General features: G+C 55.3%; 1 protein-coding gene and 1 pseudogene across 2 annotated transcripts; one reads left to right on the forward strand and one right to left on the reverse strand.

The window, feature by feature from the left end:
* Positions 1-12,611: 12,611 nt before the first annotated feature.
* On the reverse strand, positions 12,612-95,892 carry PHF21B (PHD finger protein 21B). Of its 2 annotated transcripts, none has more exons than XM_070453495.1 (13): positions 95,416-95,892; positions 94,452-94,517; positions 31,999-32,091; positions 30,495-30,845; positions 29,633-29,773; positions 25,779-25,830; positions 23,442-23,518; positions 21,131-21,185; positions 19,469-19,491; positions 18,359-18,517; positions 16,814-16,889; positions 16,393-16,496; positions 12,612-14,646 (listed from the first exon to the last, which is right to left on the reverse strand). In XM_070453495.1, the coding sequence occupies exons 1-13, from the start codon at positions 95,467-95,469 to the stop codon at positions 14,428-14,430; spliced, it is 1,470 nt and encodes a 489-aa protein (XP_070309596.1). In that variant the 5' UTR covers positions 95,470-95,892; the 3' UTR covers positions 12,612-14,427. The 2 variants fall into 2 exon arrangements, with proteins under 2 accessions (XP_070309596.1, XP_070309597.1); XM_070453496.1 differs by lacking the exon at positions 95,416-95,892 and adding an exon at positions 94,680-94,852.
* Positions 95,893-114,126: 18,234 nt separating this feature from the next.
* On the forward strand, positions 114,127-114,238 carry LOC139030718 (small nucleolar RNA SNORA11; annotated as a pseudogene).
* Positions 114,239-142,141: the final 27,903 nt, after the last annotated feature.

Here is a 142,141-nt window from a genome sequence, read left to right on the forward strand (position 1 = left end):
AGGACTGGCTTGGCGGTTTCAGGCTGCAGGGTGGCTGGGGAGACTCCACCCTCCCGCAGGCATTGCGTTTCCGTTTGATGAACGGGCACGCATTCCCTGGACGTGAGCCGACTCCAAGCAGGGGCGCTAGCACTGCAGCTTCCGAGCTTGGGTGGCGTCACTAACACTCACACCCTGTTGACCAGCGCTGGCCTCGGGGTCAAGGCCAGGGTCACAGCGGAAGGCCAAAGGGTGCGGATACGAGGAGGTGGAGAAACGGGGCCATCGGCTGCCCGAGGGCTCCAGGATGTGTCCTGGCCCTGCGGTCTCAGGCAGGCTGGCCCCTTGGCATTGCAAGATGGTCCTGTGTTCCAGCTCCGCATACAGTGAGGAACCGTGAAAAGTCATGGCTCCACGTTCCCAACAAAGAGCCCCCAGCATCCCTGATTGGCCGAGCCAAGGTCTCACCCTGGACGGGACACATGTCCGGGGCAGGCACTGGTGGGCTGGCTGGGGTCAGGTGCCCCACACAGACCTGGCAGCAAAGGAGGGCTTGTGCCCGATGGGTCAGGCCCCCACAACATACACCGCAGGCCAGGGTTTCAAGAACAGGCCCGTGTTTTCTTGCCGTTGTGGAGGCGGGAAGCCCAGGGTCAGCGTGCCAGCAGGCTTTACTTCTGGCGAGGGCGCTCCCCGGATGTGCAGATGGCCACCTCCTCTCTGTCCTCAGGAGACAAAAGGGCCAGCTCCCGCGTGTCTCTTCTCATAAGGACACACGGCTGTCGGGCCCGGGTCCCACACTCATGACTTCATTTAACTTGAACTATGCTGTAAGGAGGGCTTCCTTGGTGGCTCAGAGGGTAAAGAATCTGCCTACAGTACAGGAGACCTGTGTTCTCTCCCTGGGTTGGGAAGATCCCCTGAAGAAAGGAATGGCTACCCACTCCAGTATTCTGGCCTGGAGAATTCCATGGACAGAGGAGCCTGGCGGGCTACCGTTCATGGGATCGCAAAGACTGGGACACGACTGAGCAACTAACACTTTCACTTTATCTTCCCAGGTGGCGCTAGTGGTAACGAGCCTTCCTGCCATTGCAGGTGACAGGAGAGATGTGAGTTCCATCCCTGGGTCGGGAAGATCCCCTGGAGGAGAGCGTGGCAACCCGCTCTAGTATTCTTGCCTGGAGAGTCCCATGGACAGCTGGGGCTCCTTCCCGAATGCGGAGGGTGTGGGCGCCGTGCTCGCCTCCTGCCTCTTCTCACCTCCACATTCACTCCACTTCCACCTGTGGCTGCGGCCGCCTGCCTGCCTGGCCTTGTCTCTGTAAGGGAGGGGACATGTGCCCACTGAGCCGCCTCCCAACGCCCAGCAGTGAGTGGGTGACCCCTTGTTTCAAGGACCTGGCAGACCGAGAGCAGGGGAGCATCCTCTCGTTTCTCTGATGTGGGTTCCCTGTCGTGTCCAGGCCAGAGCACAGCGCCCCTGAGTCCCGGCCATTCAGGTGGTAAGGACGTTGGTCCTCCTGTGGCTTCTGGGTGGAGGAGGTGGAGCTGGTGATGGGTGCTGGAGGGGAGGCCCTCCCATTGACACAGCACGTCCTCCTGGGGAGAGGCAGGCCCAGCCCCAGCAGGGTGGGCTGTGGAGTCCCAGTCCAAGGTCACAGGTGTGAGGCCTTGCACCAAGGCAACAGAAATGGAGCCCAGAACCAAGGTCACCTCTGGAACTGACTGAGTCCCTTTGTGCGTGCGTGCTGAGTCGCTTCAGTCATGTCCGACTCTTTGCGACCCCATGGGCTGTAGCCTTCCAGGTTCCTCTGCCCATGGGATTCTCCAGGCAAGGATACTGAAGTGGGTTGCCATTTCCTTCTCAACTGTTGCCAAAAGCCCCCCTGATCATCACCAGCCAGTTTCCTGACCCCAAGTTAGGCAAAAATGCCCACCCCATGCTCACTCTGTGGCCCCTAAACAATCACCTAATGCACCGTTCCAGCAGGAATTTTCTTTGTTTTGAGGCTGTAAAAATTGGCTGCTAACCCACAAAATCTGTGACAAACCTGGACAGTGTATTAAAAAGCAGAGACATCACTTTGCCAACAAAGGTCCGTCTAGTCAGAGTTATGGTTTTTCCAGTAGTCATGTATGGATGTCAGAGTTGGACCATAAAGAAGTCTGAGTACCAAAGAACTGATGCTTTCAAATTGGTATTGGAGAAGACACTTGAGAGTCCCTTGGACAGCAAGGAGACCAAACCGGTCAATCCTAAAGGAAATCAACGCTGAATATTCATTGGAAGGACTGATGCTGAAGCTGAAGCTCCAATACTTTGGCCACCTGATGCGAAGAGCCGACTCATCGGAAAAGACCCTGGTGATGGGAAAGATTGAGGGCAAGAGCAGAAGGGGATGACAGAGGGTGAGATGGTTGGGTAGCATCACCAATTCAGTGGACATGAGTTTGAGCAAACTCAGTGAGATAGTGAAGGACAGGGAAGCCTGGCGTGCTGCAGTCCATGGATTGCAAAGATTCAGATATGACTTAGTGACTGAACAACAACTCACGAAAGCGTCGGCTCTCCCTGGAGCCGGCCCGCTGTTCCAACAGCATCCTACCAGCTCTCCCTGATGGGTCAAGAGCTCGGCCTGCCGTGCTCCCAGTGCCCACATTATCTCTGCTCTTTGTTACGATGAACTCACTCCCTTCTTCAATGCTCTGTGTCTGGAAGTTCTTTTCCGACCTGCGCTCTCAGGATGACACACGGCCACGCGGGCCACACGCCGGGAGGAGACTTTGCTGTCCTTGCTGGTCCCTGCGGTGTAGGGGCTGCTGCAGAACCACCTCCCACCTGCCTCTGCCTCCTGGGGGAGACCAGTCCGGTGGGTGTTCACGGTTGGGGCTTGAGCGGCTTTAAGTAACAACCATCTCCGTGCCTGGACTGAGAACATTGAGGAAAAGGCAGACTTTGACCCGGGGGTAAAAGTGCCTGCTTCGAGCTGGCCAGGGCCCTGCCTGCCTGCGCTCTGTCTGTGGCCAAGGGCGCTCACTAACTAGTCACCCTGATTTTGACAAACACCACCTGATCCCTGAGCCTGGGCAAGACGCGGGCCAGAGTCCACGTGTTCTGCAGGCAGTTGGCTCAGACTTCCGAGTCCCACCTTCTTAATATTCCCTCCTCTTCCCACGGGAGGGGCGGTGGGGGGGAGGCCAGGAGGATTAATCTTCCCTGGTGAAGTCCCTCCCTGACCTGGGGCAGGTGGGCCTACATGTCTACTCCGATCATCTCATTTCTGGTCTACAGATGAGGACCTGGAGGACCAGAGAGGTGGAGGAACTTACTCTAAGCCACACAGCTTATACGTGGCAGAGCAGGGATTCAGCTCTGTGCAGCCCTGTGCTTTGGGGGCCAAAGAGAGGGGTCAGGGCCTCAGTCTCCCCACCTTACAGTGGAGGGGAGGTTCACACTCCACAGTCCCCTCCAGCTGCCAGGACAGCAGCTCAGAAACCACGAGACCTGAGACTGATCAGATGCAACCTCCTGGCCCAGCTTCCTGTCTAAACACATTTGAATGATTCAGTGTGGACATCAGGGTTTGTCTGCCCTGTGTTGGCAACAGCCATGACTTGGAAACAACCCACGTGATTCTCGGTGGATGAATGGACCAAGAAGATGTGATTATTTATACAGTGGAAGATTATTCAGCCATAGAGACAAGGGAATCCTAACACTTTTGACAACATGGATAGACGTTGAGGATGCTATGCTAAGTGAAATAAGTCAGGCAGAGAAAAAAAAAAAACCCTATGATCCCATTTAATATGTAGAACAAAAAACAAACAAAAACCACCAATGTCATAGAAAAAGAGATCAGATTTGTGGTTACCAGAGACAGGAAGTGGGGAAGGAGGAATTGGGACAGTGATCAAAAGTTACAAACCTCAGCCGTAAGATAAATAATACTAGGAATATAACTAACAATTTGATGACTGTAGCTACTCCTGCTGTCTGATACTTAGGACAGTTGTTAGAGGGTAGATACTAAGCGTTCTCATTACAGGGAGGAATTGTTTTCTTTTTATTGTATCTACATGAGATGATGAATGTCAACTGAACCTATTATGATAATCATTTCACGATACACGTACACCAGACCCACATGCTATATGCCTTAAACTTAGCCAGTGGGTGGGAGGGGGGTTGAAGAGGGAGGGACATGTGTACACCTGTGGCCGATTCCTGCTGATGTACGGCAAAAGTCACCACAATATTGTGAAGTAAGTATCCTCAAGGGCTTCCCTTGTGGCTCAGCTGGTAAAGAATCCGCCCGCAATGCAGGAAACCTGGGTTTGATGCCTGGGTTGGGACGTTCCCCTGGAGAAGGGAGAGGCTACCCACTCCAGTATTCCGCCCTGGAGAATTTCATGGACCGTACAGTCCATGGGGTTGCAAAGGGTTGGACACAACTAAGCGACATTTACACACACAATTATCCTCTAGTTAAAAATGAAATTTAAAAAAGGAAAAAAGCATCGTGATGTACATCAGTTAGTTCTCAATAAAACTGGAGAAAAAAAAAAGGTTTGTCTGCTGCCAAACTGTATCTTGGACACTTCCTGGTTGGACCAGAACCATCTACATCTTTGGACTTAAAACAGGTCTTGGTCACCCAGGTGGCTGTCCACGCTCCCCCCCACCCCCCACCCAGCCCTGGCACACCTCTTCAGCAGCTGCAGTCACCCTAAGTAGATGGCAAATGTTCACAAAGGCCGAGGGAGCTCAGACCTTCCCAGCCCGGCGGACTTTAGCGCAGGATGGACTCCGCAGGCTGCAGCGCGGGCTCGCTCCACGCCAGCCTCCCCGAGCCGGGCGGTGGCAGCCTGTGCCCTCACGGCGCCGGGTTCTGGCCCCGTGTCCTGGGCTCCAGGAGCCCCTCGGCACCTGCTGGTCTGAGCAGCACGGCCTGTCTCCTCCCAGCCCCCCGTTCTCGCCTGTCTCTCCACAGCCCCCTCCTGCTTCTGGTCTGACCCCCCAGTCCCTCGTGGCTCACATGGTAAAGCGTCTGCCTACAAGGCGGGAGACCCGGGTTCAACCCCTGGGGTGGGCAGACCCCCTGGAGGAGGAAGTGGCAACCACTCCAGTATTCTTCCCTGGAGTGTCCCACGGACGGAGGAGCCTGGTGGGCTACACACAGTCCAAGGGGTCACAAAGAGTCAGACACTACTGAGCGACTTCACTTTCTCTTTTTCTTTCCCTCCATCCTTCTTTATCCATCTGCTGTTCCTTCCAGCTTTCCCTCTCTCACAGCCAAGCGCAGCCAGAACGGTGCTCTTGGACCACTTGAAAAGTATTATTGTTTCTTTTCTATTCCCCTACAAAGCTCTTTTTCTTTTCTCTTACATCCTTTTTTTTCTTTTTTTTAAATTCCAGATCCAGCCAACCACAGTCAGGCATGGGCGGGGGGTAGGGGGGGCTCGGACCAGGCTGAGTGGGCTCCCCCGCCCCCAAGGGGTTCAGTTCGGAGACCGAGGCAAGCCCACCGCCAGCCCCACTGGCCGCTGGAAGCGCGGCTGGCATCTGCGCCCCTCGCCCCCAGGAAGGCGTCTTGTTCTCATACACTTCAGAACAACCCGAAAACGTTGTGCTGCCTCAGAGTTGTGCTGCCAGGAAAAGAAAAAAAAGTCTGAAATAAAAAAATGATGGCTCCCTTAAGAGCACACCACTGTGAACACCAGAATTAACAACGACATTAAATCAAATCTCATGCATTATGCAGAAAGGTTTCCAGTGTGGCGCACATTTGTGAAATATATGTTTCAAATTTTCTGACTCTGAGAGGTGGCCCCGAGACGCTCTCCCGTGGCTGCTTTGATAGCAGCCTCCCTTTCACAGGCGATAATTGTGGAATCCCAGCGCCAGCACCGCGTGGTCCTGTCACCCTTCCCTTGTATCAAAGCACCATTTCCACGGCAAGAGAAGGCGATTACGGTGATAATGTGTCGGAGACCCACGCGGCGCGTATCAGCCTGAAACAATGAAACGTGAGGCTGGAACCAGAGCCCCGGAGTGTCTCTGTTGACAAGGACGTGTGAGATAAATTGCCCAAACATTCCCTTTTGCAGAAATGACAGAGATTTTAAGCCACTCCAGAGATTAGGCAGGCTGCCCAGGACTTGTAGCTGACATCTACCAGGAATTAATGAATCCTGCCCTGAGTAGACGCGTCTGCAGGCAGAGCAAGTGGCTGGTCCATTCCAAAGAGCCAGACTGCCATCACCGGGGGGCCAGGCACTGGGCTCCCCGATTCTGGTACAGCTCAGACTCAGACCTGTGAGCCTAGGTTGAGTCATGTCGCCCAGCATGAGGAGTTCAAAGTGAGGAGGCTCCACTTGGGTTTCTGTCTTGCACGTGGGAGTGTGGTTGGGGTAAGTTCTTGGAGCTTCTTCTCCTTTGCATAATAGGAAGAACAGTCTCCGTTCTGCGGGCCTCTGTGTGTTTCACAGCATCTGTTTTGTCCCAGCAGTAACAGTCTCACAATTATAGAGGTTTTGTGGGGGGGAGGGGTATACTTCCTGCCTTCATGGGGCTTGCAGAAGAGCTGGGGAGAAAAGCAAATAAAAGCCCAAAATATGCCTTTTTTTATTTGTTAAATTATTTTTCATTTATATTTTTTCTTCCAATACCTTAAAACATTTATTTACTTATTTTTATTTTTCCATTTTATTTGTTTGGCTGCACTGGGTCTTAGTTGCAGCACGTGAACTCTTAGCTATGGCTTGTGGCATCTAATTCCCTGAACAGTGATTGAACTGGGGCCCCTGAGGTTGGGAGCTCAAGGTATTAGCCACTGGACCGCCAAGTCCCCAGATACATGAACAGGACTCAGGCAGGGGTGGGAAAGAGGGGCGAGACAGGGGAGGGTCCTGGTAGCTCCCAGGCTTGAGTGATTTGGGCCCCGAAGTGGGGTCCTCCCCAGATATAGATGGGATGGGAGAGGCAGGGCAAGCCCTGCTGTTGGTTTGATAACAAAAAGCTTTCCTGTTTTGTTATCAGAGAAATAATTGCTCAGGGGAAAAAAAGTTCGCTGACAGAAAGTGCAAACAAAGGCAGTGAGCATCATTTAAAATTTCACCACCCGGAGGGAAGCATTGTTCATATTTTGAGGAATTGGCACTTTCCTGCACTGCTGGTAGAGATGTAAATTGGTACAATCACAATTTAGCAAGCTGGTGAAGTTAGAGCTGATCCAGCAGTTGTGAGTCGAGAGAAATAAACCAAAAAAGGGAGGTAGAGAGATTACTGCAGGGTTGTTGTCAGAGCAGACAATCAGATGCGACCTGAGTGTGTCCATCAACAGAAGAAAAGGCAGGTGAAGGAAAGCGACTTCCATGAGAGTGAACAGTGTCCTGCAGGTAAAATGAATAAATTGGATCTGTACGTTTCCATGTGACTGAATCTCTAGTATTATGCGGAGAGGGGGAGAAGTTGCAGGATGATAAATACAGGGTGCTATTGCTTGTGTAAAGTTTTAAAATGCCCCACTCTTATAAATAGTTTCTGAATTGAAAATATTACACGTCTGGAACAACATACAGAGGCCTTTTCAAATTTTATTTAATTTTTGGCTGCACGGGGTCTCCGTTGCTGGGCTCAGGCTTTCTCAGTCACGGCGAGTGGGGGCTACTAGTCTCTAGTGGTGGGGCACAGGCTTCTCGCTGCGGTGGGTTCTCTTGTTTTCAGAGCACAGGCTCTGATGTGTGTGGGGTTCTAGAGCTGCAGCGCGTGTGGGATCTTCCCAGAGCAGGGATCGAACCGGTGTGCCCTGCGTTGGCAGGCGGATTCTTAACCACCAGACTACCAGAGAAGTCCCAGGAGGAATTTTTTTAAAATTGAGTAGGAAAGTGGTCTTTAACTCTTACTTCAGTCTAAGTTTTTCTAAGCGGCTTCTAAGGTGGCTAAAGAATCCACCTGCCAAAGCAGGAGATGCAAGAGACGAGGGTTCGATCCTTGGATTGGGAAGATCCCCAGAAAGAAGACGTGGCAGCCCACTCCAGTATCCTCGCCTGGAAAATCTCCACGGACAGAGGAACCTGGCAGGCTATAATTCATGGAGTCACAGGGAGCTGGACGCAACTGAACCTCTGAGCACACACACATACATTCAAGTTTTTCTAAGGATTCTTAGTATATCCAAGTGTTCTGCTTCCAATGTGGCTGACTAACTCTCCTGGGACTTGACTTTTCCACAACAACGTCTGTTACCTCTAGACAAACTACAGAAGAACACAGGTGAGCAAACAGGAAATCAACAACGTGAAGGCCCTGGAGAATGAGTGAGGACAGACTCGAGGGAGGTCTGCACTTGGAGAAGTGACTGCACCGGATGGGCTTCCTTTGTGGGGCTTTTAATCTGATCTGGGCCGAAGTCAGCAATTCTGTTAGAATGGCCGTGTCGACACTAGGAAACAGCAGTCTTTTTGGCTTAAAGAGCAGAGGGTAGAGTTTGGGACGGTCACTAGGAGGTGGGTCGGGAGTTCTGGACGGGAGAGAGCCAGACAGGGAGAGGCTGTATTTTGAGCATTTAAACCCCGTTTCAAGTTCTGTCTGATCGCTGAGTCTCAAATGGAGGACAGACACCAGCTAATGATAAAAGAACTGAAGTGGGGTCTGACCCACCAGCTGACAGAGTTTGCAGTTAGGGCCCAAGTTCGATGCCTGCTAAAGCAAGCAAAATCCAGCACTCTTCAAAGGAACATAACAGAACCCAGGGTCTCTACAACATAATACCCACAACATCCAAGACGTAGTTAAAAATTATTCATCATACAAAGAAACAGGAAAATGCAATCCAGTCTAATATAATCAATGATGTGTGCACAGTAAGTCGCTTCAATCATGTCTGGCTCTTTGTGACCCCATGAACTGTAGCCCGCCAGTTTCCTCTGTTCCTGGGATTCTCCAGGCAAGAATACCTGAGTGGGTTGCCATACCCTCTTCCAGGGGATCTTCCCGACCCAGGGATCAAACCCACGTCTCTTATGTCTCCTGCATTGGCAGGCGGGCTCTTTACCACTAGCGCCACCTCAAGAAACAATCAATGGAGACCAACCTGAAAATAATGCAGGTGTTGAAAATAGCAGTCAAGGATGTTAAAGCAGTTATTATACACACTCTCAAGTTCATAAAGGAAAATATGCTTAAAGTAAATGAAAAGAGAGGAAATCACAGTGAAAAACAAAAATAGAAATCTTTAAAAACAGGGGAATTCTGTAAGAGTGAAATACAATATTTAAAACTATCTTTTACAAACAGGAAAGAAAAAGAAACCCATTGGATAAGTTTAATAGGAGAATGGAGATGATAATAAAGGAACTTTTATTATTTTTTGAGGAACTTCCCTGGAGGTCCAGTGGTTAGGACCCTGTGCTTCCTCCGCAGAGGGTGCAAGTTCGACCCCTGGTCGGGCAACCAGGATCCCGCATGCCACGTAGCGTGGTCAGGAAATAAACGCGAAGTTAGTGACTGTGAATTTGGAAGTGACGCACATAGTGATTCTCTGGGCTGATACGAGCCTGCTGTGACACCAGTGCCATGCTTCCAGAGGCGGCCCGCCCCAGGCTGCCCCTGCCCCCCGCTTTCTGGGCAATGCCTCCACCTCGAAGAGCCCCAGCAGTGGAGGTGGTGGGGACCCCTCCTCCTTCTGACTTAACACCAGGGGGTCGGGGAAGCTGGGGGTGGAAGCACCTCCGCACACACCCTCCCGGAGCCAGCCTTCCCCCGCCTGGCTTCCCGACCCTGCAGGAACCTGCCTGCTGCTACTGTAACCAATGGGTCTCTGCCACCCGACGACCACACGGACCCGATCATAGCTGCCTGCGGGTGGGTGGGAGTCCTTCCGTTCTGTTGGAAACCAGAGTCTTGGAGTGGGTGCTGGGTCCTCACCAAGCAGAAGGTAGCCAGTGAGGGTAGCAGAAGCCACAGCCAGCACCTAGCTCTCTGCGGCCTGGTGTGGGGTCCTCCCGGGGGACCAGAGGCAAGGGATGGGGGTAGGGTGAGCAGCGGCCGCCAGAAGCAGGACAGGCTGAGAGTGGGGTGGCCTGACAAGGTGGTCTCACAGTCTCAGATTGCAGCCACCTGCTCAGACTTCTCCCTGGGGTGTGCCTGGGGGTCCCTGGGGAGCCCCCCAGCCACAGCCTGAGCTGCTGCTCAGGGGAGGGCAGGATATCGAGGTGGGGACCAGGACCCCCCAAGCGGCATCACCAGACACTGCAGGCGCTGTTCTCGGGGAGCCCCGGGGGGTCTGGGAGATGGTGGGGGCACAGCAGAGTCTAGTGTAAGGAGCGCTGCCCCCCCCATGGGACAGGCAGTATGGGCTGAAAGGGCAGGGGCGGGCAGCGTGTGGTCAGGAGCATTTGGCCAGCCTGTGCCCCTTCGTCTGTCCCCTCACGCTCGGTGGGGCCACCCAGGGGCCAGGTCACCATCTGCAGCCCCCGACTGGCCAGCTAGCCGGGTCCGGAGTGCGCGTGCCTGCGACTTAGTTAGGGCCTCTTCCAGCCATCCACACGGGCCCCCCGTGACCAGTGTCCAGCGTCCAGAGAGGCAGAGTGTCCAGGAACCACGAACTGGGATAAAGCCACCTGCTGGCCGTGTGACCTGGGTGTGTCCCCCTTTACGTTCTGGCATTTCAAGTCCCCTGGGAGGGGCTGACATGTCAGAGCAGGTCCCAGGAAGGAGCCAGGTGGGGCGGGCACACAGTCGGCCATCAGAGAACGGGGTCTTGGGCAGGACAACACTACGTGGGCTGCGCGGGGGAAGACGAGGCCAGGGGGGCAGCCCTGGGTGGTCCTGGGCGAAGAAACCTAGAGAAGCAGATCTCAGAGGACCCACAGAAGGTGTCTGTTATGGGTTGTGTCCCCCACAAAAGACGCTGAAGTCCCAAGCCCCCCAGGATCTGTGAACATGACCTGATTCGGAAGCAGGGTGACACAGTTTATGTGTGATCACTGGGGTGGAGCCTCATCCTGTACAACTTGTCCTGATGAAAAAGGAAGATGTGGACACAGACACCCACAGGGAGAAGTGTCAGGCGGAGCAGGGACGGGTGATGAGTCTACGGCGGCCAGAAGTAGAGTCTGTCCCGCAGCCTCAGGAGGAATCAGCCTTGCCGCTGACACCTTCATCTCGCATGTCCAGCCTCTGAACTCCCTGCCTCTGTGAAGCGGACAAAACCATACAAAGGTGACCAATGGCAGGTCATGAACGTCCCAGGAGTCAGAGCCAGGAAGGAGAGGAAACGCTGGGTCTTGGTCAGGGGGCCTGGGGTCGGCTGTCCTGGAGGGGACTGTGGTCAAGACCCCGAGTGGGGGAGATGCTCAGGGAGATGGCGGGGGGCAGGGGCACATGGGTGAGCACACTGCATGTGCAGAGGCCTGTGGCAGGCGCAGGCCCAGGGGGTTCCAGGCGGTGCAGAGAGGCCACGTGGCCAGACCAGAGCCGTGAGAGTGGAGTGGAGCGGGAGGGGATGCTGAAGGGGCGGGAGGAGGCAGGACCTGCGGCCTTGAGGACTTGAGCTTTTGCTGAGGGAGGAGGAAATGCGGGGATCTAACAGAGGCACTGTCACACCGGCCGCGCGGGATGGAGGAGGTGACTGTGCGGAGACGGTGGCGGCGGTGGTCCAGGCTGAGGATGGTGAGACCAAGGCCGCGGTGTGGGTGGTGACACAGTAATCAGCACACCTGCTACAGTTCTGAAAGCACACCTGACAGGTGACCACCGACCGTGGTGGAGGCCGGCCCACGCTATCAGGAGGGTGAGCTCCCCTGGGACAGAGGGGCTGGCTTGGGGGATACCAGGCCGTCTGAGATGCCCGCTGACATCAGTGGGGCTGGCCGTGGGCAGCGGGAGTCCATGGCAGAGGTCTGGGCTGGAGACGAAGGCTAGGGAGACACCAGCACAGATACACAGAAAGCCAGGAGGTGGGACAAGGCCGGTGAGGACTCAGGAGGAGTGGGGGCCACACACGGACCAAAAGCGGAGCCAGAGCGGTCTGACTCCGGTACCTGGGCCCGGGCAGGGGAGGAGCGGGGGGGCGGGGAACGCACAGCACTGGCTGCCGCAGACCCCGCTGGGGACTCCAGCGGACAGTCAGTGTCCTCCACCCACTCTCTGGCCACAGCTGACTGCCCGTCGATGGGCTCCTCACCCAGCTGGACCAACCAGAGGCCTCTACATCACATCTGGAGCAAGGATGCAGGCGGTCTGGCTTCCCAGTGTGACTGAGACTGGGGCCACGCTGACCGGGAGGCAGAGACAGCGGTCACGTGGATCCTGAGAGGAGGAGCAGGGGGGGGAGGGGGGGAGCAGTGTGCACATGGCCCCTGGGCTCCGCACGGCGCCTGGTCTGAGCTTCTGTTACTTGCCATCGTCAATCCTGGCTCTAAAAGGGGTGCCTGCACCCCCCGGGGTTGGGGGATCTGTGCATGGTGGCCCCCCTCAGGGTTCTCTCTTCCTTCCCTCCCTTTGGGGTGGGCTGATGGCAGGACCCTGACCTTTAGCCCCTCCAATCCCCACCTCCCTGCCTCCCCCACCCCCGTACTCCCCGAGGCCTCTCTGTTGAAGGCAAGGAAACAAACCACAGGGCTCTGAAACCATCCATCGAGTTTAATGCATCGTAAGAAGGAAACTACATCGGCATATTTAAGACAAACACTGTTTCTCTATCCTCACTAGCCATCAGACGGTCCTCCCTGGTCCAAAAAGAAACTAAGTCTCAGGACACATCGGCAGCTACCCCTCCCGGGTCCAACCTTTCACATCCTCCCATTAACAATTTCTTTAAAAACAGAATTCAATCCATCCGAGAAGAAAAACCAACCAACTAAAAAAAAAAAAAGGAACCTGAAGACATTTACATTGCAAGCCACGCGGTAATGCATAATTGGCATCTAGAGTAACCAATATATAAGACGTGTGTCTCACAGTTCACTTTGTTCATCAATAAAAGAATATAAAAATCTTGTTCAACCCAGTGTTGAGTGTATTAAAATAGATCTGTATCGTACAGCACAGTTTCTCCCGGAGTCGTGGAAATGACAGGAGGGACCGCTAGCGGGCTGTGTGGGGTGCCAGCCAGCCTCCTTGCCGGGCACCTGGCATCGTGCGTGCGTGTGTGCGTGTCTGGGGCCACGTGTGCGCACGCACACGCGTGCACTGCGATCGGCACCGTGTGATATGCTGGGGGTGGGAGCCCCATGGCTCCCAGATGCTCATCCTGTTGTGCTAAGTTCTAAGTCCCTCGGGGACTGGAGAAGCCGCAAGGCGTGACCAGCCTGCACAGCCCACCCCAGGCGCAGGAGCCCTTTTACAACGGCGGGCACCCTCCCTCCGCTTTTGAGGAGACTTCGAGAAGAGGGACCCTCCAGTCTCCCGAGGCCACTGGTCTCTCTCCCTCCCCCCTCCCCCCACTTCTTAAAAGCCGCTCTGGGCCTCTCCAGTTTGGCAGCCTCCCCCTCTGCCCGAGGGGGCTTCCTTTCATCCCTGGCAGCAGAGACCCCGGTGAGCGGGAAGCGAAGTCACCAAGTCCCCTTCACATTAAATTATCTCACAATAAAAATGCCGTACAAAAATGTAAAGTTATTTTTTTGGCATAGTGTCTGTACTGGCAAGAAAAGAGGAATGGAATATCTTATCGGCTCTTCGAAAGGAGAAAAGAAAAGGCTTCGGTCGTTAGGGTGAACGATTCAACCCCAGATGGAAAACCTGCCAAACGCCTCCCCAGCATGGCTGCAGCGCCATCTCGCCCAGAGACACCGAGGGCAAGATGAATCCAAAAAGTCAGCAGAGGTGGGAGGAGGCGCGAGGCGAGGGTGCCCCCGCGATCAGGGGCCAGACAGAGGCAGGCCGGGCGACAGCAGCGTCCGACCCCTCGGAGCGTCCGTCCTTCGAGTTAAACAGCTGCGATTCTGAACGCTAATAACACTGACGACGGGGCGGGCGTCCGGAAGGCCTGGTGCGTGCCTGGCGGCCCCGTGAGGGCGGGCAGATGGCGGAGTCTACCTAGATTTGCTACCCACCTCTCGCTCCAACTAGCTCTACTACTCAGCTACGCCGTGTCCTCGGCTCCCCTCCCGCAAGCACGTAGGGCGCCTCGGCCCTGCTCTCTCGAGCGGGGGTGACTCAAGGCCGAGGAGACAGCTGTGCCCAGAAACTGGAGGCCTGGACAAGCACCCCCAGCAGCGGGGAGCTGACTCTGCACCCCCAGCTGGCTTCCGGGCGTCCCCTCTGACGGGAAGCGGGCAGGACTCCATCCCGACTCTCACTCAGCTCCTCCGCCCTTCTTTCCTGGTCTTAGTTTTGTCTGAGATTCATAGTGTGTATGAATTAAGGCTGACAGAACCCTCAGGTCTTGCGAGCAGGGTCCCAGTGGCTTTCCGTGCGTGAAGCGGGCCCCTCAGGGGTCAGTTTTGCCCCTGGGGGTGCTGGAGGGCAGAGTGTATGGCTGCTGTTGAGGGCTTGGTCCAGGGCCCTGCCAGCAGTGGGGTGGGGCTGGCGGTCGTCATGGTGACCTGGAGCATCTGCTCACCCTGTATCAGTCTAAGGAGGGCCCGCAGGCGGTCCAAGGACGACTGGGTGCCCCTCTGCCGGGCCAGCAGGCTCGTCTTGAGCTCCAGGCATTTCTGTTCGGGGAAGGTGTCAGAGAGAAAGGTGTCAGCACTTAGTAATGCAGGCCCCTGGGGTAGCCACCACTTAACCCCTTCTCCCAAAGCCCCTCCCTTCCCTCGCAGAGGCTGAAAGAAACCAGGAAGAGGGCCTCACACCCCAGCCAGAAGCAAAAAAAGGAATTAAATGGCAGTCAGATCCACAGGAGAAGTTGGTTTAAAATTCAGGGCTGGAAATGGTGTGTGTGTGCAGGGACGTGGGAATGTGCTCCCTTGTGGGTGGGGGGCTCCCAGCTGACCACACCACTCCCTCCTCCTGCTGGAGGAAGCATGGAGCCTGCTCTGGCTCAACTGCAGCCCCTCGGAAAGACCTTGAGCTTGCTGGCCAGTTCTCTGCTCTTTCTCTTGCCTGCTGTGTTCACGGCTTTTTCTAGCCTTTCAGGTTTCATGGCATCACAGTAAAGTAGTTAGAATTTGAATCATTTGCTGCTCAGGCAAATAACTTCAACTTCCTGAGGTTGTGTCCAAAACTCCAAGATAGGAATAATCATAGGGCCTCTTCACAGAGTTATTGAGAGGATTAAATGAAATATGACGTTTAAGGAGTTTTACCAGGGCCTGACACTGCTGCCACCATCATCACCACCAAATTCATCACCATCACCACTACCATCACTACATTATCACTGTCATCACCATCACCATCACCACCATCATCACCATTACCACCATCATCACCACCATCATCAAAATCATCATCACCATTACCACCGTCATCAAAATCATCATCACCATCACCACCATCATTACCATCACCACCATCATCACCATTACCACCATCATCACCACCATCATCAAAATCATAATCACCATCACCACCATCATCACCACCAGTACCACTACCATCACTACATCATCACCATCATCATCATCACCACCATCATCAAAATCATCACCACAATCACCACCGTCATCACCATCACCACCATCATCACCATTACCACCATCATCACCACCATCATCAAAATCATCATCACCATCACCACCGTCATCACAAGCAGCACCATCATCACCATTACCACCATCATCACCACCATCATCAAAATCATCATCACCATCACCACCATCATCACCACCAGTACCACTACCATCACTACATCATCACCATCATCATCATCACCACCATCATCAAAATCATCATCACCATCACCACCATCATCACCACCAGTACCACTACCATCACTACATCATCACCATCATCATCATCACCACCATCATCAAAATCATCATCACCATCACCACCATCATCACCACCAGTACCACTACCATCACTACATCATCACATCATCATCATCACCACCATCATCACCACAATCACCGCCATCATCACCACCAGTACCACTACCATCACTACATCTTCACCATCATCACTATCATCACTACAACCATCATCACCATCACCGCCATCATCACCATTTACCACCACTCTACAGAGAAGAAACCACCATGTCTCCTTTATACAAGAAGAAACTGAGGTTCAGAGACGGGGCCTTGCCGAGGTCACAGAGCTGAGAAGGAGCAGAGCCAGATGTCCAGCTGCTTGATAACTATGTGTCTACGGAGTCGCAGAGCTGCCCTCTCCACCTGCTGACCCCCTGAACGACACTGCTGAGTCTGTCCTCTCTGGGGCCTCAGTAGCCAGAGAGCAACGCTTTGATCTGCGACACCCCGTGGTGCCCAGGCAGACCCGCCCGCGCCGCACACCTTCACGGCCGAGGCCAGGCGCCGGTCCCGCTCCTCCAGCTGCTGGTGCTCGCTCTGGAGCTCGCTGCCCCTCTGCAACAGCTTCTGCTTCTCCTCTTCTTTGACTAGGAGAGAGGGAGGACTAGGAAAGGGCCTGGGTTCCAGGCCCCACGGGGAGCAGCAGGCCAGCCGGGGCTGGGCCGAGGCTGAGCAGGAGAGGCAAGAAGAGTCCTGGGTCCGTCCCTAGAGGTCACTCTGGCCACATCCTCCTGCAGGAGCCAGAGGCTCTTGCCGGGTCCACTCAGGATTAGTCCCAGGCTCCCTCCTTCCAGAGCTTTGGATCAGAACAGCCTCTGCTGGGCCCAAAGTGAGTCCAGCAGTCCGAGGGCGGGGTTGAACAGAAGGGCGTCGCTGCCCCTTCCCAGTTGCCCGGGTGTCTCACCTGTCTTGTGGGTGACGTAGGAGTGCACGATGGCCAGCATCCCGGTCCAGGGCACACCTCCATCTTTCTTTAAGGCCTGGAGGGCAGATGGGGGACTGAGCCAGCGGACAGCCCAGGGCCTGCCGCGCTCCGGCTGAGGAACCTGGGGCGGGGGGACCGGGGGGACAGGGGCACGGGCACGAGCTCTCTGGGCTGCCACACCCCCACCTCCTCAGGTCCCCACAAAACCCAGTACAATGGGAACTCAACAAGAGTGTTCTTTGAAATAAAGAAGCTTCCTCATTGAAATAAAGAGGATTCCCCAATGATTTTACAAGTAACACACTCTATAGAAAAGCATACTGTTAGAACAGCGTTGAAATTTCCCACCACCCAGCCACACACAATGTTAACACCTAAAAGTATTTTCGCCCAGGTTTTCTATTCTGCACCCTGTTTTTCTCAGTCAGATGGCTAATGATCAAACTAAAACAGCAGCTACAAAACCTGTTTTTTTTTAATTTTTTAAAAACATAATCCCACATAGTGAACAAGTCCCAAAGAATCCCCAAATCCTTGTAAAAAAATATAATTTTCAGTGACGCCATAATATCTCTCTGAGTAAAGTGCCAGAATCTACTTCACCAACTCTCTGTGGGGAAGCCAGGCTGCCCTATTTTCTTCCCTTTCATGAAGGAAAGCTGAGGAACTTCTCTCCGCAGAGGACTTTCGTGCATTGAACTGTCCCATAGGTTCTGCTCGAAGCAAGGCGCCAGGTTTAAAGGGCGTGCACATTACTAAGGCAACGTCTAAGAGTGCTCATTTCACCACATCATTGCCAGAAGGGAATGTTACCATTTTTGCTAACTTGATGGTTTTTCATTTGCATGTTGCTATCAGTAAGATCTGGGCTTCCCGTGTGGCTCAGCTGGTAAAGAATCCGCCTGCAACGTGGGAGACCTGCGTTTGATCCCTGGGTTGGGAAGATCCCCTGGGGGAGGGAAAAGCTACCCACTCCAGCATCCTGGCCTGGAGAATTCCAAGGACTGTATAGTCCATGGCGTCACAAGAGTCGGACACAACTGAGCGACTTTCTAACGTGTTACCTGGTGCTATTTTTTGTGGTTTGTGTTATTAGTACACTAAGTTGGAATCGCTAAGTCAGCTGCAGAGGGACACCTCTGCTCACTGTACACCCATGGTCCTCAACCGGCAGTGTCTGAGATGGCCATGATGGGGGCTATGATTGGCATCTACTGGGCAGAGGCCAGGAGCACCACTGAACACCCTACGCGCACAGGACAGCCCCCCACAACAATCATCCCGTCCCAAAGGTCAGTTGTGCTGAGGTTGCAAAGCCTGGTTCTCTACCCAGCCCTTCTTCTCACCCCCTGCCCCTCAACCCGCCCCAGCCTGGCCCTCCCCGTCTCTGCTCACGGTGGGGATGATCCAGGAAGCAGGGATGGTTTAAGCAGCCTTAGATGATGTGCCCGGTGAGGGAGGGCCCTGGAGTTCAGGGAGAGGGTGAGGGTCGGGTCGCCCACACACGGACACAGCCTCCCATACCTTCTGCTGGCATCTGGGGCACACCCACATGCCCTTGGGCACTGTCTTCAGGGGCGGGTCCAGGCAGCTGAGGTGGTAGGCCCCCGGGCACGTGCCACAGGGCTGTAGGTTGGCCCCTCGCTTGCAGGCAGCACAGAGCTCATCGTGGGTGATCTCATTCTGGAAGAGATGGAAGGGTGGGAGGCAGGTCGGCAGACTGGGAGTAGGGGCGGGGGGCAGGCAGCTGCCAGCCCAACCTGCCTGGGACCCAGCTCTTCCGCCAGGGTTTTCAGCAGCTCTGGGAGAGAGGACTAAGCCCAAAGGACAGGGGATAGTGAGGTGAGCATGGGCCTGCAAACCAGGAGGAGCATCCCTGTCTCCTGACTCAAAGCCAAGGCCCCCAGGCCTGTGGGCTCCTCGCAGCAGGACTCAGGCTCACGGCACCTCTGGTCCCCATGCCCTGGCTGTCCAGGCACAGGGTGGCTGTGGACAAACGTTACCCCCGCTGGCATGGACCCACGACACCACAGGGTTAGGGCTGCAAACAACATGGTCTAATGGAAATGTCATCACATGTTGCTTTTTAGTGGCTTACTGTGGCACAAAGGGACCGGAAATTTAGAACTAGATCTGTAACTTAGTAAAGAAAAACACTGAATAAACTCTGAAGAACTCAGCAAACACCCTGAGAAGCAGGGGCGTGGTGTGTGTGTGCTGGGTGGGGTTTCAAAGGGTCACGGAAACGTAGGTGTATGGGGTGGGACCCTGAGATCTGAGTCCAGTCCCTAATGAGGTGGGGAACGAGGACCAGTGAGGGCCAGACAACCCCCTGGCCCTCAGCATCAGCTGCTGCCCTGTGGGCTGTCACAGCTCCAGGGGCCCCTGCGTCCGGAGGGCTCCTGCTTGAACTGTGGGCTGAGCCCTGTGGCGATGCCCGACTCTGTGGGGCAGGCTGGAAAGTGGACTGGTGCTGTACAAAGCCTTCAGCACCGAGGGTGGGGCCCAGACCCACCGCTCCACTTCACAGCAGCAGGACACTGGGGCCCCGATCCCTTGCCAGGATTGACCCTACCTGGGCGCTATGGAAAGCATGTCCCACCCACCCAGGTGTGAAGACCAACGGACACGTACCTTCCAGCAGGGGTCCTCATTGGCTAGCACAGGGAAGAAGGGCGGAGAACATGTTAGTGGCCATGGGGAGCACCGATCAGGACTAGAGTCCACAAAGTCCAGTGTGGAAGGGGTATGATGGAGTATCAAAGGCCCCAGTGACTCCTGGGTCCTCGCCCAGGGCATGCTGGGAGTATCTCAGGCCCTGGTGATTCCCGGGTCCTCACCCAGGGCATGCTGGGAGTATCTCAGGTCCCAATGACTCCTGGGTCCTCACCAGGGGTATGCTGGGAGTATCACAGGCCCCGGTGACTCCTGGGTCCTCACCAGGGGCATGCTGGGATATCTCAGGCCCCACTGACTCCTGGGTCTTCACCAGGGGCATGCTGGGAGTATCTCAGGCCCCAGTGACTCCTGGGTCCTCACCCAGGGCATGCTGGGAGTATCACAGGCCCCAGTGACTCCTGGGTCCTCACCAGGGGTATTCTGGGAGTATCTCAGGTCCCAATGACTCCTGGGTCCTCACCAGGGGTATACTGGGAGTATCACAGGCCCCAGTGACTCCTGGGTCCTCATCAGGGGCATGCTGGGAGTATCTCAGGCCCCAGTGACTCCTGGGTCTTCACCAGGGGCATGCTGGGAGTATCTCAGGCCCCGGTGACTCCTGGGTCCTCACCCAGGGCATGCTGGGAGTATCACAGGCCCCAGTGACTCCTGGGTCCTCACCAGGGGTATTCTGGGAGTATCTCAGGTCCCAATGACTCCTGGGTCTTCACCAGGGGTATACTGGGAGTATCACAGGCCCCAGTGACTCCTGGGTCCTCATCAGGGGCATGCTGGGAGTATCTCAGGCCCCAGTGACTCCTGGGTCTTCACCAGGGGCATGCTGGGAGTATCACAGGCCCCAGTGACTCCTGGGTCCTCATCAGGGGCATGCTGGGAGTATCTCAGGCCCCAGTGACTCCTGGGTCTTCACCAGGGGCATGCTGGGAGTATCTCAGGCCCCAGTGACTCCTGGGTCCTCACCAGGGGCATGCTGGGAGTATCTCAGGCCCCAGTGACTCCTGGGCCCTCACCCAGGGCATCATGGGAGTAAAGTCTCTGCCCTGGTCATGGCCAGAACCCATCAAGAAAGAGGTTCATCATGGCCCCTAAGCTCCCTGAGGAACATGACAGCAGTGAGCTGTCCAGTGGAGAAAACATCGGTCTAGGGATCTCTCAAAGTGACTCACTGTCAATTCACTTCCAACCATAACCCACTTCCATTCCAGTGAGGGATGGCCAAACCACATAATTTAATGATCTCAAAAATAGTTTTCCTTCTAATTTCTGGAAATTATACTGTCGAGTGGGAAGAACAGCTCCTGTGTGTGCACCGCACTCGACGGTCACACAGTGCTGTCACGTTCACCCTGCTGTCCCTGGCCCAGCTCTGAGAGGCCAGCACTGTCAAGGGCTGGTTTTACACAGACCAGCACACCGAGGCTCAGGGAGGTAATGTGCCAGGTGAGCGTGAGGGCAGCGGGGCGCGGAGGGCCCGGGGAGCTGTGATGTGCTGCCCACTGGAGAGCAGCTGTCCAGCCGTGGCTGCAGACGGGGCAGGCCGGGTAGCCAGGCGGCGGCCCGCGCAAGGAGGTGCGGCCCAGCCCAGCCCCACAGCCGCCCTGCAGGAGAAGCCCTTACCTCTTGCTGTGAGGAACAGGGGTGTGTTGAGATAGTTGGACGCCAGTCGCTTCCTCTGCAGAGACAGAAAACCAAATTGAATGACAGGGGGCCCTCCTCGGTTGACACGGACCCGGCCCAGGACTCACCTGGGATGGTCTCCCCACCCTGGGCTCTGGACTCCAGCCGGACACCCGAGACCAGGGGCAGAAACGGGGACAAACGTGAGTGTGGGGGAGGGGAGAGGCAGGTCAGCCAGGGCAAAAGCCAGCAAAGGCTCTGCCCAACAGGGCCATCGCGGCTCCCGTGATCACTCCTGCCTCTTTCAGGAAGGACGGCTAGAGATATCCAGGTGGGGCAAATCAGTAATGAAGCGGACATCTGGCCGTCCATCCGTCTGCCTCCTGAGCCTTCTTTCTCAGCAGGTTCTAGGCTCAGGTGGCGAAACGAGGCACAAGAGGGACTGGCTCCCCAAACCCCACTTCTTAGCATGACATCCAGGAAGCTGACAACAAAGAGTGGCCCTTGGCTCATCACATGTAAACGGAAGAAGTTTCCAGTACATTCCATAAGGTAACTTCAGTCCTGGGCTTTAGCAACGACAGGCCATGTGGGTTAAGACCTTGGTGGTTCAAGGCGGCTTTGGCTGTGGCAAGATGATGGCTGTAGACTTGAATGATGGGTGGTAAATCCGTCTCTCTCAACATGTTTGGGCTGCGTTCAGGTCGAGAGAGATCCACAGAGCCACATGTGTGTCAGCGCTCAAGGTCACAGGGCTTTGCATCAGCTCCAGATTCACTAAACAGGTCATTTCCGGTCAAGAAAATGACCGGAAAAGTCAAGGCCACAGACTTCGGAGACGAGGTTATGGCCTGGCCCCCAGAGCAGGGGGCGCATCCATCATGAGCACAACCAAGGGGACGGTGCCCGTCCTGCATAGAGGACACGCCGTTTCTGTGGCTGGAGATGGAGGAACAGCTTGGTGCCTCTCATAAATGGGGACCAGTGCTCAGGGCACTGTCTCAGGACACAGCGTGCTCAGCAAGTCAGGGAGGAAGTGAGCGGGTGTGAACATGCGTGTGTGCTGAGCGGGAGTCGGGAAGGTACCAGCGAGGACAGGCAGGTGGGCTGGGGAGCAGGCGACAGAGACACAGGGTGCTCTCCCCACAGGGCACCCATGGGCGTCCCCTCCCGGTGAGGTCCAGCTTGTGAGCTGCAGATGTGGGACAACTGGCCCCAACTCAAGAATTCCCCGAGGGAAGCAAGCGCAGCATCTTCCTGTCCTCCTCCGGGCCCCACAGGGCTTCACTGGCCTCCCCAGTGTGCCAGGGCCTGGGGCTCTGCAAACTTGGCTCCACTTCAGGGGGGCCACCCGACTCCAGGGCCCTCATGAAACAGCTTCCGTTTCAGGGCAAGATTCCAGGGCGTTTTTTGCAGGAAAGCCCAGAGCATCTGCAGCCCCAGCAGACCTGGTTTCTAGGAGATGACATCTGGATTCAAGTTGAGAATTCTGGACTCTGATGTGCACGGGCAAGGCGATCCCATTTTGGATTCAGCTGCTACCTGGGAACGCGATGCTGGGAGGGGCCGGGTGCTCCCTGGGCTGCGTCCTTAAACGGCATCACCGACTGGCGTTTGGTGACTCTCATCACCTCCTAGTAGGGCTGCAGCCGACCTCGGGTTGGGGGTGGGTGGTGTGTTGGATGTGATTTGGATGAAGGGGGCATTCCCTCCCTTGGAGTTAACTGTCACACCCTATTTGACCAGTTTCAGCTATCGGAGGGGAGTGCACACTGCCCATCATGGAGAAGCAGTCAGAGCTACGTGAAGGGAACTGGGGCTCAGGGGGAGGGGAAGGCGGGCATGCTAGGCCCAGTCTCTCCTTGCCCACAGAGGGAACTCAGTGAAGTCACGGCCACTCCCTCCCCTCCTCCAGCCAACCCTTCTCCCCAGTCTCCGCCCAGGCCCTCCTCTTTGTGGTCTCTCTTGAGTCAGGAGCTTGGGCTGAGCTGGCCGGGCTCCGGTTGGGCCCGAGGGGTCCCAGGAGGACCAGGGGCCAGCACTGCCTGCAACCAGACCTCATGCCGGATCATCAGGACGAAGAAAGGGAGCCGGCCGCCATCCGCATCCAGCCCCAGCCCGGGGGCAGCCCGCCTGAGAAGCTACTGACACAGCGGTCCTCTGCCTGTCTCTCACCAGATTCTGAACCCAGGAGGTCAGGGCTGTTCACTGTACGCCCTGAGCTCTAATCTGGAGGGGCAGGTGAGGAGGCCGGCCCCGGGGAGCCTCCCCCCCAACCCCTTGCCAGGTGTGCGGGTGGCGGGCCCCTCACCTCTGTCTCCAGGAGGCCGCTGTAGGCAGGGTTGGCTGTGCTTCTCCGCTTTCGCTCCTGGCGTTTGCTCTGGATCTCTGGAAAGGCCCAGATGCAGCGGTTATGGCAGTCTCCCTGCCCTGGGAACCCTGGATGCTTCCTCTACGAACCCTGGGCACCGCCTTCTACCCCATAGCCTCTCTGCCCAGCATCTGGGCCCCAGAGTGGCCCTGAGTGGGCTGGGGGCTCTGGAATTGTTCGCTCTGAGGCAGCACAGAGCTGCTGGCCTCAGGACGAAGGCCGGACTGGGCGGAGGGTGGGGGATGCCCAGAGTCCAGGCACCCGCTCTCAGCACAGCCCCATGTGCCATTCTCCAGAACCATACTCTGGCCTGGGGACGTCTCTCTTGGGACCCTTAGGACAGCCGGTGCCTGATGGTCAGACTGTGACCAGACTGAGCTTCAGAGTGAGGCTGAGGGCTCCTGGGAAGGCAGGTGCCCGCTCAGTTCAGCCAGCCCAGCCCTCTTGACAATAAACACGGTCCTCCCTGTGGGGCCTGGCATGGTGAGCCTCCTGCAGTTTGAGAACTGGGTTTTCCCTCCCTTTTTCTTTCTCCCTTTTGCTCTGACTGCCAGGTGTGCCCTGTCTCTCTGTCTGTAGCTATTTTGACTTTATATCCTAGTCTTTGTTTCTCGGATCTGATTTCTCCTTTGAAACTGTCCCAATATTATTCGTGTGTGTCCCATAAGGCATCTCAGACCCTCTGCGGAACAAGTTAGGGTCCAAATAAACACACACACAAATATTTGGGGTATCATAGGCAGGAGGGAGCAGAGTTTGCAAAATGAGGACTGTTTATACAAATTATAACACTCGCAAATAGATTTGCAGAGGGCTTTTAGCTCAGTCGTCACGACAACCCTGCAAAGTCCGAGGAAGTGGTTTTCCTCATGTCATAGATGAAGAGACTGAGGTTCCGAGTGGGGAAGGAGTTGGCGCAAGGTCGCCCAGCTCTAAGCAGCAAGGCCAGGACTTGAACACAGGACTTCCGACATGACTGTTGGGGCTAATTCCACTGGCCCAGGCTGCCTCCACGGCCCCAAAGACAGAGCAGAAACAGCTCTCAAAGGCCGCCACTCACAGTCGGATTCCCTACACTCAAGTTCAAGCAGGTGGATTCAGACATTGACAGAATTCCTTCCAAGAAGGCAATGGGGGCATGAGAGGAGGGGTCCTCGGATGGGACATTCCCACTGGGGTCAGGTCCATGTAGCAGGGTATCTCAGTGGCGGGGCCATGCCCCTGTCCCTTCCCACCACCTACACCCCAGCTGCCGTGGAAAGGCCTGGACCCACCCACCTAGACTCGGCCGGGCACGGGGTGACCTCACCAAGGCCCTTCCCTCCCCCTGGCTTCATGTGCTGTCCTGGAGAGAAACTTCCCGAGATGAGAGCTGGTTAGTGCCTCGGGCACTGGGGTATTCAGTTCACTCCCTTCCGTCCCTCAATTTTAAGAAGGAAGAGCAATCTAGTTTTCCTTCCTGAATCCAGGTCTCCCTGGGGTGTAGGGGTGTTCTCACTTTATAAAATGTCTTTAGCAGTGAGGTTGGAATTGTGGAAAAACACTCTGGGTTGCGAGTCAGGAGACCTGGATGCCATCCTGGGCCTGACAGTGACTAGTTGTGTGACCCTGAGCAAGTGAATCAACTTCTCTGGCCTCCGCTTCCCCACACATGCCACGAGAAGGTTGGTTTTCTGCTTCCTAGGCCCCGAGATTCTATGACGATGCCCAGAGCTCATCTGTAGCTGCTCTCATCGGTAGAGTCAAACAGCACCTGTAAGTGTCATGCTGACCTGTCTACTCAATGTGCTGATTTCCACCAACCAGTCTGGGGGTGGACAAGAGCCCACAGGCCAACTTGACAGAAGGGGAGGTGGCTGCTGCTCCTCTTGGTTCTATGCAAGAATCCCAGGAGGAAGAGTTGGCTATTATCCCATTTTATAGATGGAGAAACTAAGGCCCAGGGGAGCTGGGTGACTTGCCCAAGCTTGAGCTGTCAGTCATGGCACAGCTGAGCACCCCGATCTTATCACTTCATGGTGCTGCCTCCAACTGGGGGGCAGCGAACACACAAAGTCCCTCCAATGACACACAGAGGGTTCTGTCCAGAGTCAAGCCGGGAGAGCAGCTGGGCTCCTTGGTCTCGGTGATGACAGCCAGGCACTCGGCACCGACCTCGCAGAAGGTGGGTCACTTCTGACAGGGAACCTGAGACCCACTGCTTCCGTCTGATGCCAAGTCAGCCAGCTGACCCACCCACCCCGCAGTCAGGCCCAGCCCCACCGCGAGGGTCCTCACCTTCCAGGTGTTCCGTCGTCACCAGGCCCAGCGCAACCATGAAGGCGATTTTCTGAGGGAAGGCAACAGAGAACGGTTAGCCCAGCTTTTCTATTTGGGGGTTTCCTTAGTTTTTATCTAATGCTCTTTCGCTCTTCCAGGATCCCACAAGACATAAGTCATCCTGTCTCCTTCGCTCCTCTGGGCTGTGATGGTGATCACAAACTACAAATTTCCAGTTTTACAATAAATAATGTACTTGTGACTAAAGCTAACAGTACCCTACTATAAATGTGAAGGCTGCTGAGATTAGATTTGAAAACTAAGTGCTCATCACACAAAAGTAAATAACCGTGGAGGTAACAATGGATATGCTAACTGCAGTTACTGTGGTGCTCCTGTTGCAATATATACATATCTCAAATCATTATGTTGTGCACTTAAACTTATGCAAGGTTATATGCCAATTACATCTCGACAAAGCTGGAAAACACTTTTAAAAACAAGGGGGGGTGACTTTGCTATTTCTGGTGAATTGTAGAAAGATCCTTCTGGCTGCAGAGAAGAACTGTCTAGGGGCTGGGAGCCTGAGCAGAGGGGAGGCAGGGACGGGGGCTGTGGCAGCAGGAGTGGCAGGGAAGGAAGGAGCATCCAAGTGCATGGGTCTTGCCCGGACAGGTGGCCCAGCTGCGGCTGGGGGTGTGGCCATGGCTGTGGCTGGGGGTGTGGCCATGGCTGTGGCTGGGGGTGTGGCCATGGCTGTGGCTGGGGGTGTGGCCTAGGCTGCAGCAGAGGGTGTGGCCGCGGCTGGGGCTGGGGGTGTGGCCTGGGGTGTGGTTTGGGCTGGGGCTGGGGTTGTGGCCAGGGCTGTGGTCCGCTGAGATTGTGTCTATGGCCAGGACTGTGGCTGTGACTAGGGTTTGGCCAGGGCTGGGGCCAGGCTGGAACAGGGCCAGAACTCCTGCTCTAGCTGCCATTCCATGGGGCACAGACTAATCTAAGAGTGACCAGTTTGGTCAGATGCTGCCCAGGGCCAGGGAAATGAGTAGCACAGAAAAGGCCAGGCTCTGTCCCGAGGAAGCCAGGGACTCTGGGACAGGATGGAACCGGCCGAGCCTGGGGCAGGAGCCGGGCGTCCAGGGTCCGTCCCGGCTGAGCGCACAGCCGGGTGACCGCGGACACGCCGACCTCTCTGAGCCCGTCTCCTCATCTGTATGGTGAACTCTGTCATTTCTGCCCCATCCACCTAGCAGAGCAGCTGGGAGGATGCGGGCGAGCAGGCGAGTAAGCATGGTTAGTGATGGAGGGTCACTCGGCAGGGAAGCGGGGTGTTACTGCCCCGGGTCCCTTCCATGCTCGTGTGGATGCTGTTGCGTCATGTGCCCGAGCCCAGCTCACCTCACAGGCAGCCGTGGGCTCCAAAGACTGTGCGTGCGGGGCGTGCAGACACTGGGACCTCAACAGCCACTGCCCTGGAAGCCACCCCACAGCTGAGCCTTACCAGCCCCGGTCGGTGTCTCTTTAGCCCCAATCCACGCCCACCCCTGGCCCCCTGAGTCCATGACTGGCGCATCCAGGGACATTTCTGGGGCAGCTGCTGCTCTGGCCTCCAGCACTCTTGACTTAGGTTCTTCACAAACAGGTTCAAAGGCCTCTGGGAAGCCTGCGTCTGTGCAACACAACGGCTCCAGCCTTCTTCTAAAAGCAATTTTAATAAGGATTTTTATACCAGGACGTGTTGTAATTGCAAGTTCTATTTAAGTCATTACATGTATTTACGCTAATTATGTAGTTAGATGTAATTATACTAATTGTATAAATGCACAATAATTGACTAAGATATACTTTGAAAGAACAAAGCGATGCCACCCAGAAAACCTTTCTGAATATGAAGGAGGCAGAGAACCCATCGGAGGACAGAAGGGTGCTCATGGGAACTTGAGCTGTGACCCGGCCCTTCAGCCCCACCTCGCATACAGTAGGTGCTCATTCACTGCCACCAAACAGAACGGACTGTTTTTCTCAAGACAAGATTGGGCCTGCAGCCTCAGAGCAGACTGGCTGCATCTCAACCGTGGTGAGGAGTCCACTCTACCAATTCCCAACAGGCTTTCTGGGTGTGTCCCAGGATGATAACCAAGTCACTCTCCTGCTCAAAGACATTCCATGGCTCCCTACTACCCAAGGAATGAAGTTCCTCCTTGGCCACCTGCATCCGGGTCTTCCAGAATCAGCCTCCGACGTCCATCTTTAACCCCATGTCGAGAAGTTCTCTGTAGCATCATTGGCTCAGTGGACATGAGTTTGAGCAAACTCCAGGAGATAGAGAGGGACAGGGAAGCCTGGCCTGCTGCAGTCCATGGGGTCGCAAAGAGTCAGACACAACTGAGTGACTGAAGAACATTCTCAGAAATTCTCACCCACATGTGCTACCCAGAGTCCAAAGAGACTGGCTGATTTTCCAGGGTGTGCTGAGTCCTTTCCGCATGTCCACGTGACTGCCTGGGCAGTGCCCTCCAGCTGACATGCCATCCCCCTGCCACTCGTTCTTCCCCCGAAACCCTATCTGTTCCCAGCCCGGTGATCACACCCCTCCCCTCCAAGGCCTTCTCCCTCTCCCTGTGTGTTAAGTCGCTTCAGTCGTGTCTGACTCTGCGATCCCACAGACTGTAGCCCGCCAGGCTCCTCTGTCCATGGGACTCTCCACGCAAGAATACTGGAGTGGGTTGCCATGCCCTCCTCCTGGGGATCTTCCCCACCCAGGGATCGAACTTGCAGTTCTTGATTTCTCATCATTGGCAGGAAGGCTGTTTACCGCTAGCGCCACCTGGGAAGCCCTCCTTCTCCCTGGATCTCCCACAGCTCAGAACTTGTAATTCTCTGACAACACCGGCCATTTATTCTAACCCAGGTTCAAGTCCGAATGGCCGTGCCTGTGTCTGGCGGTAGGAGTGAGCGTCCCTCGTGCTCAGACTAACTACGTCTGCCCTGTCTCACTGCCCCCACCCTCAGCCCAGAGCCTGGCTTGCAGCAAAGGCTGAGATGTAATTGACAAACAGATGACTGGATGAATGGATGAACGACTTCTTTAGATGTCAGCGCTCTGATAAAAAGAACCACAAGGAGCTGGAGGAGCCCAGAGGGGTCTGCTGGTGGTAGGTGGTCAGGGAAGGCTGCCTGGAGGAGATGGTTTCTGAAGGTGATCTTGTAAGACAACACAGTCCGTAGGGAGAGGAACGGGGGCCAGGCAGGGGCAGTCACAAGGAAACACGCCCGGAGGGGGTGATTCTGGCCCAGGATGGCTGAGGATGCCAGCAGGAGCACAAGGACGCCATCTGCTGTGACCAGAAGTTCAATAAACAGCTGACTTCTAAGGCCTGCAGGGTCCTCCTGGGCTGCCTTCAGTCATTCGGTAAACAGTGGGGTGGAGGGAGGAGCAGGACTGCTTCAGGGTCACGTGCTGCCAAGAGCAGGGCTGTCCCCTGGACGGGGGGTCCTGAGGACAGGGGGACGTGATGCGGGAACAGCCAGGCTCGGGGGTGTGGGGTGACAGCCAGAAGCGCCCAGACATGCTTCCAGGACCTCAGTGGACACGGACTGTGGGATCCTCCCAACAACGCTGCCGGGAAGGCAGACTCACCCCTCCCATCTCACAGATGAGGAAACAGATGTGATGCCCTCCGCCCACAGCACTCCCGGGCTGGGAGGCCAAGCCAGGCAGACTGGTCCAGGGTCGGAGCTCACCACTGCCCCACACGGCCCCTCAGCCGGCAAGACTGGGACATGAAACAGCGGGACCTCAGCTCCTGGGGCCAGTTCCCGCCCCAGCCCCTGGGGGCACGTCCTACAGCGGCCCCCAGGCCACCGCCACCCACCTCGGGGTTCTCCTGGCTCGGGGGCCGCTCCTCCTTCCTCTTGTGGCTGGCCTGAGACCCCCGAGACGGCTCCTCCGTGGGCGCCCGCGACTCCGCGGTGTTCTCAGGCTGCGGCTGCACTTGAGACTGAATGATGATGACCTGGAAGACGGGGTGGAGGGGTGAGGGGGAGCTGGAGGGGCCCCTGTGGGCAGGGCTGCAGAAATGGGGGCCAGGTGTGTCCACCCACTTTGGGAACGGGGCCTGGAATTGCAGGATCATAGAGGAATGAGGAGGGGGGAATCACAGAGGCGGCAACCGGAGCCTAGAAAGTCCTCGACTCCCTCCCTCCATCAGCAGGGACTCTCCCAGCCACCCACTCAGCCACACATTTTATTAGCTAGTTAATCATTCCAATGAATGAAATACTTCATCCGTCGAGGCATTATTCTTTTCCCATGAGTATTGATTCATTCAGCCACACGGTCTTCTTTTCCCTTTTTTGGGGGGGGTGTGCACACCGCAAGGCATGCGGGATCTTAGATTCCGACCAGGGATCGAACCCGTGCCCCCCGCACCACCTGGAAAGCCCCGAGCCACACAGTCTTCCACTCACGTATTCACTCCCTTGCACCCCACCTTCTTCCCGCACCGATTCATTCACTCGATCCCTCATTCATACACCATTCATCCTACCACCGCCTCGTTCATTCAATTTTAACCCCACCCCCATTCATTCCCTTACTGATTGCTTCAGTCTCACTGTTCCTTCACCCCTCCGCTCTCACTCCATCCATTCGCTCGGCCACTGATCATTCCGCCGTCCGGTCACTCACGCTGCCCGGCCCCCCGTCAACTGGCCCCGCGGGGAGCCCACCCTCACCTTGTTGTCCGCGCTGATGAGGAGGGGCTGGACTTTGACACTGTCGCTGACCACGGACACGGCGGTGCTGGGGGCCATGGCCGCGGCATTGCTGGGGGCGGTGGAGATGATGGCGTAGGCCACCCCGGCGCCGCTCAGAGGAGAGCTGACGGTGGCGGGCTCGGGCAGGGCCCGGGGCTGGCTGCTGGACGCTGGCACATGGCTCACGGTGTTGTTGGCGGTGGGGAGCGCGGGGCTGGGGTTCTTGATACTGACCACGGTGGCCTTCTGGAATGTTGGGGGCTGCTTGGGTGGCCGGTCCCGGCCTGGGGTGACGGGGAGGCTGTCTGGGATCAGAGTCTTTGGCCTAACCTGGGGAAGGGAGGGACAGGGACATGGTCAGACAGACAGACACACACGGTCAGACAGACAGCACAGGGGTGCTGACAGGCCCGGCTGAAGAGCAGTCCTGAGCATAGCCAGAACTTGGGGAAGACTCCAGAGCAGGGGCAGGGACATGACCTGGCTCAGGGACCCCAGTGTTAGAGGAGACAGGATGGCGGTGTAGAGACCTGGGACCTGCTTCCGGCACCACCTCCTCCAGGAAGCCCGCCCTGACCTTCAGGCAGGCTATGAGGTGCTATTCCCACAGCACCCCGGGAATCCTCCTGACTCAGGCCAATCGCTCTGGGTTCACAGCGTCTTGACTCCTTGTCTGTCCCCCTCCTGGAATCCGAGCGTGATAGGGACAAGATCCCGGTGAATTCAGCACAGGCGGGCATTCAGAGGGACTGCCACGAGGACAAGAGGGCCGGGCCCCTGCCCCTCACTGGGCTCCGGCTGAGGGCATCTGTGCAGCCTGCAGCCCCAGGACAGCCAGGAGCTGGCATCACCTGGGCAGCTGGCAGCCCCTCGCAGCTCAGCAGCAGGTGCCCCACTAAGCTGAGTCCCCATCAGCAGGCTTCTGCTCCAGACCTGGCCCAGCTACAAAGGCTACTGTGTCCCAATTCAGCCCTCAAGGCCAGAGAGGCACCGGCACCCCCTCTGCAGAAGAGGAGACTCTGCCCAGGAAGGTTACAGGTCAGTCGACTCGTCCAAACTGCAGAGTCCAGTCTTGGGGGCCCCAGACTGGAGCCGGGGGCTCCTGGCCCAGTGTCTCCCAAATGCACCTGCTGGTCCAGAGCGCCTCACGCCGTGGTCCATGCTCAAGAGTCTTCATTACATCGTGATCCAGTCTGGAAACAAACTCTGCCCACAAAACAGTGCTTCTGATGCGTCTGCTCTGTTCTAGTCAAGCATAGTTGATTCCATTAAAAAAAAATCCTAGTCATGACCCACTAAACTGATTTCTCAGTTCTTCCGTGTGTGAAAAGTGGGGTCTAGTCCAAACGTCTGCTCTGGAGGGTGGGCTGAGGAGGCACGAGAGGAAAGGGACTCCCTTGTGGTTGCACCTAAAACCTCAGTGCTGAGGGGCTGTGGACAGACAGACAGACAGACACCCCAGGGCCCACTGCAGGCCGCTCACCTGAGGTAGCACTGCTGCTCCTTGCCCGGCCAACCTCTGCAAGGAGCTGACCTGAGGACCGGTGACAGGCACTGCAGTGATGGTTCCCAAAGCCTGGAAGACAGCGGAGGGCGGGCTCAGGAGGGACGGGGTGCTGGGACGCAGCACGGGAGGAAATTTGGGGGGCTGTGGGTCAGGCACAGGGTCTTGGATACAACACGAAAGATACAGTCCACGTAAGAAGAAATTAATCAACTGAACTTCAAAAACAACTGAAGTTGGAAAGACAGTTATTAAGAGAATGAAAAAATGAGCCACGGACAAGGGGAAAAAAACACTTTGCCAATCACCTATCTGATAAAAAGACCGGTACACAGAATATATAAAAGAACTGCCAAAATCCACTAATCAGAAAACAAACAACCCAGTTAAAAACTGATTCGAACAGAACAGATCACTGAAGCGATATGCTGATGGCAAATAAGTTAAGCTAATGAAAAGATACTAAATACCATGAATTACTAGAGAAATGTGAATTAAACGATAGTAAGATACCACTACACACCCATTCAGAGGGCGACGATAAGAAGAGCTGACCGCGTCCAGGGCTGGTGAGGATGTGGAGCAGTCCGTCCACCTCTCTTGGGAACATAAACTGGTGTAACCACACTGGGACAGCTTGGCAGTTTCATAAAAAGTTAAGTATATGTGTATTGCTATGTACTGAATGTTGGTGTCCCCCAGAACGTGCGTGTCGAAACACTAATCCTCAGCATGATGCTTTCACGGATGGAGTCTTTGTGAGTGACCAGGTCATGAACGTGGAGCCCTCTCGATGGGATTGTGCATGCTCGGTCAGTCACACCTGACTCTGTGACCCCCGGGACTACAGCCCGCCAGGCTCCTCTGTCCATGGGATTCTCCAGGGAGGAACACTGGAGAGGGTTGTGATCACCACCTCCAGGGGATCTTTCCAACCCGGGGATCAAACCCACACCTCCTGCGTCTCCTGCATTGTCAGGCAGATACTTTACCACTGAGCCGCCTGGGAAGCCCTTCAGACAGACACAACGAGAGACCTCGCTTCTTTCCTAAACCTAGCCTTGAATTAGATGTCACAACATAAAACTAATTGTAAATAACAATTGAAATAACTTTTTAAAAGGCTTCATTCCCTCCCTCCCCCTCAGTTTCAGGAATTGAGATGGTCTAGATAAGTGCTCCAGAATTAGTGCCCTCGTAAGGAGAGATTTGAGAGGGTTTCCTTCCCCTCTCTGCCACGTGAGGACACTGCAAGGAGTCTGCAGTGGCTTGAATGTTTAAAGTGAAAGTGTTAGTCACTCAGTCTGTATCTGACTATTTGCGACCCCATGGACTGAAGCCTGGCAGGCTCCTCTGTTCATGGGATTCTCTAGGCGAGAATATGGGAGTCGATAGCTATTTCCTTCTCCAGGGGCCTTCTCAACCCAGGGATCGAACCCCTGTCTCCTGCATTGCAGGTGGATTCTTTACTGTCTGAGACACCAAGGAAGACCTTTGAATATTAGCATCCCCTTAAAATTCACTTGTTCGAATTCTAAAGCTCGAAGTGATGGTGTTAGAAGGTAAGGCCTTTGGGAGGCGCTTCAGCCAGGAGGGAGGATTCCTGATGAAATGAATGGGATCCATGCCTATAAAAGAGGCTGCAGCGACTCTAGCCCCTCCCCCCAGGGGAGAAGTCTGAAGCTGGAAAAAGCCCTCACCTGGCCATGCTGGCACTCTGATTTCCAACTACCAGCCTCTAGAACTGTGAGCAATAAGCTTTTCTTTCTTTTTTTAAAATATCATCTCTGCTGGATGTCTCAAAGGCACTTGATAAAGTTTAATACTCATTCATAAAAACATTTTTTTTTCCTTCCAGTTTTGGCTGCACTGTGTATCATGTGGGATCTTACTTCCCTGACCAGGGATGGAACGCAAGCCTCCCACATTGGAAGGGCAGAGTCTTAACCACTGGACCGCCAAGGAAGTCCCAGTAAGTTTCTGTGTACAATAACCACGCAGTCTGTGGCATTTTGTTCTAACAGCCAAAATGGACAAAGGTAGCATCCATCTACAAATCAGGAAGAGGGTTTGCACTGCAAACCAGATCAGCCAGCACCTTGATCTGGGACTTCCCAGCCTCCAGAACTCTGAGAAATACACGTCTGTTGTTTAAGCCCCAAGTTGATGGTGTTTTTGTTGTAGCAGTCCCAACTAAAGCATTCTGCCTCTAGACATTACTCAAGGGAAATGAAAGCACATGTCCATAGAGAGGCTTGTTCAGGAACGTTCCCAGAAGCTCTACTGGAGACAGCCCAGATGTTCATCACGGGTCCACAATGGATCCACAGATGAGCAAGCTGTGGCATATCCACCCAACGGAATATTACTCAGCAATGAAAAAGGAATGAGGAATGAGCAACTGATATGCACAGCACGGGTAAGTCTCAAAGCGGTTTTGCTGGATGAAAGGAGCCAGTCAGAAAAGGGGATACATATTATTGTATGATGTCATTTACATGAAATTCGAGATGGGAGAATGAAAGGAAGGGACTACAAAGGCCTAGGGAAACGTTTGAGGGTCAAGGGTGTGTTTTCTATCTTGATTCTAGTGGTGGTCTCACAGATGGATGTCTATGTCAAACATCTTGATTCTAGTGGTGGTTTCACAGATGGACACCTATGTCAAACATCTTGAACTTTTTAAATATAACACTTTATTGTATATATTATTCTAACAAAGTGTCTAAAAATAAACTCCCTCCCTATTTCCCCCTTAAAGCTCTCTGTCCCTGGAAGGAGTATCATCCTTCCCCGATGAGATGACAGAGGCCCCGCAACCCACAGAGCTGCTTCTCCTGGTTACGGTGGGGTGGTCCCTCCCTCCTCTGGAATTTCCAACCTGCCCCAAGTGGACAAAGCACTGAGGTTCATGCCCTTCCAGCCAGCTGCCTTCCTCTCTGCATGGAGCCAAATTATCCACATTTAGCTGGAAATTCACCATGGACAGTTGCTGGAATAGAGCTTTATATGCAATGCAGAAAGCGTCCAAGCAAACACGGTCACTCTGAGGAAGTGTCTCAATCCACCACGCCGTTTTCCCCTTTCCAGCACAGTGTAGTGAGCCCTGCCCAATGCCCGTGTTTTAAAGATTCTGCCCGCCTTTTGCTAAGGGATGTATGTAGGAGGCGGTGCCCCTGGACCTGCTGCTGCATCCAGCATCACCCCTGGACCTGCGGCTGCATCCAGCATCACCCCTGGACCTGCTGCTGCATCCAGCATCACCAGTGACCTGTCTGCTGTCAACCCCCGGTCCCCGGCCCAGAGCTGCACAGGTGAGCAGCAGGCACCAAGGGAGCACCATTCGATTAAATAAACTCCCAGGCGATTCTGCCAACCTGGGGACTGCAGGCCGAGAAGAAACCAGCCTGTCCCTCCAGCAGGTTCTGTGGCAAAAGGCCCACATGGGCACTTGGCTCCATCCATGGGTGGGGCCGTGCTGCACCCTGGAAGCAGGGGTTCCTGCACAGAAGACCCCGGGGCCGCAGGACCGCAAGGGCAAATCCATGCCCAGCACCCACAGAAGCCAGAGAACAGGCACAACGCTGCTTTCCCCGGGGACTCCCTTCTGGCTGCGATCCCCGAACAAGCCCTCCAGGCGAGTGTTGCACGCCATCTGTATGTTTTTCCAGTCCTTGCGTATCTGCATGGAAAGGCGTGAGGGTTGCGTCCGACTCTGGGTGTGCTACTGCACCAGCTACTTGATTCTCTGGCGCCCACTTGGGCTCATGCGTCCTGTGTTTCCATGTGAATTCCCCTCTGGGTTCCTCTTCTGCCCTGTGTCCGTGCGTCTTGCACGCACCACCATCCGTGGTCCTACGCCTTCAGGGCAGGTCGGTGCTTAGCCGTCTCTCCTGACCTGAGACACGCCGGTGACTTCTGTCCACGCAGAGAAACTCACAGCCAGGGAGGAGAAGGGAGGGACCACGAGGAGAGGCGTGGGCAGAGGCTGGAGGGGCAGAGCCCCCGAGCTTGGGGTGACTCAGAGGGTGGGGGCGACGGGGGAGCTTTACTTTGACCTCACTCTCAAATACTCGGTGACCAAAAAAGAAACATGGCCCGCCACGGGGGAAACAGTGAACACCTGCGGAATGATCACAGAATAATCATCCACTCGCTGAATCCACGAACTACAATACTGCCTGACTCCAACCGAGGGCATTGATGCCACTGCCTGGGACTCAGAGTGCCTGTTGACTCTTTAGGGAGCATTCTGCAGGGTGCCCTGTGTGCCAGGGGGGCAGAAGAGGCACAGCTGACTCCCTAAGTCAAAGCCTGAAGTCCTAGCCTTTGGGGAGGAGTTAATCAAAAAGGCTGCTGAGCAGGTTTCCGGGAACCGCGGGTTTCCTCCAGGATCACCAGAGCCCCTGTCCTCCCCAGTCCATCCTCCCATCGCCAGGTATCTGTTCCCCTTCGCTCCAAGGCTTAGCCCAGAGCGCATTCTTCCACATCCTTATAAACCTTTAATTAACAAGCTGAAGAGACATTTTATCTGGCAGGGACTGACCTTTCTGCTCCATGTCGGAATTTATCGATAGATGAAACAATCACCTCAGAGGCTATTCTACCAGCCCCGGATAGTTTATGGCCGCACTCTGGTCAAGATAAATGAGCTCCTTATGATGACAGTTACAGCTTTAAGCATTTTAATAGGGGAAAGGGGGCCATAAAAGTCAAAGATAACTTCATGTTTTTTCCCGCATCGGTGGCGTCCCCAGGGGCAGCCTGGGAAACCTCGGACAAGCTTGGTGCTGGCCGAGGCGGGTGGGAGGCGCCCAGCAGACAGGCGTGTCTGACGGTACCAGGGCTGGGGACAGACTGGGCTCGGGTGCATGTGGCCCCCTTGCTCTCTGCGCCTGGTCTTCTCGTCCATGATGGGGAGAGTTTCTGCGGCAGGGGGCTAACGGGAATGGGGGCCCAGGGTCCACACAGAGCCTGGTGCATGCTTGGCTCTGTGAGCGCCAGGTGAAGGGAGTGGGTCAGACCCGGCCGGGTCCGTGCCTGGACCCGGGACGCCGAGCGTGGGAGCGAGGGAGGCAGGTACAGCCTGGTACCCCAGCAGGGATGGCCTCGGGGTCAGCTCGTCCCAGAGCCAGTCCTGCAAAGGCCCCTCTCTGGCTGGGCTGACCTGCGGAAGCCCGCTCCGCTCTCCAACATCCGTCTCTCCGTCTCACACATGGGGCACACACACTCGTCCCCCCGCAACGACGAGAGTCAAGTGCAGGAACGTGAAAACTGTGAGGATGCAGAAAAGGACGCCAGCGCCTGGAGTCCCGGGCTTCCTGTTGTGTTCGCTTCAACAGCTCTTCCTCCGCGTCAGGGGACAGACCTGGAGTGTCTGGGGACAGTCTGCATCCGGGGCTCTCACTGAACCCCAGGCAGCCTGCACGGCCTGGGAACTGGGGTGCTGGGCAGGACGGGAAGCTCTCACCCAGACCCTGACTGGATGGATCAGAACTGGCCTTTTCAGCTCTGCACTCCTGCTGGACGGCGGCTCCGGGAGGCCGCAGTCAGGCTGAGACCCCTCTGGGTGCTGGATTCCAGCCCCAGCCTGGCCCAGGTACCAGCTGGCTGAGGCGTCCGATGGACGTTGTCAGACGGCCCTGCCAGGAGATACTCAGGGAGCCGCCGAGGGTCAGGGAGTAGGATCCTTCAATCCCGTACACCCAGAGCCCCCGCTCCACGAGGCGGGCCTGCGCCCACCACCCCAGGGGCAAACCTGACCCCTGATCCCTGGGCTTGGTTCTAGCTCCTGCACCAGAGTGAGTGACGCCAGACCTCACCCAGCCGCCCTCCCAGCGGGACCCTCGGTGTGGGTGCGGACAGGCCCAGGGGTGGTGAAGTGGCCCCGTCCTGTCTATATTAACGTGTTCCTGAGAAAGACAGAAAGCCAGCCGTGGGGACCAGCCCGTCTCCAGGGCCGGATGGGACAGCCCCACGCAGCTCCCCAGCCAGAGTCCACCTTGGTCTTCATCAGCCACGTCTCCGGCACTGTTTGTGGGCCTCCGCCCGGGGCTTTCCCAACGGGCCTACCGAGCTCCAAGTCCCAGGGCCCCGCATCCTGCATGGTGACGGCAAGGACAGGCAGTCCCAGCCGGCAGGACAGAAAGCACCAGGACGAGGGCACGCGGTGACCCCGGGACGCGCAGCAGGTCAGGGAACCCAGTCCTCTTGCCTGGCGGCGGGAGGGCAGGAGTGGGCTGGGGGTCACTGCGAGCCCCGAGGCGGGACAGAGTGTGCGCAGGGTGGGGCTGAGGGGAGAGGGGCGTGCACCCTCTAAGCCTCACGTCCTCTAAGACCCCACCCAGACGCCCTTTTCCAGAACTTGCTCCACACACAGGACACAACTCAGGCCTGACCTTGCCCCTGAATTCAACCTCCGACTGAGCACCGTGGGGGTGCTCCCAAGCCCCTCTGTGCCTCAGTTTCCACAATGGCCAACCAAAGACAACCTCCCGCCACCCCCACCAGGACTATTGGCATGTCACAGCGAGCGGGAAGGCGCCGGACAGACCAAGCTTAGCCCTGGACCGAGCACACCACACGTGGCCCCTCCTGAAGCCTGCAGTGAGCGTCCACCCCCGAACTGGAAATGTTCACACGTTTCCAATCCAATGCCAGCCGCACAGAGGGCTTTCCTGGAGCGTGAGTTCGGGAGGCCAGTGGGTGGGTGCGTGGGAGGTTCCTACAGACCCCAGGGCACATGCCTTTCCCCAGCCTTAGCCCCCAAACCCAAACCACCAACCCTCAGACAGGTGCCCCAGAGGTGACCCAACCGTGCTTCCAGTGGCACTCGGGACATCAGAAGCTATTTTTTAAACTCCTCTTATTCCCACTCAGGACTGGCAGGGCCGGCCTCACAGAGGGGCCTTCCCACGTGACAGCACCAGGGAGGGGTTGCCATGGCAATGGCTCCTGGGGATGCAGTGGGGCGGATGGCTGTGTGAGTACCCGTGTGGTCTTGCACAGCCTTCTGCCGGACACGCGACCCTCCTGCTCCCGGGGGGCCCTGGGGTCCTGTCCACACCTGGAGGGGGCGGAGCTCAGTGACCCCAGGAGCGCCAACAGCAGTGACCGTTCTTCCCCACGGTCACCAGAGAGACAGGCCTGCCCTCTGATCCCCCACCTGCATGTCAGGACCCAACCCCTGGGCACAAAGGGCCACAGGCCGCCGCTCAGAGGCTGCAGGATCAGGGTCCAGGGAGCTTTTCTACCTTAAAAAGTCTGAACCCGGAGGAGAGAAACTTTCCAAGTTGGTGCTCAGGGGACTTGCAAAGTGCGCACTCTCCCTCGAGAGAACCGGATGATGTGAAGCAACTGTCTGAACTTGGGCACCGCGCAGTTTCCCCTCAGTTCACTGGCAGAGCAATGCGGGCCCAGAAGCTGGAGGCGTTTTTCCCTGAGGCCACGTGACTCTCAGCAGAAAGCTCACGTCTCTGCTGGGGTTTGTTGGCCCAGAGCAGATGGTGCCCTGAGGAGAGAAGGAACGAGCCTCTGCAGCAAGGCCGGGCCCTGCCCTGCCCCAGACGGGCCACACCAGGGTGCAGGACACACAGGAAGCCACGATGGCGCCTCGCCCTCTGACCCCGCCCAGACCCTGAGCGCCTGCAGACTCGGGAAGCAAGGCCGTCGGGAGGCTACGATGACTGGCCGAGCGGTGGATGACTCAGGCCTCAATCGATCACCCAGCCAAGGAGATGCTGGGCGTGGGGATGGGAGGGGCCGAGGAAGGCCGCTCCCACAGGATGCTCCCAGGTCCTGGACAAGAGCATCCAGCTAGGCCAGGTCCCTCCTGAAGGCCTCCTGGGGAGAGGGTGCAGCCTGCACTCCCATCCCCCACCCCCCACGGGCTGCCCGGGTGACCTGGGACTCAGTTTCCCCATCAGAGAAATGGGAGCATGGCCTTGCCCTCTCATCAGGCTTCTGAGAACTCGGGAGTGATAACTGTCGGAGCTCCAAGTGGGTCCCAGGCTGGTGGCTCTGACAGTAAAGAACCTGCCTGGAATGCGGGAGACCCGGGTTCGATCCCAGGGACAGGAAGACCCCCTGGAGAAGAAATGGCCACGCATTCCTGTGTATTCTTGCCTGGAGAATCCAATGGACCGAGGAGGCTGGCAGGCGGCAGCTCACGGGACCGCAAAGAGTCAGACATGACTGAGCGACTAACACACACGTGGGTCCCAGGGCCCTTCCGTGCGGGGGCAGTGCCAGCACGGCCGTGGTGATCAAGCCACCAAAACCAGCCCCCCGGTCCTGGGGAGGGAACGGAGTGGTCAGGCGACCACAGCTCAGCGCCCCTGGTCTCCAAAGCACCCCAGGCCGCCGCCATGGGACACTCAGGACAGCTGGGTTTCTCTGCATCTGTATGGAGACCATGTGGAGGTCCATATGAATGGACATGCGGATGGAGCTCTAGAAAGGGGAGCCCTCCTAAAGAAATGACACCCACATGACGTGTTCCTTGTTGAGAACAAGGTGGACACGGCTCCTTAGACAGCTCACCCACCGCCACCCCAGGGCAGCCCGCGGGGCATCTCGGTCCACCGAGGCCTCGGGACTGGACAGGGCACTGTGGCCCCACTGCTGACCCAGAGCATTTACCCTTTGCTGAGGAGTTAAGAGAAAGTCCTCTGTGTCCCCAGGGTCACCCCAGGATGCGGATCCCAGTTCCTCCGAGAAAGCCTGCACTTCCAGCCACGGAAAGCAGCCGCCCCGCTGGCCACCTTCAGCCACCCCCCACCTAAACTTCCGGAAGTTCAGCCCCAAATCAGCGCCCATGAGAGGTCTGCAAGCTGAGCGGCTGGGGATACAGTTGTGTGTCCAGGAGTGGCTTGTCGCTGGGTCCAAGCAGCAGCATTTTCGTCCAAGCTCGGCTCAGGCAGCCGCTGGGCTGGGGCTTCTGTCTCCTCGTCACTCAGCAGGAAAGAGAAGCAGCAGCTCACTTTGGCTACAGGGAGCCATGCAGGTGTTGCCAGTTCCCCTCCCAGTTGCCAGAACATTCCGCCGGGCCTCCCCACCCCCCCACACTGAAGGATGAGATGGGGGCTGGTGCCACGCGGCCAGCCTACGGCGGGACCCGGCTCTCACCACTGCCTGAGCCCTTGGCCGCCACGTGCGAAGCCAGACGTCTTGCGGGGGCCGGGGGTGGATTTCTGGGGCCACCGTGTCCTGAGCCCCTAAACGTCCCCATAGACCCGTCTGCTGGCTTCATCCTGGGAGCTGCCGCCCCTGCCTCACATCGCACCTGCTCAGATGACCACACACACCCTTGTGTTGCGAGCTGAGTCCCGAGCTGAGACTCTGAGCCGGAGGGGAGGGTTTGGACATAGGAGGGGCCGGCAAGCATGGCCTGGGAGCCGGGTGCCCACACAGCCACTGGCGGGTCTCAGGCTGGGCGGGGAGAGCCCGACCTTACGGAGCACAGACCCCAGCACTGCAGTGGTCCCCGAGGAAGGAGGCTACCCTGTTTATAAGCACACGTCCATCCGTCCGTCCGTCCCCTCCGTCTGACTGGGTGGCTGGGCTCCAGCCAGCGCCGTGGACACAGAACAGGAGTCGCCTGAGAGCCGGGCTCCCGGCAGGAGGAGGAAGCGCCTTCTGTCTGGGCAGTCCCTGTGACCTTGATGAACCTTGTCTGGGAGGTTCATGGGGGGCCCTGGGGTCAGGGCAGGGCAGCCGTGACCCCAGATGCTCTCCGGACGCTTGCCGTTCTCGGCGGGGGCTTCGAGAACTGCGTGGAAGGCAGCATCCGCTTCCCCAGCCCCTCCTCCTGGCCGGGAAAGTGTGCCCTTAGCTGATCAGAGTGGGGGCCCTTGCTTTCTGCTCCCCGTGAAGCTCCCACCTGAAAGGGGAGAGGCAGCCCCAGGCCCCCAAGAAGCACCCTGGAGAAGGTGGCCAACTGCCTGCTCTGCAGCGGCCAAGCAGCTTCCCAACTTGCCATTTTCCTTGTGTCTTTCTGGAACCGCTGTGATGCGGAGCAAAGATAACAACGGAGTTCCAACATTGGTGCTAATAAACATCAATGTAACTGAAGCACCACTTCCACAGTCGTGCAAAACCAGCTTGTTATTCACAGATAAAATCCGACTGCCACCTCCATCACCGTCGGGAATGCCGGAGACATTCTTCCCTGTGCTGAGGCGAGCTCTGCCAGCCCCAATCTGCGCCCCTGAACCCGTGGCCTGCCTCCCCTAACCCCGAGCTCACCCACACAGGACCGCCGGGGGGCCTTGGGGGGGCGGGTGCCTGTGAAAACCCAGGGAAGGCACCCCCACCTCTGTCTCCTCCCAGCCCACATCCCGTGTCTACGGCTGGGACCCAACACATACGCAGAGCTCCAGTTACTGGTGGCGGGGGGCAACCAACCTGCACTCAAATTCCACTCCCCTGCTGGCCTGGGTCACATCAAGCACCCTGTCCTCACCCCCGCAGCTGGGGCATCGAGAAGCGCCTTCCCTGCTCCTGGGCAGAGGGTCGGGCACTGGGAGGCACCTGGCACTGAGCCGCCGGTGTGACTCACGCCATGGGTCCCCTGGTTCACACATGCACATCAGGGACCAGGTGTGGGGACAGGGCTGGCGGGAGGGCAGCGGGGGCTCCCGATGCAGTGAGGGTCAGCAGGTCCCTGTCTGGGCGTGCCCGGGGCCACTGGGCCCACAAGTGCGGGCACCAGTCAGCGCCTTTGATGGGAAAGACTGGGAAGAGCTAACGGTCGGTCTGCAGGGGATGGATGGACGGACGGGAATGTTCAGAGGACGGGAAGCCTCCCGGCCGCCCGCGTGCATGAACCACTGCACACGTGTCCCTGTGCGAGCAGGGCCTTGGACCCCCACCCAGAGCTTGGCTGTTCCCTGAGACCGACCGGGAGCCTGGGAGGGCTCTTGGCTGCTGTAGCCGGCCAACCGGAGCTGCTGTGTGCAGGCAGGACCCGGGGTGCCCGCTGTGGGCCAGGCGGGGAGCCCTCTGGGGGTGGATTCTCGCCTCTTGAGACGTGCCAGCCGCCTCCTGGAGGGGCAGGGGGTGCAAGCGGCCCATGTGCCGCAGAGGCCGGGGTGATGCCTCCTGCGGCTGGCCCAAGCCTCAGGGCTCCTGCCCACAGGCACCCACACCCGCTGGTCGCCCTGCCCTGAGCATCCTGCTCCCTCCTGGGCTCCGAGGGCCGGTCCCCAGAGCACTGCTGCTCCCGGGGGAAGAGAGGCCACACCTTGGGGTCTCTCAGGAGACCGCAACACTAGTTCTTTAAAACAAGACCCCTCTTCCTAAACCTGCGTCCTCACGCCCCACGAGGGGAGTCGTTTCCTGAAGCCCGGGTGCTGTGGGGAGGCTCTGCACACGCCCACCTAGAGGCGGAGCTGTTGACCGCGTGCTCCCGGGGAGATCAGCTGCCAGCCCAGGAGCTCCGGCCAGGCTGGGTCCCGGTGACCCCGACCGCGAGGGGCTGGCCGAGGCGGGCTGCCCGGGGCCACTTAACCAACGCAGAGGTCTTCACGGGGGAGGCCATCCTTAACCAGAGAGCCCCAGAGAACACACGCGGCTACTCCGCGCTGACATTTAAAACACCCTTTCAGCAGCCCCCAGCGTGGCAAAGTGGTTTAATTAACTTGAAAGGGTGTAATTTTATGCTATTTAGTAGGAAATACACACGCTAAATGGCATCGTGGACTAAGTATCGGGGGCTGTGATCTTGAGAGTGCAGGAAAAGAACAGCCCCAAGGCCCTGGCAACCACAGGTGTGGGGTGGGCATGCGGGCAGCCGGGGAGGGGGGCACGCTGGCCATGTCCCCACAGACGGCAGCGTCTGAAGCCACACGGGATCCGGGGTGGGGGGTGTCCACAAGGCCAGCGAGAACAGCCACCTCCCATCATCGAAACTGGGAAACCAGCGCTGTGTCTGAGAACCGAACGTGGGGGAGGCGGAGCTGGTCAGAGCCCCTGTTCCTCCTACTCGGGTGCTCTGGGTACCTGTGCCCCGAGAAGGAGGCACCTCCGTGCTGCCTGGCTCTGCCTGTGGACACGTCCAGAGTCACAAGGAGGGGGCAGTCCTGGATGGCCGCCCCCTGGCTGGAAGCTCCCCCACCGCCGACCGTCCCCAGTGAAGGGGTTGCCTCTTCTAATGAGGCACCTTAGGGAGGAGACCAACCCCTCAGCCCTGAGGACAGTGCACAGGACCAGGGGCTCCGGCTGCGGCCTTGTGGGTGCCCTGGGAAGACCCTGTGCCAGCTCTCCTTCCCCTGACCATCCCCTGGAACGATGGAGCAAATCCTGTAGGGAAGGACATGGGCTCGTGTCCAGGGCGGCAGGAGGGGCATGGGCCCGTGTCCAGCGCTGCAGGAGGCGGGCATGGGGTCACTTCCCTCCCAGGCCCGGGCTGAGAGGCAGGCATGGGGTCACTTCCCTCCCAGGCCTGGGCTGAGAGGCGGGCATGGGGTCACTTCCCTCCCAGGCCTGGGCTGAGAGGCGGGCATGGGGTCACTTCCCTCCCAGGCCCGGGCCGAGAGGCGGGTGCGTGCTGGGCTCCTGCCTTCCCCAACCCTCAGCCCCCAGGGACCACCCGGCCCCCTCGCCACACGCTCCCTGGCTCCCCCCAGATGTGGGGCGCAGTAGTGTCTGTCCCCCCGACAGAAGGCCCCAGAGCTGCTCCCCAGCCCCCCGGGTCCAGAGGCCACCACCAACCGCTGTGCACCTCCAACACCAACCTCAGTGACGGGAAGACGCCATCCACGGGCGCATCCTGACCACCTCCCGCCACTGACCCTGGGCCTCCGGAAAATAAACAGTCATTTAGGAAATCTAATTTCCATGTGTGATTGGCGGGCGCCCGCACCCACTGGCCCCGGCCTCATCATCCTGCCACCTCTGATGCCCTGGAATCTAATTTAAGGGGGACGTGTCTGCACAGCACCCCAGGCCGCCCGCTGGCGGCCAGGACACGCTCCCTATGGGGAGAGGTCCCCTGCGGTGAGCCTCTCGTGGTCAGTGGTGGGCAGGGGTGAGCCCCAGGCCCCCAGAAGCGCCTGGCGCTCCAGAGAGCACCCCCCTCCAACCCGGTAAGACTGAGGAACAGGCTACTTACAGTAAGCACGAGAGCTGAGTGTATGGCTTGATGATTTCAACAAATGTCTGCACCCAAGTCACCACCACTCAGGCCAAGATACAGAACACCAGCAACCACAGAGGCTCCCAGAGCCCCTCCAAGAGGGTCTGGCTGGGGGAGCAGGGTCCTGCTCTTGGCAATGGGCTCCTGGCTTGATTTCCTGACCTTGCAGCCAATAGGAAAACAGGATTAACCCTCCACTGCCTTTCTGACCAGGTAGTCCTACTGGTAAAGAGCCCACCTGCCAATGCAGAAGACGTTAAGAGACGGAGGATCGATCTCTGGGTGGGGAAGATCCCCTGGAGGAGGAAATGGCAACCCACTGCAGTCGTCTTGCCTGGAGGATCCCAAGGGCAGAGGAGCCCGGCAGGCTACAGTCCGTGGGGTCGCAAAGCGTCGGACACAACTGGAGCAACTCAGCAGTAACGGGTCAGGAACTCTCTGACCCGTGGGCAGTAAACGGGCTCAGCACCATCTATCGAGAGCCACTCCGTGGCAGAGGCCCCATGTGGACACAAGCCAGCAAAGCACGGTGGCTGTCCCTGTCCTTGGGGTCAGGCTCCGAGCAAGTGCCAGGCCAGGACGTGGGGATGTGAGCCGGGACCCGACGCTGCTCAGACAGCAGAGACGCAGGTCCCGCCAACACAGAGGGGCCGGGGGTGGAGTGCTGACCGTCACTGACAAAGCGCCGCTGTGTCTAGGCGGCTTCCGTGCTTCTGGGAGGTGAGTTCAGGACCCCAGCATGGACAACGGAAGTGACCTGCCCCAGGGGAGCGGCTGGGGAGATGCCAGCAGGAGGGGACCCGAGGGCAGCCCTGTCCTGCAGGAGGAGACGCAGCCACAGGAGGAGGGGGGTCACAGAGAGAGGCGTACCGGGTCCCCACAGGTATGGTCAAGTGGGGCCCTGCTATGTCCCAGCCCATGCTGTCCGGAGCACAGGGGGCGCCTGAAGTCCACCCAGAGCAGGGCAGAGGGGACTGTGACACCCGGCAGTGCCTTGGGACCTGGGAGCCGGCACCCGCGGTGGGTCCCGGGGATCCCTCCTCTGCACGTGGTCCTGGGCGGGGGAACCACACTCAGCTCCCAAGGGGAGGGGCCCAGAGGCCCCCCCTCCCACCCGCATGCCAAAGAAACAACCCCAGACTCTGGACCAGCGCCTTCATCTCTGGACTCAGTGTCCCCACTTCTAGGATGGGGCCACCAGCACCCGGGGAGGGAGACAGTCAGGCAGGTCCCTAGAAGGTATCTTCTGAACGTGACGCCGAGATGAGCCAGGCCCAGGGCAGTGAGTGTGGAGGCGGCCACAGGAGGCTTGGCCGCAGGGCGCCCCGCGTGGCAGGCGCTGTGCCGACCCACTCATCCTGCAGGACAGAAACCCGGGGATGCTCAGTATTCCCCACGAGCTTGCTGGGTGCCAGACCCACCTTATGCTGGGGGGTGGGGGTGGCGGGGTTTGAGAGCTCGCCTCTGGGACGCGTCCCAGCCTGGCTGCGATTCACGCAGAGCAGAGACGAGAGGACACAGGCGAGGCTGGCCACGGTGGAGCCGCATGGATGGACGCTGGCTGGCTCTCGCCAGAACCCGCCTCCAGGTCCTCAGGATGACCGTCTGCCCGGGGCAGCTGTGTCACATGGCCACAGGCACACGTGGGAGGAGACACCTCTCAGGGAGCTTCACCGGGGCCAGAGGCCCTGCGGCCAAGCTCCCTCGAGAGCTGCCTAACAGAGCCCGGCCCAGAGGGCATCCCAAGAGCGCTAACGACTCCTGCAGCCCTGCAGACAGCGCCAGAGGCCACCTCTGCACAGACAGACACGTGCCGGACACAACGCACTTTCCTGAATGGCTCCTTCCCCCACCTCCAGGTGGACAGCTGAGCAGACGTTTCAGGACCTTCCCTCTGTTGTGCACACCCTGATTCACCGTGGCCAGGCTCCACAATGCCCCCCAGAGACGGCAGTCTGCTCCATCCCGGTGTAAGTTACCTGTGTGTATAAACTATCAAAACTCATCAAACAGTACAATCAAGACCAGTGAATTTCAATGCATGTAAATTATATCTCAAAGCAAAAAAAAATTATATATAAAAAAAATGGCAAGATCTGCAGCTCCAGCCCTTACGGTAAGAAAGGAAAAGGGAGGCCACTGGAGGGTTGCCTGCAGGAGCCCAGACTCACCCCCCCCAGAGGGGGAGAACCTGGGTCAACACCCATCCCCCCGCCGCCTTCTGGCAGCTTCACAGTCAGCGTGCTGCTTTGGGACGGGAATCTGCAGTCCTTGCTACGTCAGTTAAGGCTTGAAGAGCGTGTCCCAACTCCAGGGGGCTTGGGGAGTGGGGGGAAGGACGGAGATCGGGAGAGAAATCGGTATGATCTCTGGGTAGCACTGAGCAAAGTCCTGGAGTGGACAAGGTCATTTATGGAAATAAAATGTACACAGGCCTCAGCATCGTGCACAGGGTTTGTTACTGTCCTGCTACAGATTTCTGTCCTCACATTTCTGAAAAGCACCTGGAACTGCAGGGAAGGGATGGCCCGCTGAGGGCTACGAGGGACAGAGGACGTTCCCTCATCTCGGTCAGGCTCCTGGACCCGGCCCCACGGCACCTGCAGCAGACGGACAGAGCTACACCCGTTGACGGTGGTGGGCGATGGGCGGACAGCCTGGAGATTCGAGAGGGACCGGAAGCTGCACTAGTGGAGGCAGGGAGGCCAGGCAGGAAGTGCAGGGGGCTCCAGGGAGGCCACGTGATACGAGTGACAAGGCACGAAGACCGGGGCGGGGGTAGGGGTGGTTTAACCAGGAGGAGACACAAGTCATGAAAAATCCCAGTAAAAGCCCAGAGTTCACTGGTGGGGAAAGCTATGTTAAAAGTGGGGCTTCCCTGGTAATCCAGCAGTTAGAGTCTGCCTGCCAGCGCAGAGGACATGTGTTCGATCCCTGGTCCGGCAAGATCCCACATGCCACAGAGCAACTAAGCCTGTGCCAAAACTACTGAGACCACGTGCCTAGAGCCTCTGCTCCACAACAAGAGAAGCCACTGCAATGAGAAGCCCGTGCACTGCAACTAGAGAGAAGCCCCCAATCACCACAACCAGAGAAAGCGCACCCACTGCGGCCCAGAGCAGCCAAAAGTAAATAAAGAAACAAAACTTTAAAAAGGAAAGAGGTGAACTCCTTGTCCTCAGAAACCACATAACCAGGGGCTGGGGGATACAGGGCATGGGCAATCTCCCACTGCTCTGAGCCTCGGTCTTCCCATCTGTAAAAGGGAACCATCACGGTAAAAATGCACCGCCAGCCTCCACCAGACACAGTGACATAAGATCACGAGGAGATTCACAACTCCTCATGGCAAGACAGCCTGATCCTGCAGCCGGCCTCTGGGCAGGCCTGCTCTAGGCCCACCAGTCGGTCGGCTGAGTTATTTCCATACTCCAAACAGGAAACTCAGCCCTTAAATTCCAAGGGAGCCTGTGTCCCTGTGTGAGCTTAGCTGCTCAGTGGTGTCCAACTCTTTGTGAGCCCATGGGCTGTAGCCCACCAGGCTCCTCTGTCCATGGGGATTCTCCAGGAAAGAATACTGCAGTGGGTTGCCATGCCCTCCTTCAGAGGATCTTCCCGACTCAGGGATCGAATCCAGGTCTCCTGCATTGCAGGCAGATTCTTTACCGTCTGAGCCCCCAGGGAAGCCCCTGCATCCCCAGTGCAGTTCCAACTACCAGCATTACTACTGCTGATACCTGCCTGCTACGAGCAACTTCCCAGGCCGCGTGGTCCGGACCACATCCCAGTGTTAGTAAGACGCAACAATGAGGCATATGAGGTCTGGCCGAGAAGCAGGGCCCACAGGATAGAGAGATGTTCAGATCGGGGTCTCGAGTTATGACGGACAACCAGAGGAGGAGCAGGACACCCCCTGGGGGCCGGAGCAGGAGGCTGAGACGCTGCCCGGGTCAGTCAGGCTGCCGAGGACGGCGTGGACCAGGATGGGATGCGGGCAGGGCTCTCGGGGTGGGGGCGGGGGGGCGCTTCTGTTCAAGCCACACAGGCACGTGGGCCCCTCACCCACTCCTGCCCTGGTTTTCCAGAGGGGCACGGCTCACAGGGAGCCCATCTCATTGGCCCTCACTTGGCAGGGAGAAGGAGGGCAGATTTCAGCCATGAGCCCCCACCCTGGGCCAGGAGCCCCTCTGAGGACACCCACACCTGTCCCCAGTGCAGACGGGGGCGGGAGGTGGGGCGCCCTGAAGTCCCCTGGAGTGCTGAGAATAAAAACAAGGAACAAGCAGCACTTGAGGAAGGAAAATGTCAGAAGGGAGACCAGGGTGGAACAGACAAACCCCCATGTGAGGCCTCCCAGCACCTGGACACCTGCTGAGGAGGCCTTGGCTAGGCAGGGGCAGCTGCAGACACATGGGGCTCCCTGCCCGCAGGGGTCACGGGCCTCCGCCCACTTACACCAGCCAGGCCGAGGGTGGGGTGGGACACACCAGGGGCCGCATCCGCCGGGGAGGATGACTCGTGGGTCACCCGAGGGCCATAGGCACAGAGGGGTGGCGGGGGCGGGGAGGGTGGAAGGTGTCCACCTGAGCGATGAAGTGGGGGCTGGCCGGCTTACTGCCATTCCTGGATTTTAATTTCCAGCATTAGGATGTCTTCCCTGGTGGCTCAGATGGTAAAGAAACTGTCTGCACTGCAGGAGAAGCAGGTTCAATCCTTGGACCAGGAAGACCTCCCTGGAGAAGGGAACAGCAGCCCACTCCAGTATTCTTGCCTAGGAAATCCCATGGAGAGAGGAGCCTAGCAGGCTACAGTCCGTGGGGTCGCAAAGAGTTGGACACGACCGAGCCATTAACACTTTTCACTTGCACATGCCAACTTCTAAACATTCCAGCTCGTTCTGGTTTTTAAAAGCTCAGCAAATACGTGTTGGATGAGTAGAGGGATCAGAGAATGATGACCCCAGCACTATCGAGCCCCTGCCACGTGGCCACGCGGGCCTGACTTTAATTGACTGCTTCAGCACCCTGGACAGAGCTCACAGCCCCTCTTCCCTTCCAGGCAGGACTAAAGGGCTGAGTGACCTGCCCAAGGTCAGTCAGGGCACTGGGGGCTGTATCGGGCGCGGAGGAGGCCCCACCCAGCCTTTGGAGCTGCACTCACTGCCTTATCTTTTCCCTCCTTCCTCCACTCAGCATTTTGTTCCAGGTATGAATCTGTGCGGCCCATCTCAGGGAGCTCACAATTCAGTGGGGACAGACCGTCTGCCCTGTTCGTGGAGGAGGGGGGTCAGAGGGTGCAGGTCCCCTTCCCAGAGGGGGTGACGCTGAGCCCGACCACAGAAGAGAAGGCCCAGGTGAGCACAGGCTTGGCCAGGAGGAGGGGCCTTGGGGACGCGGCCCGACGGAGCCAGAAGGGTCACAGGTGCTCTGGCACCGCCCGAGGGTTCACGCCCCTTCCCTAGCTGGGCTCAGGAAAGAGGCCGATGCTCACCTGAAGCTGGCCACGGGGCCTGGTCGCACAGAGCCAGCACCACCCAGCAGGGGCAGCGGGCCGCCCCCACGGGTGCCCTCGGCCCAGCACCGCAGAACACAGAACTGGGGGCAGAACAGCCACAGGACAGCAGGCCCAACGGTGCCCACGGGACACTCGGGCCGCGGTGGGCACGGCTGGTCTCGCGCCGACAGCCCCGTGAGAAGGCAGACTCCTCCCCACGCGACATACACGACACTGGGCTGGGTGACTTGTCCAGGCTGGGAGGGGAAGGGGGCGGGGTCCGAGCCCGCGCCTGGCCACAGGGCCTGGGCTCCGACTACCATGAGGAGCGTGGGGCCCAGAGAACACGCAGCTCATGTCTCCACCGGCCGCCCGCAGCTCAGCAGGGCTCAGCCTTTGAGCTGAGACCTGAGCAGCAGCAGGCAAGCTGCAAGGAGGGCAGAACCACCCAAGCTTCCGGGGAGGTTCAAGTACCTCTTTGGAGAACACCCAGGGAGGAGGTACGCACGCAGGGACCCAGTTCACGTCTAGCAAAGCTCTGGACTTGGCTGGCCCTCAGGTGCCCTGTCTATGTGATGGGTGTGGGGCTGGAGTGGCTGACGCCTGAGGTCCAACGTGAAGGCTCAACACAGGATGGGGGTGTGCAAGACTCCCTGTTCACCCTCTGTTCCCCACTATTTCACCTTCAGGAATAGGCTGAGACCCTTCGAGCCCCAATTTTCCCATCTGTGAACTGGGAATGAGTGACACCACCACCCACTGGCAGGGATCACATGGAGATGGGGTTTGTGAGGATGTTCTGTAGCCTGTGAAGGGCTGTGTACCCAGGACGCTTCCACCTACCGCCTGCATCACTGGGCTGCAAAAACCCAGCAACGTGCTCAGAAACCACTTCTCTGTAAGGGGAACTCAGGGAGAACCTGGGCTTCGTTTCCACGTGGATCTCACTCCAGGCCTTGGTGGCATCAGGGACACCCATACCATGGCGGGGAGGGGACGGCTGTGACTCCAGCCACTGTGTTTGCCTCTAAAATCCCCTTGAAGCTGTTCTTCCTCCTCCCCAGTCACTTAGAGGCTCTCTAGATTCTGAGAGTGGCCGTGACTTAGTGACAGCCACCAGGAGGCCCTGACATGCGCCTGGCCATCAGGAACACATCTGTGTTCTTGCCTCGGCTCGGGGACAACCTGGGGACCTGCAACAGGCACCAGCAGAGCTGGAAGATGTACCGTCCACCACCCAGGAGGTCCAGCCAGACCCGGCCCTGGCCTGCTCCACACCCAGCCTGCTCACCAGCAAGCCGATCAGCTGGTACACCTGGCTCCCCATCGGGGCCGTGGGTGTGGGGACACAGCCTGCCAGGGGAAGTCCACGTCGGGAGAGCATCCTTGGGGCAGGGGAGGAAGATGTGGGCAGGGCTCCTGAGAGCAAGTGACTCAGGGATGACGCCCTCTGAAGCCAGAAATAAAGCTGTGGACCCGGAAAGAAGCATGCGGGGAAGGGTGCGTCAGGCTCGGGGGCAGGCAGAGCGGGACCCTTGCTCACTCACTTTCTGTCTCCCTGAGCCTCAGTTTCCTCTGCCGTAAGCTGAAGCAAGACGCTCAACTCATAGGATGACAGGTTTCTGCATCAAGGGCCGTCTGTGTGTCTAGAACCTGCTTACGAGTGGCCTGCTCCCTCCTCCTGCCTTAATTCCCGTAAACTGCCAGTGACAACGCTTGAGTAGACATAATAAGTGCACAAGCCCTCAGCGCGTGGAAAGCGCTGCGGGAGGAGGGCTTTTATCAAGCTCTAGTTCACAAGCAAATCCATATTTCTCCTGCATCTTAGGAGGCCTGTGGGCTCCAGGCTTCCCCGAGCAGAACGGGCAACCTGGTTTTTGTAGGAGCCAGTAGCTAGAGAGAGGGAGAGAGACAGGGGTCTGAGCCGGTTTCTTACCCCACCACCCCCTGAAACGGGGTGACTTCATGCCAGCCAGATGACATGGTATCTGGCACGTTCCATGCAGACACACGCCTAGATCATGCAGAGACACACCTAAATCTGCACCCTTTCCACTCCTGAGAGGGAACCCAGAGTTCGTGAAGCTTCTGCTTTCTACAAATCCCCTGCTCCGTGAGTGAACGCGGGCTGGGTCCCAGGGCAGCGGCCAGCAGCCTGGGCGTGTCTCCTGCCCGTGACCCGGGCCCCTGATCTTTGCTATACTCGTGACTTCTGCACCTCAGCTCAGGCTGAAGGACCTGGGAGGGCGGGAGCGGGGACACAGCCAGTGATGGGAGTTCCGGGCATCCTCTTGTCTTCTGCCACCCAACAAGGCTCCCCACAAATACCGATGGCAGGATGGGGGTGGGTAATCAGTTCTTGCTTACTGGACGTTGGCAGGCAGCTGTGGGCAGGCACACACCCGAACCCTGGCCCTCTAACAAGGGCTGACGGTCCAGGTGGGACCAGGACTCTCCAGGTCCCAGCAGCGAGCTGGTGGGGGGTAGGATGCCGAAGCCCCCTCTGGAGTCACAGATGTCTTCTGCCCCTTCACTCCGTCCTCCTCCTTGGCATATGTCACCCATCGATTCAGTCCATGGGGTGGTGGGCTCGGGCTTGGGGACCCTGCACCTCTCAGGGCCCCCTTGGTCAGCCCTCGGGAAAGCTGAGCAGATGGTGCTCAGCCTACTGACCTGGAACCCGCCCTGCCCGCCACTCTGGAGATCTGGGGTTTCTTCTGTAGCAGCTCAGGGAGGCTGGGGGGTGGGTGGGTTGGGGGTCAGGAGCCCACCGTCCAGGCCCGGCTCTGAGCTCTGGAACCAGAAGAGACAGGCCCCACCTCACCCTCCACAGGGACCGTGAGGACCCCCACTAGGGAGAGATGCTGCTCCCCACCCTGGACAGGAGGCACTTGCTGGTCTGGGTGTGGTTTCCCAGTTTGTTTTAGGCAAAAGCTCAACCAGTTTGACGTGTGACGTTTCCAGTTTGATGCTAGAAACTATAAAGTGCAGCGGCTCCACTGTGGAAGTTCCAGTGGCTGGCCCGTCGCCCCCAAGTCTCTGCAGACCAGACCAGTCACAGGCGCCGCGGGCTCTCGTGGTGTGATCACGTCTGGCCTTCCCATGTTCCATTTCACTTTATTTCTCCTGCTCCAACTTATTAATTAGCCTCTGCTCACAACACAATCCCGGCCCTGGAGTGGCCCTCCTAACCCAGCCGTGGTCTCTGAACGTGTTCTGGCCCAGTGTGTTCCGGAGGGGCGGGGGAGCGGAGTGGGGGGCTTCCTGCTAAGATGGAGCCTCCCCGGGGGAGCCCCACCCCGCTCCTGAGACCCCGCAGCTCCCAGATGTGCAGGTTGGGCCCCAGTGGTCACACTGCCTCTGAGCTCTGACTTTATCACATCTGGTTTGGAACAAAGGCTCTCACGGTGCCCCCCCCCCCCGTCAGCTGGGGTTCCCCACCGGAGCCGCCCCCCACTCCCCCACCTCCTCCCGGGGACTGGCCCTCCTGCCCTCCCTGCTCCCAGGAGTCAGGCTGGGTCCTCCAGCTTCAGTCCCTCTTCCGAAGGAGCCTCCCCCAGCTCGAGACCCTGCCCCAGTGGGCGTGAGCCGCAGCTTGCTCAGCCCCTGAAAGGGCCATGCTTTTGCCAACCGACAACGCTAAAGCAGTGGGTCAAGGTCTTCTCTGAACGCACCGAACAGCTACAGGTTCTTTCTTTTCAAATCCCCTTGGAAGACACGCTCACAAGCGGGCAGTGCTCACTCAGCACTTTCCAGCCCCTGGGAGAATCCGCGGGACCCATCGATCGGTGCCCCCTCCCCTGGGCCTGAACACCTTCATGTTGAGACCCCCGCTGACTTCCTGAGCCCCTCCTCCTGTGTGAGCGACTATCTTTCCCTCTGAGCCCCGCACGTGCCGGATACTTGCTGACTTCTTCCCTCCCATTCTAGGAAGATGCCGGTTATACGGTGTCAGTGAATGAGGTTGCCCCCTCCCCAGCAGAGTCTCTGGGGCCAGGGGTCTCTGGCTCCAACCTAGCCAACCTGAGCCACATGGGCTGTATCTCTGTGTCAGGTACCAGCTTTCATCCGGTCACACCTGAGTCCCTGCGGGCACCTGTCTGGCCTCTCCGGGGCCATTCAGGTCTCCACATGACCTGAGCAGCAGTAACTCCCCACAAAACCATCCCTGCACCAACAGCAACATCTTTCCATCGAGTTTATCCCTGGTCAGGTTCAAGCCCTCCCACAGTTCACCTGCAGACCACACCCAGAAGAGCGAGGGACCCTCAGTCTGACTCTGCTCCTTCCGTCTTTAACAAGAGGGTCCGGCTCCCCGGAAGGCCAGTGGGCTTCTACGGCTCACTGGCCAAATGGAGCCTATTGCCTATTTCTGTTCAGCCCGCCAGGAGAGGAGATCAAATAGAGAATAGCATTTTGTGTCGTGTGGAAATCACACGACAGTCACACGTCGGTGTCCATGACCGAAGTCACACTGCGACACGGCCACGTCCGATCCCTCCGCACCGTCCACGGCTGCCGGACAGCAGCAGCGCTGGGTAGTTACAGCAGACCCCCCATGAGCCACAAGGCCCAGAAGACGCACCGTCTAGCCCTCTCCAGGAAGCCTGTCGAGCCCCCAGCTAAGCGACGACGAAGGCCGTGTCCAGATCCAAGCGCGTATATACACGTGTGGATGGTGCGTTTCTTCCTAGGCCTGCCGGTGTCCCCAGAGGACACTCGGAGGCCACACGGGGCTAAAGCTGACGTCACTAAAGCTCACTGTCCACCCCATGAAGGAGGAAGGGCCTTGACTGGACCAAGGGCCCCAGAGGGGGCTCCCAGAGGGACAGCTCCCCCACAGCACAGGTGCAGTTACACAAAACCCAGCTGCTCGGAACCCAGGGCGCTAGGTGTCGGGGAGGGACGTGAGGGGCGCGTTTCGAAGGCAAACCTCCGGCTGATGAAGCTGGAAGCAGAGGCGGCTCCAGGGGTGGTCCATTCACACAACGAGAGCAGCCCGGACCAAGAGGTGAGGCGGGCTCGGGCCCGGGCTAAGCATCCCCTGGGCCCAGGTCTGAATCCCAGCTCTGTCCTTTGATACCTGTGAGGCTCGGGGCGGGGGGGTGGGCACATACCGTCTGGACCTCATCTCCCCCAGCATCCACTTTGAGGGCTCTGGTCAGGAAAAGAGATAAGGTTCGAGAAGCAGCCGGCACAGACTCCAACGCGGGTCACGTGCTCAGGACGTTGTGAGCTGGGTAATTATTTGCCACCAAAATAGAACTGACACGTGATGTTACATTAGTGTCAGGTGAGCAACAGAATGACTCGATGCTTGTCTATATGGTGGAGGGATCCCCAAATGCCTAGTGAACGTCTATCACTACACAGTCAGTCTCTTTTCTTGTATCTTAAGTCATTCCCGTCTTTCCTGCTCGGCTCCTCTCCAGGCCGACTGGCGAAGCCTGGTCCTCCTCCTCCCAGGAGGCAGCACCTCAACGTTTCCCCAAGAGGAGCTTGGATCTCTGGCCCTCGGGGCCAGCCTGTTGGGAGTTGCTTCGGGACATACACGGCGACTCTGCTTCCGTTTCCACTTTTAAGATCCACTTTTGAGATTCACTCCATTGGCATCTTTCATATATACCATACGGTATCAACATCTTTTCAAACAGACACAGAGAGGTAATGTGACCTGCCCAAGGTCACTCAGCAAAATGCAGCCGACCTAAACAGACCTGGGCCTTCTGACACCAGATCCATTCACGTGTGTGCCCTGGGGAGGGGCCCTTCCACCCCCACCGTACGGGCGATGGCAGAGCCGGCCTCCTGGAGGGTGGGCACCAGATGGGGCACTTCAGTCGGGCTTTGAAGAAGGGGCCAATCTTGACAGAAGGTGTGGGGGTAACCCTCCAGGGACAAGCAGAGGGCAAGGAGGAGTGAGCGGCCCGGGGAGACAGCAGCCGAGGGGGAGCTTCCAGCCTGGCAGCCTCGGTCACACTAAGCTCAGAGCAACCGCTGAACGGACCAGCGACCAGCTGGAGGTCAGGCCCGCCTGGGCGCAGGGTGGAGACACGGGCCCTGCTCAAGAGCAGGGGTGGCTCGGGGCTCAGACGGCCTGGAGCAGGGCCCTGTCCACTCCTCCTCGGCTATGTGACCTCGGCAAGGTCCGAACCTTCCTCTCCGGGCTTCAGATCCGGGTAATCACGACCTGTGACCACCAGGCGGTTGTGACCACGAAGTGCAATGATACGGGTAATGGGAGCAGAGACTCCGTGTATGTCCTGAAGCAACATCCCAACAGGCCGGCCCCGAGGGCCAGAGATTCAGGCTCCTCTCGGGGAAACACTGAGGTGCGGTCTCCTGGGAGGAGGAGGACCAGGCTTTGCCAGTCGGCCTGGAGAGGAGCCGAGTAGGAAAGACAGAGGCGGGGGCTGTGCAGACAGAGAGCGGCCCCAACCAGCCCGGGCACCAGATTGATGGGGCGGAGGCCTGACCCAGGGCCGCGGAGTCGGGACGTGTCAGGATCGCGAGTGCATCTTTTCCTCATCACTCAACTCCTAACGGGATGACAGCTGGGATTCAATACGAAGTCATCTCCAGCCCCATTACGGCCCCAGCAAGATGGCTCCAAATTAAATCTAACAGTCAATGAAATCGTCAATATTTAATTTACTCATTGCAGGTGGCAATTCAGCCCTCGCGACGCTATTGTTTAATGGCAGAAACATTGGGATTTATCACGCATTGCGGGACTCGGAATTGCCAGGCTCTCTCAGTGAGGCTGCCGCCGCCGCTGCCCAGGGGGTGGAGCCCGGGGGGATCCTCCACGCAGGGCCACTGCTGGACCCTCCCAGGGCAGGGCTTCTCACTCCCGAACCCACTGGGCCCTTTTTTTGGAAACAGGAAACTTGGCAAGAATAAGGGGTGGGTGGTCCCTCCTGATCGTCTCACCGCCCCCCCCCACTCCTCCCGCCCCGGCCTGGTCTCCCCAGAGCTGGGAGCGATGGGAGGAAGTGCTCTCCTGAGGGCAGCATCCCAGGTGCCTGGAGCATCACTTCATCACCCTGCACTCTGCTTCCCCAGGTGGGAGCTGTACCTGGAGGCACTGCCCTCCCCACCCAGCGCCCTCCCCTACATCCTTCCTGCCCCCTCCCTCCCTGGGCTTCCTCCTGCCCTGGCCACCACCCAGGCCGCTTCCCTGGACCTACAGTCACCTCCAGGCCCACCTCTGCCCTTCCACAGAGGGACCACATCCCACTTCCCTGGGCTGCAGGCACAACCAGGTCCCCATCAGCCCATTCGTGGGTCAAGCACAGGACTGAGTTCTTTACAAGGATTAACGTGAAAGTGAAGTCGCTCAGTCGTGTCTGACTCTTTGCGACCCCATGGATTGTAGCCCACCAGGCTCCTCCATCCATGGGATTTTCCAGGCAAGAGTACTGGAGTGGGTTGCCGTTTCCTTCTCCAGGAGATCTTCTGGACCCAGGGATCAAACCCGGGTCTCCCGCATTGCAGGCAGACACTTTACTGTCTGAGCGACCAGGGGAGTAACTCTCTTTAAGAAGTTTCCCCCCCTGATTGCGTGCGTGCAAGCTCAGTCGCTTCAGTCGTGTCTGACTCTCACGTGACCTCATAGACTGTAGCCCGCCAGGCTCTGCTGTCCATGGGATTATCCTGGCAGGAACACTGGAGCGGGTTGTCACTTCCTCCTCCAGGGGATCTTCCCGACCCAGCGATCAAACCCCAGTCCCCTGCGGCTCCTGCATTGGCAGGTGGATTCTTCACCACTGAGCCACCTGGGAAACCCTTCCCCGATTACGTGCACGAAAAACCTTATGAACCAAAAGCACGTTCACGCAGGGAGTGATGGGGGTCTGGGGAAGGGCTGGTGTGCAAGGCCCCAGGCACTTTGCTCCTGCTCCTTCATGCCGCTTCCAGGGGGAGTGTCTAAATTAACTTCTGCTGTGGTCTGGTGGCTAAGTGGCATCTGATTCTTTGCCACCCCATTGGCTGTGGCCTGTCAAGCTCCTCCGTCCATCGAATCTTCCAGGCAAGAGTACTGGACTGGGTTGCCATTCCCTTCTCCTGCATTGGCAAGAGGATTCCCAACCACTGAGCCACCTGTGAAGTCCCCAAAATAAACCTGTATTTGCACCTAAATAACGCGTGTCCGTAATCAAGTCAACTCTCCCTCTCTCACAACTGCTTTTCTCCTGCCTTCAGTTTTCACTGATGTGGTTTTCTATGATCCTCTTGCTACTATTTCCTAAATTCCCCGACTGAATTAGAAAGCTCTTCTCTGTACAACCAGGTGCCAGTTCCTCTTTTTTTTCTTCTGGAAGCTTCCGTCTCCTGCTCCAATCAAAGTGGGCTTCTTTCTCCCCAGGTTACGGGGCCCCTCACCTGCACTTAGATGTCCTGAAGGTGAGGGACCTGAGTTCTCTGGTTGCAAGTTGCTCACTCCAGGCCTCACCTCATCACAGAATCGAGGCTTTGCTCGAAGCCAAGCGCCCCCTCCTAGGGGACCCTCTGCCAGCCCCCGCTTCATCTGAGGAAGAGGAGGGAAGGGTCTGGTCAGCCGGGACGTGGCCCAGGGAGCGAGGCAGCTGCTGATGAGCAGAGGGTGGAGGTCGCAAGGGAACACGGCCACGCAGGGCGCTCTGAACACAGTGACTCGCTGTTCCGGCGCCCACAGATGTGTCTGCATCCAGCAGGAAAGTAACCAGTACAAAGGCGCCTGCAGGGAGCTGGTCTGGTGGCCCCGAGGTGGCTTGACGGGGGTTTCTCTAAGCCTTTCCCGGCAATCACAGTCATCATCACCACAGCCGCTGTCGTCCTGGGTCAAAAGGGCGGCTCAAGGAAAGAGGGATGCCAAGGTGCTTCCTAAGCAGCCAGGCAGAGTTCAGTCGCTACCTGCTTGCGAAGCACAGATTTCACTTTAATTTCAGTGCCCAGGGCCTTTCCCTGACATCAGGACCATCGCGGGGGCGGGGCGGGGGCGCAGAGGGGGGCTTCTGACTGATGTCCCTCCAGGCCCGGGCCCCAGAAACAAGTACGGGGCAAACACCCCCAAAGTTCAAAGAGGGCCCCCCAAGCCCTCTGCTCGGGGCTTCCCTCTCCACGTGGAGTAAGACTCAGAGGACGAGCCCCACGAGGCATTTTTAGAGATTAGTTTCGTGAACGTAAGTGGGACCTGCCCTCAGCTCAACTCTCTGGATCCCTGGTGATGGAGAAAGGCCTGGCAGACAGAGGGCATCACAGTTCTTCTCTGAAAGGGCACTGGCCCCAGACGGCTGGCCTGGGCTCCCACCTCGAGCCCCGCCAGGTCCGGCTGTGAGTGTCAGAACCCGGAGGCCCCAGCTTCTCTTTAGCACCAGAAAGTCAACGAGGAGACATCTGGCCAGACTGCGGCCGTATTCTACGATTCCTGATGGAGGTCCCGGCCCCTTGTCCTCCCTATATGGTGTTTACCGTTAAACACAGACCCCCACCCCCCCCACCCCCCCCGCCCTGGCCCCTGAGACACGCTCCACAGTCAAGCCCCGCTTCTAACACAGCGCTTCCGCCCCGAGAGAAGGTAAGGACTCTGTGTGGCCCACCTGCAGGCCCCATGTACTGTCCACCCTCCCCACCATCCCAGTCCTTCTCATGGGGGGCTCAGGCCTGAGCCCTGGGCGTCCCTCCCACACCCCCTTCTCCAGCAGGAAGACAACGACCCCCGCCCCACAGAAGAGCCCCATTCACTGCGCCCACATTTAATGAACCCATTATGCTAATGTCAGCCTTGATGATTAATAACTACACTTTAAAGGGAGATACCTCCCAGGGTGAGATCTTTGGGGGACAGTTCTTGCCTGCAGGCAAAGTTCTAATGTGGCTTTAGACAAGAAACGGTCTTCTTGATTTATTCATTTGTGTGGGAGTAGGGGGATAAAAGCCTCTGGCATCCCTGGGTTTGGGCTTGAGTCACTTGCGGCCCCTGGGGAAAAACCTGCCACCGGGCCTTTTGGAGACGCACTGCATGCTGAAGCTGCCTCTCTGGATGGTGCTAACAGCACAGCCTATCAGCTGCACTCACTGCTTTCTGCTGTGTGAGCCCGGACAAGCGCCTTCACCTCTCTGATCTGTTTCCTATCCGTATGCTGGAGGTGAGGAGACTGGGAAAGGATGCACCCACACCCCACCCCCCGCTGCCCCGCACCCTTCACACAACACTTCCTCCCACAGGAGTGGGAGCCCAAGCCGGGAATCTAATTTCCAAGGGCCCATTCACCTGCCCATCAGGAAGGCAGAGCCATCTTCAATGGAGCCAAGCCGCACAGGGCAGGGCTGGGCGATTTCAGATATCGCCTTTGAGGACGACTGGGCAGGTGTTTTGTAGGAGGCTCTTTGTCTGGGGTTTTCTCTCTCTCTCTTCTTTAGATTGGGGTTCCCGGTATTGGGGGGATGAACAGAGATGAGGCGCCCTTTGCATCGCCTCCCATCAGGCATGTGCTGTCAGCCTGACCCAGCTCTGTGACGCTGGCCTCACTCACCTGGCTGGAGCGCGACTGTCCAGCATCCGCGCTGCAGAATCAGGAAGGGTCAGGACACCTAGAGCTCACACTGTAAAGGGGTGGCGGTGGGGCCCACCACCTCCAGGGCAGAGTATCGACGTAATTTACTTGGCGTTCTTCTGCCTGGGGCAGAGTTGGCTCTTCTCATTCATGTTTTTAATCTTTATTTGGCTGCACTGGGTCTTCGGTGTGGGGCACAGGCTCTAGAGTGTGGGCTCAGAAGCCGTGGCTCTCGGGCTTACTTGCCCTGAGGCACGGGGGACCTTCCCAGATCGGGATCAAACCCGCGTCCCCTGCATTGGCAGGCGGATTCTTAACCACTGGACCACCAGGCAAGTCCCTCTCCTTCATTCACTTATTGAGTCACTTATTAACATTAGCACGGACTGACATTTATTTCACACTGAGGTTTATGATCCCCAAACCATATTTTGTTGCTCAAACTGCCCCAGCCGTAGCCCCGGGACGCTCTGAATCCTGCGTCCCCTGGACACACCCCCATCATGACGCTGTTTCCAGGACAACACGAGGCTCAGCTGCCAGGCACCCTTCACCAGATGCGCTGAAGGTCAAGGAGACTTGCTGTGGTTGCAGTCATGCCCAGCTTCATGGAGGCGACGGACAAGGGCCTGAGCCACACAGGCTCCACACGACGGTTGTGTGGTCCGGCTCCCGTCAGGTAGCCGGAGACCTCTAGGCACCGGGTGTCTCCAGCACCAAGGACACCCTGCAGGCAGTGGCCCCAACTAACGACTGAGGGGTTCCTGCCCCTCGGATCCCCCACTGCCCACAGCGCCTGCTCCATCACAGGCCGGACACGGCACATGAGCCGTGGAGTCAGGGGGTCAGGCTTCAACCTTCGGACCTCTGCTCACCAACCGGCTGACGGAGCTGCGTGAGGATGACAAGAGGTCAGCGTGTGACGGCCAGGAAGCCAGGAGGAGCTCGATGATAGTAAAGTCATGCTTTGCTTGTTTACATGCTTGCTATGTGCCCCTGTATGGGATCAATCTCCACTGCCTCCTTTGTTCCTTGCCACAATCCTACAGAGCAGGGGTCCCCGACATCTGGGGTCTAACAGCTGATGATCTGAGGCAGATCTATATTCTCAGAATGGACTCGAGCAATCCCCAGTCCACTCTGCAAGGCTACTGGGCAGATGCTGGTACAGCTCCAGACGCAGCACCTGGGACAGGTGAGGGCGGGGCTGGGCAGGGCCAGGTGTGTGGGAAGGCAGCCCCCCCACCCCCCGCTGCATAACCATCAATGACTCACCAACGCTGACCCCTCGGGTCAACTCAGGACGGCACCTGCAGGCCACCTCCCTGCACAGACAAGGGACCTCTGCATCGCTGCCACCCTCAACAGCAGCAATTGCCCCCCCACCCCCGCCTGTGGACTCACCCGCCCTCCCCGCAGCTGTGGACTCAACAGGTAAAGGTGGGCAAGGCTCCTCCGGATGCTCGGATACACCCACTCTCAGAGCAGCTCTGGGGACCACGCCCGACATCTGAGCTCTACCTCTGCTTCAAGCGTCCCCCCTGTGCCCTGGGGGCAAGTCAGGATGGAAGGGGCTAGTAACACACCCTGGGAGACCTTCATTCACTGTGTTTCCTCATTCAGCACCCCCACTCCATGCCCCAAGGCCCATTCACTGTGGGTGCCTCTCAAGTCCCTGGGAAATGGCTCCCCTCCCCGCACTGAGGCTGGTTTCAGGACTTCAGCCTCATGCAGGGGTCAGTGAGGGCTGGCCGGCCTGGGGGCGGCGCTGAAGGCAGTGTGCCCGAGGTACCTTGCACCCAAGGCAGACCCTCCAGAGTCAGGAAGATGGAAAGAAGGGGTGAGCTGCCCTGGGTGTATCCACTGTATGTCCACCACTGCCCCCCGGAACCCTTGGAGGCCTCCAGGACCCAATATAGCCCTGATCGCCTCCAGGATGCTCAGTGTCTTTGGGGAGCCTTGCTCCCCCGCTGCTGGAGAAAACAGGCCTGCCAAGTGTCTCTCTCTCGAGGAACCTGCCCCTCCACCACCATACACCCAGTAGACACTCTGTTCCCTGGGGCACTGTCCCTTGCGTCTGTGCTGACCCTTCCCACACAGGGGCTGGGTCTGTCCCCTGCTGGACCAAGGGCGCCCTAAGAGGTGCTCCATCCTACACACCTTGCGCCCCATCTGGGCCCTGGACAGGCGCCCTACAGCTGCTGACACACAGAATCTGTGACGCTAAGCATTGCCAGGTGAGGGTAGGGTGGGGGAGTGAGGAGGAGGGTCCAGTGGGCTCGCAAAGGGGGCTCCCGCCCTGTGCTAGCGACTGCCTTAGAGCACCGATGCCCTGTCGTTCACATTCTCCAACTCCCTGAAGGACTGGGGCAGGCAGTGGGGCCTTAGGGGAGCCCTCAGAGCAGAAAACACTAATGAGAGAGAAAGGCTGGGCTTTGAAATTCAAATGCCTCTGCATTCTTCATCAACTTCTTCCAAGATGACTATGATTCAGATTGCTTTTTCCAGACCTAATCGCTTTGATGCTGTTAATGAAAATATGAAAAGGTGATTAAGGAGAACTCTTTTTTTTTTCCCTCTCGTTCTTGTTTTTTTCTTTTTTTTACTTTGGGAAAATGTATAATGAGTTCTGGATGTGGGCATGTTTTGGTCTATTATGCATTTTATCATTTTGTTAAGGGGTGGGGGGAAACAACCTTGAAAAGCCAAAGAAGTGTGGAACCTAGTCCTGGCTGAGCTGACTTTCTGAGTGGAGGGAGGAAACGGGCGGGGGCTCTTGGGCCCACCTGGTTGAACCCAGACTCCTCCACGTGGCTCAGGCCAGAGTCGGCACAGAGCTGGCCTGTGCAAGCCTTCAGCCAGTCAGTCAACAAACACCGGAGGAGTGCTTCCTTGGTGCCCGGCCCTGGTGGAGCTGACCCCCTGGACTCATATGATCCCAGCCCTTTCCCTCTCCGTCAATGCACACCAGAGCCCTGTGGGTGTTTGTGTGCTCCGACAGACAGGAAGCTCCTCACTCAGCAGTGACGGTGTCTTTGCTGCCAGACAACTGGGGCGCCTGGGGAGGCTGAGCCCTGACAAGTGAAAGGAGGGGAGGCAGGAGACGGAGGCAGGACAGACAGGAGGCCTGGACAGACAGACAGGTGGCTCCAGAGATGCACGGCTTACCAGGAGCAGAAGCTGGGCAATTTGTCATTGGCAGGAACACTTAAATGGTAACTTCAACAAATTGCTGGAGTCCCAGTGGAGAAAAGCTTGAGAGTTAAAAACTCCTAGGGGCCAGTCTAAAGTGAGAGCCCATATTTTAGGGTTCTACCGCCAGGAACCCCATCAGGTTCTCACAGTGAACATGAAGAAAAATCCTCCTACGCCTGGCAAGGGGAGGGAAAAAGTAACTATCCTGAAATACAACATATATCGAGCACCTACTGTGTTCCCAGCTTTGGCAAGGCATCTCAAGAGGGATGGAGCATCATGGGAGGAAGATGTGGCCCCTGCTCCGAGAGCCGTGCAACCAGCTGGGGAAGACCTAGCCCAGCATGGTGAAGGCAGGGAAGCCTTCTTGGAGGAGCTGCCAAAGTCAGTTTTTAAAGGATTAGCAGGAATGCTGGAGGAGGAAGGAAAGGACGACACAGGCAGAATGAGCAGAAACAATACCAGGTGCATATGTTTTGGACGCTGATGAACCATCCGAGGCCATGGCTTGGCAGGGGGAGTTGTGTCCCTGGAGCCCTGGCCTAAGTTGACCCCTTCTTACCCAGAAGCACGGTAAGCACTGGGTTGGGGTCACAGCAGGTGTGAGAGCAGACAGGCCTGAAACATCAGTTCCACCCTTGGCCCCACAATGCTGGTGTGCGATGGTGTAAACACGTGTGTGTGTAAGGACACGGGGTCTCGTGAACATGCCCCATGTGACCCACGCCTACCCTCTCACAGACACAACCCGCACACCCAGATGTGCCGGTGCCACGCGGGACTGACCCCCACAGCCCCGGACTCAGGCTGAGTTTCGTCTCTAGACAAACGCACTGTCCCCACAGCTGGTCACTTCCAGCCCTGGTCACCACCTCCCCAGCTTTGACTCCAGTGCATGTCATGTCAGGCTAGAAATCAAGGAGAAAGAAGGCTAGTTCTTCAAACAGCAGGAATCCTCCCACCCACGCTGGGCTCACAGCGCGAAACAGAGCTGCCCAGTGTGAGTGTGACTGAGACTTAATAACGCTGGGGTGGATATGGAGACGTAGATGCCAACCCATCTGTTTCAATTAATGGGATGTGTTCCTCGTTACTGAGAGTTTAGATCATGTAACACTCCCAGTACCCAACCGCTGAACAAATGAAAAAGAAACATATGTTAACAAACGGGTATGCCTGTGACTAGAAGCAAATGACCCAGAATTTTTTTTTTTTTAAACTTTTTGGCCACACCACGCAGCATGCAGGATCCCCCAACCAGGGATCGAACGCATACCTCCTGCAGTGGAAACGCAAAGTTTTAACCGCTGGACTGGCCAGAGAAGTACCAAGTGCCCCAGAATTTAAAACTGAGAGAATCCTCTCCTGCATGGATGACTTCCCACCCTCATCTCTGTCCTCAGGCCTCCTCCCAGTTACATGCGGGACAGAGAGCTTGTGTCCCCCTTCACTAAGAAAACTAGAGTTTTCAGAAGCCGCTGCCTCCATCACCACGTGCACCAAGCCACCCTCTCCAGAGTCTGAGGGTCAAGTGTCCAAGCTCCTGGCTGAGACACCTCTGCTCTCTGCACCTACCCCACCCCTGGGACAAGCCCGAGGTGATCCTGCCACCTGCTTGGCCCTGCCCGCCCCTGGCCACCCTGCAGCTGGCCCTGAGCAGGAAGTGCAGGTGATGGACCAACCATAGTGGGGTTCCTGTCTGCCCGGCCCGCTGTGCCAGCAGCCTAGGGAGCCTGTGATAGGTCTGGTGACACCGGTCACCACTCATGGCACCTGCTCCCCCCTGTGACATGAACCCCACAAGCAGGACGAATCTGGCCTCTCTCACTCTGACCTGCCCACCCCAGCCGCCTTGACCATCCTGCAGCCTTGACCACCCCCAGAGCACATGCTGGGGACCGTGGCAGTAGGCTCCCACACAGCTAAGAATTCCAAGAGGCAGGATTCCAACCCGGGCCTCCAGGCTCCAGCCGTCCAGGGGCCGCGCGAGCGCTGTCCGCGGTGCTGAACCGGCGCAGGCACGGCCGCCCTCCTACCGGGCTTGCAAAGGTTCCTTCCCACCTTGCCCAGGAGGGGGCGATAATCAGTTTTGCTTCATTTCCAGAATTCCTGTTGGTTAAAAACAAAGCGTCTAGTTTGTGGGCTTCATGCTACTTTAGAGGAAAAAAGCAAATTTATGACTTATGTACCACCACAGGGCAGGCGCCCCACAGCTGGCTTCGTACACTTTTGACCATTCTGTCTTATTTCCAAAGTTACACAATGCTTTTCCTCTAGTAACCTGGAGCTGCCCTGATCCCCAAGGTTTTATGGCCAAGGACAGCCCTGACCCCTGTCTACCTAAGCTCAAAATCTCACAGTCGGTTTGAGGTAGGATGCCCCATATGGCAGTTCACGTTGAGAACATGTGTGTGTTTTTATTAAGCACTGAAGAGATATTAGAAATAATAAAATGTGTGGCATTTAAAGAATAACAGCATCATCTGTGTACAACATCCCAGCTTAAGAAAAGGAACAGGAGTTTTGAAATACCCCTGTCTGCCCTCCCTACCTCCTCTCACATCTGAGTGTTTACTATTTCATATTTATCCTTCCCTGACTTTTCTTTAGAGTTGAACAAATACATTTATTTAAACATACATATACTGTTTTGCACGTTTTGAGCTTTCTATAAATGGACTCATACCAAAGCATTTTTCTGCAACTTCCTTTCTGGACTCAAGTACAAATGCGACCTCAAGTACAAATGTATTCTTGCCTGGAGAATCCCATGGACAGAGGAGCCTGGCAGAGCAAAGAGTCAGACACGACTGAGCAACTGAACTGACTGAAACATACATGGTTTTCCACGTTTTGAACTTTCTATAAATGGACTCAAACAAAAGCATTCTTCTGTAACTTCCTTTTTGGACTCAAGTATAAATGCAACCTCAAGTGCAAAAGTATTGTTGCCTGGAGAATCCCTTGGACAGAGGAATCTGGTGGAGCCTACTACAGTCCATGGGGTCGCAAAGAGTCGGACACGGCTGAGCATGCTCATTCCTTAGTTCACTGTTGTCACTGATGGCCCGTGGGCCTCAGGGGACAGGAAGGAGCTGCCATCTGGGGACTGCCCACCGCCCCACCCCCTGCCCGAGAAGCATGGGTGGATGCTGCTGCTGAGGCCGAGTCCACCTGTGATGCCAGGGAGACGGGGCCCCACTCAATAGGCTGCCGTGTCCTCCAACATGCCCGGGCAGCCTAGGGGCATCAGGGCAGCCTCCCCCCGGACACACAGATGGCACACACCGTGCCCCTCCCCCGTCCCTGGAGAGCAGCCACAGGCAGGCAGGAAGCGTGGTCTCACCTCTGCCCACTTTCTCTCCACCCTTCTTCATCATCCCCCAAGGGCTGTCCTGCACCCCTGAGCATGGGTCTTCACATCGCATCACAGACACGCCTCTCCCCTCCTCACCCTTCCGGCTCTTTCCGGGCTCAGAGGCAGACTCAGCATCCAGGATCATCTCCGTTTACCAGCTTTGAGTTTTCAGAAACTTCACCTCACTACAGGCAAACTTATTTCACTAAATTCTCTGAGATGCACCCAGTTTACAGTGTCTGGGCTTCCAAACTCTCTCTTAGCACTTTGCTTTTTTAAAAAATTGAGGTGAAATTGATATAACATAAAAATAACCATTTTAAAGTGAACAATTCAGTGGCATTTAGTTCGTTCACAGAGCTGGGCAACCACCACCTCCCTCCAGTTCTGAAACATTCTCATCGTTCACCACGATGCCCTTGGCTACATCTGCAGGATGGATGCTTGTCTGGTGTCCCCAGCGAAGTCCGGAAACTCCTGGAGGACGAAGAGTATCAATCATTTCCATCCCATCCTCCATCCTGGTTCAAAATCACTGACAACACACATTCAAGTCAACTGACTTGCAGCACGTGGTCACATAGTTTCGAGTGTCTCCTGAGTCTATGCCAACACCTTAAAGCACTATCGGCGTGCACCACCCATCAGCAAAGTACCCCAGGGGTCCTCGCCGCAGCCCTGGCTGGGCGCTGGTCTTGGGGAGCGAGGCCACAAGAAAACCTCAATGAACAGGGTTGGGAGGGGCTGTGCTAAATGAAGGACCTGTAGAAACTGAGGTGCACAAAGCCAGCCACTGCTGATGTCGTCAGAGGGTGCCGACTCAGGGCAGGCTGGGAGGGGCTCGGGCTCCCCGAAAGTCAAGCCCACTGCCCCCCAACATCACAAAGTCACTTTACACAGTACCAGCAGGACTCACACACACGTCTCTGTGATCCGACTCATCAGCTATTACTCAAGACTTGCTGACAATAGGGCCGGGGTTTTGGGCACCACTCCCCCTCCCCACCTCTGCCCTGGAGCTGAGTCTCTTCACAAGGGTAAAAGTACCCTCTCTGTCTAACCCGGGACCAGGAAGCAACATCTGTCACCCGGCACTGCTACCCAGAGTCATCAGCACAGCTAATTACCACTAATTGTAATATCGTTTCTGTCTCGCTGCTAATACATTTAGACTTGCTAATCAAATCAAACCATTCCACCTTGCTGCGCTGCTTGCCAATAAACATTTCTGCAAAGCAAGAAATAAATAACTCCCAAGCTTTGTTCTCTCCTCTCTATAGCCACTCTCTGCAGAGACATGACTCTACAGAGTCATTTATTTATCTCTGGGACCAAAGGCACAGAAGGAATCTGAAGTGGAGCCAGCCTTTACTGTCCAGAGCTTCCAAAGAGAGAGAGAGACGGGGAAGGATACCTGGGGACTTGGAAGAGAAGGCGGGAAGTGGACACGGAGAGAGGGAAGGGGGGAGGAGAGAAACTATCACACGGAAGCCGCATGATCTGTTCCCGTGTCACCTCCTCCCTCGCGGGGACGCAGTCTCCTGCCATCGCTGGCTAGACCGGTGGCTCCTTCTCAGGACCCCCTCAGATGTCTAAGCCCCCCACCTGCACTCACCAAGTTGGGGTGCTCTGATCTGCCAGCAGGCCTGCCCGTGACTCTGTCCAGGGCAGGAGCTCTGTGCTGTGGGTCTGTTTCCCCAGCGTCTCGCATCTCAGGAAACACTCCCACTCACTCAACACGTGGCCTCACGAGGAGACGGTACCACTCTCCTCAAGGCAACCGAGGCTCAGAGGATGCTAAGCACCCACCGAGCCACCTGTGGCCAGTACAAAGCACGACCTAAGAGTCAGTCCTGGGCCTGTGCGCCTCCAGGAAGCGGGCTGGGGAGGAGCCTAAACAGGAGCTACACGGGCAGCCACGAGGAAACGTGAAGGCCACAGAGCGCTCCGCTCAAGGACACGCCAGAGTCAGCCTGAGAATTCTGGAATGGAAGCCTACAAAAGGTTGACCGTGAATGCAACTTATAAATGCACCTAGTTACTATAGCAATCATGCAGAAGAATTTCCTCGCCCTACACACTGCCTTGGGGCTGAGAGAGGGGCTTGCTTCAGGAGGGCAGGCGATCAGAAGCTCAGCCAGCGCCCTTTGCCCTGTTCGCCTTGAGAGCACAGGGGTGGTGGAGACGTGAAGACAGCCCTCATCCGGGGCTGCAGGCCTGGACCAAGTTGTCTCCCCATCCCCAGGCCGGTGCCTTTGCCCAGATGACAGGAAGTGCCTGGCGTCCCTGCCCTCTCTGCTTCCTGCCTGCTTCTGCTTATCTGGCAGCAGCAGTGAGGGAGGGAGGGAACGCATGAAGCAACGGAACTCGAGCGAGGCTGCTCTGTGGAAGGGAGAGCGCGGGGGAGATGGGGGGAATAACCAACCCTGAGTGCCGACGTCGCGCCAGCACATCCGCACCATCACGACCAGAGACTCTGGGAAGTGGCTGTTGTTAATAATGGGCTTTCCCGGTGGCTCTGCTGGTAGAGAACCCGCCTGCCAATACAAGAGACGCAAGAGAGGTGGGTTCGATCCCTGGGTCAGGAAGATTCCCTGGAGAAGGAAAGGGAGACCCACCCCAGTATTTTTGCCTGGAAAAATCCATGGACAGAGGAGCCTGATGGGCTACAGTCCACGGGGTCACAGAGAGTGAGATACGACTGAGCGCACACACAGGCACACAGCTCAGTTCAGTTCAGTCGCTCAGTCGTGTCCAACCCTCTGGGACCCCATAAGCCGCAGCACACCAGGCCTCCCTGTCCATCACCAATTCCCGGAGTTCACTCAGACTCATGTCCATTGAGTCGGTGATGCCATCCAGCCATCTCATCCTCTGTTGTCCCTTTGTCCTCCTGCCCCCAATCCCTCCCAGCATCAGGGTCTTTTCCAATGAGTCAGTTCTTTGCATCAGGTGGCCAAAGTATTGGGAGTTTCAGCTTTAGCATCAGTCCTTCCAGTGAATATTCAGGACTGATCTCCTTTAGGACGGACTGGTTGGATCTCCTTGCAGTCCAAGGGACTCGCAAGAGTCTTCTCCAACACCACAGTTCAAAAGCATCAATTCTTCAGTGCTCAGCTTTCTTTATAGTCCAACTCTCACATCCATACATAACTATTGGAAAAACCATAGCTTTGACTAGATGGACCTTTGTTGGCAAAGTAATGTCTCTGCTTTTTAATATGCTGTCTAGGTTGGTCATAACTTTTCTTCCAAAGAGCAAGTGTCTTTTAATTTCATGGCTGCAGTCACCATCTACAGTGATTTTAGAGCCCCCCAAAATAAAGTTTGTCACTGTTTGCCCTGTTTCCCCATCTATTTGCCATGAAGTGATGGGACCAGATGCCATGATCCTAGTTTTGTGAATGTTGCGTTTTAAGCCAACTTTTTCAGTCTCTTTCACTTTCATCAAGGGGCTCTTTAGTTCCTCTTCGCTTTCCACCATCAGGGTGGTGTCATCTGCGTATCTGAGGTTATTGAAGCACAGTTACTAAACCCATTTCACACATGAGGAGCCCGAGGCTCGGAAGGTCATCCACCAACCAAAAGAGGGGGCGGGGCTGCCAGCCAGGTCTGGGCGGCTCCAACCCACGTTCTTTCCTTGCGCTGCCCGCCCAGCGTCCTCCAGCAACCCCCTTCCTCCTCCGCCTAGATTCTCTGAGCCACAGCTTCGGCCCAAAAGACATCCACACACAGGCTCAGACACATAACTAAAAAAATGAGAAGCACATCTGCATCCAATGAGGCTGTCGATTTTAATTAATTTCAGACTTTATGTGTTTCTGGCAATTATTTGTAACAAGGTTTACAGAGGGCATTTAAAATTAATTGTGATTTTTATCTAGAAATCAATGCTGGTTTTTTTGAGCAGCTCATTAGGGGTGAGTATGTACTACCGGAGCAGCAGGCTCGGTGGCAGAAGGAGGCGCCTGGGGTGGAGGAGGAGCCAGCAGTGCAAGACAGCACGACTGCAACGACAAGATCAGAGCCGGGGAGGCGGGAGAGGAGGTTCTGGTGGACAAAACAGAATCGCACTCAGATGGGGCCCGGTGGGAGGAAACCCATTTAATAACCTAAAACGGGGAAAGAGAGCCGGGCTCCTACTCCGTGGCCTTGGCTGGGGACTCTGGGGCAGGTGGAGCCACCCAGGCCGCTCAGCCCGGGAGCTCGGCGACCCTGTGGACACCAGCGGGAAGCCTGGGAGAGCCAGGCCAGGGGACCAGGGACCCGGGCCACGGGCCAGGTGATGAGGACTCTGAGATCATCTTCCGCCCTTTCTGGGATTCTTTTAAGTTTTAAAAGACATGTGCATTAACATTCATCCTGAAAGGACCAATGCAGATGAACAGAAATGTCTAAATACATCAAATATAGGTGAAAACAGCCTGACACCAGGCTATTCACCAACTGTTAGCCCTCCTTCCACCTGGACATAGAGAAGTCACGGGACTAGAAAGAATCCAGTGTCGTCTTCTGAGTTTAAATAATAAAACCGCTGACATTTGCAGAAGCCTTACAATTAGTAAAGGTATTTGCTGCTTCCACTTTGCAGGCCGGGAAAATGAGGTTCAGGAAGTTTCCGTGCCTTCCCCAAGTGTGTGAGGTAAGTGACTGGGGCTGAGCCTTTCCCTCCAGGCTCCAATATCCCCAATCTTTCCCTGAGGTTAGCAAGGGCTGACAACCACCACCATCATCATCACCATTATCTCCACCACCATCATCTCCAACACCACAAGAACCACCATCACCACCAACACAAAGAAGAAAAGATTCAACAAGGGCTGAAGAAGCATGCCGTCCATACCTTTCTGCTTGGTCAGGTGGCCAGGGAAAGGGTGCCCTCACCCAGAGCCCTGGTTCTTGAGCTCCAGGGACCCCAGAATCTTGTGGGGAGTGTGCCTTGGGCCCAGTGGTGGAGCTCCTGGTTCCACAATGTGGGGTGACACCAGGTTTCTGCTGGTAAAGGAGCTCCTAGGAGATGCAGATGCAGATGGTCCCGGGGCAGCCTCTGAGGACCGTGAGTGAAGGTGCAGGCCGGGCCTGAGTCTCTGCAAAGTCTGAAATTACTAGTGGAGAGGAAAGGGCCACCTGAGAGTTTAAAAATGTACGTTACGTGGCCATCACGTCGGTGGAAGTACTTCACACATCCACTTATCTGTATTAAAGCTTGAAAATGTACGTTACGTGGCCATTACATCGGTGGAAGGACTTCACACATCCACTTATCTGTATTAAAGCTTGCTCCACAATTTATCAAGTACATTTTTAAGGTGGCAAGATTACTATCTTGTTGTTTTTCATTGAAAGTTTTAAATTCCAAGAAAAATCACGTACCATTTCCGGCACCTGTGATTTCCTTCCCGAACATCAGTGGAACCCGCTGGAGGCCAACAGAACACAAGAGGAGCAGACAGCTTCCAAGAGCTGACCCGGAACACTCAGACCTGTCGAGTGACATCAGATGTCACAGAAACAACTGCCTGGAAAGATACACTTGCACGGAACGTGGTGTCTAAGCCTCACAGGTTTTAAAAGTAACGTCAGCAGCATTTTGTGCTGCCTTCTTATCAACTCTGTGTGGGTTCCCAGCTGGGACACAAGGGGCTCTGTTGTTTGGGTGCCAATTTCAGTAACTTCAAAACTTTTAAAGCTTTTTCCTTTTTCTTTACATAAGCATCTTGTCTTCTTGTCTTTAGGATGTAATGGCAAGAGCATGTCCACCACATTTACAGTTTCTAAGGCACATCCACCATCTAGTAATTCACACGTTACTGTTGTGAGCCTGTGTGTGAGACACAGATGCGACTGAGCAGCCCTGGCACCTGATACACTCCTCTGCTCCTCCAGGGTGCAGCGGGGATGGCGCTTCCTCACGGAGATGTGCTGTGATGGCAAGTCAGGCTGGAAACACTCAGAGCTGCCACAGGAAGTGGCTGATAGCGAAAAGCACGATCATCACTGATGTCATCATTATAACCACTATTACCATTACTATCACCATAATCACCACCACCTTTACCATCACTAGCATCACTACATTAGCATCCTCACCATCCACTTTATCACCATCATCATCACCATCATCACCACCAACATCACCATCTTTGACATCACCTTCATCACCATCCTCACCTTTATCACCATCCTCACCTTTATTACCATCCTCAGCACCATCACCTTCATCACCATCCTCACCTTTATCACCATCCTCAAACATCCTCACCTTTATCACCATCCTCACCATCCTCACCTTTATCACCACCCTCACCACCATCACCTTCATCACCATCCTCAAACATCCTCACTTTCATCACCATCCTCACCATCCTCACCTTTATCACCATCCTCACCACCACCACTTTCTTCACCATCCTCACCTTTATCACCATCCTCAAACATCCTCACTTTCATCACCATCCTCATCACCCCTATTTTCTCCATCATCATCGTCACCATCACCACCACCATTACCACCGTGACCACCATTACCTCCAACCCAAATGAAGCCAGAGGTGTCTTTCTAGAGGGTAAGGAGCTGACCTGGGCTTTGGGGAATGAGCGGAGTCTTATTCAAGAGAAAGGGTTAGTCCAGGGAGGAGCAATGCCCTAGGCTAACACCAGTGACCCACAGGCATCTAGTACGTCTGGGAAACAGTCAACAGCTTTGTGTCAAGAGATGAGGTTGAAGAAGTGATCTGAAACCAGAAAATGAAAGGGCCAGTCCATTGGCTACCAAGACTTTCTGAATCTGCTTCCTTAGGCACTGACTTACAGACTGTGTTCCCTGGTGCACAGGGTGTCCCCCACCTGCCAGTGGTCCTGGAGTTGGGGCCAGAGGCAGACTGCAGGCTGGGGCTCCAGGCCTGACCCCAGCTTCAGCACAGCGGCTCCTCGGACTCAACTCACTGGGGCAAGAGGCTAAGGAAGCTCTTGCTGTGGGCGGTGGGACCCAGGAGATGGTTTTTAAGCACAGAAACGTCATGTAAGGGCTAAACTTTAAAAAGACAACCTTAGTCATGGTATGGAATACAGACCCAAGAGGCAGTCATGAGGCTGCTGACAAGTGAACCAGAGGCGCAGAGGTGGAGAAAAGTGAGGGAAATATTTAGGAGGCGAAATGGGCAAGATGATGGTAGGGAGCTGGGGGTGGGGATGAGAGCTGAGGCCAAGGGACCCAGAGAGATGGGTGTCTTGGAAGCTTCACAGTGGAGGATGATGGCCTGGTCTCAAGACACAGGGGGAGAACTTGCCTCTCTGGAGCCCCCATCACGCACCAAGCTCTCAGCTGAGCGCCTTATCACCCTCCACTCAGCCTCATCCTTCAAGTTCTACAAGCAAGTGTTAGGATCACCTCCACCTCTCAGGTGAGTAACAGGAAGCTGAAGGATCATCAGTAACTCGCTCAAGATCATAGGACGAACAAGAGTCAGAGATTCGATCTGAGAGTTGAAACCACAAAGAAGTTTTCAGGGTCAGAGTTACTGTAGAAAACAGCTGCAGTTATCTGCACACACACACACACACACACGAACCAAACGGAACAGGAGCACTGGGAGACATCCTCCGAAATCTTCAAAATAATACAGCCAACTGCACATTTCTGTCCGTGACTCCTTATGTCATTCTGTCCTCTGTGAGAGCCCAGACAAAGTTTAAGAAACAGTGATACCCATGCCACAAGAAGCCGGTTCACTGAGAAGAGTCTGCAGGTTACTACTCTTCTCTGCACCTCGCGAGGAGCCTGGGTTGATGCTGGCAATGGGGACCTCACCCGGGCCAGGCCAGACCAGCAAAGAATGGGAACCTAGCCCAAGGAACTACTCAGAGAGTTGCTTAATGAGCAGGCTGGGGGAGCCTTTCAACAGACATCCTTGAGCCCTTTTGGTCTGGGGATGGGGAAGACCCGGCCGTGGTGGGCGGGTGGATGACAATGGCTCCAAGAAGCGGCCTCCTGCACCCACAGGGGTCCTGTCCTCCGGGCCCGTGGACACGGCTTTTTCACCCGTGAAACATGACCTTCCAATGGGTTAACGTACGTGGCGATACTGGATACACAAAAATGCCGCTATGTAACGTGAGTTGTTAATGAGTGAAAAGACTCTGGGGAATTGGTGCCACATCTGCGTTGACTGATCATCGTAAGAGACAAAATGGAAAATAAATCACACACTATACCACTACAAGGTCTGCACAAACTACCATAAGCAGGTTACATTGTGAATGTCCATGTTTTTCATGTCAGCACAGAACTCTAGTGAGAGAAAGTCTTGCAGCTGTGCCCACCCCTTTGTAAAGTGTGTATATGAAAGCCAAGAGGCGTGGTGGATGCTTCTGCTGCATCCACATGACCCACACCCATGTCCACTCATGCCCACGCCCATGGGGCAGAGACCTTTCAGGAGCTGGGAAGCCAGCAGGGATACCCCAAGTTCCCTGGAAGGTGATGATGTCAAAACTAGGCATTCCAGGGTCACGGGATGTCAGTCTGACGGAGGGGGCTAACCCTAGACTGTCTCCAGTTGGGGACAAGCTGGGAAACCCCACAGGCTTCCCTCTGCCACAGGCCTGTCACAGGGTGTTCTGGCTGGCGGCTCTGTGCTGCCGCTCACCACCTCCCCCACCTCACCACCACCTCCACCTCCATCACCTCTCCCACCTCCATCACCTCCCCCTCCTCCATCACCTGCCCCAGCTCCATCACTATCCTCCACCTCCATCACCTCTATCAACTCCCCCATCTCCCCCGCTTCCACTACCTCCCTGACCTCCTCCACTTCCATCACCTCCTCCACCTCCGTATCCCCACCACATCCTCCACCTCCATCACCTCTCCCACCTCCATCACCTCCCCCTCCTCCATCACCTCCCCCCACCTCAGCTGGGCCCCATTTGGCCCCTCCTGCAGCCTGCCTCTGGGCTCTGGTGGCCTCCACCCCAGGGCACAGCAGGAAGACTCATCTGGGGACATGGGACAGCACCCCATGGGTTTTTCCGTGCTGGCCAGGGGGTCAGCGGGGTCTGGATGGGAAGGGGCTGCCAGAACCCTGAGCTTCACCTCCTTTGGGCCCTGCCTTCCAAAATGCACTTTGTAAACGTGTCAGTGAGCAACCTAAAAGAGGGAGCGGTGGTCGGGTCATAGGACAGACTGCTGGGCCGAGTTGGAGAGGCCAACTCCTAGGCAGAGGGGACCCCACCTGGCCTGGTGTAACCCCCCATGTGCAAACACCCCCCACACCCCTCACTCCCGACGGGAGCTTGTCACCTCCTGGGGCAGTGGGCTCTGTCCACACACTCTCTCCTGATCCTTAGAAAGTGCTGGAGGTTAAGCCAAAATTCAGTTCCATGTAACTCCCTCCAGCCCCACGCCCTCTGCGGTCTTAGGAAGCACCCACTCCAGGGGAGGATTCCGCAAGAGTTTGGACAGGATGGCGCTGCCCTGCCTGCTGAGTCAGAGCAGAGGCTCAGCAGGACGGTGGCGACAGGAGCAGAGCATGAGCCAGGGCCTGGACTGGGCTCTGCGAGCTGGGAGGGGACGGGGCCACGGGAGGGGAAGATGGGCAGTGGGACCCCCACCCGTAACCTGAGGAGGGCGTGACTAGTTCCCACTGGTAGACGCCTGGGTTAGCGTCCACCCAGAGCCTCAGAGTGTGGCCTTCTTTGGGAATCGGGTCTTTGCACATATGACTCGTTGAGATCACACTGGATGGAGGGTCCCAGAATGTAGTAAGTGGGGTCCTCGTAAGAAAGTGAAAGGCGCTCAGTCGTGTCCAACTCTTTGAGACCCCATGGATTATACAGTCCATGGAACTCTCCGGGCCAGAGTACTGGAGTGTGGAGTCTTTCCCTCCTCCAGGGGATCTTCCCAACCCAGGGATCAAACCCAGGTCTCCCACATGGCAGGTGGATTCTTTACCAGCTGAGCCACAAAGGAAGCCCCCTTGTAAGAAGGGAGAGCCCAGACTCAAAGAGAACACGGCCACGTGGAGACAGAGGCAGAGGCCAGAGGGATGCCGTCGCAAGCCCAGAAACACCTGGAGCCCCCAGAACCCAGAAGGGGCAGGAAGGACCCTCCCCTGGACTCTGGAGGGAGCACAGCTGTGCCGGCGCCTTGATTTCAGACTTCTGGCCTCCGCATCGTGAGGGAGCACATTTGATCTGCCCGCATAGGGCGCTCTGTTACAGCGGCTGCAGGAGCCTCACCCAGCAGACAGGAGAGTTTAGACTCGGGAAGGGAAGTAGCCAGCCAAGGTCCCCGGGCTCAGGAGCAGCCAGGCTGGAAGGTCCCTGCCCTGGCCCTGCTTCTGCTCCTTGCCGACCCTCCCCCCCAGCCCCCCCCGCCCCAACTCCCGCATCTAGAACACTTCCCACCTCCACTCACAGGCCTGCTGATTACGAGGAAAGATCTGTAAATGCCCCCACTTCCGCCGTCGCCAAATTAGTGTCATTACAGGAAAGAAGTCCAGATAAAAATACCCAAACCCTGGGCACATTAGGGAGAGCTTCAGCCCATCCCCAGGGCAGCCTGCAGCATCCCACAGAGCTAGGCAGCTGCCCACCTTCCAGGCCGGGGCGCCCATCCCCCTCCTGCCGGCCAGCTCGGTGCCCTGCGCCGGGCACCCCGTTTGCCTTTTCCATCAACTAAACAAAGCAGAAGAGATGCGAACACAGCCTTGGAAAATCGGGTCAGCACATTCCTCCCTCCAGTCGCCAAAGAAAGTCAGTGTGGGGGGTGGGGGAGAGCTGGGGGTGGATAAATTACTGTGCCCGAGTCCAGCTGCACCAGGATGTAATAAAATGTGTTGCTAAGATACAAGTGCCAAAGAAGTTCATTAAAGGACACTTTAAACCGAGCTGCCAGACTCTTCTCCCTTTAAATGCTGCTTATTTGGTACCGTCCCTCGTGTTTATAATTAGATCCGCAATATGAGAGCGTGGCCTCCATTCAGGCCCACTCAGCAGACTCATTAATAAACTAACTTCAACAAGCCACCGGCTTTGGCCAGGGCTTGGGGTGGGGGGGGGGGCCAGGGGCAGGGGGGTGGGACTGTTTTTATTTACAGAAATAGATTTGAGGGCCACTTCTTTATCTAAATGAGAAACGAAGGCTCTTAAGGAACCTCAACGGCCCTCCAGCCCCACTATCAACTGTTTAGTTCTAACAGCGCTGGGGGCTCCAGGGTGGGGGTGTTGGGGGGAGCAGGCGGCTCAGGGCAGGGGGGCTCCAGGCAGCTGGCTCACTGGACCTCAGGGCTCACCATCGGGCTCCTACGCGCCAGGGAGCTCTGAATGTCAGCATCACGCAGGAAATGACTAGGTCACGACCCAGCCTGATGGAGCCAGCGGACGGACACCGGACCCCACTGGGAGGTCAGGACAAGTGCCTGCTTCCGCTGGGCCTGGACGATGAGGGGGAAGCCAGGTGTCCAGGGCCTGGGGAGGGGCTGTGGAAGGGCAGTCAGAAGAGGTGGGTTTGGTCCGGGCTGTAGGGGTGTCCTTCCGGCCAGTGCATTTAGAAAAAGCCTGAATGTTCTGCCCACATCTAAACTGCAGATTTCTCCTTAGCAGGGGTTTCTGCATCTCCTCGGGGAGAAGGAAATGGCAACCCACTCCAGTGTTCTTGCCTGGAGAATTCCGTGGACAGGGGAGCCTGGGGGGCTGCCGTCTACGGGGTCGCACAGAGTCGGACACGACTGAAGCGACTTAGCAGCAGCAGCTGCTGTTGCCTCTCTTGAAAAAAAAGTTTAAAAGCAGGCTGCCTGGGGCCCATGCCATGTGACAGGGGTGCTGCCGGGCCTGGCTGCCCCTGGGCCCAGGGCATGTCTCCCCAGCAGGCCCACCCGCAGGGTCAGGGTCTTCAGTCCTGCAAGAGGCAGGGCATCCGAGGCGGTGATTGGGCCAGGACGGAACCCCAGATGAGCCCGGGCGTTTCTGAACCACAAAACCTCAGTGCAGGGCCCGCCAGCCCGGCCTCCCATCCAGCCACCGCTGGTACCCCCTCCCCTTTACCATGAGGTGCTGGACGGGTGGTCGAAGGTCCCAGAACAACCATTTCGATCCCCAGGCGGAGCCTCAGAAAGAGAATTCGCCAGCCTGGGAGCTGAAATCTGCCTTCTGGTACCTTTCAACTTCTGCACTACATTCTGCCCCTTGAAAGGGCCGCTTTGGGACTTCTCCGGTGGTCTGGTGGCTAAGACTCCACGATCCCAGTACAGGGGGCACAGGTTTGATTCCTAGTCAGGGAACTAGATCCCACATGTGGCAACTAAGACCTGGGGCAACCAAACAAACAAATATTATTTTAAAAAAAGAAAGAAAGAATCATTTCTTGTTCTTCATGGCGACCAGTCGGTGATTTAAAGGCAGGGGCAAGCCGTCTGGAGAGGTCGGTCCCCGCCCTGTTCCATCCACTCCGGGACCTTCTTGCTTAGCTGTCACGGGCTCTCCTGGGCACACTGGCCTCCCCGAGAAACGCCCGGCACAACTCGTCTCAAGGCCTTTGCACAGGCTGTTCCCTCTGCCCAGGACACTCTTCCTGCAGGGAGTCACAGGGGTCCGTCCTCCAGCTTCCTCTGTAGGCCTTGAGCCGCACCTGAGGGCCCTCTGGACCACCCTATTTAAAACAGCTACCTGCCTGCCCCCCTCCCTCCCCCACGCTATCTCTGCCGGAGCCCCATCACCTTCCCACCGACTCAGGGACTCATTTATGAGGTTCCTTGCCCGTTATCTGTTTCCCTTCTAGGACTGTGAGCACGCCTCTGTCCACCACCATGTTCCCAGCGCCCAGCGCCGAGTAGATGCCCCATAGCATGTGCCAAATGGTCCCCACTTGGCCCTGGGCGGGGGCTGCCGCCCTCACCATCTGAGCGTTCTCTTCTGCACGTGCCGGTGGGCACGCCCTGGGAGAAAACGCCCAAGAGCCCGAGACACAGGGCTCTCTGCCCCGCTGCTCCCTTCCAGCCCCAGACGCCACACCTGCCTGGCCCCCAGGTCCAGCTCCTACTCCCAGCCCCAGGCAGGGGCTCCCTGCAATGTGCCTGCCGCCCAGTGCCTGCGGCTGTAACAATGTCCAGGGCCCCCCAACCTCTGTCCACAGCAACACAGGTGACTGTTCTGCCCGCTGTCTTGTCCATCCCCATCAGGAAGGGGATGGACCTTCCTGAGCCCATGTCCCCTTCACAGTGACAGCTGGGAGAGGGAGGTGGGTGATATGAGCAGATAACGCTCGGTGAAGGCTGTCAAACTAGCTTAAGGAATAATCCTGTGTTCATCTGGGTGCATTTATCACTCCGAGATGCATTCATCACAGAGGAGAGTTGGTACCACTGATTGCAGGGAAGGCAGCTTGTCACTGGGTAACCTGCATCTCACATTAAATTTTGGATCACAGTCTCTAATATGTATATATTTTTAATTGCATTTTCAAGTTCATTTACATGTGCAGATTGGCTTTCCGCCTGAGTGACATCAAAGGGAAACAGCGCCCTCCCTCCCTTCCTCCCCCACCCCGCCCCCCGCCCCATCCCTGCCTTGTTTTCTTTCCTGGGGCAAAAAGCTTCTCCCCAAATTGATGATGGCGTCCCCCACGGACAGCCTGCTGGGATTCAGCCACCAGGGGGGCCCCCAGAGACACCCCACATCTGCCATTTCAAGAAACTTTCTGCTGCCTCCACCCAAGAGATCGAAAGGCAGCCATGATTTCTCCTGACGATTGAGCTACACCCACCCTCTCTGAATTACTGTCTTTTATCATCACCTTTTCTATGCTGGAGGGTGACTTTGTGAAATCTGTCAGACGCTTTCCTGTCTGTGAATCCGTAGGTTACAACCTTGGCCATACACACACCCACCACCATCTTTACTTCCAAGAGTGGACTCATGTGCAGGCATGGACCTTTCTGCAATTTACTTCCACCTACAGATCAAAGGTCAATCTGATGGAATACGTCCCATAAAACAGTTCCAGAATGCACCGTGTCCTGCGGAGTAACTGCCCTGAAAGTCTGATCACCGTCTGAACACCAACACGTCGAGCCCCCCTTGGCCCTACTGTTGGCACAGGACATCATGTGTGGGACCCAAGAACATCATGTGTGGGACCCCAGAACATCTCACCCAGCAGCCACTCACGTGGGCAAGCCGCCTGTGAAACAGCAGCGAACAGAATTCAATGGCTTAAACAAAAACAGCGGCCTTCCTGCTGCGCTGTGGTCAGGAAGACAGGGGCCCTGGGGCCCCCGAGTGCCATCACCCCCCTGACTCGGGGCTGAAGTTTCAGCTGGGAGAAGGGGGCTTCAGGAGGCACCCTGGAAAGGTCCCCTGGTCTCACCTACCCTACGCTTTACGCAGGCAGACCACGTCTGGAGGACTCCTGCCCTCAATCTCTACCAAATCTCAAGTTTCGGGCCCAGTCCCAGCTGTGGACACACACAAATCCCAGCTTTGTTCATGGAGACAAAGAGGAACTCAGGGCTTTGGTGCCAACAAAAAGACACAGGTGCCCAGCTACTTACCCAGGCAGCGGCGTCTCGGGGACACCACCAGATCCCTGCTTCTCATATGACTGTTAATACCCTGTTGATAACATCTCCCTCTAACGGCTGTCCCACTACAGGCGGGAATCGCACCCAGCATGCAAGACACGTGCCCTCACGACCCTCAGGACAGCCCTGCCCGGGAAGCAGCATCGTCCCCACTTTAAACCAAGGACCCAGACAACCGGCCCCTCCTAGGCTACTGGGGGCTAAGGACCACTCGACCCTGAACAAAAAAAAAAAAGAAAAATATCCCCCACGGATGTACTTCTTTCTGCTGCACTTTGACAAGACCAACACAGGTGCCAAGCAAAAAAAAAAAAAAAACAGAAAGCAAAACGCAGCCCATCTGAGACTTCAGGGATGCCCGCTGGTGGCACTCAGAGGTCATCAGGGGAAGGAAGCCGCATCAGCAATTTCTCACCACACTCGGGAAACAATAAGTAACAAACCCAAAGGGGGCGGGGGGAACCAAACTCAAGGAAGCATGTTTGTTCCCTTGGAGAACAGAGGCCATTTCAAAATGAAAAGATGCCTCCCCCATACAAAACAGCAACAATATTAAGAAGAAAAACTGAAGCGGCAGGGAGGGGCTCAGGCCCCGGCAGGATGGGAGAGCAAGCTGGAGGTGCATTTGCCTCGGGGTCAAGGCCAAACCTCCTGCCATGGACTCAGCTTCCCCACTGCGGAGACCCCTCTCTGCACCCAGCCTGCCCCACGCTCCCCACCCGGGTGCCCGGCCCCTCCAACGTTCCACGACCTTCCAGCTCAGCCTGAAGCTCCCACTCGTCATCACAAATGGCTGAGAACTCACGGGTTGTTCCCTCTGACGTCCTAACCCCGTTTTCTTTTACTGGGACCCGCGCCCAGGCATGGCATGACTCCGAACTCTTCGTACACAGAGCCAGAAGGGCCATCATGCCTCCCCTGCGGGCTCCAGCATAGGGCTGAGACTGTGAGGCCACCGTGACCCCGAGCTGGCCCGCGGTTCCTCCACTTACCAGCTGTGTGACCTCGACGGGCCGCTCAACCTCTCTGGGCTTCCGCCACCTCCCAAACAAAAAGGCAGCCCCTCCCCAAAGGGCAGGGCGAACAGGGACCCACTTGGTCCATGGAGACCACTGGCAGGGCCTCGCCCAGGGTCAGCATCGGATGGGAAAGCTGCGACCTGTGACGCCCAGTTCCCACTTGTTGAGGACACGCCGCGGCCAAAGCTTCACGTCTCGTCTCATTTAATCCTGGCAGGTGCCGCGTCGGGTTTTTGGAGTGCTTCCCATGCGCCGGCACGTGGCTGCCTCACGCGACGCGCTGTTGTTTACTTTATTTTACAGACCTCGAAGCACAGAGCTAAGTTTACAACTCCAGCCTGCCCTGTCGTGGAGCCTGCGCTCAACCCGTTTCTTACATGCCTCTCGGAGACAAGAGCTGAAAGCCTTGTGAGGACTTCCCTGGCAGTCCAGTGCTCAAGACTCCAAGCTTCCACTGCAGGGGGCACAGGTTTGATCCCTGGTTAGAAAACTAAGATCCCGCAGGCTACCGGGTGGCCAAAAAAAAAACAAACCAACCAAAGCATCCCTAGTGGGACTGAGGAAACTCAGGAGACTGCAAGGAAAATCAAATCCAGGGTCCTATTTCCTTAAAACCTATAAATTCCAAACAGGGTGGGGGAGGTGAATAGTAGCTGCCCCCCTCCCCAGAAAGCTACCTGTATCCCCAAAGTCCTCCTGTGTCTGGGGCAGGGGTCTCGGAAGGCGAGCCAACACACAGCCCTCAAGCTCCCCTTGTGTGGCCAGGGCATGCCTGAGACGCTGCCCCCCGCGGAAGGACCCCCACTACAAGCGCGGCCCCGTGATGGGTTTCAATAGGCAGATCGGGCAGCGGTCACGTTCAGCATCACTCACATGAGTGGGGTGAAAACCTACAGCAAGCCCGCGATTCAGTCCTGGAAAGACAAAGACGCTGGAGAAAAAAAACTTGCTAAACCACAGAGCTGATCATTGTAGCCAGCAGCTCTAATGAGGCATCGTGGGATTACCAAAGTTATTATCAGAGTCATCACGGTGAAAAAAACTCCAAGTTAATTGAAATCAATGGTACCATTCCGACAGCAGGTGTTTTAAGAGGCTCACACATCAAAGTCGACTCCTTGGACTGGGAGAGAAGACGGCACCGCCATCGTACCAGCAGTGACGAGCAGCAACGCCCCGAAGCGGGACCAGCAACAGAGCAAACGTTCCAGCCCCTCAGGCCCAGGGCAGGATGTGGCAGGCATGTCCTGGGGGCACCAAGGCAGCCAACACATCCTAAGTCATTTCAGTCGTGTCCAACTCTCTGCGACCCCTTGGACTGTTAACTCTCTAGGCTCCTCTGTCCATGTGATTCTCCATGCAAGACCGCCAGAGTGGGTTGCCATGCCCTCCTCCAGGGGATCTTCCCCACCCAAGGATCAAACCCAGGTCTCCTGACAAGAACACTGGAGCGGGTTGTCATTTCCTTCTTCAGGGGATCTTCCAGACCCAGAGATGGAACCCACATCCCTTACGCCTCCCTGCATCAGCAGGTGGGTTAAAGAACTAGCACCACCGCAGTCAACACAATTCTCTTCTAATCAACCCCTTCGCTCTGCTTGGTAGTTTAGGTACACTTGCTCATCTATGATCTGGATTCATCTCAACAACCTGGTGAGGCAGTTTTAACGACGCACAAGGACTTGCTGGAAGCTGCTCCGCCAGAGGCAGGGGGCCAGCTAGAGGTGGGGCAGGGGCTGAAACAGAGGGCACCCTCTCGGGGCCCTGAGCTGTCTGACCTTGGGGAGCTGCCCTTCTCTGACCTGCCCCGCAGGGAAGACCCACCCACCCAGCCTGAGCCAAGTTATGAGATGACCCCGACAAATCACATCATGTACATCAAAGAGGTGTTGGAACAGGCTTGCTGGAGAACATGGGTGCTGGACATAGCCAGGCGCTGGGTATGCGATCAGAATCTTGCTTCTCACACACTCGGATGTCACCTCACCTCCTCAGGGCGACCCCAGGCACCTCATCACAGCATATCGCTATGGGCTGAGTCCGCTGCAAAACCTCTCCCATGCAGAGAGCTCACGGGACAGGTCACAAGGGTTACACCTGCCTCCCCAACTACCTGTGAAACTTGGAGTGAGCAGAGACCCAGTGAAACCACCTTGGAAGGGTGAAGCCTCACACCATGAGATGTTGCTGTTACTAACAACATCACCCCCGCACCCCACACCAGGCAGAGGCTCGTGAAATGCTCGTGGAATTAAACCGAGTTGTTTCCAAGAGGTGCCCAGCACACAGTGTCAAGGGTAACAAGCAAGTGTAGCGGCAGCATGCTCAGCAGCGTGCCCACGAAGCAGGTTTCTCCAAGTTACACACGCTGCGTGTACCCAGACTGCAGCCTACGAACACCCCAGAGCCAGTGCTGCTCTGGGTCACGTGCCCCGCGCGGGCACAAGAGGGGTCATGGTCCACGACCCTCACACCTGCGCTGCGGAAGTCTTCCCCCAACAAGCAGGTGCTGCTTTCACACTAAAAACTTTGTGAAAACAGAATTCTCCCTGAGCCTCTAATGCTACAGAAATGACAGGAAGCATGTTAACTGCTGCCTGCCTTAATAAGGTTCTACTTAAGCTGGAGAAAGGTAAATTATTTTCCTTCAACAAATCCTTCTTTTCATGCGCGTAATATAACCCTGGACAAATGATGAACTGATTTTATATATACTGCATAGACACCGTGTATATGCACTGGCACAGATCAATATACAGTTGACCCCTGAACAATGCAGGCTTGAACTGCATGGGTCTACATCTTTTTCAGTAGTAAATACTGCAGTCCTACGTGATCCGCGGCTGGTTGAACCCAAGGATACCAAGTCCCTGCCTTATGTGGAGGACCAACTGTATGCACAGCGTCTGCATGGAGGGTCATCACCTCTGACCCCTGTTGTTCAAGGGTCAACTGTACTATTTGTTATTATACAATTTATAACAAGTCTAAATAAAATCAGTAATAAAAGCGCAACCATGTGTCATGTACAGACATGCACACTTTTCTTCCTTAAACCAATCGAACAGAGTTGCCCCCGAGTCACCTTCTAGAAGCTTCTAGAAACGTCCCCCACTCATTTCTCAGCGGTAAGGAGCTCTGCTGAAGGCAGGAGGAGGAGGGTCAGCACACTGCCCCCTGCCCTCAAGCCTGTCATGTGTGGTCACCCAAGTCCAACAGCCTCCTCTCCACATCACACACGGGGGTCACTGTGCCTGCTAGGGCCTCCCACACAGGTGACAGACGCCAGGGAGCGCGTTCGGCCGCCCGGGCCACACAGGGAGCGCGTTCAGCCCCCCTTCACCCTCCTCCGGACTTCCCTTGTGGCTCAGATGGTAAAGTGTCTGCCCACAATGCAGAAGACCCGGGTTTGATCCCTGGGTCAGGATGATTTCCTGGAGAAGTGATCGGCTACCCACTCCAGTATTCTTGCCTGGAGAATCCCATGCACCGAGGAGCCTGGCGGGCTACAGTCCACGGGGTCGCAAGAGTCGGACACGACTCAGCAACTAACACACCTGCTCCCTCCTCCTCCTCCTAAGCTGCCCTCAACAACTAAGCCCCAGGTCGTCTCCCAGACCTGGCACAAAACCCAGGCCTTTGCTCGGCATTCAGTGTCTTCTTGGTTCCAGCCCCAGCCTGCCTTCTCTGCTGTCTGTCTGTCTCTCTCTCTTCCACGGTTCAACTGCTAGAAACTCGCCAGCACCTGCGGGTTTCCTTGGGCCGTTAGCCCTCAGCTTGGGCACCAGCTCCTTCCAACACGACCCCAGGCATCCTGGAAGCCCCTTCTCCGCCAGGAAGCTCTCAGCTCCAGGGACCTACACAGCACGGTTTTCACAGAATCTTCTGGAATTCCCTTGACACGGTCATCTATACCTCACTCTCTTGTGAGGTTTCCAAGACCAGGGGAGCTGCTACTCTTATCTCTATGCTGCTCATTCCAAACGCAGGATTTTAAAAATCTGTTTACCGCATGCCTACAGAGGACAACTCCCGGGGACTCCTCTGGGGCTGGCTGCTCGTCCCTGCCAAGCCGCACACCCATCTTCTTAGTCATTTGCCCGTTCCACCAACACGCATCCAGCACCACGAGGCACTGTTCTCGGAACCCAGGGGAGGGGGCGAAGAGCACAGCCCCCGCCACTCAGGGAGCTTACGGTCTAGCAGGGACAGTGGACTTCCATGAAAAGATGAAGACAGTGATGGTCGGCGGTCTCCAGAGTGGAAGATGTTCGTGGTACCTGAGGCCAAGAAGCAGCACTGTGCAGGGGGTGGGGGGGGCAGGTGAGGGTCCTAGCGCAAAGGCCGAGCAGGGCCAGCCCTCCACAGAGCATCGGGAAACCACCAGAAGGGCTTCCACAAGGAGCACTGTGATCTCGATCTGGTTTCAAGATGCTCACGCTAATGGAAGATGAACCGCAGAGGTACAAGGAAATGTGGTGCACTCTTCCAAGAGCCTGGGGGGGGAAAGCATCCAAGTGCCCATCAGCTGGTGAACGGGTGCAGGACGTGATCTCCCGTACGACAGGGGGTCATTCAGACATAAGAAGGAGCCAAGTACGACACGCTACAACCTGGGTGGACCTTGAAACCTTCTGCTCAGTGAAAGCAGCCCAACAGATAAAACCACACGACATGATTCCACCTGTGCAAGTGCAGAACGGGTAACTCTACAGCGACAGGAAGCAGACCTGCAGACAGAAAGTAAACGAGTGGATGCTTGGGGCCTGGTGCGGGGATGGGACGGGTGAGACCCAAAGGGTTTCTTACTGAGAGGATGAAAATGTTCTCAATGTTTTTTCTTAATTTTTATTAGAGTATAGTTGATCTACGATGTTATGTTAGCCTCTGTTGTACAGCAGAGTGAATGAGTTATGTTGATTTTGCAGTTGAGTCGTCACTAAGTCATCTGCGACTCTTGTGAGCCCATGGACTATAGCCTGCCAGGCTCCTCTGTCCGTGGGATTTCCCAGGCTAGAATACTGGAGTGGGTTGCCATTTCCTTCTCCAGGGGATCGTCCCGACCCAGGGACGGAACTCACGTCTCCTGCGTTGGCAGGCGGATTCTTTACCATCGAGCCACCTAGGGTGACAGAGGCTGAGATGGCTGGACGGCATCACCGACTTGATGGACCTGAGTTTGAGTAAACTCTGGGAGCTGGTGATGGACAGGGAGGCCTGGCCTGCCGCAGTCCATGGCGTCATGGGGAGTTGGACACGGCTGAGGGAATGGACTGAACTGAACTGAGCCACCTGGGAATCAGTTTTATGTATATATATCTCCACCCTTTTTTAGATTCTTTTCCCACATAGGTCACCACAGAGTAGAGTTCCCTGTGCTATACAGCAGGTCCTTGATGGTTATCGATTCCATGCACAGTAGTCTGTACATGTCAGTCCCAGTCTCCCAGTCTACCCACCCCTCTGCCCCCACTTCCCGCTCTGATAACCATAAGTTTGCTTTCTACATCTGTGACTCTATTTCTGTTCTGTAAAGAAGTTCATTTGCACCAATTTTTTAGATTCCACATATAAGCAATATCACACATTTGTCTTTTTTACTGACTTTTCAGTATGACGATCTCTAGGTCCATTTGTATTGCTCCAAGTGGAATTATTTTGTTCTTAGAGACATCACTTTACCAACAAAGGTCCACCTAGTCAAAGCTATGGTTTTTCCAATAGTCATGTGTGGGTGTGAGAGTTGGACCATAAACAAGGCTGAGTGCCAAAGAATTGATGCTTTTGAACTGTGGTGCCAGAGAAGACTCTTGAGAGTCCCTTGGACTGCAAGGAGATCAAACCAGTCAAACCTAAAGGAAATCAACCCTGAAAATTCACTGGAAGGACTGATGCTGAGGCTGAAGTGCCAATACTTTGGCCACCTGATGCAAAGAGCCAACTTACTGGAAAAGACCATGATGCTGGAAAAGACGGAGGGCAGAAGGAGAAAGCAGCAACAGAGGATGAGATGGCTGGATGGCACCACTGACTAAATGGACATGAGTTTGAGCAAGCTTCGGGTGAAGGGGGTGGACAGGGAAGCCTGGTATGCTGCAGTCTGTGGGGTCAAAGAGAGTCAGACACAACTTGGCAACTCAACAACAACAATGGCTGGGTAATACTCTCAAGTAGTATTCTGGCCACCTGATACAAAGAGCTGGCTCAGCGGGAAAGACCCTGATGCTGGGTAAGACTGAAGGCAAAAGGAGAAGGGGGTGGCAGAGGATTAGCTGGTTAGATAGCAACACCAACTCAATGGACATGAATTTGAGCAAACTCTAGGAGATAGTCAAGGACAGAGGAGCCTGGTGTGCTGCAGTCCATGGGGTCGAAAGAATCTGACACAACTAAGCGACTGAATGATAACAATATTCTGAAAATGTTCTAAAACTGATGGTGGTGATTGGTTGCAAATATCTGTGAAACTATAAAAAATACTTGACTGTACACTTTAAATGGGTGAAGTATGCAATACCTGAATTCTACTTCAATAATGCTTTTTAAGTGGATGCAGTGAGAAGGCTACTGCAATCTTCCAGCTAAGCGATAATGGGGGAGGGACAGAGGGGTGGACAGATGGAGGGGAAGAGAGACTCCAGGAAAAAGCAGCTTGGATAGAAGTGTGGGTCCTAGAGACTGGCTCTGGCGGGGGTTGGCGGGGGCAGTAACGGGTCACGGCCAAGCAGGGGGCACTTGGGGAAAGCCAGGACTGAGCCCCTGCTGTCTCAACCCTACGCTCATTTCCAGACTATGAGAGATGGAGAAAGCATCAGTTTTCTCCTTCCCCTGTAAAGGTGCTGTTTGAAGAATGACATCTTGCACTCTAGGTGAGGAAGACTGACATTTAGCCTCCTGGATTCACACAGACACGGGGTCAGAGCCTGGAGAATGGAACGTCCTTTAATGGAAGGGCTGAAAACAACTAGCGAGCGTTCAGAACAGACCCACCCAGCAGTTCTGTTCAGTGAATGCTTCCACCGTGGGACCCCTCGGGTTTCCACCGTAGCTAGTGAATCACAGTGAAGATGTGATTCAGCGCCTGAGCGAATGCCACATACATAATACCTTTCAAGAAGACGTATTTTTATTGCTGCACTTGAGGACAGCCCCTCAGAATCCAGAGTTCATCAAATCGATGCATCGGGCAGCATGCAAGGCCCCAAGTTCACTGGGCGGTGGGGGGGGGGGGGGTCTCTCTGCCAGACCAGCACGGCCTGCAGTTCATAGCAGAGGTCCTCTCACTCCAAGGTGAAGCTGAACTTGCGTGAAGATGCCTGCTTCACATGGCATTTAAGTGTTGTGCTGAGAACTCCAAAGAGGAAGGAAAAAAAAAACAAAACCCTGCAGTATTGATGATGGGCCTATTATTTACACAGAAGTGCTTGTTGCTTGACAATTTAGATAAAAATGTTACTGCCTCTCTGCATGTGCTGCAAATTCATGGTGTAAAACCACTGGAGCAACTAATGGAGTCTTCACACATCATATCTTGTTAAAGACGAGGGGTCCTTCCTCCATTGGGGTCACAGCCCAGTGGTGGTGGGGGGCCACCCAGGAATGCAACCTGGCCACTGAGGGCTGCTGACCAACTGCCCACGGCTCCTGCTTTTTTTTAAAAAAAGAAAAAACATGAACTCTGTTTTCAAATAGCCTGGCCACCACGGGCTACTGACCAACTACCTACAGCTTCCTCTTTTTTTTTTTTAAACAAAAAAAAGTGAACTCTGTTTTCAAACAGCAAGGTCCTACAGATGCTGGTTTCCCATTTATCCCCCAGTGCAGCAATGGCGGAAGAAATGCTGGACACTCACACACAATTTATCTCTCTCTACTTCTGACCAACGAACAACCTATCTACTCCCAGGAGTCCTGGAAAAACATCTTCAAGCCCTCGACCGTGTTTCCAGAAGTAACTGAAAAAAATTCCAGTGCCAAGGGCACAAATGGGAAATTGACAGCTAGGCACCATAAGATAATACTCGTTGCTATTGTATTTCTAACAAATGTGGATAATGAGGTCATCCGTCCGTTTTACTATCCAGTTCATCACCTTCATGTGCACTTTTAATTGAAACTTAACCTTTATATGCCATCGTCCAAGCGACAGCAGAACAGAAATACATCTCCAGAGGGGAAGATGGTGTGAGTTTTTCTCCAAGTAAATCTCTCAAGCAACACTACCCTTACTTTCCTGTTGAGTTGAAAGCAAACTCTGAAACGCTACTGGCTTTTTCAGCTCTGATCGTCCATTCCAGCTTCTTAGGCCGGTGCGGGGATAACCAAGCAGAGCCCATCACCCCTCTTCGAGAGACCCCCAGTGCAGCCCTTAATCCACGCCAAGGGCTCATTCCTCCGACCCTTTCCCCAGCCAAGCTGCCCATCTCCACCAAACTCTCCCAAGGAGACAGAGGTGAGGAAATGTTAAGTCTACCAACTCATTTCATAGGTGACCTCTGAAAGATTCCACCGCGGAGCTCGGGAGAGCCGAGGCAGCTTTATTAGCATGCTGCACCACGGCCCCAGCTCCCTCCCTCCCTCTTTTATGAGCCCCTGGTATATAAAATGCCACAAAGGAAAAAGGAAAAACAACAGGCTCACAGCGACAAACACAAGTTCCAATGGCCAGGACAAACGCTGGCCGCTTCCCAGACGTTATTTTTAGTCATTTCAGAGAGAAATATTTTTAAAAGGTCAGGGAACAAAAGTTTTCCTTGTTCTCTTTCTTCCTTTTTTTAAACACACACTCACACACACAAAAAAGATGGAGGTACATTCCGTTCAGCAGCATCCTTCTCCGAGTTCAGATTTAAAGGCAAAGGCAGACCGGAGTAGGACGGCCCCTCCCCCCCACCCCCCGCCCCCACTAGCTGCACCCGCAACCTTCAAACACGATTTTCAAATGTTTCTCTCCCCGGCCTCATCTAAATTCAGGCATGACAGATAATAAATAGCTACTCATTTACTATCATCATAAAAATTTAAACAGCCTGGAAATAGTTGCTACAATACAGAACGGAGCAAACCTAAGCTCCGAAAAGCCACTCCAAATAGTAAAACTATTTCCACATACTGCAGAAGCACACATAAAGGGATATTGTTGCGAGGAGAGCTGCCGGCTTAGTGGAATTTTTTCTTTTAAATCTTCTACTCCGAGCAGAAGAGTCAACAACTTGCCGTTTTACCCAGTTGGGGGTGGGGGGGGGGGGAAGGGAGCTTAGGAACCCTCAGCTATCACACGGTACCAGATTTGGTGATGGATTTTTTTTTTTTAAGTATCTGATTTGATTTCACACAGTGATTAAACATCTTTGTGCTCAGCGGAGAAGGGTCTCCCAACCCCTCCCCCTCCAAAAATGGCATCAGAGCAATCAAAATGGTAATGCCCAGCCTGGGTCCCCTCCCCGCATGGTAATGCCCAGCCTGGGTCCCCCCCCCTCCCCCCCCCCCCCCGCGAACTCCCCGACTTCGCCCGAGCCGCCCGCCGGGCGCCCCCCCCCCCACTCCTCCGGCGGGAATGGAAGCTTCCACTCCCGGGCGGGGGCGCGCGGCCGGGGAGGGGGGCCGCGGCAACGCGGGAAAGGGGTTAACGCGTTCGTCCCCACCCGTGCGTCCAGCGGGACGCCCCCGACCAGGCGCCGACCCGCGGCCACAGCCGTCTTTCTTTCCGCAGCCCCCGGCCCCCTCCTTCTCTTCTGCACGCCCCCCTTCCACCGCTTTGCAACTTTAAAAAGACTCGAAACGCACACCCGGCCTCCGAGTTCTCCCTCGCCGGGGTCGTCACCACCCCCCGCCAGCCACGTCCACGTCTCTCCTCTTCACCGACCATCCCTCCGGGGAGACTGGGGGTCTTCGGATCCGGCCCGCCCCCGCCCCGGAGTTAAGGGAGCGAGAAGGGGACCGGATCGGGGGGCGGGGGCGGGGGCGGGTGCGGTCCAAGTTTGAGGCTGACGCCGGCTGCCGGCATTCCGAAGGAAGCGCGATCGAAGGCCCCGGGGGCTGAAGAGAGGGCTCGGCCAGGCGGGGCGGGGGGAGCGGGCCCGCGGGGCGGACGGAGGGAGGGGAGGAGGGGGCCGCGGGGACGGAGCCGGCGCCCCAGCCCCCGCCAGTCTCGGAGCCCGAGAGCGCCATTGGCTGCGCGGCTCAAAGTTCTCGGCTCGGGGAAGGGGCGGGGGTGCGAGTGCGGGGAGGGGGCGTGGGGGGAGGGGCGCAGAGGGGGAGGGGAGGGGCGGGGGCGGAGAGGGAGAGGGGGCGGGGCGCGCGGCCGGCCGCGCTCCGGCGGCTGCGGCGGCGGCCTCTGTTCGCGGTGCTGAAACCCCTCTAGCGCTGAGCTCCGCGCAACTAAGTCACAATGGACAACTTTTCCTCGCCGAGGGGGCCGGGAAGGGTTGGCAGCCGGGCCCCCCAACCCCCCGTCCCCACGGCAAGCAGCTCCTCGCGGGCCCCAGTGGACACCCGTACCCGGAGACCCAAAGTTGGGCAGAACCGAGGGGTCCCGGGGGCGCCTTTCTTTTGTTCCCCGGGAGCTGGCTGGCGTCAGGTTCCGAGAATAAAAGTGATGCCGGAGAAGTGGGAGGGGAGGGGGGAGCCCGGGGGAAGAACGATCTCTTTAAGATTTGCGGCGTAAACCCCCCCCAAAAAATTCCACTTCCAAGGAGTTTGGTGTCCAGGCCCGAATGACCGCCCCCTCTCTCCGCACCCTGACGCCCGCGGGAGGCCGGGGACGGGGGCTGTTGAGGGGGGACACCGACCCCGGAGAATTGTCCACATTCCAAAAACATGTCCACCAACTCAAAATGGACGCCGGGCTGCTCGCCGCCTTTTAAGGGCAGCTTCTCTCCTTCGGCCACTGCGAGAGCCGCGCTGCCCCCCGCCTCGGCCTCCAAGACCCTGGCCCCTTCTTCCCAGAAGCAGGGGGTGGGCGGGTAACTTTGAAGACCGCAGAGACTCCTTTGGGAGTCTGAGTGCGCGGCGCCGAGGCCAGCACTTTTTAGGGTGCTACCCAAGTGCCCGGCGACCCCTCCTAGTCCCCCCAGCCCGCCACCCCGGGCCGGGGGCCGGCTCCGGCTCGCTTACTTGTTTGTCGCTGAGCGCGGCGATCCGCGGCTGCCGCTCGTGCAGCTGTTTCTTGAGGTCGCCGTTCTGCGGAAATACGGAGGCGCGGGCTCAGGCCGGCCGCCCCGGGGTGGGGGGGTCCAGTGCGCCCGGGGCCCCGCGGGGCCGCCGCCCCCCTCCCCCGCCCGAGTTCCCCGGGCCGCGTCCCGCACGCGCGGCGGCCGGGCAGTGCCGCGTGGGGCCGCTTACCTGTGGCTGCCGCCTCATCGGGGCAGCTCGCGGGGCGGGGCGGGGGCCGCGGCCACCCGGCGGCGCGCCCCGAGCCGTGCAAGTTTGCAGGCCCGGGTGCGTGTGCGAGGGAGTGTGAGTGTGGGCCGGGGGGAGGGGGGAGGAACAAAGAGCCAAGTAAACACGGCGAGTCCGTGTCGAGCAAAGCTCATAAATATTCAAGTCGCGTCCTAATCTCCCCAACACACACATACACACACACGCGCGCGCGCGCGCGCACGCCGCAACACCGCCCGGGCTCCGGCCGCCGCGCCGCTGCTCGCCCAAGCAACAATCGCCAAAACTACTTTTGCAAACTGTGCAGGATTGCACCTGGGGGGTGGGGGCGGAGGGGGTGGGCGTACCCCCCACACACAGACACACACCGGGCAAGCGCACGCAGGGGGCCCTCTCCCAGGACCCTAGTCCTGCAGATCCTGCCCGAGAAAGAGAAGGCACTGGGTTCGGGTCCCACGCGTCCCCGATCCCTCAAACTGTGCAGGATTGCACGAAACGGGGGGGGGGGGGGTGCGGCGCAGAGGGGAAGCCCAAAGGGGAGTCCGTTCGTGTACACACTTCCCCCATCCCTGGGGCAGCAGGCTCAAAGGAGGGGGCCTCTCCAGCTCTGCGCGCCCTGCGACGGAGAAGAGGAAGCCGGGCTCCGCAGCCCGGACCCCGGACCCCAGGCTCCCGAAGTCAGCAGCCCCCGACCGCCTACCTGGTGGCGCGCGAGTTCCACGGCGAGCGCCTCGGGCCGGCTCTGCAGCTCCATCTCGGCAACTTGGGCAGCACTTTGCGCTCACTTTGGCCCCGGCTCCCGGGGAGTTGCGCGGCTCCGCGGGAGTCGGGGCTGACGCGGGCGTATCGGGTCTCCCTGGATGGTGCGGGGGGCGCGGGGGTTGGACACGAGCCCCCTCCCCCACGACAGAAAATGGAGGGAGGGGGGTCTGGAGATGGGGGGGGAAGAAAGGCGGCTGCGCGGCCCCCCAACTCCTCAGGCAGCCCGGCAAGTTGCGCCGGGTCCCTGGACTGCAGGCGCGGCCAGGCGCATGACCCCCCCCCCCACCCCCGGCCCCGGCGCCGGGAGCCCCAGCGCAGCCCCGGCGCTAGCTGCCAGGAGGCAGGGACTATATTTCCTCCGGCGCGCGCCTGGATCTCGCTGGGGCCTCGGCAAAGTTGTGCCTCGGCACGATGCTAATTCAGGCAGTGCCCGGATGCAGCGGGCCGGGGCGGTGGGGGGCGGGGCCCGAGCGCGAGCCTGCCCCGCCCCCGCCCCATCCGCCCCTCCCCCGCCCCGCGCGTGCGCACTGCCGCCCCGCCGCGACCCGGCGTCCGAAGCGCAAAACAAAAGTGGCTCCTGGTGGCTCCCCCAGCCACTTTTCTTCTCCGCCCCCACTTCCAGCCAAACCCTCGGGAAACGGGACGCCCACCGCATCAGCCCTGGGTCGGGACACTTTCCGATGGGACGGGAGATGGCCCACTTTCCCATTCCTAGTCTCCTCTGGATCTCGCCTCATCCCTCTTTGCCCGTCGTCTCCTACTTATTTTAAGTTGTCTTCCATCCACTCCTGCCCCCTGCACACTAAGGCGCTGCCACTCAGGAGATTAACTTAGTCAGGTCGCCAGATTCCTCCACCGCCTGGTGGCCACCGTGTTGTTTAAACAGTCTGAAAATTGATCTCTTGACTGTGCCTTTAATGATTTTTTTTCTTTTTTTTTTTACACTCACAATTAAATTCTCAACAGATGTCATTGGAATTTTTTAAGACTGGCGTTAAACATGTAGACGTGCCCGGTCAATGTGACATGAAACAATTATAACCACAGCTGCGGAGATCGCATTTTAGAACTCCCAGCCCCGCAGCCAGGAGGTTGATGTCTCTGAGTGGATATAGCATCGTGGAGTTACCATCTTCATCAATTAACGTTGGAAAGCTTTGTGCCCTGTTGGTAGCTTCCTACTATGTTTGAGAGAAGCTGGGGAGAAATACTCAAACTAAGTTAGTATTACTAATACTAACTAATACTAAGTTAGTATTACTCAAACTAAACTGTTAAACGTTTACACTGATAAATTACTAGAGGTTCAGATTCCTCTGCAGCACACAAAATACCCCAGTGAACGCAGGCAACAAATGCCCCTTTCAGCATATGCCAACATTGACTTCTGTGTTTGTTGGGCCTCGAAATACTGGGGGCTTCTTCTCCCCGACCCCAGCACTAGCCTTTAGGAGGCCCTTAAGTGAGGAATCTCTGTGATTTCTCTGTGAACTTTGCTGAAGACTCACAAAACCATGGCCTGTCCTAAGTACCATCATGGGTTTGGTAGAGCAGGGCTCACCAAATGCAATCAAAAAAGGCTGGCTCTGGCTCCTTCCATTCCAGGTTCAGCCCAGCTTGAATGGGGTCCCCTCTACCTAGCGCTTTACCTGGGCAGCCAGGTAAAGTGGACTGCCCACACACCTGTGTTCCCAGAGCCAGAGTGACAGGGTTCCCACTGTAATTTGTAAATGTCACTGGGTTTTAGTAAAATTTCACAATAAGTTCATTGATCATGTATGTAATTGAATCAACAGAGAGGATATTCAAGTTGTCCGTAACATGCACAGACTCAGGGAGATGCTGACTGGGGCGTTTACATTATTTAATCCGAGTTACCGTGATGATCCTGTACATGCCCCTCTGTCGTTTTCAGAGTTAGCCAGATCCTGAGCCCGCAACAAATGCCAGGGGCTGGGTGCTTTCTGACAGAGAGGGAATTAGTTATGTGGAGGGAGAGAAACTTACCAGGAATCCTTGGCCGCTGATGCAGACGCACTTTACCCTGAAAGTGACCAGCACACCAGCTCATCCTCCCTGGGCCCATGTTACGCTCTTCATTAGAATGCCCTTTCTCTCAGAACCCGCTTTTTAAAGTCCTCTTGGTCCTCCAAGATTGACTTCAAACGCCACCTTTTCTGGGAACTTCTAATTTCTGCACATCAATTCTTTACTCCTCCCTCTAGAGACTCACCATGAAGAACTTATGTACAAGGGGGACTTCTGCCCCATAATCGAGGCCATGGCTTCCCTGCTGTGGCCTGAGCTGAACCGGAGCCTGGCTTGTGGGCAGGACACAGTACAATAAGCCCCTACTTAAGAACCTTCACGGTGTGAACTTTCAAAGAGGTGACCATGCGTTCCATCAACATCAGTTATGAGCAAAATTGCAGCTTGCCCTCTGTCTCCTTTCCCAGGTGACTCAGTGGTAAAGAATCCACCTGCTAATGTAAGAGACACAAGAGACTTGGGTTTGATTCCTGGGTCAGGAAGCATCCCTGGAGGAGGAAATGGCAGCCCTTTTCAGTGTTCTTGCCTGGGAAATCCCATAGACAGAAGAGCCTGGTGGGCAACAGTCCATGGGCTCTCAAAGATTTGGACATGACTGAGCAGGCACACAAGCCTCTGTCTCCTATTGCTGATGATCCTTTAGCTCCACCATCTTACTCTTCTTTTTTTTCCCATCTTACTCTTCTTGACTGTTCAATGCCAGCCTCTGTGTGCCGGCTGTTGTACTGTGCTACTGTACTTTTCAAGGTACTGTACTGTAAGATTAAAACTGCTTTCTTTAGTTTTTCTGTTTGTTTTTTATGTATTATTTGTTTGATAAATATTATCAACCTATTACAGTACAGTATAGTACAGTACAGAGTTATGTAGCCGATTGTGTTAGCTGGGTACCTAGGCTAACTTTGTTCGACTTAACGAACAAATTGGACTTACGAACATGCTCTTGGAACATATTCATATGTAAAGGACTGACTGTGTGTCGATATTGAAGGGAGGAACAGAATAGGGCCTAGAGCCAAGTGGATGCTTACCTGATGGATAAGTGAGTGAGGGGATGAGAGAATGAATGAATGCTAAAAGGGAGCTGTGATTAGTTGCTCAGTCATGTCTGACTCCTGTGACCCCATGGACTATAGCCTACCAGGCTCCTCCGTCCATGGGATTCTCCAGGCAAGAATATTGGAGTGGGTTGCCATTTCCTTCCCCAAAAGGGAGATACATTTCATTTTTGGAAAGGTGGGCTGTTAACCACGAGCACAGATGTGAGCAGTGTTGGCAGTTCATCCTGGCGTCCAGATGTCTCTTCACTTGCATTGTGATCAGGCGTACTGAGCGCCTGAACAAAGAGCTTGGATATCTGGGTTTGAGACTTGGGTCTACCCCTTAAGAGCCTCCAATCTTGGGCAAGTTTCTCAACATCTCCTAGCCTTCGTAACCACAGGTTACCCCCAGACCCACTCAGTTCCTCCTGGCCCTGGACGTTGGCTGCTTGCTCATTGGAGAGCCCCAGTCACAGCCCCTGCCCTTTAACTGGCCTTAAAGTGAGGGCCGGCCTTCAGCACAGCCTCCTCCGTCCCATGCCGACCCTAGGACAAGCTGCAGTGGCTCCATCACCATGTGGTCCAGCCCTGGGGACCTCAGGGGACCCTGCAGCTCCCACCTCTTCTGGCTTTCTTTTTTTTTCAGTTTCAAACAATTTATTAAAACATGAAAACATTTCCAGGAAAAGATCTAATTTGGAGAATGAAAAATGTAACCCATGGTAAGGAAAATACAAATCATACACTGAACAGAGGAGAACAGACAAGGCAACCACGCTTTGTAGAAATCAGGACAACACTCTAGGCTTATAAAAGCTTCCTAAACATGTCCTGTGTTATCATGTGTAGAAAACTGTAATTAAAGTAAGGTAGTTTTTATTAGTTGTATAATCTAAAAGTATGAGTCAATTTTGGACTTTATCTCCAAAAGGGCCTCATGGTTCTCCCTGGAATACATGTTCCTTGAGACGCTGACTAGAGTTCCCATTTATGGGAAATATGTTCTTTTTCCACACAGTGAAACTGAGAAAAATTATATCACAGAGAAATCTTTTTCTCTAATCTCCTTCAATAGCTCAGAAATGCAGTACTTGGAAAATGTAATTTTTCAACTCAGACTTAAAAAAGCTTATGGCTTGGCATCAGATTTTCTGAAAAGTGAAGAACTGTCTGAACCACCATACTCTCCTCAAATCCTGTTTCAAACTTTTTCACGTAGCGCTACTTTTATTTTGTGAAGGTAGACTTCAAGCTCATGACAATCTAGACTGAGCCCTGCACGATGCACAAGCAAGTCACAGCACACTTCAAGCCAAAAGAAATGATCGATCTTCTGTTTTTGTCAAAATCGTATGACAATATCTGTAAAAAATTAACTAGGATTTATATGTGCCCAGTGAAGGACCCACAGAATGTTGTCTTACGGCACTCTGTGCAAAGTCTTGGTTATTCCCTTGCTTTTGGCTTCCTCTTCTGAATTTTTTTGGCCACACTGCATGGCATGTGGGGTCTTAGATCCCCCACCAAGTGTTGAAACTGGACCCTTGCAGTGGAAGCATGGAGTCCTAACCATCAGACCACCAGGGAAGTTCCAAAATCTCCCCTTTTCATGAGAACATCAGTCATGTTGGATGAGGGCCTTCCCTAATGACATCCTTTAAACCTGCTCACTTCTGTAAAGACTCCATTTCCAAGTAAGGCCACATTTTGAGGTCCTGGAGGTTAAGACTCCAAGGTAGGAACGTGGGGACACAATTCCACCCACAGCAGCATGTCTGGAGCTCTGCTCTCTGAGATGGCCAACTGCATGCTGCCTCATGGACACGCTGCTCATTCATTCACAGCGATTTATTAGGTCCCTGTGTCTGGTACACTCATTAACCTCACCTTAGTTCTTAGTCTTCATGCCTGAGTTTGTGTCTGGTCCCATGGATCATGCCCAGGAAGTGCAAATGTGCTTCTGTTTGGACCTTTTGCTGATTTCAGTTGGATTCCGCTCCCTGACCTCCCACGCCGCTTCTCCCACTTCCTTCTATTCTGAAGCAATGCATTTCACATGATTTATAACAATAATTTCCATGGTGGCTCAGCGGCAAAGCACCCACCTGCAATGTAGGAGCCTCAGGAGACACGGGTTCAGTCCCTGGGTTGGAAAGAAGTATTCTTGCCTGGAGAATCCCATGGACAGAGGAACCTGGCGAGCTACAGTCCATGGGATGCAGAGTCAGACACGACTGAAGTGACTGAGCGCTGATAACAGTGAATGGAAGCCAAGACGCTAATAAAGAAGGCTGAGCACTGAAGAACAGGTGCCTTTGAACTGTGGTGTTGGAAAAGACTCTTTAGAGTCCCTTGGACAGCAGAGAGATAAAACCGGTCAATCCTATAAGAAATCAGTCCTGAATATTCACTGGAAGGACTAATGCTAAAGCTGAAGCTCCAGTACATTGGCCACCTGATGTGAAGAATTGACTCCTTAGAAAAGACCTTGATGCTGGGAAAGATGAAAGGCAGGAGAAGGGGATGATAGACAATGAGATGGTTAGATGGCATCACCAACTCGATGACATGAGTTTGAGCAAGCTCTGGGAGTCGGTGATGGACAGGGAAGCCTGGTGTGCTGCATGCAGTCCACGGGGTCACAGAGTGGGACACGACAGAGTGACTGAACTAGCTGACTGAAGGTACTCGTCAGAGCCCCCGAGGCACTGAGGCCAGGATGACGCCTTGAAGGCTCTGTCTTGCGCAAAGTCTCTAGGGATCCTGGAGTGATTATCCTCTGACCTGTAAGGGTCCTTCCTTCACCAGCTCTCAAAGGAAACCCTCGCTCAAGGTCAGGGGAGCTGGCCCGGAGCTCTGTCCTCCTGGTTCCCCTCTTAGATCTCAGCCAGGCATTGATTGACTACAGTTTGACATTTTTGTTTCAAATACAGTTATTCCAAGAAGTCTCAAAGCTTTTGCCTGCAGAAACTTTTGCTGATCCACAACGCATTTCTAAACTACACACTTATTGATAAGTTGGCTAAAGAGTAAGGATGGGCTTCCCTGATTGCTCAAACAGTAAAGAATCCGCCTGCAATGCAGGAGACCCAAGTTCAATCCCTGGGTTGGGACGATCCCCTGGAGGAGGAAATGGCAACCCGCTCCAGTATTCTTGCCTGGGAAATCCCATGAACAGAGGAGCCTGGTGGGCTACAGTCCATGGGGTCACAAAGAGTCAGATACGAGTCGGACACGACTGAGTGACTTTTACTTTGACTTTCGTTTATTTGGCTACGCTGGGTCTTGGTTCCAGCATGCAGGATCTAGTTCCCTGAAAGTGAAAAGTGAAAGTCGCTCAGTCATGTCTGACTCTTTACGACCCCAGGGACTATACAGTCCATGGAACTCTCCAGGCCAGAATCCTGGAATGGGTAACCTTTCTGTTCTCCAGGGGATCTTCCCAACCCACGTATCGAACCCAGGTCTCCTGCATTGCAGGCAGATTCTTCCCAGCTGAGTCACAGGGGAGGCGCCTGCCCAGGGATCAGACCTGGCCCCTTGCATTGAGAACATGGAGTCTTAGCCACTGGGCCACCAGAAAAACCCCTCACTTTGTGTCCCTTATTAAAAGCGTGTTTTTCATCTACTTTTTTCTTTTGTGGTGAGAACGCGTGGCACAAGATCTGCCCTGTTGGCAGAACTTTGTTTTCAATGCAGCATTGCCAACTCTAGGTCCTAGGTTCCACTGCAGAGCTCACGTCGATTCCTCTGTCTCAGCCCCAGCGAACACCTCTGTTTCCCTGAAAGGAATGTCCACGGGGCTACAGCAGAGAATTGGAACCAGGAAGGTGGTGCCTGGGAGACCAGAATTAGTGCTCGCAGAGGGCTTTCAAGTGCCTGCCCTGACTGGGCGTGTTAGGTACGCTATTTGATTGTCTCTTCACAGTAGCCCAGGGAAATTAGGACATGATGCCCCATTTACAGATGGGAAACTGAGGTGCGGTGATGTGAACTCACCCAGTCATCTCTCTTATGTGCTGGGAGCACACACCTGTATTTGAACCCGGTCTGCTGGATCCCAAGATGCCAGCTCTCAGTAATTCAAGATAAGGACGCCCTGAAGGAAGACTTTCAGGACCCCCAGTAGGAGGAGCGGGCACTGAGCAGTGGGAACCGGCGAGCCTGCGGTGGTCTGGGTGGTGTGGCCCTGTCTCCATGTCCCCAGTGGAGCATCTCTGCACCACCTCCCAGCACGAAGTTCTCTGGGAAGGACAGAGTGGGGAGGTGATAACTGGCCGTCTAAGAAACCAGTGTCAAGGCCTGGCAGGTGGCCACAGGCTCCTGGTTTCACCTCTGGGAGTTTGGGGGGCTTCCCTGTTGGCTCAGATGGTAAAGAATCCACCTGCAATGCAGGAGACCTGAGTTTGGTCCCTGGGTTGGGAAGATCCCCTGGAGAAGGAAATGGCAGCCCACTCCAGTACTCTTGCCTGGAGAATCCCATGGACAGAGGAGCCTGGCTGGCTACAGTCTGTGGGGTCACAAAGAGTCAGACACGACTGAGCGAATTTCACATCACACTTCACTTGGTAAAAGTGGTTGAGGTGGCATCAAATGAGAAAGTGGCCAGGGATGGACAGAGTCCCCCGACCCCGGATGGGTCCCTGATGGCCCGGAGCCTCACTGTGGGTGTCCCAAAGGCAAATTCCACCCCCCAACGGGAGTCGAGTCTCAGCCCCACCTGAGAGTGCTTCTGTCCCAGAGATTCTATCATTGGTGTCCATCCTAATTAGTACTTTCACACCCACATCCTCAGAGGCTCTAAGTCAGCTGTGAGGTTCCTGTTGGAGACCGCGTGGGTGCGCTGCCCGTGAGTGAAGGATGCCGTTTACAAGGAGGGAGGGAACACACAGCGTGGGGGGTGGAAGGAAGGGGGACAAGCCCCTGGTCTCTCTCACCTCTGCACCCGGGAGACCCAACAAACCCAAGAGTGGAATTGGTCCTCTGGTTTCCTCTCTCATTTGGTGATGGCTGTTGAAAATTATTTGTTTACAGTTGCATGCAGTCTTTCTCCAGTGGCGAAGCGCAGGGCGCACTCTCTAGGGGCAGTGCAAGCGTTTCTCGCCGCTGTGGCTTCTCCTGTGGCAGAGCACAGGCTCTAGAGCGGGGGCTCGATACTTGTGGCTTAGTTGCCCCGTGCGCCCTGCACTGGCAGTGGATTCTTAACCACTGGACCGCCAGGGACGTCCCTGGTGATGGTTCTACTTCCAGACTTCCAAGCCAGCAGTGATTCTGAGCCTGGAACCTTTCTGCAGAGCAAGAGTGGCAGTTATTTTCACTTGTCTGCCCCCGAGTCTGGTTCCTCTCTCCGTGCACAAGCCGAAGTGCGCCCAGGGGAGTGAGAGGTGATTACTGGGGAACAGGGTGAGAAAGGGCTGGGTCCTGCTCCACGTGACAGGTGGCGAGCGGGAGGGATGACACCGCGCAGGGGGTTCCAGAAGAGATGCTGGAGGAGGTGTACGCGAGGTGGGGAGCGCCGAGGGAGCCCCCCTCCCCACTGCTGGGTTTCACACTCTGTCATCTCATTGGCCCTCACGAGACCCTGGGGTGGGGGTGGGGAGATTGCTGTCACCTCCACTATACATGGGGAAGTTCAGTTCAGTTCAGTCGCTCAGTCGTGTCTGACTCTGCAACCCCATGGACTGAAGCACGCCAGGCTTCCCTGTCCATCACCAACTCCTGGAGCTTGCTCAAAGTCATGTCCATTGAGTCGGTGATGCCATCCAACCATCTTATCCTCTGTCATCCCCTTCTTCTCCTGCCTTCAATCTTTCCCAGCATCAGGGTCTTTTCCAATGAGTCAGTTCTTTGAATCAAGTGGCCAAAGTATTGGAGTTTCAGCTTTAGCATCAGTCCTTCCGATGAATATTCAGGACTGATCTCCTTTAGGAAGGACTGGTTGGATCTCCTTGCAGTCCAAGGGACTCTGAAGAGTCTTCTCCAGCACCACAGTTCAAAAACATGGGGAATACATGGGGAAGCTGAGGCTCAAAGCAGTTGGATCCCTTACAAGTCACCTACTTGGTAGATGAGGATTGAGATCCTGGAGTTCCGGGCTTGAGTCTGAGCTCTGTTGCTTTCCGGTTGCAGATCTGGGGTCCCCAGAGAGCCCTGGAGCGGAGGCGGGGGTGCACAGGTAGGTGTGGACATGGGTGCGCCGGGAGAGGGGGGAGGTGGTAGCTTAGCTTGGGTTTGAGCCAGAAGCTGACCCTGAACTAGGATGCCCGTGAAGGAGTTGAGCCGGGAGGTGATCCCAGGGATGATCCCGGGAAGTGCCTGTGGGTTGTGGCAAGGAAGCCCAAACAAGGTGACTCAAGAAGCAGGTTACCGTGAAGGGTCGCGGGGCTCCCAGTTGTGAGAGCGCAGGGCGAGCCCACAGGTCCTGAGACCGGGGCCTCCCAGACGATCACAGAAGCCTCGGGTGCAGCAGGGGGCAGAGCAGGGTGGCGTCTCCCCCACCCAGAGAGGATCGGAGATGAGCCAGGAGCAGAGGCAGAGGCCAGGCACTGCACACGCAGCTGGGACGGCCGGCAAGCGATGGGGAGCCGTGGACACAAGTGCAGTGACATTGTCGGTGTCTGCAGATTCCAGATGTGGGGATAGGCAGGCCAGGACCACTGGTGAGGATGCTGCCCCAGGAAGACAGGCCAGTCCCAGCCCTGCCCAAGGGGAGCAGCAGGCGGGCTGAGGACCGGGTGGGGGTTAGGGCGGAGCCCACCCAGGCAGGACTGCTAGGACAGATAGGACTCCCCAAGACTTCTGTGCGTCCAACCTGTGAGCCTGGGCGAACAGCGACTGTGAGACAAACCAGGCTGATGGGCAGAGGGGCAGGTCTGGGAGGGACTGGGGCCGAGAGGGGACCCAGGGGGGACCCGGAGCAGCAGCTGCAGGGCTGAGCACGTGGAGAAGAGCTCAGCGCATCTCCGTAGCCCCTGAAGTGTGCCCCAAGTCTGCCCGGACGCTGGCTCTTGGAGGCTGATGGTGGGGCCCCATGATGACCCTCTGAGGTCCCTTGTTTGTCTTTCCTGAGCAGGAAAGGGAGTTGGGTAGCCCAGCTGGCTGAGGTTGGGTTTTTGTTGTGGGTTTTTTTAGTAAGTCTTTTTTTTTAAGAAGAATATTTTTTTGGTGTGGACTATTTTTAAAGTCTTTACTGAATTTGTCATAATATTGCTTCTGCTTTATGTTTTGGTTTTATGGCCTCAAGGCATGTGGGATCTTGGCACCCCGACCAGAAATTGAACCTGCACTCCCCTGCATTGAAAGGCGAAGTCTTAACCTCTGGAGTCCTCTGAGGTTAGGGGCTTGGGGGCTTGGCTGTCACCCACTGGCTGCATGGCGTAGTGGAAGCTGTTGCTCTGAGTCTCCCCCTCCGTGTAAAAGGGGCTCATCCACTCGTAGACAGTTCCAGAGTGCTACGTACCAGCTGGAGCGAGTGAACTTCCTTCCTATTGGCAACACGTGAGCCATGTGGCGGGTGCTGGGACAGACGTGTGCCCGGGATACTGGAGGGTCGGAACCCGGCCCCCTGGAACTGCCAGTGCTGGGTTCAGCTGGGTCCCCAACACCCACAGGACACCCTGGCAAAGCAGCTGCCTGGAAGAGGTCCTGGCATCAGGCGCCAAGAGGAGGGGCCTTGGAGGTTTGGGGCGAGGAGCGGCCGGTCATCAGCAATCACGCAGCCACCACTGGATGGAGGGGTCTCAGCCCCCAACCCTGGAGGCTGGGACGGTGAGCCAGGGTGGAGCCAAGCAGCGGGACCCTCGGTGCGGGAAAGGTGAGCATACTGCAGGTGGACAGGGGAGGGGAGGGGAGGGGAGTGAGAGAGAGGAGGGCATCCGGGGCAGCCTCGGATTTCCAGCCTGGGGGACTGGGTGCCGGAGTGAGGTAGGGTGAGCTGGAGAGGGGAGGTTGGGGACATGACAAGGTTGGGGCTGTCAAGGCCCCACCTTCCCCCAAGCATGATCTGGGGATGCTTTGTGAACCCTAAACGGCCAGGTCCAGTGTAGGGAAAGGCAGGGGGAGTGAGGTTTGTGGTCAGCCCCTCTTGATCTGTCTCCCTTCACTTTCCTTCCTATATGGGGTTGGATACATCCTCAAAAAATTCGCAACCTCCCCAGAACCTCAGAAGGTGACCTTATTTGGAAATAGGGTCATTGCCCATCTCACTAAGCTAAGACGATGTCATCCCAGGGTCGGGTGGGCCCTTCATGGGAGAAATGAAAGTGGGAGAGACACAGAGACACATGCAGAGAATGCCACGTGACCACAGACCTAGGACTGCCGGTCACATGGAAGCCAAGGGGAGGCGTGGAGCAGATTCCCGCCTGGAGCTTTCAGAGGGAGCACGGCCCTGCCAGTGCCTTGATCTTGGATATCTGGCTCCCAGAACCTTGAGAGGACACAGTTCTGCTGTTTAAAGCTGCCCAACCTGGGACTCTGATACGGCCACCCCAGGACACCAATGCGTTCCCCATCTTTCCTTCCTCAGCCAGGCCTCATCCTACTGCGAATTCCACCTCTTTCTCGGAGCCATCCCAACTCAAGTCCTAAATCTCCTCGATTAGAGGGTTGAGGCTGGACCTAACTCTCCTAATTGGTAGCACCCCAGCCTGACTCTGTCTTCCCTGGAGGCTTAGGTGCTAAAGAATCCTCCTGCAATGCAAAAGACCGTGGTTTGATCCCTGGGTTGGGAAGATCCCCTGGAGAAGGGAACGGCTACCCACTCTAGTATTCTTGCCTGGAGAATCCCATGGACAGAGGAGCCTGGCGAGCTGCAGTCCATGGGGTCGCAGAGTCGGACACAACTGAGCAACTAACACACACAGCCCGGCTTTATCAGATGGCACTTTTCTTATTCCCCAGCAAGCTGAGTTTCACATTCTGCCTCTGGTCCTGATGGGGGAAAAACCGTCTTCAACCTTGGCAGTCCACTGTCCTCGAATCCGACTTCCTCTGCCTTCAGTGGCTGGTGTCTGCAGGTGTAGACAGTGAGCTCAATTATTATTCACATGTTCAGCACAGATTCATTGAAAACTTTCAAGCACTTTTGAAACAAACTTCTTTTATTCCCCACCCATTCGGTTACCTGAATGCCACAGCAGCAGCGGCAGAGTGCCTCGCTTCCCGTTGCACCCACCCTGCCTCCCCCCATCTCATCTGAGCCAAATCAGACAGTCCTTGTCAGCACCCTGCACGCCCCAGGTACCCGACAGGCATTTTAAGTGATAATAACGGGGGCTTGTTGAGCAAGTGCAGGTTAAATGGCAGGCATCATGATAAGGGCTTCCTGTGTGGTCTCATTTTAACCCTTCACCCTCCAACCCTATTACATAGATGAGGTAACTGAGGCCAACTCATCTAATGACTTAGCCAAGGAAGTACATAATGGTTTCTAGCCGTAACTAGACCAGGTCCAAGCTTGGTGTCCAACCGCCCACATCACAGCTCTGCTGGGCTCACAAAAGATCCCCAGTAATGACCTATATGGGAAGAGAATCTAAGAGTGGATGTATGTGTATGTTTAACTGATACACTTTGCCGTACACCTGAAACTAATGCAACATTGCAAGTCAACTAGACTTCAGTAAAAATTAATAAAAAAATAAAGAGATGCTTTCCCCCACAGAACAGCCCCAACAAATACTGGCTGGGAGACTGACCACGGTGGCCAGTGGAAAACACTGTTGGCTGGGACACAGAGGTACAGGCTCCTAGTCCCGGCTGTGTCACCCTCTGAGGAGGACACAGGTAAAAAAATCTTTCAACTGCCATGTGGCTGTCCCTGGCGAAATAGTGGTTAAGGAATTATGAGTTATTAATAACATTTCTAGTGATGAAATGAGCATCATTACTATTGCAATGAGAGAGGCCAAGAACCAGTGTTAACGGCAATAATGACTCATTTATTGGGGAATTAGAAGACGGTTCAAGGTTCGTAAATCAGGGAGGAGTGAGAAAGCTAAGTATATAAGAAAAATGTGAATTTGAAAGTTCTGAAGATTTGCCTGATAGCGGCCAGAGAAGAATTTCAACACAGTTGTTGACCCAGGGCTAGACAGCTGCTGACGTATCCCATCTCCTAAAGACGCAGAACAGGGCTTCCCTGGTGGCTCAGTGGTGAAGGATCCACCTGCCCACACAGGAGACATGGGTTCGATCCCTGGTCCGGGAAGATCCCACATGCCACAGGGCAACTAAGCCCGTGCGCCCCAATACTGAGCCTGTCTCTAGAGCCGGGGAGCCACAACTACCGAAGCCCACGCACCTACGGCCCGTGCTCGAAAACAAGAGAAGCCAGCGTGATAGAAGCCACGCGTTGCAAGTAGAGAGTAGCCCCCACCCTCTGCAACTACAGAAAAAGCCCACGCAGCAGTGAAGACCCAACACAGCCGAAAATTAAATACATTAATTAATCAAATTTAAAAGAAAGAATACTGGAGCAGGTTGCCATTTCCTACTCCAGCGGATCTTCCCAACCCGCATCCAGATCAAACCTGCATCTCCGGCGTCTCCCGTGTTGGCAGACGGATTCTTTACCACTGGGCCACCTGGGAAGCCCTTATTTTCATTTGAGACTCTCAACATTCTCTGAGGTAGGGCGTCTGGAATTCTTTCCTTCTACCCTCTCCCCTCATCCAAAGGCACCGAGATCCTGGGAGTTTGACACCTCCTCTAAGTGAGCGGACGGTGGAGCTGGAGCTGGGGTCTGGCCTCCCCTGACCCCACACCCCTGTCCTCCCCTTGGACCCGCCCCCCACCAACATCAGCCTTCCCAGCCCCAGTGTCCATTCCTTCAAAATGAAGTCAGTGGGCAGGGGGCCTGTTGCATAAGAGGGTCTCATCGAAATGTTAGTTTTGTCTCCCTTTGGGGGAGAGAGGGGTGCTGAACCCCATGGCACTCAAAGATGTGGAGCAGACGCTGAATTCGCATCCTGACGCCCAGTAAGGGGGGAAGAAGACCTGGGAGCTGAGCTGGGGCATTTCGGGCGCCCATGTTCACGGCATCTGTAGGCACTTCTCTCACCCAGCCATGGTGGGGTCTCACCTACGGGCCGGGGCTCCCAGCTGCCCAGGACGCTGCGGGAACTGGAACGGGAGCCTCTTCACCAGGAGCCCCCTTGTTAGGAGCTCTTTCTGCTTGGTGCACAGAAGGAAAGTCAGCTCCGTCCACATTCTGCAAATTTCTTCCAAGGAAGCCGGATCACTGGCCCCACGCCCCGTCCTTCTCCAATCCCAGCGCCAAGAACACTCCACAGCAGGTTCACGCCTACCCCCGTTCCAGGCCCTGTAGAGAACGGCCTTGATCTGGGCCGTGTGTCGAGGCTGTTTTCTTGGCGGCCACAGAATGCGCGTCACACCTGCAACTTGCGGGGCGGCTCATCCTGGGTCTCCTTGACCTGTGGTTTGCAAGCAGAAGAGAGTGCTCCGGTTTCCCAGGGACACCCATCTCCCTTGGGAACAACCGTTTGCATTCTCTCTTGTTCGATTGCTTCTAATGGAGGACACGGTCAGTCCCCTAGTCCTGGCTGAGTGGGCGAGAAGCCAGCCCCTGAGCAGAGGACTGGATGGGTTGGTCTGGAAGAGGCGCCCCATCTGGTCTGATCCCCACGTGACCCTGTGAGGATGGCGGAGCCGGAGGGGCCTCTGAGCCTTGCTGAGCAGGTGAGAGAACCAAGGCTCAAGAGACGAAAGCGCCTGCCAAGGTCCTTGCCGGTAAGAGGTGCGGAGTGGAACCATGTCCAGCTTCTGCCGGCTCAAGGCCACCGTACCTCCCACTGCGGGACGCGGCTGAGGACAGAGGGGCTCACCCTGACCTCGAGCACCCCCTCGGGTCCCTGCACCCTCCTTGCTCCGTTCTCCTCCTGAAGCCAGGATCCTGTCTGTAAAATGAAGGGGAAGGGGTCTTGGCCACCATCAGAGACCCTCCCCTTGTCTGCAGCCATTCTGCCTTATTTTCCCAGACCAACCTACCCCTCAAACCCACCTGCTCTCCGAAAATCACTGGTTGCCCCTCCCCAGTCCCACAGGCCAGCCCTTTATTTCTCTCACTGCCTGGCTAATGACGGGGAAGCTGAGCTTGGGAACCGCCAGGGGATACCCCGTGCTGGCCCAGTGGGACCCACAATAGATTTAAAAAGATTTTAAAATATTTTAAAAAGTGTATTATTCAATTCCATTTTTACAGAAATCATTGACTTATTTTTTTAACAATGTATTTATTTTTAATTGGAGGATAATTGCTTTACAATATTTCATTGGTTTCTGCCACGCGTCAACGTGAATCAACCATAGGTAAACATGTTCCCTCCCTCTTGAACCCCCCTCCCACCTCCCACCCCATCCCACGCCTCTAGGTTGTCACAGAGCACCAGTTTGAGCAAATTCCCACTGGCTATCTATTTCACAGACGGTGATGTGTGTGTTTCCATGCTACTCTCTCTATGCGTCCCACCCTCTCTTTCCCCACTGTGTCCCCAAGTCTGTTCTCTGTGTCCGCATCCCTATTCCTGCCCTTGCACATAGGCTCATCAGTACCATTTTTCTAGATTCCATGTATATGCATTAATACATGATAGTTGTTCACTGATTTCTTATACCAAATTCTGGCCGCCCTGAGTTTTTTTAAGTAGCTAATTATTTTGGGCTGCACCGGGTCTTCATTGGTGCGTGGGTTTTTCTCTAGTTGGGACGAGCAGGGGCTTCTCATTGCACTGGCTTCTCTTCTTGCAGAGCGTGGCCTCTAGGGCTTGCAGGCTCAGCTGATGCGGTGCTCAGGCCTCGTCACCCTGCGGCCCGTGGAGTCCTCCTGGTCCAGGGATCGAACTGGTGCCCCCTGCATTGGCAGGTGGATTGTCAACCACTGGACCTTCGGGGAAGTCCAGCGGCTATTTCTGAATGAAAAAGAAAAGGGAAGGGGCACCACGCACCAGGCTGCCCCTGGGGCCAAGGAGGACAGCGCTGCTCCTGCCCTCTTGTGTCTCTGATGAAGGACAGGCCGTGTGGCCAGGTGTGGTCCTACCCACCCAGGTGAAGAGATGACCCTGCTTGTCCCCTGGCACCTGAGGGTCCCACCCCATACGGTCTCCCTGGGGATCCTCTGTGAAGCCAAGGCATCAATGGTCAGCCGCGTGCCAACATCCCTTCAATCCCCAGAGAGTCTGCTGCTAACCATCTCTGTTTGGATGTCCTATACAAGTTTCAAGGCCAACCCGTCCTAAGGAATCTCTTTTCCCTTTGTGTCTGTTCCTTTGTGCTGGGGTTCCATTGGCAAGTCATGTTTCATCCATGGGTGGTACCAGTCCATGGGTGGGGGCCAGTGATCTTCTGGAGTAGGTGACAGTGTTACCTGGGTAAGTGGCCCACTGGTGCTGGCAGAAGTGCCCAGTGCTGGGAAGGATCCTGGCTGGCCCTGAATTGGACGGGCTCAGTCTGCAGTCCCACTTACCCCACGTGACTACGGATGAGTGACCCAGCTCCCTGGCCTTTTACATGCAGACGGTAATGCCACCTCATCCAGGTGATGACGGGGCCTCAACGGGGGAGTGTCAGCAGGGCAGAGAGACGTTCCTGCGGCTGGGCCTTCGGCTGAACAGTGCTCTGGCCTGGCCGACGGGGGCGCGGCCCCAGGAGCTGCCCTGGATGCAGAGAGGACACAGGCGGCAGCCTGCACTCCAGCTAATACAGGAGTCAAAACGGGGCCGTCAAACGGGCACCTGCCGAGGGGCACTGAGCAGCCCTGCTGCGCAAGAGGCTCTTAAACTGGTCTCTTCCTCTTTTTTTTCATTTTAATTTTTTTCTGGCCGCATCACAAGGCTTTCAGGACTCAGCTCCCCAGTCAGGGACTGAACTCAGGCTGTGGCAGTGGCAGCGAGAGTCCCAGCCACTGGGCCCCCGGGGAGCTCCCTGGCTGCTGCCTTCTACCATCACTGCCATGGGCTTCTCCCTGACCTTGGCCGTGGACTGTGCTCCACCCTCCGTCCCTCCCCGGCCTCACTTCCCAGCTCCCCGAAGTGCATCAGTGGCCCCTAACCTCCCTCCCTCCAGGGCTCTGCTCCCGGCCTGCAGGGTCTGAGAGCAGCCTCCATGCCTCGCTCACCTGAGCTGGTCCACCCCCCCCACCAGCCCACCTGCCTCAGCCCGTCCCTCCTGCCGCCAGGCTCACCCGGTTTCACATCTAACTTTTCTCTCCTCGCCTTCCTCCCAAGTAGTGTCTCCTGCCCCCACGCTGGAAGCTTCCAGCAGAATCAGCTCTCAGAAGCCCACTGGGACTGGCCGGGTCTCTCTCCCGGATCCTCGTGTCTGCACCTGGTCCAAGTGACTCGCCTGCACATCCAGCCATAGACCTTCCCTCCAACTTTGATTTGGAGTAGGAAGTGGTAGGACCCACTCCAGTCTTCTTGCCTGGGAAAGCTCGTGGACAGAGGAGCCTGGTGGGCTACAGTCCGTGGAGTCTCAAGGGTCAGACATGGCCAAGTTACAAACGGGTAACCTTTCTCAGGGCATCTCCGCCCCCGAGCGTCCCCCCGTTCCAGCTTTGGTGCCCTTCGTGAATCATGTGCCCCCCCACCCCAGGGCCTCTGTCTGCCCAGGTCCACTGCTCTTCTGTCTGACTGCAGTTACAGCGCCTCTCTGCCGCCCGCAGCTCCGGGATCCCCGAGCTCTGATCTGCCTTCCTGTGGGCAGTGATCATCCCCCCTCGTGGCTCCGGGCCTGGCACTCCTCCCTCCTCTCTTCCCCGGCCCTGGCTCCTCAGACCAGCAGGAGGGCCCTGTGCTGCCAACCAGGCCTCTCCCCTGGGGATCCTCCCTCAGATGCAATGCCCGGGGTCTTCCCAGAGTCCCTGCCCACCTGCCCACCTGCAAACCTCAGCCCCTTCAAGGGTCTTCCTGTCCCTGGAATTCCTATTCCTGCTGCTGCTCCAGGGCTTCCTACCGGATCCTGTCTGTCTGCATCTTCACTGCTTTGGGTGACCCGCCCCCCAGCAGGCAGAGCTCCTCCGAGAGCGACCACCTTCCCCCACCCTGCCAGACGCAGTCCCTCCTGAGCCCTGCGGGGCCCGCGCAGGGCAGAGGCTCAGGGAGTGCTGGTTCTACACCCAGGCCTGAGAAGCCTGCGTGTAAATAATTTTTAATATGTTGAAAGACATTAAAAATGCATTAGGAAAGCCGGCTATTTAAAGAATCCCATACGGAATCCTTTTCTGAAAACAAGAACCTCTTCTTAATGGGAATAATCACTCCCTAATTCAAACGGTGCCCGTGTTTGAATCTTCATCGACCATATTGCCTCTCTTAATAAAAAGGACATCTTACGAGGACCCAGAAACTTTATTCCCGGGGCAGTAATAATGCCTATGAATGGTTAGAGCAGAAAAATACCATGGGATATTACCTAAAATTATGTCAAGTGTTCAAAAAAACTATGAAGTCCATTTCTAGGTGTCTTTGCTGGAGCTAAGAGGTTAGGGCTGAGTCAGAACCAGCTGCATAATTTACAGAGCTTGGGACAAAATGAAAATGTGAGCTGCTTGTTCAAAGATAATAAAGATTTACAACACACTCAACAGGAATCTGGGTTCATTGTAACAAGGGGCACAAAATTTGTGGGCTTCCTGCAAACAAATATCCAACACGTGTCCCTCTGCCCCTCCACAGGGCTGCTAGGCGGGGCCAGTGGGACAGGGCTCAATATTGGAAGTGTTAAGTGGCGGAACTTGCCACTTAGAGCCTGTCTGGTGGCATGGGTGCACCAGGAGTGGTCTTGTAAAAGATTTGTTCCTTTGTGGCTCAGAAAAAAATAGGTTCTAACTATATTCCATTCTGGAAAAGGCAAGACTATGGAAACAATAAAAAGACCAGTGGATGCCAGAAGTTTGCAGGGAGATAATACACAGAGTATAGAAGTTTTTATGAGCAATGAAAATATTTCGAATGACATTATAATGAATATATGTCATTATACTTTTGTCCAAACCGATAGGAATGTGCAACATTACCATCTTCATTAAAGTGAACCCTAAAATGAAAAAAAACCGATAAAGAATTTCAAGACAGTGAGAGCAGAGAGTTCAATCCGGGGTGGACTCCTTCTGCGTGACAAAGCTCATGCCACTGTCCAGGGCATGTACCCATGAGGCTGGCCATTGACCAAGAAAGGAAGAGATTTTTTTAAAAAATCTTTATTGAATTTGTTACAATATTGTATCTGGGTGCTTTTTTATTTTTATGTCTTGATTTTTTGGCCACAAGGTATGTAGGATCTCAGCTCCCCAACCAGGGATTGAACCTGACCCTGTGCATTGGACTGGACCACTAGAAAGAGATTTCTTCCAGGGCCCCGCACAGGGGAGTCCTGTCATGGCTGGGAAGCTGCCATAGGCACTCTTCTGTGGCTCTCAACCCCAGGTTGTGACGACGGTGAATGTCATTCGCCTTGAGATGAGAGAGGAGTCCGAGAGGACAGCCTTGCCAACGCCTTGCCTCTCGACAGCCTTGCCAACGCCTTGCCTCTCCCCGGTGAAACTGACTTGATTTGTGACCTTCAGACCTGTAGGAGGATACATTTGTGCTATTTTAAGCCACTATTTGGATGATATGTTACAGCAACCAGGCTGGTGTTGTCCAGTAGCTCAGTCGTGTCCAACTCTTTGCGACCCCACGGACCACAACACGCCAGGCTTCCCTGTCCTTCACCACCTCCCAAAGTTTGTTCAAACCCATGTCCAGTGAGTCGGTGACGCCATCCAACCATCTCATCCTCTGTCGCCCTCTTCTCCTCCTGCCCTCAGTCTTTCCCAAACAGTCAGCTCTTCGAATCAGGTAGCCGAAGCACAGCAGCCAGAGGAGATGAGTACAGAGCTGGGGTCAGGGCTGGACACCCGCTGTGTGGGCCCGTCTTGGCCTTAGGGTCACTCAGGCAGCGTCTCCCTTCTCGATCACCCCCTCTGCCTTTGCACGCCGAAGCGACTCTTCTGTCCCAAGGTTGCCAAATGACCGTTTGCCACCAAATCTCTGTCTCTGTGCAGGTGGCTTCCCTCACCTGCACTGTCCAGGTGCCAATCTGTGAGGTCATCCACCAGGAGAAGCGAACAGAACAGAGTCCCACCCCCACGCCCTCTCCTCCCCCAGGTCTGGGGGCCTGGGTGAATGGCCCCTGCCCGTGCGGCTCTCACCCCCACAGACAGTCCGTCCCCGGGCCCCACTGCGAAGTGGCTCTCCATGTGTCCACCACTACCCGGGCACTTCCCTCCCCTGGAGACCTCCCGTGGCCCTGCTGCCCGGGCCCCCCCTCCTTTCAGCTCGTTTATCAAACAGGCACCTGTCCCTCCCCAGCTCCAAGTTGTGGCCCCGGGATGGAGAGCTCCTGAGAGCTGGCGCCCTCCCTCCCGGCCTCCAGTCAATCCAGCTGGACCACCAGCGGTCCCTCACGGTCCCCAAGCTCACCCGTGCTCACCCCCAGGCCTTTGCACTGCCTCTCTCCCTCCCCCTCCTCCTGCCTGCCTGGCCGCTTCTATTTTTTGATTTCTGGCTAAAGGGGTGGTTTTGTGACAGAGCACAGACGTCTGGGTAACCCAGCAGCATGGGAACCTACCGGAATCTATTCTGCCTGCTGGAAGAGCCGTGAGCACCCGTGGCATCACACTGGAGGAGACGTCAGGTGGTCGGCAGGGCCGCAGAGTGGTGGCCAGAGCTGCGGGGGTGATGCTGGTGGCTCTGGTCGGCCTGCTCCTTCTGCAGACCCGCCTGGCTGCAGTCTGTCCCCTTCCAGGCATGTTCCTTTTTCCCGACATGCCCAGCGCGTAGGTCCCTGGCTGGCAGAGGTCTAGCCCGTTTCCAGCTGCCCGTAGCCCCCCCGCCCCCACCCAGAGCACAGACAGCCCCCATCCTCATTTATCCCGCACCCCATCCTCATTTATCCCGCACGGCGCCCCTCCCCCAGGACGCTGAATTCCGCAGGTGTTCTCAGCTTCCCTCCGGCCCTGCGCATCCTCACCTGCAGGTGGTGGGGAGGGGAGGATAGATGCAGAAGTTAAAAAGGAATGGTACAAATGAACTTATTTACACACAGAAAGAGTCTCACAGACTTAGAGAATGAAATTATGGCTACCAGTGGGCGGCAAGGGTGGAGGAGAGGGACGGTTAGGGAGTTTGGGATGGACATGTATACACAGCTATATGTAAAATGGATCACCAGCAAGGATTACTGTAAAGCACGTGGAACTCTGCTCAACGTTATGTGGCAGCCTGGATGGGAGGGGAGTTTGGAGGAGAACGGATACATGAATATATACGACCGAGTCCCTTTGCTGCTCACCTGAAACTACAAAATCATTAATTGGCTGTTCAGTTCAGTTCAGTCGCTCATTTGCGCAGTCGGAAATGACGACAGCATGCCAGGCCTCCCTGTCCATCACCAACTCCCAGAGCTTGCTCAAACTCATGTCCATCAAGTCAGTGATGCCATCCAACCATCTCATCCTCTGTCATCCCCTTCTCCTCTGCCTTCAATCTTTCCCAGCATCAGGGTTTTTTCCAATGAGTCAGTTCTTCACATCAGGCGGCCAAAGTATTGGAGTTTCAGCTTCAGCATCAGTCCTTCCAATGAATATTCAGGACTGATTTCCTTTAGGATTGACTCATTTGATCCTATACTCCAATATGAAATTAAAAGTTTTTTTTATAAAAAGCAAAATAGTGAGGATGTGATTAAGGTCCTTCCCAGCTCTGAGATCCTTGAATCAGAGCCTCATTGGGGGATGAAGGAAGCATGGACTGACAGGTTTAGTTCAGATCCATTCAGCTGTGGGACCTTAAGTAAATTACTTAACCTCTCTGAGATATCCATCCCCAATCCCTCTCAATCTCCAGCTGCCCCAGGAATAATAATCCCTGGCTGGCAGAGGAGTTCTGGGAAGCAGAGAGAAAGGCTGTGAAGAGTTTAGGAGATTACTGATACTAAAAAAACAGCAGCTATAATTACAATCATTATGAGAATTCTGAGCTATTTCAACTCCACAGTTAAAGGGGGACATTTTAAAAGTTCAAAGCCATTTAAGATGAATCAGGTACAGTGCACACGGCCACTGTCTCCCAGGGTGAATTATTTACCCTGAAAGGGGTGATCGATAGAGATTACTGGCTTGCAGAAGGAAATAAGTTTCAAAGAACCCCATCAGCACATCTACTCTTAATTAGGTGTCATTTTTCTCTGTTCACCTAGAAAGAACTAACGCCTGGGTTTGCAGGGATGAGGTGGATTGCGAGGGGGGTGACAGCTCAGAGGATTCCTGTAGGTTACGGAGAGGGGGGAGGGGAGAGGGTCAGTGGGGAAGTCAGGAGGAAACACTGATCTCCTTCAGGGGTGGGTGCCCCAGCCAGGCCAGCAGCATCCTCCTGAGTCACCTGTGTTCAGAGTCACCTCTGTCTTGGACATCACTGTGTTTCAGACTCGGGACCAGGCTCCGTGACGTGCACAGTCTGCAAGCCCATTGTTGACTGCCAACTGGCCCCTGAGGTGAGGGGCACCCAGAGCCTGGGTGAGCTGCTGGCGCGGCGGTCGGGCAGCTCCGAGCAGGAGTTGGCGGAAGCGTGTGGACAGGAGGGGCTTCTGTCTCTCACCGACATCTGGCCCCTCCACTTTCGGGGCCATTCTTCAGCACCTCCCCCATCCGTCTCTTCGGGTCGCCTTGATGGCCTCCCAAGAAAGGGACACGCCCCCTTTTCAGGGCATCCTGTGCCCCCTGTATAAAGGGGTCTCCCCTGCTGTCCTGTCATCACTGCAGCTCCGTCGGCCACACCAGGCTGTGGACCCCTGGAGCCCAGGCACTGTGTCTGCACTCCCTGGCCAAAGGGTCAGAGAGGGTTTCCCCAGGGGAGCGGCATGGAAATTGAGAATTGAAATATGAGAAGTCTGGGAGAGAAATTCTGAGCAAAAGGACAGAAAAGGAGGACTTTCCTAGGGGTCCAGGAGTTGAGACTCAGCTCCCAATGCAGGGGGCATGGATGCCATCGCTGGTTGGGGAACTAAAAAAAAAAGCAACGAACATAAAAATGAAATTCCGAAGTGAAATTGAGAATGAGGGTTTAGCAGGGAAAAACACTGTGGGTGGTAGGGATAGCGGTGGAGCTGGGAGAAAGGAGAGCCTGGACCCTCGTCCCAAGGCTGTGGACAGACCCTGTAGGGGACAGAGGCTCGGTCTGTTCAGAAAGGGGACACTGGGAGCATGAGAGGCCAGCGGGGGGCTGGCTTTCCAGCAGGCGAGAGACAGGACCATCCCTGCCTCCCGAGTCTAAGATTTGACAAGTTCAGATCCCTTTACACACCTGGCTGTGACCCACACTTCATCCTGGGGACCCCTTGTCACATGAGGAGAGCCCCCTAGGAGGATATACTGGGTTGAGAGTGCTGGGGGCTTCAGAAAATCCCAGAGGAGTCTGTGGGCCAGGACCACCCGCGGCTCCGGTCCAGCAGGGCCTTTGCTCAAAGGGTAACGTTGGAAACACATCCTTCACCTGAAACAAAACCTCAGATGCCCCAGCGCCTCTCCCCACAGGTGTCCCCTGGGGCATCTCAGTACATCCACATGGAGTTTTTATCTCTCTTATCTCTCCTTGCGACTCTCCCGTCAGGTCAACCCTCAGGCACTGGAGTCCCTGAGTTAAGACCACTGACTTTGCCGTATTTAAAAGGAAATGAAATTGGTTTTCAAATAACACTTATGGGTTTTATGAAGATCACACGCTACAGCACACATTAGTTCTCTCGGCTTCCAGGGGAATAAAAACACCCCAGGGGGCTGTGCTTCACCAGCTCCCCAAGGTTGGGGTGGGGGGTGGTGGGGGAGCGAAGGGAGAGTAGAGGACAGTGGGGAATGCTTGCTCAGCGTTAGGTGCGAGGACCCAGCACGCTGCCTCCTGCCCGGCTGCTCTGAGCAAGCAGCAGCTGGGTGTGCGGGGCTCTGGCATTCAGGCCTTCCTGGGACCCACAGGGGAACTTCCCAGCTGGCTCAGTGGTGGTAAAGGCACTGATATAATAGGATATCATGTCTTTGCGCAGTGGTGAAGAATCCGCCTGCCAATGCTGGAGACGCTGGTTCGATCCCTGGATCAGGAAGATCCCCGGCGGAGGAAACAGGGTTTTGCCTGAAAAATCCCAAGGACAGAGGAACCTGGCGGGCGCACAGTCCATAGGGTGGCACAGAGTCAGACAAGGCTGAGTAACTGAGCACACACGCGGCCCGCGGGAGCTGCTCAGGTGATCAGGTTGCCAAGGGCCTGGGGCTGCCGCTGCCTGGGATGCTGCCAGCCTCGCGGGGAGGTCAGGCACTGCCCTGCGCCAAGCGTGCCATGCGGGGCCCTGCCTCTCTGCACACACAGCGCCCCCCCGCACTCCCCCTCCCCGCCGCCAGCTTCCTGGGAGGCTCACTCTTCTTCCGTTCTCCGTCTTCTGTCCTCTAAGGCCCAGCACGCACGTCACTTGCTCAGCTGCAGGCCCCCTGCAGGACTGTGGAGCAAAGGGCCAGTGGTGACCAGACCCAGAGGGAAAGGAGGTGACTGGGGTGAAAGGTCACTGCGTGGACCCGTCTGGGGTGACCAGGGAGGCAGGTCACAGGACACACTCCCAAGGCCCAGGGAACGCCCTAGTGTGTCAGGGTTATCGCCAGAAGGGAACCCCAGTGAAGCAGTGGACCACTCAACCTACCAATGTTCAGATGGACGAAGGTACCACCTATCCGAGAGTCTGGACTGGTTCATTGATTGACCTGCTCCTAGAACCTTTCACAAAGACACACATGGCAGTATTGTGTGTGTGCTTAGACACCAGGCGGGGGACGTTTCCTCCTCTAGTCCTGAAATTTCCACCACATTGTAAATACATAATCAAGATGTGAAAGGACCAACAGCGTTTTCTTTGCAAGCCCTTGGACCTTCACCTTGGCAGTCACCTGAAGCTTGTAACATCTGAACACCTGGGTTTTTCTGCAGGAGATTCTAGCCATTGGCAGAAGCACAAAGATATTATATCAGCAAAGAAAGAAGGACTCCAAGCTGTCTGAGGTCACCAGGAGGCAACCTAGTGGACTGGTGTGGGCCTGGCCATGACCGCCTGTTCACCGCTGTGCAGACTGTCTCACAACGAGCCTTTGAGCACCCTGGCAATCAATCCACAGCAGGAGGCTTGCCCGACGGCTGGTCTCTGCGTGCCAAACGCTGATCGAAGATTCACGACAATCGTGACAACAACCATCTCATGTAAAGAGGTCCTCTGTGGTCTTCCCTGGTGGTTCAGCAGTTGAGAAGCTGCCTACTGGTGTAGGGGACACAGGTTTGATCCCTGATCTGGGAAGAGCCCATATGCCAAAGGGCAACTAAGCCCGTGTGTCACAAATACCGAGCCTGTGCGCCCTCGAGCCTGTGCCCAGCAAGGAAGGAGCCCACACAGTGAGGAGCCTGTGAACCCAACAAAGAGCAGCCCCCTCTCTCTGCAAACAGAGGAAGCCCTTGCGCAGCAGTGAAGACTCAGCACAACCAAAAATGAAATGCAAAGAGGTCCTCTGTCCCAGCAACACTATACAGATTCAGAGATGACCCCAGCGACGGTAGGAAGCCAAGCGCCAGAGAGGTTTAGCAATTACCCAAGGACACAGAGTGAATACGACAGTGCAAGCCCAGGAGTGAACCAAGGGCACAGAGTGGATACGACAGTGCAGGCCCAGGAGTGAACCAAGGGCGCAGAGTGGATACGACAGTGCAGGCCCAGGAGTGAACCAAGGGCGCAGAGTGGATACGACAGTGCAGGCCCAGGAGTGAACCAAGGGCACAGAGTGGATACGACAGTGCAGGCCCAGCAGTGAAAGTTCAGCGTCTTTAACTCTCCGCGCCTCTGCTCTGCTGCCCTTTCCGCCAAGATGCTCCGCTGGGAGGGAGGGGAGGGGAGGGGAGGGAGAAGAGGAGCACCGTTAAGACCCCCCGGGATGGGAGGGGGCGGCACAGCTATGTGAGAATGCTACTTCACAGCCGGGAGACACAGTGGAGAGATTCTGCAGGTGCACCTGGACGTGAAAATAAAACTCGCAGAAACGTAAATGAAAGCTGCTCAGTTGTGTCTGGCTCTTTGTGACCCCATGGACTGCAGCCCGCCAGGCCCCTCTGTCCATGGGATTCTCCAGGCCAACGATACTGGAGTGGGCTGCCATACCCTTCTCCAGGGGATCTTTCCAACTCAGGGATTGAGCCTAGGCCTCCCACATTACAGGCGGATTCTTTACCCACTGAGCCGCCAGCGAAGCTCAAGAACACTGGAGTGGGTGGCCTCTCCCTTCTCCAGGGGATCTTCCGACCCAGGAATCGAACCGGGGTCTCCTGCGTTGCAGGCAGATTCTTTACCAGCTGAGCTACCAGGGATGCCCAGGAACATAGGTCTCCTTATCTCCTAAAGAAACTATTTAGAGGGCTTTCCCTAAGGGAAATTCAAAGAAATAAAAGAAAAAATATCAAGGAAGACATAAGCTGCAGGATTTTCACCATGGCACCATCCTGGGAGCTGAGGGAAATGCCATCTTTTATGTCTGATTTACAAACTGTGGCTTTTATTAACCAAAGAAAAACATATTGAGATCGGAAGTGGTGCCTATGAAACAATGCTTGCATATGGACTTCCAAAAATAGTATAATGAAATACAGAAACTCCAAGAATCTGCTGACGAAATCTAACTCATACATGTAAAACAACAAGTTTAGAAATATACAGTTCTTTTCAAAGAACAAAATTTTTTTTTAATCAAAGGAGATTTTTCTACTGGAATTTTTACCAAAGGAGACTCAGGAATGAGTGAAGGGGACAGGAGTGGATGCAAATGTACAGAGATATGAATTACAAAGGTCACCACACAGAAATATCCAGAATGCAAAGGCATGTCCTTCCAGTCTGATTATTGAAAGTTAACCACAGGCTATGCAGTGTGGAGTTCACAAAGCTCTGATAGTGTCACCCCGGCCCCCAAGCCTAGCAGGGGGCCTCCACCCACCTCCCCAGCATGGGAGACCTGGACAGAAGCCAGGGGCCAAGCAGGGCAGGACACAGGCCTGGAGCCCAGCGAGCTGACCCAGATCCCAGCCCCGGAGAGCCGGGGGTTCTCTCAGCCCGAGGGGGATGGGGAGTTGTTCGGGCCTCAGTGTCCCCGTCTGTCCAGTGCAGCTGATAACAGCCTCCAACATCACAGGAGAGTGAAAGGTTAAATGAGTGATTTCACATATAGGGCATCAAACCTGGCCCCCTTCACTGTCGGCTGCCATGATCACTGTCAGTGTGTTCCCTTTCTTGCTGGAGGTTTCGATATTCACTTTTTTTGGTGAAATCAGTCAAGCAGACAGGTGCAGAGCAGAGATTCCCAGCCACCACCCCCTCGCCTCCCCACCACACACACAGTCAGTAACCGGCTCGTCCCGTGTCCTCCCGGGACTTATATAGTGGCAGATACAGACACCAACGCCCCTCGTGGAGGACGTGCTGGCCTTCGCTTTCTAGTCCTCGGTGATGAATCCCACAAACTTGGCAAAGATGCTCGCGCTGATCATCTCACAGCTTCTGTGCGGGAGGAGCTGGCTCCGTGGCGGCGGGGGCCCTCTAGTTGGGTCTCAACGGTGCTACCCAGCTGCCCGCCAGGCCGGGGTCCTCCTCCAGGCCCGTTCAGTGCTCTGCGGTTGTAGGACTGGGGTCCCGTCTTCTTGCTGGGTGTCAGCGGGGGCTGCTCTCAGCTCCCAGAGGCCTCTGTCCCTCTGACCACGTGTCCGCCTGCAGACCCTCTCAGCTCAGCAACCTGTTTCCCCAAGACCAGTGGGGGAGGGTCTCCCACTGCCTCTGCCTGAGGGGGTCTCAGGCGAGGGGGTGCCATCAAGGGCCATCCCAGCACCTTGACAAGTGGCTGTTCTAACACATCAGGGGACACGGGCTCCTTTGCTACATTCTGGGGAGAAGCCCAGGGCGCATCTACACCCAAGGAGAGGGCATCACACAGGGTGATCCCACTGGGGTCCCCTCTGGGGAGAGGGTCCCTCCTTGGTCATGCTGTGTAGTTATGCACCTTGAGTTTCTTTCCCATCTACATTATCCCATTACATTATCTACATTATTTATTCCCCCAAGTCACGCCTACCCTCCAAAGAAGACCTGACCGTGAACAGACCAACTGAATATACTGCAGGCTTTGTATGGCCCCCTGCGCAAGAACAGAGGTTGGTGTGTGTGCATGCGGTGGTGTGTGTTTGAGGGTGGAATGGATCTCAGTGGCCCCCCAACTTCCAACTTGGAAATTCCAGGACTCCAAGTTGCCGGCTTCTGGTCTGGAGTGTGAACACCTTCCCTTCGCATGAGCAGAGCTCGTTTTAACGCCATGCGTTGTGTTCTAAAGGAGCTGGCGTACTTCAGAGAAAGGGTGAATCATGGCACAGAAGACATAGTGCCCTATAAATAGTGGGAGACGTTGACGGCGCTCCCTCACCCTAAACCCATAAAGCTGCTCCCTCACCCCCTGGCGGCCCTGGCTCTCCTACCTCTGAAAGACCTGGGTGGGAGCTGGATGGGCACTGACTGCGAAGGGGGAGCTGGGCAGGCCCCCTGGGGTCCATGTCAGAGGGGTCCCTGCTGGCTCCAGGTGGTGAAGCAGGCACTGGGTTCCCCAAATGAGACATGTTCACATAGACGGGAGGGGACCCCCAGAGTTTTTCTTCTTTATCTTTTAAATACAAGGATCAACACACAGGGCTTCCCAGGTGGTGCCAGTGGTAAAGAACCCACCTGCCAAGGCCAGAGACATACGAGACACAGGGCTGGTTCCCGGTCGGGAGGAACCATGGAGGAGGGCATGGCAGCCCACTCAGAGTCACTTAGTTATACTTTCCAGTACTTCTGTTGTTGTTGTTCAGTCGCTAAGTCGTATCTGACTCTTTGTGACCCCACGGACTGCAGCACACCAGGCTTCCCTGTTCTTCGCTATCTCTTAGAATTTGCCCAAACTCATGCGCATTGAGTCAGTGATGCCATCCAACCACCTCTGTCGTCCCCTTCTCCTCCTGCCCACAATCCCTCCCAGCATCAGGGGCTTTTCCAATGAGTCAATTCTTCACATCAGGTGGCCAAAGGATTGGAGCTTAACTCCAGCATCAGTCCTTCCAATGAATATTCAGGACTGATCTCCTTTATGATGGACTGGTTGGATCTCCTTGCAGTCCAAGAAACTCTCAAGAGTCTTCTCTAGTACCATAGTTTGAAAGCATCAGCTCTTCAGTGCTCAGCTTTCTTCATGGTTCAATATTTTATTTGGCCCTATATAAGGAAGGTCTGTGCTGGCCAGGGTGCTTTGTATTCCCACCTGTCCTGCCCCATGGGAAGGACCGAGGTTGGCAGGAGCCCCTTCCATCTCAGTGAAGAGAGGACTTGATGCTGTCCTCAGACCCAAGGTCAGGGAGCACCATGAGGTTCCCGTCGGGGTGGGGGTGGGAACGTGGGCAAAGGACCACTCCCTGGGTGACGTGGTGGCCCACACTTCCCACCCATCAGATAGGTCTGCAGTCAAGGACAGGACAGTTGTGATAAAGAGGTTTACAGGTGGGGGCTGATGGGCCCCTTCACAAAACATATCCTCCCTGGAAGGCAGCCTGGGGCTGGACTGGAGGCTGTCGGACCGTATGTGGCATGTTCTACATTGCGTAGTTGACCTGCCACGTCACCACGAGCACATGCCACCCTCGAGTGGGAGGGACAGGCCTTACCACATGGAATGGACCAGGCTGCAGCCACTGACACCCATCACAGGACCCGAGGGCCTGTGGGTAATGAACAAAGACAGGCCTGAGATTGCTCATTCCGGGGAGCCTTCCCTCTGACCACAAATAAACTGTTGCTTCTTCGTTTTTCTCACAAACGGCTGTTCCCTGGGCCAACGTTCCTTTTTTTTTTTTCTTGGAAAGTTGGGAGGTGGGTGGTGACATTTTCAGCTGCTATTTTCAAGCGTCATTCTTAGTCACTGTGGGCAGCCCAGAAGCCAGCAGAAAGCCTGCCCACGGCCTGGGGCTGGTTACTCCCGACTCCCCGGGCTGGCTCCGCTGAAGTTGAAGACAGGCACGCGCTCCTCCTCCAGGGGCCCATGAGGACAGGGCCGGAGCCAGGCCTCCCAACGCAGGCTCGAGGCCAAGCCAACCCCTAGGGACGCTTGGCCTCAGGAGACCCGCCACGGGCTCCCTCACTATTGGAACCTCCTCTAGAAACAGAAATAGCAAAGATAGGTTCCTAACCTTTCAAAACAGATGCCCACCCCCAAATTTCAAGACTCACACACGTAACTCACAAGAGGGCTCCCCGCCTCCATTGGCTCCTACTCTAAGCATTTATTTTATTTTATTTTAAGCGTTTATTTTTTATTTTGGATGTAATTTAGCAGCTCTGATCTTCTCGAGGACAGCAGCTTTTCCAGGCAACAGATCTTAATGCGACGGCCCTGCACGCCCGCCGAGGAAGAGATGAACTCTCCGAGTGAGCAGCTGTAGTAGGCGCCTCCTGAGTTCCTCACTCCTCGTGGGCAGGATCCTCGGCAGACGTCATGATGAAGATGCGGACACGATGCACAGAGTTCTGTAACTCATTTCTCAACCCCCAGGCAAACCAAACGTTTCCACAAATACTGCTTTGAGTTCAGGGGCTTATACATTCCCTTGTCTTCTCTCTCCCTGCTAAATTTTTTTTCTGTCTTTCTAGAGAGACAGTTTGGTTCCACCACCTCTGATATAAACCACGTGGCTTTGGATTCATCGTCTAGTCGCTCCAGGTTTGTCGGCTGTCTGTAGAGATTCGTGCGGCCACCTGGGTTGACTGAGCAAGCACTATGTGCCAAGAGCCCTTCCAGTCCCCGAGGACGTGGCGCTGACCTGGTCTCTGCCTGATCGTAGCCTGGAAAACATGGGGCGGCATCCAGGGGGGCAGCGGGGCAAGAGGATTTCAGGGAAGAGGGCAGGTCAGTGGGAGGGAGAGGGTCAGGGGGGTGGGGCCGAGCCGCGGCCACAGTGGTCAGAAGGAGAGCTGGGGGCCTGCCCTCCAGGCAGATGGTCAGCAGGGTGAGAGTGAGTGTGGAGTGTGCAAGGAGGAGGAGTGAGCTGGAGGAAGGTGGGGGGAGGGAGAAGGAAGGGGGAGGGGAGGGGAGGAGGAGGGAGGAGGACGAAGCACAGAGCCTCCTGCAGATGCGGATCCAGAAGCCCCACCCCGTCCAGCTGGTGGGGGCAGGGTGGGCCTCAGTGCCCAGCCTCTGAGACGGTGGCCGCCCCCCACCCGCCCCCTGGGGAAGGTGCCCTTTGGCGGGTTTTGCAGAGACAGGTGGCAGCAGCAGCTGTAGAAGGTCCCTCTTGGCAGCGCCTCCCAGTGTCGGGGGCGTAAGTCCAGTCAGTGTCCTTGAAGTGGCAGAGAGGAGCCAGAGAAGGAAAATCTGCCCTGGGTAGGAGCTGTGGGGTTCCATGGGGACGAGGGGTGAAGTCACGTGGGCTGCCCAGGTTTCCAGGAGAACCTCTGCAGGGCCCGGGGAAGGGAGCTTCTAGGCAGGAGTTTGGTCCATTTTCTAGAACCGGGACAGTTCTAGAACCTTCTGCAGAGCTGAGGTGGTTCCTCAGCAAAGCACGAGGCCATCAGAAACACACAGCTCTCCCTGCCCCCTCCCAGCTCTTCTCCGTGACCACAACCCTGCTCTTTCCTCCGGGGGCCTCAGGACAGAGTCTCAATTAGGTGTTCTCCCTGATGCTTCCCTGGAGGCTCAGGCGGTAAAGCGTCCGCCTGCAGTGTGGGAGACTGGGTTTGATCCCTGGGTTGGGAAGACTTTCCTGGAGAAGGAAATGGCAACCCACTCTAGTATTCTTGCCTGGAAAATTCCATGGATGGAGGAGCCTGGTAGGCTACAGTCCATGGGGTCGCAAAGAGCAACTTCACCGGTTCTCCTTGATGCTATCACAGTCCTTCTGGAATAAGGGCTGGGACCCCTCCCCGCTCCCACCCTGCCCCTCACATTTGTGGGGGTTGAGGACACACCCCCTGAGTCATGAACCCCGGAAGCTCCACGGCTTCCCCTCCGTTGTCTCTGCTTTCTATTCTTTGTGGATTGTCTCCAAGACTGCCCGAAAAGCTCCGTGTTTTCTGCCCATCACTCTGTTCCCTCCTCCCCTACTCTTCCCACCTCGGTTAAAAGGAGTGCCGCCCACCCAGTTACTCACGCCAGAGTCATCGTGACAAACCCCCTCCCATCCCCTGCAAGGCTCCATCCAGCCCTAAATGACCCTGGGATCCGCCTGCCCCTACCCACCACGGCCGCCGTCCCCCAGTACATGCCGCCCTCCTTCCTGCCCTCCCCCTGTCCAATCTGGTCCCCTCCACTGCAGCCAGAAGGATCTTATTGAAGACCAAGGAGGGCCTTGGAAGAGACCAGTGCGGCTGACATCACACTTCAGAAGACCTTCCCCAAACACCGAGGACGAGGTCGCCCTGACATGCACCCCAGCCACCCCACCCCCCAACTCAGGCCTCTGCAAACCTCCTTCCTTTTGCCCACCTTGGTTCAGGCCTTCTCTCTCCCTTCACTTGCAAGTGCTACAAGCAGCTTTCTACAGTTAATTGTTTTTTCCCAATGAATCCTTACAATAATCCTGCGGAGGAGGGGCGGGGTGGGCTCTGTGATCGTCCCTGTTTTGTGGATGAAGAGGCTGAGGCTGAGAGGTAAAGACACACCAAGTGGTGCGTTACTAAGTGGTGGAGATGAGCGTCAAAAGACTGATGCCCCCAACCCCCCAGCTTAGGGCCCCAGGGCCTAGCCTATGGGGGGCACATCCCTGCTGCCAACCCACTGCCAGCTTTGTTACAAGTGGTCCTGGAGGCCCTACTATGTGCCTGGCACCATCACAGGCAGTGGACGACTTGAATATCCAGGCACTCCAGCAGACTCTCATCTCTAACCCCACGTGGTTCCTCCGCCCCTTTGTCAGCTTGTAAGCCACGTTGGTGTGTGTGACCCTGTCTGTCTCCCTTCTGGACCGAACGCTCCGGGAGGGCAGAGTTTCCCGGCCAGCCAGCGCCCGTACACAGTAGGCACAGAATGAGTGAAAGAATGAATGAATGCACCCTTGATGTCCCCGTGCATGTAAAACCCCCAATGTGTGGAATACAGTAAGTCCCCTACATACAAACCTTCAAGTTGTGAATTTTCAAAGATACGAACGTGGATCTGGGTTCCAGTGAGGAACCAGAACCTGTGCATCAATGTCAGGCATGAGGGAAACAGCAGCTCACCCTCCGGATCCTTCAGCCCCACCATCTCCCACCTCTTCTCCCTCCTCCCGTCAGTAACTCTTCTTGCCTGTTCACTTGATGCCAGCCCCTGTGTGCCAGATGTTGTACTGGATTCCTGTATCTTTTCAAGATACTGGACTGTAAGATTCAAAATGCTTTATCTTTTGTGTTTGTTTTAATGCATTATTATTTGTGTGAAAAATATTATAAACCTATTACAGTACAGTACTGTATAGCCAATTGCATTAGTTGGGTACCTAACTTTGCTTAGCTTACAAATAAACTGGACTTACGAACACATTTTTGTAAGTAGAGGACTTATTGTAGATGCATTTCAGCTAACGGGCTGCTTCAAAGTTGTTTTTGGTAAAATATACCCTATTTTTCCACTGAGCCAGTTGTGGCTGTGGTCTCAATGACAACAACTTCTGAAGATCTTGAATTAGTGGGATGTCCCTAGTGAGTGGCTGTCAACCCCTGTGGCCTGTGCCCAGAGCCCTGAGTCACACCTGGAGGCACCTTCTCAGCATCACAGGCCCAGCCAGGTTGCAAGTCCCCAGATCAAGGTGTGAGCACGTCTGTACTCCTTCAGAAGCTCTCCGGGAGAGTCTTTCCCCTTCCTTTCCCCAGTATCTGGAAGAAGCCAAGTGCACTCCTTGCTTTATGGCCCCTTCCTGTTCTTTTTACTATGAAAAAAGTGAAAGTGTTAGTCACTCAGTCATGTCCGACTCTCTGCAACCCCATGTACTATAGCCTATCAGGCTCCTCTGTCCATTGAGTTTTCCAGGCAAGAATACTGGAGTGAGTAGCCATTCCCTTCTCCAGAGGATCTTCCTGACCTAGGGATCGAACCCAGGTCTCCAGCATTGCAGGCAGATTCTTTTCCGTTTGTATTTATTTATTGATTTGATTGCGCTGGGTCTTGGTTACAGCATGCAGGATCTTTAGTTGCAGCATGTGGGATCTAATTCCCTGACCAGGGGTCAAACTGAGTCCCGCAGAATTAGGAGCCCTGAGTCTTAGCCACTGGACCACCAGGGAAGTCCACTCTTGCTGTTCTTAAAGCCAGAATCATAGAGTCGTCCATCCTCCAATCTTCCTTCCCCTCCCTCTCTGTCTCTCTCAGCACATCTTCTTCTCTGTCTCTGACCCTCCTGCTTCCCTCCTCCCCCCGTAAGGGCTCTTGTGATGGCGTTAGATCCACCTGGATAATTCAGGATCATCTCTCCATCTCAAGATGCTTAACTGAATCACGCCTGCAAAGTCCTTTTTGCTACAGAAATCAGCGTGTGCACAAGCGTAGGAGATAAGGTGAGGACACCCTTGGGCGGGCGCTTCACTCTGCTCGCCATGCCAGCCTTGGTGAGGAACTGTGCCTCGTGCCACTTCTGGAAAGTGGTGCAGGGGGAATGATAACAATTATAAGAGGCAATAGTGAGTGCGCCTACCTCATCACAGAGCCTTGAGGGCTGCATGATACGAGCATGTAGAACAATACCTTATAAGTAATCAATAAATGTTGCCTGTTAAACATATCCTAGCAGCAATAACAGCACCGTTCCAAAAGACCTGTGAGCTTTCATGGCTTGTGGAATGTTTCCGAGACCGAAGACAATATCCAGATGCCAAAACATAAGAAGAAAAGGACAAAATCAAAAGAATAATTTAGTCCATTGAAAAAGATGTAGAGCTCAGCAAGACAGCCACCCTGCAGAAAACAGCGTGGATTTCCAGAAGAGGAAATCCAAGACGTCAACAAGGAGAGGAAGAGATGCTCAAAAGACTTGGTAATCAAAAAGACTACAATAACAGAGTGTTCACTTCACACCTTTACGGGGGCAGAAACTGGAAAAGGCCGCGGGTTGGACAGAATGAACACAGAAGGTTTCAGGCAGTGCTGGGGGAGGTGGGCTGCACCACCTACCCCCAAGGAAAGTTCACACCTCCGAGTGTCTGGTTAAAGAAGTATTAGCCTGAAATGCAGCCAGTCCCCTCAGAGGACACGTGTCTTCGGAGTTCTCACAGGGTCAAGGCCACCCAAGGCTGGGAGGGGGCACAGTAGACGCACATCCTGGGGATGACTCGGCATCTGGAAAGCAGCCAGATGAGATGTATTCATGGGTGGACGGAAACGCACATCAGGGTAGGTGAGAAAGTGAGAAAGAGAACAAGACACGTAACACATCGTGGGCGTGCATTAAAAATACGAGCCAAATATCTCCAGACCTTGATTGTCCTCCTCCTCGTCACAACAAGCGTAATGAAAGAACAGCAGCCATCCTACAGAAGAACTTACTGCGGGTTAAGGACTGTGCAGAGCTCTTTACACGCAGTCGCACGTGTGACCCCTGTGACAACCCTGTAAGGTGGTGACTGTTGCCCCTGCTTCTCAGCCTAGAAACTGAGTCTTGCGATGGTGGCTGGCCCAAGGCCACTCCACTGGTGGGAACGGAAGCCAAGATTCAGCCAGGTCTGTGTGCATCACGGGCTCAGAATCTTTTTTCAGCTTCACTGAGCTTTAATTGCAAAAGCTATATATATTTAAGGTGGACACCCCGATGGTTTCATATAAATAAACATTGTGACGTGATCGCGAGACTCAGCTACCTAGCATTCATTACCTCACGTGGTTACCCTTTTTGTCCCCTTTTCGTACCCCCTTCCGTCCTTCCGTCTGGCAACCACTTGTTTGTCCTATCCATGAGTCTGTTTGTTTTGTAATACTTGCTCACTTGTTTTGCTATTAGCTTGCACACATAATGGAAATCACACAGCACTTCTCTCTCTGTCTTATCCCACTCACCATCACATCCTCTGGGTCCACCCATACTGTCACAAATGACAAGATTTCATCCTGTTTTTGTGGCTGAGTGATATACAGACCGAGGGCTGCCCAGGTGGTGCTAGTGGTAAAGAACCCACCTGCCAGTGCAGGAGAGATAAGAGACATGGGTTCAGTCCCTGGGTCGGGAAGATCCCCTGGAGGAGGAAGTGGCAACCCACTCCAGTATTCTTGCCTGGAGAATCCCATGGACGGAGGAGCCAGGCAGACATGACTAAGCCACCAACACGTAAATGCCAGGATGTGTTAGAGAATTATGCGGGCTGGGGTTCCGCTCTCGTGGGGCCTAGGGTTTAATGGGGAGCTGGGGGTCCCGATAACAAATCAACCAACATCAGGAGAGAGAGAGAGCCCGCGCTTGCATTCCAGGGGGAGTTTCGCTTGGGAGCAAGGAAGTCTCCCTGGGGAGCAGCTTTCAAGACAAAAGCTGAGGACCAGAGGGAAGGCCTGGAGGAAGGGCACGCGGGAGGGGTGGGGGTTCAGCCAGCTCCAAGGCCCGAGGGAGGGGGCAGCGGGGACTGTTTGAGGCGCAGTCAGACCACAGAGACATGAAAGCTTGTTGATGAGGATAACAGCGGGGTGGGGTGAGCGTGGCGAGGTAGCCAGGAGCAGGGACTGAGGCTTCACGGGCACAGGTAGGACTTGGACCTTCTCCTAAGTTAGAGAAAAGAACGGGAGCGTGTCCAGCAGGGGTGATAGGACCACGTTCATGCTTCGAAGAGGAACTTGGGAGGGCACGGCCCGAGCCCAGGACCCAGGCTGGCAGGCCCAGGAGAGAGACGGCGGTGGTTTGGACAAAGATGCCAGCAGGGAGTTGGGGAGAGGAGGACGCGGGGAGTCAGGAACCAGGCGGAGCCAGAACCCACAGGACACAGCGGATTCTGTTTCAGGGATGAGGGGCAAGGAGGAGTCCAGGAGGGCCCACTGGTTTGGGCTTCAGGATGGGCAATGGTGTGTGTGCAATGATGGGAAACACAGGGACAGTGCAGGCCTGGGCCAGAGGAACAGCAGGGAGACAGGAGGGGGGTGGACAGGGAGGGACCGCTTTGCACACTTTCTCCTGCTGGCAACACTGCCCGCCCGCCGCCTGGCTGTCTCCAGGTCGTTACTCAGACCCCCGCTCACACATCCATCCTCCAGAGGCCTTTCCCCAGGCCGCTGACCCACCCAGGAATCCTCTGTGCCAAGACTTACTTCCCTTTTCTTTAGGCACGGAGCAGCATCTGCAGGTATCTTCTTTGTCCAAGTATGTATCTCCTTTCCCCAAGTCTAATATCGGCTTCGGGAGGGCACCGCCTGTCCTGAGAGCCTTCTCTCCAGTGCCTATAGCCAGACAGATCCCATGGCAAGCACCCAGTCCTGTGAACTGACATTCTCTATTCTCAGAAAATAGACGGATTCTTCCCAGCTCTGGGTGGGAGACAAAGGGCATTCAGTTACGGAATGTATGGAGGTCGAAGGACCTGGCTTTGGAGTTGGACATGAGCTCCCATCTAGGCTTAACTGATTCTAGCTGTGTGATTTTGGACAAATTGCGTGACCTCTCTGAGCCCCAGAGTGAATAATCATGTCCATCTCACAAGGCTGTGTAGAAGTAAATAAAATCATGTTTCTAAAGAACCCAGCCCTGCCTGGCACATAGTTAGAGCTCTTAAAATGAGTTAAGAAGACAACCAGAGATACCCAGAGCAGTGCTGTTAGAAAGTTTTGAAATTACACCTTTCTCTTTACTCCCTATAACTGCCACCTAGAGAATTTAGAAATTATTAGTCACGTTGGCTCCAAGCTTCCTTCCCAGCCCACTGGCTCATCCAAAGGGTGCAGTGAGCACGGGGCTGTGGATGGTGAAGGTTAAGAAGCAGACGCACACACCCAGCTCACCAGCACCTAAGCCGTGCTCTCCCGCCTCCTGATAAAGGCGCTTGTGACTCAGTCAGGAATCAGCAGTGGCTGCAAACACTTCTTCCCAGAAGAGATGATCACGTCCTGTTCTAAGAATTGACTCACAGGCCCCCATGGTATCTGCCTCTAAAATTTTCAATAAGCACTTTGCAAAGAATCAGACAGGGAGGGAGTGTCACTCCCAGGAGGAAGCCCAGGCCAGCCTGCCCAGGCTAAGCATGTGGAGAGCGGGGGGAGTCGGCCCAGGGGTCCAATCTAGGCCCAAGGGGTGGGGGAGAGACAGACAGAGCCAGCAAAACTGCATGCTCCCGGGGCTTTCTGCCGACGCATGAAAAGACCCCAAGAATGGAACCACCCTGCTGAGCCATAGGACAAAGGAGCAACTGATTTGAGCCCCCGAGCTTGAGGGTCTTGTGATGCGCAGAGCTGACCGAGGCACTCAGCCCCCCTGAGAACACCTTAGTGCCTTGATCCTCCCTCCCCAGGGGCAAGCGGGCACGGCCACGGCCAGGGCAGGATGGGCAGCGGAGCCACGTGGCGGGCTGCCCGCAGCTTGCAGACGAGAGTGGGGCTGTTGTTTCTCCTGCAGACAAAGAGAATTTGCGGTTAAGAAAGTTTCTTCCAGAACAAGGATTGGCAGAGGGTTGGGGTGATCAGAACAGCTGGGAGGCTGCTGAACTAGTCTAGGCAAGGCTTGATGGGGTTCTTACAGATAACAGGGTCCTTGCAGATGATGGAGACCTTACATACAGTGGGGTCCTCACAGATTTTTTGTTGTTCAGTCACTAAGTTGTGTCTGACTCTTCGCAACCCCATGGGCTGCAGCACGCTAGGCTCTTCTGTCCTTCACCGTCTCCCTGAGTTTGCTCAAATTCATGTCCATTAAGTTGGTGATGCTATCTAACTATCTCTTCCTCTGCCCCGTTCTCCTCCAACCTTCAATCTTTCCCGGGATCAGGGTCTTTTTCAATGAGTTAGCTCTTCAAATCAGGGGGGCCAAAGTTTTGGAGCTTCAGCTTCAGCCTCAGTCCTTCCAATGAATATTCAGGGTTGATCTCCTTTAGGAATGACTGGCTTGACCTCCTTGCAGTCCAAAGGACTCTCAGGAGTCTTCTCCAGCACCACAGTTTGAGCGCATCAATTCTGCGCCATTCAGCCTTCTTTACGGGCCAGTTCTCACATCCACACATGACTACTGGAAAAATCATAGCTTTGACTAGACAGATCTTTAACAGGATCCTTACAGATGCTGAGGTCCTTATACTAAGACACTAACAGTGAGAGGGAAGGATGAGGAGAGGTGAAGGACACCATATTGTCACAGAGCTGGGGGCAGACCGGCCAGGGAGCAGGTAAGGGAGAGGTGTTGGGAGCCTTCCGGTCAGGGCACCTGGGCAGCTGTGGAGCAGTTCGGGAAGGGGAGGGCCCCGGAAAGGGTCCACCTCCGGGAGGACAGTGAGGACGAGCAGCCAAGACCAGCTGGCTCAAGCTGATTCCCACAGCGACCCTCAGGCCCCGGGAGGTGGTTGGCTCCCTGATGCGTGCACCCCCTCCCCGCCTAGAGCAGAGTCTGTCTCTAAAGAGATGCTGTTAATTTGACTGAGATGTATTAATTGGTATTTTAAAGCACTTACTATGCACCAGGTAGTTCTGGCACTTTAGATATTTTTACTCATTTTGATCCTCAAGTAGAATACTACTCAGCCATAAAAAAGAATGGCATGATGCTATTTGCGATAACATGGGTGGGCCTAGAGATGACCGTATTAAGGGAAGTCAGAAAGAGGAAGACAAATACATGATACCATATACATGTGGAATCTGAAATACACACAAATGAACATGTCGATGAAACCGAAATGCAGACGCACAGACAGAGTACAGGCTAGTGGTTGCTGAGGGGGAGGGGGAGAGTAGAGAAACGGACAGGGAGTTTGGAATCAGCAGGTCTAAACTATCACGCATAGGATGAGTAGACAGCAAGATCCTTCTGTATAGCACAAGGAACTATATTTATTATTCTGTGATAAACCATAATGTGAAAGAATATTAAAAATTGTGTGTGTGTGTGTATATATATATATATATATATATAACTGAGTCACTTTACTGTACAACAGTAATTAGCACAACACTATAAGTCAAGTATACTTCAGTTTAAAAAAATACAGGAAGGAAGCTACACACAGGACTATCACAGCACTGACAGGAGCGTGGAAGAGACAAAACTAGAGATTCAGCATCTAACCAGGAAGGACCGCTGACACGCGAGCCTGGTGCACGGAGTGTTTCGCATCAGCAGTGCTCAGCAAGTACTGGTTGAGTAAAGAAGACAAGAATTCAGGGACTTCGGTCCCCAGGTCCAAGGGGGGCCTGCAGCACTGCCCACTCGCCCAGACACGCCTCTGAGTCGCCCACAAGGCTCGTGATGCTGGCTCCCTGGGGACAGCTGTCGCTGGTGTTTGGCCTGGGGCTGGACTCCCCCGTCAGTGCGTGGACTTTCACTTCTGTGTTCTCTCTTCCCACCTAGTAACAGCTGGGTCCGAGACGCCTTTGTCGCCAACCACTGCCACATTGCAGGACTCAGCAAGCATGACAGAAAGAATGTAAAGTATCTCCTTCATCACTTCTGTGTGGGTTACATGTTGACTGGATAATACTTTGGAAGTGCTGGGTTAAATAAGATGAACATCCGCATTATTTTAACCTGGGTGTTCCTCCCAGACGATTCCAGATGACCCACACGGCTCATGCCACCTGTCCGCAGGTGTGGAGGGTTCAGCCCAGCTGTACAAATCTTTCTTACCTGTTTTGCCTGAAGTTTACTTACAGAACATAACCTACCCCGGCACATTAAGGCTAAAGTCCAGGGACTTCCACGGTGGCTCAGTGGTGAAGAATCTATCTGCCAATGCAGGGTCACAAGTTTGATCCCGGGTCCGGGAAGATCCCACACGCTGCAGCGCAACTGAGCCTGCACAGGACAACTGGAAGGTCTGTGCACTGCAGTGAAAGATCCCACACGACACAGTCAGGTGAATAAATACTAAAAATAAGTGAGTAAATATTTTAAAGTAAATAAAACAAGCACTTTAAAAAAAAATAAAAAAGTTTAAAAAAATTTTTTAAAAGTAAATTTAAAAAATTTTTTAAAGTAAAAAAAAAGCACTTAAAAAGAAAAGTAAACAGAAGTCAAATCTTAAGCTTCGTACACCAAACTCAGAAACATGAACTTAATTCTAATCACTACTGAATCGTTCAGACTGGGTGTGACAACCCTCAGAAAGATATCAGTGAAATATTGACTTTATTTCTTCTTTCATATTTGGTTATGAAAGCTTTCTGAGCATAATATTTTCTTTACCTAGAGGACTTGAATTGCAAATTGTTTAAAGGATTATTCATATTTTCTATTTCTTCCTCTGTCAATTTTGATAAACTGTATATTTCTAGGAATTTTTCTTCTAAGTGCTCACATTTATTGGCATGTTGTTCATCATATCCTCTACGATCCCCGTTTTCATTCCCGACACTGGGGATTCCTGCCTTTTTTCCTTTTCAGTGTCACCACGGGTTCATCAGCATCATTGTTCTTTGTCAAGTCTCACCTTTTCATTAATATTTTCTGCTGACAAATTATCTCAGTTTCTGTATGTTTGAAAACATCTTTATTTTACCATCATTCTTGAAGGTTATATTCAAAGATATTGGTTTAGACTGACACTTATTGTCTTGTAGCACCTTAGATATCAATCCTGTGGTCTCCTGGTTTCCACTGTGCCTGTAGAGAAGTCAGTTGCTGGTACTTCTCTTTGAGAAATCCTCAGTGTTCTGCGTTTTTCTTATATTTCTCGATGTGCTTTTCTTCCTGCAGTAGAATTTCTTTTTGTTATGTATATCCCGTTCTTTTGACTCTCCATCCTTTACTCTGGGTATGACCTATTTTTCAGTTCGCCAAATCTCTCTTTGGCAATGTCCATCCTGCTGTTAAACCCTTTCATTTTTAATCTCAGTTGCTGTATACATAGGGAATTTGGATTGTTGTCAGAACCAGAATTTCAATTTTATTCTTTCTTACAGTTTCTAGTGATCTAACATTCATTTCTCTTAAGTCTCCAAACACATTCAAAACATGGTTATTTTTAAACTTTCTGTCTGTTCTTTCCATTATCTGGAATCTTTGTGAATCTGTTTCTATTGCTTATTGTTTCTCTTGGGATTTGATCACATGGTCTTCTTTCCTTGATGTTGTGTTATTTTTGATTGAGTGTCAGACTCAATCGTTCTGTATGAAAAATTATAGAAATAATTTGAGGGCTAAAATGATGTATTCCTCCACAGAGGATTTACTTTTGCTTCTGGTAGGCACCTAGGGCCTCTAGAAATCCCAGGTTGCCTTAATCCAATTATAGGGATTAAGACTATTTGAAGCTTAGTGGTGAGAATGGGAGCAGGAGATGGATTTGAAAAGCCATCTGCTCTCTCTGCTAAACACCAGAGATCAGAGCAAAACCAGTGGTCCAGGCCCCGTGGACCAACACACAGCAGCCTCAGCACCCACCCCCCTCATCGGAGCCGCATCCTGGAGAAAGTGTTGCTTACTTGGCTCACCCCCTCTGGCACCATAATCCGGTCCAGCCATATGCAGAAAATAATCCGCGGATGGAGTCTTTGATCCCAGGCTTTGTGTGATGACAAAAGGATTTTCTCAGAATGACTGGATCCAAACTCTGAAAAGAAAATTGTAAACATTTATTCACAATGAGCCATGAATAATAGTCTCGCTGAAGAACCATCCATGATCCTTCATTATTTGATCCAACGAAAATGTCCATCCACCCTGCCCCAAGCTGTTTAGTGACTTTACATACACACACGCACACACACACACACACACACACACACACACACGACGCATGTGTTCTAATACTAGAACGTTCACTTCTTGTTTTGGAACCAAGATTCTCCTGCTCGGTAAATTCTAAGTCCTTGTTTATGCCTTTAAGCAAAGCACAGTCCAGGTGGCGCTAGTGGTAAAGAACCTGCCTGCCGAAGCAAGAGAGGCAAGAGACGTAAGTTCGATCCCTGGGTCGGGAAGATCCCCTGGAGGAATGGCAACTCACTCCAGTATTCTTGAAGGAGAATCCCATGGACAGACGGGACTGGGGGGATACAGTCCATGGAGTCACAGAGAGTTGGACACAACGGAACGCACACACACAGTCTTAAAGAACAGAATCTTTCAATGAGCGCTCAGCCCCATTCGCCGCTCTGCCCAGTGCTGGCAACCACCCCAAGCGATGCGAAGGGGCCTTGTTCCCCCTAAACCCGCAGGGCCTCTTGACATGCTTAGGACTGTGCTGTGGGTCACTATTCTCCAGGCCAATCCTGCTCTTTCTGCAGCTCCACTTTCTCCCACTCGCTGTTCTCAGAGATCTGCGTCATGGCAGAAGGGGAGGCATTTGAATGCGAGTGGTGGTAGTGATCTCTTCTTTCTTGTGAACAACATGAAACAGGCACTACCCCCCACCATCACCACTCATACCATGAATATGGCCAAACGTCAAGATCCACCCTGAGAGATACTGCTGAGCATCTTCGCAGAATCCCAGGTGCTAGTGAGCAGCTAACTGGTCCTCCGAGTCGTGGAGGCTGTGGGCTGAGCTAGAAGAGCTAGGAGCCAGGCATTTCATCATTCTCATGGGTGTTAAGACCTAGAGCAAGACGGATCACTGGAAAAGGAACTCTCTCCCCTGGGTGGCTCCTGCCTGCACCCCCAGACTCAGCTCGGGCATCTCCTTTCCGTCGAGAGTTTCCTATTCCACAGCCCTCTGCTCATCTCTGGTCTCCATCATAACTGTCTGTCTGTAAGTCTGTCTCCCCACCAGGGCAGGCGCAGGTCTGGCCCAGTGTGTGTCCCCTAAACCGGAATCGGGTGGCAGATCAAATGCTGACAAGCCTCTGGGGCCGTGTGTCCAGCCCCTCACTGCACAGTGACGCTGACCAAACCAGCTGTCTCCCTTCCGCGGCAGGGGTCTGGCCTAGGGGTCGGCCCTGAGAAGCTCTCCCGAGGTGCCTCATGAGGCAAGCAAGAAGCTGGTGGATGACCCTTCCAAGAAGCGGGCGTGCGAGGGCCCAGAGGCAAAGGGGGCGCTGCGGGAGCAGGGCTGGAGGAGCAACAGGGATCCGTTCTCGCAGCGCATTGGAAGGGAAGAGGGCGTGCCAAGTCACTTCTGTCGTGTCCGACTCTGCGACCCCATGGACCGTGGCCCGCCAGGCTCCTCTGTCCATGGGATTCTTACGGAGAGAAGCCACTCAACCCAGCTGGTGACAGCGACCAAAGAGGGCAGGGTTGGGAGGAACGGTGAAGGTGCCAGCCTGAAGCTCGCTGAGTGGTGCCCTGGCGGGCCGCTTAGCTGCTCCGGCCTCAGTTCCCCGAAGGGGAACAACAGAAGGGGGGAGTGTATTTAAGTTTATTTCTACGATTCCTTCTAATTTTTTTAGATTTACTTATTTATTTTCGTTTTGGCTGTGCGGGGTCTTCGTGGCCGCAGGGGCTTTTCCCTGCTGCGGTGCGCAGGCGTCTCATCGCCGTGACTTGTCTTGAGCACGGGCTCCAGGATGCCCGGGTTTCAGTGGTTGTGAACACAGCTTAGTTGTCGCTGGGCCTGTGGGAGCTTCCCAGACCAGGGATCAACCCCGTGTCCTTTGCACTGGCAGGTGGATTCTTAATCCCTGGATCACCAGGGAAGTCCCCCTTCTAATGTTAAAGTTCTTTAACTTGTAAATGACAACAGGAGAGATAGGGGCCTTACTGGTTAAAAAAAAATCCTTGGGAGTCCTACAATGCAGCAGCTGGGGAGCCTCATGAAGAGACTCCGACTGGCCTGGCCCCAAGCTGGGAAGACAGACTTACGGACAGACAGTTATGATGGAGATCCGAGATGAGCAGAGAGCAGTGGAATAGGACACACCCAACAGAAAAGAGATGCTTGAGCTGAGTCTGGGGGAGAGAGTCCCTGCTTACTCAGCCTTTTCAAGAAGATGCATGACCAGGACTCCAGGGTGCTGACCAGATCCTACCCAGGACGCTCTGTCTAAGAATGAAAGAAAGTACGGGAATGTCAAATGGCTGAGCCAATATGGAAAACAGTATGGTGATTCCTCAAAAAATTAAGCAAAGAGTTACCACATTATGCAGTAATTCTACTTATGAACATACACCCAAAAGAACTGAAAGCAGGACTTAGTTATTTGTAAGCCCGTGTTCATAGCAGTATTATTCACCATCACCAAAGGTGGAAACAACCCACGTGTTCATCAGATGAATGAAGAAAGAAAATGTGGCTTCTAAAAGGAAGGGAATTTTGATGCACGCTACAAGGATGAACTTTGAGAACATATGCTTGGTGAAATAAGCCGCCCACTAAAGACAAACACACTATATGCTTCCATTTACATGAGGTCCTCAAATTTATAGCAATGGAAAGTAGAATGGTGGGTACCAGGGGTGGGGGAGAGAGGTGGGTTAGTGTTTATTGGGGACAGAGTTTTGGAGAAATGAAAAAATTCCAGAGACAGATGGTGGGGATGGTTGAACAACAATGTGAATGGACTGAATTGTACATTTACAAATGGTTAAAATGCTAAATCTGATGTTATGTGTATTTTATCACAATTAAAAAAAAAAGAATGAAAAGAAGCATATCTTCTGTTTTAGAACAGTTTCCACATAAAATGTTAAACTGGGGTAGCTAAGTAAACTTAAAATCTTTTCCACAGCAAAAGAAGCCATCAGCAAGCCAAAAAGACAACCTACTGGACGGGAGAAAATATTTGCAAATAATATGAAGATAAGGGGTTGTTATTAACATGTGGAAACAGCTCATATAACTCAACCTCAAAAACACAAACCCCCTGAGACTTGCCTGTGGCTCCACCGACCCGTGCAGGGGACACAGGTTTGATGCCTGGTTCAGGAAGATTCCACACGCTGGGGAGCAACGGAAGCCTGCATGCCACATCTCCTGAGCGCCAGAACCTGGAGTCTGGATCCACCAACCTGTGCAGGGGACGCAAGTTTGATCCCTGGTTCAGGAAGATTCCACACGCTGGGGAGCAACGGAAGCTGCATGCCACATCTCCTGAGCGCCAGAACCTGGAGTCTGGATCCACCGACCCGTGCAGGGGACACAGCTTTGATGATGCCTGGTTCAGGAAGATTCCACACCTGGGGAGCAACGGAAGCCGCGTGCCACGTCTCCTGAGCGCCAGAACCTGGAGTCTGTGCTCCGCAAGAGAAGCCACTAGAGTGGGCGGCCGGAGCCCTTCACCCGAGAGCAGCCCCCACTCAGCGCAGCCAGGGAGAGTCCACGTGCGGCAGCACAGACCCACCGCAACTGGAAAGAAATCACTGGGATTTTTTAAAAAGTGCTTTTAAAAATGGGCAGAAGAACGGAATAGATATTTTTCCAAAG

This window comes from Odocoileus virginianus, chromosome 23 (genome assembly GCF_023699985.2).
Source record: "Odocoileus virginianus isolate 20LAN1187 ecotype Illinois chromosome 23, Ovbor_1.2, whole genome shotgun sequence".
NCBI lineage: Eukaryota > Metazoa > Chordata > Mammalia > Artiodactyla > Cervidae > Odocoileus > Odocoileus virginianus.

Coding starts and splice junctions, on each gene's coding strand:
- PHF21B (XM_070453495.1), bottom strand. CDS start 95,469: ATGGAGCTGCAGAGCCGGCCCGAGGCGCTCGCCGTGGAACTCGCGCGC. Junction 94,518..95,415: donor TGGAACTCGCGCGCCACCAG/GTAGGCGGTCGG, acceptor GTATTTCCGCAG/AACGGCGACCTCAAGAAACA. Junction 16,497..16,813: donor CTACGTCACCCACAAGACAG/GTGAGACACCCG, acceptor CCTCTCTCCTAG/TCAAAGAAGAGGAGAAGCAG.